The 144,179-nt window shown below is 34.3% G+C and overlaps 11 protein-coding genes, 1 long non-coding RNA gene and 1 pseudogene across 16 annotated transcripts in view; 6 read left to right on the top strand and 7 right to left on the bottom strand.

Annotated features, from left to right (window-relative positions):
- The first annotated feature begins 13,020 nt into the window (after positions 1-13,020).
- Positions 13,021-13,833, top strand: LOC147388520 (uncharacterized). The gene has a single exon (XM_086418274.1). The coding sequence runs from the start codon at positions 13,021-13,023 to the stop codon at positions 13,831-13,833; it is 813 nt and encodes a 270-aa protein (XP_086274400.1).
- Positions 13,834-30,594: 16,761 nt separating this feature from the next.
- LOC147388519 (NDR1/HIN1-like protein 13) lies at positions 30,595-31,746 on the top strand. Its single transcript, XM_086419643.1, has one exon. The coding sequence runs from the start codon at positions 30,738-30,740 to the stop codon at positions 31,500-31,502; it is 765 nt and encodes a 254-aa protein (XP_086275769.1). The 5' UTR covers positions 30,595-30,737; the 3' UTR covers positions 31,503-31,746.
- Positions 31,747-39,682: 7,936 nt separating this feature from the next.
- On the top strand, positions 39,683-43,705 carry LOC147388518 (disease resistance protein RGA2-like). The gene has a single exon (XM_086418273.1). The coding sequence runs from the start codon at positions 39,683-39,685 to the stop codon at positions 43,703-43,705; it is 4,023 nt and encodes a 1,340-aa protein (XP_086274399.1).
- A 2,734-nt stretch (positions 43,706-46,439) lies between these two features.
- LOC147388517 (uncharacterized) lies at positions 46,440-47,882 on the bottom strand. Its single transcript, XR_015170399.1, has 2 exons — positions 47,630-47,882; positions 46,440-47,401 (listed from the first exon to the last, which is right to left on the bottom strand). It is a non-coding gene; the product is annotated as an uncharacterized LOC147388517 (long non-coding RNA).
- A 12,984-nt stretch (positions 47,883-60,866) lies between these two features.
- On the top strand, positions 60,867-63,725 carry LOC147388516 (putative leucine-rich repeat receptor-like protein kinase At1g68400). The gene is made up of 2 exons (XM_086419453.1): positions 60,867-62,158; positions 62,969-63,725. Exons 1-2 carry the CDS (start codon positions 60,919-60,921, stop codon positions 63,622-63,624), a joined length of 1,896 nt encoding a protein of 631 aa, XP_086275579.1. The 5' UTR covers positions 60,867-60,918; the 3' UTR covers positions 63,625-63,725.
- Positions 63,726-66,622: 2,897 nt separating this feature from the next.
- On the bottom strand, positions 66,623-68,542 carry LOC147388515 (LOB domain-containing protein 7-like). The gene is made up of 3 exons (XM_086419214.1): positions 67,710-68,542; positions 67,104-67,282; positions 66,623-67,008 (listed from the first exon to the last, which is right to left on the bottom strand). Exons 1-3 carry the CDS (start codon positions 68,175-68,177, stop codon positions 66,879-66,881), a joined length of 777 nt encoding a protein of 258 aa, XP_086275340.1. The 5' UTR covers positions 68,178-68,542; the 3' UTR covers positions 66,623-66,878.
- A 4,799-nt stretch (positions 68,543-73,341) lies between these two features.
- On the bottom strand, positions 73,342-79,780 carry LOC147388514 (nucleosome assembly protein 1;2-like; annotated as a pseudogene). Its single transcript, XR_015170694.1, has 11 exons — positions 79,551-79,780; positions 79,412-79,455; positions 79,211-79,306; positions 77,197-77,289; positions 76,567-76,654; positions 76,421-76,482; positions 76,147-76,331; positions 75,886-76,062; positions 75,767-75,810; positions 74,800-74,992; positions 73,342-73,714 (listed from the first exon to the last, which is right to left on the bottom strand). The product of XR_015170694.1 is annotated as a nucleosome assembly protein 1;2-like (transcript).
- Positions 79,781-85,763: 5,983 nt separating this feature from the next.
- GLYR2 (glyoxylate reductase 2) lies at positions 85,764-99,510 on the bottom strand. Its single transcript, XM_086417928.1, has 12 exons — positions 99,184-99,510; positions 97,256-97,334; positions 97,052-97,117; positions 90,599-90,674; positions 90,434-90,489; positions 88,886-88,970; positions 88,670-88,730; positions 87,352-87,404; positions 87,180-87,250; positions 86,998-87,070; positions 86,240-86,344; positions 85,764-86,148 (listed from the first exon to the last, which is right to left on the bottom strand). The coding sequence occupies exons 1-12, from the start codon at positions 99,425-99,427 to the stop codon at positions 85,990-85,992; spliced, it is 1,128 nt and encodes a 375-aa protein (XP_086274054.1). The 5' UTR covers positions 99,428-99,510; the 3' UTR covers positions 85,764-85,989.
- Positions 99,511-102,550: 3,040 nt separating this feature from the next.
- Positions 102,551-107,855, bottom strand: ABCI14 (trigalactosyldiacylglycerol 1). 4 transcript variants are annotated; one of them, XM_086418645.1, is made up of 4 exons: positions 107,699-107,841; positions 104,242-104,363; positions 104,041-104,139; positions 102,551-103,969 (listed from the first exon to the last, which is right to left on the bottom strand). In XM_086418645.1, the coding sequence occupies exons 3-4, from the start codon at positions 104,079-104,081 to the stop codon at positions 102,940-102,942; spliced, it is 1,071 nt and encodes a 356-aa protein (XP_086274771.1). In that variant the 5' UTR covers positions 104,082-104,139; positions 104,242-104,363; positions 107,699-107,841; the 3' UTR covers positions 102,551-102,939. The 4 variants fall into 4 exon arrangements, with proteins under 4 accessions (XP_086274771.1, XP_086274772.1, XP_086274770.1 ...); XM_086418646.1 differs by having other exon boundaries at positions 104,242-104,351; positions 107,699-107,827; XM_086418644.1 differs by lacking the exon at positions 104,242-104,363 and having other exon boundaries at positions 107,699-107,855.
- Positions 107,856-116,642: 8,787 nt separating this feature from the next.
- LOC147388511 (uncharacterized) lies at positions 116,643-123,871 on the top strand. Its single transcript, XM_086418551.1, has 10 exons — positions 116,643-117,125; positions 117,436-117,530; positions 117,763-117,830; positions 117,929-117,972; positions 118,180-118,257; positions 118,350-118,503; positions 122,523-122,675; positions 122,800-122,910; positions 123,349-123,414; positions 123,509-123,871. The coding sequence occupies exons 1-10, from the start codon at positions 116,833-116,835 to the stop codon at positions 123,605-123,607; spliced, it is 1,161 nt and encodes a 386-aa protein (XP_086274677.1). The 5' UTR covers positions 116,643-116,832; the 3' UTR covers positions 123,608-123,871.
- Positions 123,872-126,756: 2,885 nt separating this feature from the next.
- HSFA2 (heat shock transcription factor A2) lies at positions 126,757-129,954 on the top strand. The gene is made up of 3 exons (XM_086419497.1): positions 126,757-127,163; positions 128,456-129,357; positions 129,459-129,954. The coding sequence occupies exons 1-2, from the start codon at positions 126,840-126,842 to the stop codon at positions 129,269-129,271; spliced, it is 1,140 nt and encodes a 379-aa protein (XP_086275623.1). The 5' UTR covers positions 126,757-126,839; the 3' UTR covers positions 129,272-129,357; positions 129,459-129,954.
- A 1,037-nt stretch (positions 129,955-130,991) lies between these two features.
- LOC147388509 (BTB/POZ domain and ankyrin repeat-containing protein NPR1-like) lies at positions 130,992-136,420 on the bottom strand. The gene is made up of 4 exons (XM_086418418.1): positions 135,784-136,420; positions 132,596-133,331; positions 131,758-131,958; positions 130,992-131,539 (listed from the first exon to the last, which is right to left on the bottom strand). The coding sequence occupies exons 1-4, from the start codon at positions 136,306-136,308 to the stop codon at positions 131,262-131,264; spliced, it is 1,740 nt and encodes a 579-aa protein (XP_086274544.1). The 5' UTR covers positions 136,309-136,420; the 3' UTR covers positions 130,992-131,261.
- Positions 136,421-142,073: 5,653 nt separating this feature from the next.
- Positions 142,074-144,179, bottom strand: part of LOC147388508 (IQ domain-containing protein IQM1-like) — a 5,516-nt gene continuing 3,410 nt past the window's right edge. The window contains exons 6-9 of the mRNA XM_086419489.1: positions 144,114-144,179; positions 143,722-143,952; positions 143,537-143,638; positions 142,074-142,836 (exon numbers count right to left, since the gene is read on the bottom strand). The exon at positions 144,114-144,179 is cut by the window's right edge and continues 22 nt beyond it. Coding sequence (XP_086275615.1) covers positions 142,372-142,836; positions 143,537-143,638; positions 143,722-143,952; positions 144,114-144,179 — 864 coding nt within the window. The 3' untranslated portion in view covers positions 142,074-142,371. The remainder of the gene's footprint in view (positions 142,837-143,536; positions 143,639-143,721; positions 143,953-144,113) is intronic.

The raw sequence follows: 144,179 nt of genomic DNA, 5'->3' as shown, positions 1-144,179 counted from the left end.
AAATTGAGTTCATCGTAAGCACGGACATCCTCTCTAAGATTAAAGGGACAAGAGAGGAAAGATAGTAAATTTTGAATAAATATTATTGAAAAGTGTAATGATTTTGTAACTCAACCTGACAGGTAACTCCAAAATTCAACTGACATGTACCCTGCACGAATCATAATTTTTTTCCTTTAGGATACACAACTACACATCCCCATAAAATATGTGCAATTGTATATCTTGATAGAAAAATTCTATGATTCTTGCACTTACCATCTCAAGGAATTTTTGAATTACCTTATTAGGTAGAGTTACAAAATCAATATTATATTAAAAAAGAAAGAACAGGGAAAAGACAATAAAATTGAAAAAGAAGAGAAGAGAAAACAATCAAATGAGATTGTGTGACCCCCTACTCAACTGTCTCAATCCCCTCCCCCTCAATCCCCTCCCCCCTCCCAACATTAGTAAAGTGGTGTCTATCATAAAAACCTTGATTTGTAAATAAGAACCCTTTGATTTTTCTTTTGAAAATAGTCATCTTCAAGCTCTTCAACTTCTATGATAAATTATTTTAATTTACTAAAGCTCACCTAATTTCTTGAAGCAAATCCTTGATTTTCTAATCAAATCTAATAATATTTTGCTTCAAAAATCCTATCTTATCCATGAAACTTGAAGAGGATGGTAAATTCTTGTTTTAGGTTGAAGTAGATAGCAAATTAACGTTTGAAAGTAAGGTAAAATATTTCACTAAAAGGTAGAAGACAATTGGTTTTGGAAAGAAAAAAAACAACGATTTTAGTTACTGTTTGGAGACTAGGGCTTTTGGATAATTCATTATTAGCCTATTAGAGTGAACTGAGGTCAAGGGGGGCGAGTAATCAGTTTAAAAGTACAAGGGCGTTAACTCAAATTCATTGTACCAATGCAGCTCTGTATCACTGTATCATTCTGTTGATTTTTACAAAAAAAAACCACACACAAACCCAAAAAGACAAACAACTCCTCTTTCTTTCTTTTTCTTCCCTATTATGGACATGTGTAAAACCTTCACAAAACCCTAGACTAAAACCAATAAATCTACTCCTGAAATTCAATAAGGGTCCCACTAAGAACCCTTGTCAGCCATTCATCATCACTTTCTTCAACATCACAGCCGTTGATTCCACCACCTGAAACCTTCTCCTCCTCCTCCTCACTTCCCGTACTCTTCGTCTCAGCTGGAAACATCGCCACGTGTCCCATTGGGTACGAAATGCTGATACCACTCGTATCTATACTCGCCATCACAGTCGATGAAGAATCAGAAAAAGTGGGCCCACAACTCTCTTTGTGACCGTTGATCTTCAAGAACGAATGATACGGAACAAAAGAGTTGTTGATGTTAGGGCAGCTTAGTTCCTTCTCTAAAACCTTCATCACCTCCTTCACTGTCTCTTCTTCAATCTCAAACTCAGCTAAATAGTCATCCTCGTCGTCAGATTTTGCCGGAGTTCGTGGCCGTTTTACGGCAACGTCGACGGTGTCGTCAGATTCCGACATCTTTCTACTTTCTTTCATTTTTTTTCTCTCGAAATAGGGAAAGAGAACGAGTGAATAAAGAAACAGAGAGTAAAATGGGTATAAATAGTTGAGAGAGAGAAAACGCCGTAGTTTGAACGTAAAGAGTGTCGCATAGGACAGTGGGGGTAGGTGACTGACGTGGCAATCTGTATTATGTACACGTGTCATAAATGACGAGTATCTGCAGCTTAGCGACTGAGAGTACAAACGAAAAGTCGGTAGGTGGTTTCAGGAATTTAAGAGCTTTTCTTTTTATTTCGTTGAATTTATGATAGAGTAATGCCCTTAAGCTTTACACTCCCCTACGCCTTAAAATAGTACGGATTTATTCGAAACCATTAATCCGAACTTAGCTTCATCAAGTATATCTGAATTAAAATATGATTTATAAATGTGTCCCTTCATCTAAGTTATATTCGAGTTGAATACTTTTCCATCCTTATATTTGAATGAAATATTAATTTGCAATATGTATTCTTATATTTTTTTAAATTATTTTTCATCAATCAATAATAAGTGGATGTAGTGGTCTAGGTCTCTTTTTAAAATGGAGAATTTTTAAATTCATATTATCATTTTAATAATTGTATTTAAAATAATCTTAAATGATTTAACATTATCCAACCCGACCGACCCAAATTAATAAATTTGATCTAATAGAATCGTAAAATGATTCAGATTTTATCTTTAGCTAGTATGATCTAAGTCGGATTGAATATGGACACACTCATATTTGACCCGTATTCGACTCATTTTAAACCCTATACTCCCCTCACTAAGTTTTGTATGATGTGTTTCTCTGAGTAAGATAGCATCCAAACTTACACATGATTTGCTCACCATGTGTACACTTGTTTTTTAAATCCAAGAGTCGCTTGATTGGTTATTTATAGGAAAATACTGAAGTAACATTGAAATTGACATCGTTTGGGACATTGCTGATATAGATGTGTCTCTAGAATCATAGATGTTTTTCATCGAGATATGAGTGAGAAACATTTATGTTTCTATGCACACCAATGTCTCAAACGATGTTAATTTTCTTTCTTAACAATCCTTGAATTCTTGACGGTAGCTTGATAGTCCATTTAATAAACCTTTTTTTTTTCTTAAAGGTCTCTCGTTATTGTCGAGCTTAGCACTTTTTATTTATTGTCAAGGTCAACATTTTTATTTCTTATCGAGCTCACATTTTTTTATTTATTGTTGAGGTCACCACATTTTATTGCTGAGTTTGATAAATTTTAACCATGACAATTTTTAAAATTGCTGAACTCGATGTTGTAAAATCCACCCACTTTCATTTTTTTCAAGATTTTCGAACTAAAATACATGAAAAGACTGACTAAAGACATAATGAGTTGTCTATATGATTTTGATCCAAAAAAACCATCTTTGATCGATTTTCATCCAAAAATGAAATAAAAAGTTTTAAAAAACCCTAGTTTTCTACATAAGTCTTCAAAATCCTTGCAAATGTCTTATTCTTCCTTCTCAAATCCTTAACATCATAATGAAGTGCCTAAACTCAATTAAGATGCCTAAAATCCAATTTTTTCAATGAAAATAGTGAGTTTGAACAATTAGGGCTCATTCTACGTTTTAATTATGTGAAATGTGAGGAGTCTACATTTTAATCATGTAGAATGTGAGAAGTGAGGTTCAGGGACTGATTAGAAAGTAAAATTTTACTAAATGGACTATTAAGAAAAAATTTAAAAGTTAGGGACTATTTAGAAAAAAGTTCATCTGCCAAGATCCTTTAAGTAATTTTCCCTAAAAACTAGGTTTGTGTGGATGGTTCAAACTTGACCTAATAGTGGTGGGTTGTAGGTGTCTTATAACAATCCAAATCCTCCATTGAGCATAAATTTATTATGTCGAAGTTGGCCCTAGCAAATTTAGAGTGTGTTAGGATTGATTTTTATTTTAGAAAAATATGAAATTCAAATCCCTTAAAAAATATATTGAAATTATTTAATGCTAATTTTTATCAAAATAAGGATTATGTTACAATTTTAGTTGAAAAAGAGTTAGAAATGAAAGGAAACTTGTTATTTTATAAGAAAATACTTCCTTCAACACCATGTCGATGTGGCAATAGGCAAAGGACAAAGAACCATAGATTTTTTTATCCTTGTATCTCAATGAAAAAAATCTATGGTCCTCTACCCATTTCCATGCTAATGCAGTGTTGAAGGATGTTAGTTTAGAATGACTTTATTTTATATTATACTAGAGTTTAATAATATCCTTTTAACTTTCCTATCATTCATCTTCTACCATTTTCTTAATACTACCTCTTTAATTTTATTATTTGTTCCCTTTTACCTTCTTAACCATTCTCCAACTTTATTATTTTTGTGCTTTTGCCACATTAACCTCAAAAGGATGTTATGTAGTAGGCACATGTGAACCCTAGTTTATACAATAAAATACAAAAGTAGATCTCACTCCATTTTCCTAACATAAAGAGGGGTTGAAAATTAATCATGCTACGAATCTTGAGTACAACTTTAGTTTTATTGTCTTTTTTCTTTTAATCAATTTCAAGAATGCCCTTATAACTTTATTGTATTTCATCTTTTACCATTCTTTTCAAGATTACCCTTCCAATTTTATTACCTTTCCTCTAATGCCCGTTTTTCATTTATAACTTTGCAAATTTATTACTTTTCCTTTCTTACCCTTTTAACCCCAAAGTCGGAACAAGCAAACTCTAGTAACTCAATAATAAAATTGTCTTTTACCAATCCATATTGGCAGGTAGTTCTATAGTCCATGAAACCCAATCTCATTATAATTGCTTTAAAAATAATTTAGCGATCTTGGATATTTTGAATATTTCTCTTATGATTCATACTCATGGTTGCAAATGGGTGGTACTTGTATGTAAGGAAGTTAAAAGTTACTGTTTTACTGTATGTAAGGGTAAATATTTAAATAATATTTGGTTTTGGGTCAACCGAGTAAAATAATCAAAATTAATTTATCATTTCAAGAGACTCCTTCACAATCACAATAAAGGTACCAAAATATTTCCATAATAGGATAATAATTAATGTAAGTAATATAGACAACATGAAATAGGAAAAAAAGAAAAGAAATTATATTGCCACACCAAAGTAAATAGATTTCCAAAATAAATATGCTAATTACTGAGGAAGCACTTAATCAATTAAATTTAACACATACTTTTAACATTATCTCATGTATTTTCTTTTGAACCAACATTGAATCTACCAATAACTTGTGAAGAATAAATTTGGTTCTTGGTTAATGTATTTTGATGCCTTTTGGGCTTTGCCATTTGCTACTCTTCTACTCTTCTTGCCTCATCATACCTTCCCAACACAAAATTTCTTCTTCCATCTCTACATTTAAAAATCATATATTGCTGTAAGATGATGAATCAAGTTAGCATCCGAGATCATTCACAACTAAAAAAATAAAATGAAAGAATTAAAATTTGAATGTGGAAGTAATACTCACCAATCCTAGAAAGTCCCTCACAATAACAAAAGACTTGGCTTTATATTGTGAGGAATAAGGCTCGGTTGTAGGATGTGTTAGATTGCTTGGATGGACGGAAAGAAAGGAATCGTAACTAATAGAAGTACAAATCAGTAAGAAAATATTTAGAAATGAAAATCAAAGAAAAATAGGTAAGTTTGTTGACGATTTACTCAATCTTAAGATCAAAGGGAGATAATCGCAACAGACATGAAAAATTAAAGAGAATCAAATGGAAACAAAAAAATGGCATACCATTATTTGAATTTCTAGTTCCCCATCCAATCAGGTTCTTATTTCCGATTCCACCAATTCCTAAAATACCATCAAGACATACCAATGGAGCTAAACTGCTCAAATGATTCTGATGGAGGAGCTTCCAAGGTTTCTTATCACCTTTCATGGCACCGACAATACCTTATAATGAAGAGTTGAAAAAACTTTTGGTTTGGCTAGAATACCTACTACATCTTATAAAGAAAAAAATGACTAGAAACGGACAAAAGCATTGATGATACACAATGTAACGCATGTTGGAAAAACTGTAAAAACGTTATATATCAAAGTGTCCACTACCAATAATAATTGCAAGCCAACGCAACGTAACGCATAAGGGTGTTAATGGAGCCCATTTAACCAAAACCGAAATCGAAAACCCCAATTCCAATTCCTTTTTTATTGAAACTAATTAGAGTTGGGTTTAATATAAAACCAAATCTACAGGAACCAGAACCATTAGAATCAATTTATTTTATTCATTTCTTTTTATACAATGAATGATTCATGCGTTTCCTATATTTTAAGATTAATACATATTATTTAAAGTTCTTTAATTTTATATACAAATTATGCATTGAAACTTAATTTTATCCTTTCTCAATAATACCCTCTACTTTACTATCTTTCTTCTTTTACCCCTTTAACTAACTTTATTTTCTTTCCTTATCTCATCTTTTCTTAATAATATTTCTCCAACTTTATTATTTTTCCTCATTTACTCTTTTAACCTCAATTTTTTTTAATAGTACCCCTTCAATTTTTTTTTTACCCCTTTACCCCTAAAAAGGATGTTTGTCTTGTAGGCACGAGTAAACTCTAGTTTATATAATAAAATACAACTATAAATCCCACCTTTACTCTAACTATGGGGGATAAATGTCTCATCCAACCTTTATGCGGGGTCCACACTAATTACTTTATTGTCTTTTATCTTACTCTTGTCAACTTTATTATCATTTGTTTCCTCCCTACTCAGTTTTTAATAATATCCCTCAAATTTTACTACTTTTCGTTTTTCCTATAACTTTATCATCTTTTCTTTTTTACCCATTTAATCCTCTTTATTGTATTTCCTCATATTTGCTTTCTTAATAGACTAATGATACACTGACTCGCAAACTTGATGCTCTTGGCATGTCATGTGCATTGAATCATAGATATTTTTCCTTGTGTATCCTGAAAAAAAAAAAGATTTATGGTTTTGTGCATTGTCACGTCAAGAGAGTCAATTTTGTGCTTCAAGTTATCGTGACTCTTCTTAATAATATCTCTCCAACTTTATTATTTTTTTATATTTTTACTCATTTAACTCGAAAGGGAATCATACCATACGCACGGGTGAACTCTAATGTGTGTGTGTGTGTCTGTGTGTGTATATATATGAGAATGCTAACGTCCAAGATCTCGTAGGGATGTTAGTATTGTCCAACACTATTCTTCCCAGTAATACCCCTCATCGTTTTGTCTTTTAGTGAATAAGATAAGGGCATGTTAATATTTTACCCAATAAATACATTTATTATGCTATTAATAAATTTATTTATTATGTTGGCATTGATTGCCAAAGAATTTACTACAAAAAAATATATTTAATTCGAAATACTTAAATGCTCCTAGCATTTATTATGTAAAAAAACATTTATTGTATAAAAGACTAATACACCCTTGTCTTTTTCCCTGAAAGACAAAATGATGAGGGTGTGGACACGGGGTTTTGAATATTCTTCAAACCTCCCTCCACTTTGGGGTGTTTTGGAGTCGCCACCATTCAAATTGATAAAGGGGTGTGATGGTCACCCGGATTTGTATTTTTGAAAAATCATGTCATTTTGCCATTTTTTTGTAGACTCTTGTAAGATAGGTATATGGTCCAACCTTTGATTCGAAGGTAAGGGGGTCCATTTATGGAGTAGGGAGGTGTTAGGCACCATACTCCATCCACGTGATGTGGTAACCTCGGATTCGGTCTTGTGAAAATAAAAAGAAAATAAAAATAAAAAAGGAAGAAAATCGATATATGCCCTCAAACATGAGGGACTTTCAATGTTGGATTCAATCATTAAGGGCACCCTTATATAGAAGGGGCCATTTTGTGATTTAACCCATGGTGGTGTGTGCAAATGTGTGGGAAAAGGGAGAGTAGAGGAGGAGGGAGTGGAGTTGAGGGGGTTGTTCTTGGTCCAAACACACCTTGTCCTTGAGTTGATCTTCAAATGTCTTCTCTTGAGTTGACTTGGACTTGCTTGAAGTTGTAGAAGATTGAGTTGAGTTGAGAGTGAGGTGTTGAGATGAGATGAGATGAGAGAGGGTTGAGTGTAGTGAAGAAGTAAAGTAGAGTGTTGTAGTGTTTTTAGGATTTTTTCTCAAATTTTCATTAGGTGTGGTGAGGGGAGAATGGGGGGTTTTTATAGAGGTTGGAGAGATATTTTGAGGGTATAATGGGGTGAATGAAGAGAATAATGGATAATGGCATGGGTTTGAGAGGAGAGGGGTATGAAATTTAAGATGGAAATAAGGGTAGTTTTGTAATGAGGGAAATGGTTGTTTTTAACCCAAATGGTTTGGATCTTACCCAAATCCATTTGGGTAGAGTGTTTGGTGGGGTGAGATGAGTGATGGTTGATGGGTGTAAGAGAGTTGTTTGGAGAATGAGTGTAGAGATGGTTGAAGAGGTAAGGTGTTAGATTTGAGATGATGTGTAGTGTAAGAGGTTGATTGGTTGGATTTTGGGAGAGGTGAGGGATGAAGACATGTGGCAAATGGGGAGATGATGAGATTGGTTGATTGGTGATGGTGGTTAGATGATTAGAGAGAAGAGTATGGGAGGTATGGGTTGAGGTATGGGTTGAGGTGATTTTATGGGAGTGTTTTAGGGAAAGTGATGGATAGATATGGGTTGTGATGTGGGTGGTTGATAGTGTTAGGGAATGGGGAATAGGTTAGGTTAGGGTAGGGTATGGGTTATGATGTTGGTGGTTGATGTGATGAGCGGATGGGGAATAGGTTAGGTAGGGTAGGGTTATGGGTTGAGTTGATTTTTGGAGGGAAGTGATGGAGTTGGTTAATGGTGATGAGAGGATGGGTAATAGGTTAGGTTAGGGTAGGGTATGGGTTATGATGTTGGTGGTTGATGAGAGAGGCGGGTAATAGGTTAGGTTAGGGTAGGGTATGGGTTATGATGTTGGTGGTTGATGATGAGAGGAGGTAATGGTAGGTTAGGTTAGGGTAGGATTATGGGTTGAGTTGATTTTTGGAGGGAAGTGATGGAGTTGGTTAATGATGATGAGAGGATGGGTAATAGGTTTAGTTAGGGTAGGATTATGGGTTGAGTTGATTTTTGGAGGGAAGTGATGGAGTTGGTTGATTAGATGAGGGAGGGGGAAGGGTGTGATGACATGTGTCATTTTTTGTATTGCGTTGGTGATTGGTTTGATGTGATGATGATGGTTTGGATTGGGTTTGGGTAGTGAGTTGGGCTTTGGTTGGGTTGGGTTTAGGAAAGTAGTTTGGATTTTATGTGATGGGCTTGGGTTTAGATTGAATTGGGTTTATGATGGATTGGGTTTTAGATTGAATTGGGTTTATGTTGGATTGGGTTTAGGAGAATAGTTTGGGTTTTATGTGATGGGCTTAGCTTAGGTTGGGTTTGTGTTGGATTGGATTGTAGAATAGGATGGGCTTAGCTTAGGTTGGGTTTCGGTGTGGGTAATTGGATGGGCTTGGGTTTAATGAGAGTGATTGGGCTTAGGTAGAATAGTAGTAGGTTGAATTTAAGGATGTAGGACGGTGGTGAGGTGTGCGGGTCCATGGGCCACGTGGGTGACCTCGGACATTTATTAGTTGAAAATAGATTGGGTTCTTGTAGGTTTGGGCCTCGGGGCCCGTTCCGCTTTTTTCGAATTTTTTGGGGCATCTTGCGTCAAGGGCCCGCTCAAATTCGGGTGTCTACAGAGGGTATTATTGAAAAAAAATTGTTAGACCTAATGGGGATATTAGCATGCTCCAACACTTTTACTTTCTAATAAAACTCTTATTAATTTTGTATTTTAGTAAAAAAGACAAGGGCATATTGGTCTTTTATATAATAAATACTTGTTTACATAATAAATACTTTTATTTTACATAATAAATGTTCAGGGAATTAAAGTCTTTAGATTTAAATATTTTGTTTGTAACCAATGCTTTGATAATTAATGTCAACATAATAAATATATTTATTATGTAAAAAAATCAATATGACCTTGTCTTTTTCACTAAAAGACATTATTACCCCTACTAATTTTATGTGAAAAAGATAAGGTTATATTGATCTTTTACACAATATTTTTTTTTATTTTACATAATAAATGTTAAGAGCATTTAAATTTTTAAATTTAAATATTTTGTTTGTAATTAATGCTTTGGCAATTAATGTCAACATAATAAATATATTTATTAAAGGCATAATAAATGTATTTATTATATAAAAGATCAATATGCTCTTATTTTTTTCACTAAAAAACAAAATTAATAGAGATATTATTGAGAAATGAAAGTGTTGGAAAATGCTAACGTTCCTCATGGGATGTTCGTATTCCTCATATATATTTATAAGGGTATGTTGGTTTGTTACATAATAAATGTTTGTCTTTTTTATAATAAATTTTAAAAATATTTTAGTTTTTAGATTTAAATGATGTTTTGGCAATCAATGCCAACATAATAAATGTATTTATTATGCCTTTAATAATTGTATTTATTATGTAAAATACCAACATATCATTTTCTTCTTCACTAAAGGACAAAACACTAACGTTTCCCTGAGGTCTTAGAAATTAATATTCCTCATGAGTGCGTGAGAGAGAAAGAGACCTTTGAAAAGAAAAAGTATAAAAACTATGGAGAGGGCAACCCGCTTTAAAATTTTGAAGAAACTCTCAACATTAGATTACACGTGGCATTTTCAAACCTTTCAAATTTTGGGGGAAATATAGGGGCTTGAAATGAATTCAAAATGCCATGTGTATTGTAATGAGCAAGCAGGCTTCCTTCAAATTTTGAAGCGGGTTGCTCGTTTCAAAGTCGAACTCAAGATCTCTAGTCTATGCAACCTCCCTCCCTCCCTCTCTCTCTCTCTCTCTCTCTCCCTCACACAAGCACACACATACTAATATGCTATTATGTGACGAGAGAAGGTGGAGTAGAAGTAGTTTGACATGAAAAATATGAATTGCCATAAGTGCCCTTATTTTCACATTTTAATTTAATATAATCAAGGCCATTTTAGTAAAACACCAAGAAAATTGCAAACCTTGCTTAGTTATCAAAATTACAAAAGTCTCCTTTTTATTATAATATCTTCAAAAACCCTTAATCAATATTTTAATTTACAAGTAAGGTTTTTTTTTATACTCATGGGTTTGCACGCGTGCCACCTTCTATATATAAAGAAAATGCTAAACTGACTTCCTACAACATTACACTGATGTGGTGGTGTGCATAGAACCCTAGATACCTTTCACTCGTATCTCAAGAAAAAAGTATCTTTGTTTATGTGCATTTTAAACCATAAATATAAAAGAAAATGCGAATATATATAGGTTAGGTTCAACAATCAAAATTCCTAGTCAAAGTTTGGTATTATATGGAAGATGATTTTCATGCTAAGACGAACATCCTAAAAAAAAATCAGCCCGTTCTGAAACTTTAAACCCATATAGGATAAAACACTTTGACTAGGACTTTGGCAATCAACACATTTGTCCGATGTAGCTTAAAAGTTTTGGATTGAGCTGTAGAGATCACAGTCACAAAAAATCATTTTAATCTAAAACATTTAACACTATCAAAAGTAGTTTAAAATTGTAAATCGTCGATTTTTTACCAAAAATTGGTAAACTAATTTAGATGGATTTAGAAATTTCAGATTGAACTGATTTTTTATGAGGATGGTCTCGTCACCATAGAGTGAACCCCACAAAAACTAACTCAGTCCAAAACTTTTATATATTTATATTTAATGTTAAATTGACTTCATACAACATTAGGCTGCCGTGGCGGTGGTGGGCATTGAACCCCAGATACTCTCCACTCATATCTCGAGGAAAGCCAATTATATTTTTGTGCACACTTCCACATCAGCAATGTTGTAGGAAGTCAGTATAGAACGGCTCGTAAATAAAATTGGAAATTGCTGAAATGACAAAAAGAATTTAGTGCAATTCTCACAAGTCTAACGTGAGATGTGCACGTAACCATAGATGTATTTCCTTGCTATACGAATAAAAATCATCTATGATTATGTATGCATGTCCACGTCAGAATTGTGAGAATCACAGTAAATCCTGTGTCACCTCAGCACGACTCAATAAACTTACCTTCGTCGTTTACATCTGCCATTGAAATTATAAAACTCGTATCTAAAATTGACCTTGGAATGGTACCACGTATCTGGTCTTGCACATGTGGTGGCATGGGGTCGCATGTTTATTGGTTGAAAATCACGTGTGAAACGACCACACACGTGGGATGTAGAGTTTGAGTAGGGTAGATCTGTTGGTTTGAACATGCTGAAGTTATAGTCAAGGAATCCTCTTAAGAATAAAATGATAGATTCTTATTTATTATTAGTCCATTCTACGTCTTTGTTTAATATTTACGGAGTTCACACTCAATACTACCTGCTATAAGCCTATAATAATCAAAGTTGACTTTTTAAATTATAAGTCAACTTAATTGGTTGTATAATTTCTTCGTAAGTACATATGTATCCTGAATGACCTACCTTGGATAATGACCTTAATCATCTATTTCATTTTGGATATTAAAGTATAAAAAATATACATAATTTCCAATATACTTGTGTTCTAAAGTGATATTCATCTCTCGATAGTATAGACTTGACATCGCTCGAGAATGAACCTAGAGTGCATCATAAGCCGTACTTAGGGTGCAATTTAGGTGGGCTGACATGAACTCAACCTGATTAAAAGGGGAGTCTTGGCTGAGTTAGATAGAAAATGAGTTGAGCTTAAGTTAAAATATCTCTTCCTAACCCTAATTCAGGTTGAGCTTGGAGAACCCTATTCAATCCGAATCCGATAATATAATATATGAATTACTTATAATTTATTTCTTAGTTTTCATATTACATCTTATTATGGATATTATTAATGGAGGCTTTGATTTAGTAAGATTTGTCAAAATATTCTCTTAATAATGGATTAATTGAAGGGTGTATGCGATTTTATTTACGAGTGATTTTGTATTTTTTTTTAAATTAAAATTTATTTGTTAATCAATATAAAATTATTCAACGAGTCGAGCCAAACCAACTCGGTGTAGCAGAGATATTTTCTGAAGACAAAAAATAAAAGAATCAAGGCTATAAATCATGGAACTATACTAACTACGGTACTAGGCTAACTATATCATGGTTAGTTGGGATTTCCAAATAACTCCCGGTAGTACAGGAACAAGATTCATAATTACTGTGACGTTTGATACTGTACTTCTTCTTTGTCTTCATGTGGTCAAGTCAACACGTGTCCCCCCATCAAAATAAAAAATAAAAAATAAATAAAAAAAGACTTAAAAGTCAAAATTTAACCCAACAAGATAAAACCCCAATTCTCTCTCGGCTTCAGAGCTCAAAAAGTCTCTCTCTCTCTCTCTCTCTGTGTTAACAGAGAACCCACCATGATTGAAGAATCTCTCAATTCGATGTGGACCTCCATGAACACTTGGTTCACTCCGACTGTTCTCTTCATCCTCTTAAACCTCATGATCGTCACAATCGCCATTGTTTCCAAAACCCAGAAACATCATCACCACCACCGAGAACAACAAGAACAAACCCAACTCGCTCGAACTCCATCCGTCTTACAACGCCTCAAATCCATCGATCTCTATCGCCACAGATATCAAGAATTGAACCCATTTTCCTCCATCACCACAATCTACCAATCACTAGATATGGGTGACACCCAACAAACACTAGAACCAAACTTTGATCAAGAACAACAAGAACAAACCCAGCTGGCTCGAGCTCCATCCGTCTTACAACGCCTCAAATCCATCGATCTCTATCGCCACAGATATCAAGAATTGAACCCATTTTCCTCCATCACCACAATCTACCAATCACTAGATATGGGTGGCACCCAACAAACACTAGAACCAACCATTGATCAAAACCCAATTTCAATTCCTGATCAAAATCATCTCACGAAGAAGAAATCTGAGGCAAAAACAGTGAATCTGCCACAAAAGATGAAGAAGTGGTCGAGTTCATCAAAATTGGGTTTTGGTGATTTTGAGGAAAAAAATATGGTTGAGCGTCGATGTTCGTCAGTAAGAGATGGGAAGGTGCAGACATTTGGAGAGGATGAAGGAATTGATGCGAAGGCGGACGATTTCATTAACAGATTTAAACAGCAATTGAGGTTGCAGAGATTAGATTCGATTTTAAGATATAAGGAGATGCTTGGAAAAGGTGGAGAAGTAAATTAAAATAAATTTAGAAATCCTATTGCCATACCAAGTTTTTCTTACAACATACCAATCCCTTTGAAATTGGAGAGCTGTTTATATAGTTTGGTGTGTTACCAGTAATGTTGGTGTGCTAATATCATCTCTCAATGTTTTTTTTTTTTAAGAGGTATTGTGAGTTGCTGCCTGGTAGATAGAGATGTAATAATAGGTTTAATAGGCATTTTGTTTTGGGATAATTACTGTAAGTGACTATTTATTGAGAACATGTACGGATTAGTCTCCTAAAATATAATACGGACCATTATATTTAATAAAATATTTATCTATTAAAGATCTTTTAAAGATTTTTTTATGTAAAATATTTGAAATACTTTTTTAACAATTTTACAAAGTGGTTTAATCTAAAAATATATCGAGTCAAATAAAAAATTTGACAAGTTTATTTGATTATTAATATTTTATGAAAATAAAATATAAATATTTTTATTTATTAAAATCTATTTATAAATTCAATATAATTTCATTTGACTCATTTAAGTAGACTTGCTAAATTTTTAATTGAATCAAATCGATGAACATTTAAGTCCAGTTTTAAAATAATGTTTTAATTATTTATACTTTTTAATAAATATAATATACATAGATCAAATTAGTTTAATGTTGATGATGATAATCATACCCATGTCCATCATCATTATCATCATCCATGTGAGTTAAAAATCATTAATTTTGGGAAGAAAAAATAAGGATTTATTTATTTTATTTTTTTCATATGTAATTTATATAAGAGATGGCCATAGTCAAGGGACATGTCATTAATTTTAAAACATACGATTAGAAATAAACACATTTCTTTCAATCTGAATATTCGTTGAAAAGGTAATTATGACATTGCCCTCCTTGCGGTTAAGGTAACAACTTCGGGCATAACCCGCTCCCATAGTGTGATGGGCAGTGTGTACAAGGCCCTAAAACGAATTCACTGTCGTAGGATTGATCGACGATTACTAGCGATTCCGACTTCATGCAGGTGAGTTGTAGCTTGCAATCCGAACTGAGGATGAGTTTTTGGGGTTAGCTCACCCTCGCAGGATCACAACCCTTTATCCTAGGCATTGTAGCACATGTGTCACCCAGGGCATAAGGGGCATGATGATTTATTTCAAAATCCTTTTTAGATTAATATTTAATAAAATGACTACTAAAGAGTCTATATTTTTTCAAAAAAGACTTTTTGGTACATATTTCCAAAAAATAGATGATTGGGGTAACTGGTCATTTTGTACCTCTGGTCTGGTTGTCATCGGGTAGAAAATGGGTCAGGCTTGACCCAGATCTGAACGATACAAAATTCGAATTTAGTGGGCTGAATTATTTGAGTAGCTCCGAATAAAAAAATGGGTCGAATATGGTTTAATTTCCCTAATTGACTTAACTCATATCAAGGTTGGCTCCAGATCCATTCGTGGATCTGTTAGGATTGGAATGATATGTTGCTTATTTTTCTACAATATGAATTCTTATAAAATGGATGAATTATAATGGTACAATAATATAGTATAGCAATTAGCGAAGATATAAACTAAGAAAAAAATGTAAATGAGCCAAAATTGTTCCACTTGATCCAATCCAAATCAAGCACTTTGGATCAAGATGGATCCGATTTTAATGACCAAAAAAATGCTTATGATATGGCTTAAGTTAGGTGGTGTTTGTTTGCGCTATTTTTCAGTGCTTATTGCTGAAAAAAATTAAATTCAGCACTTTTGTCAAAATAGCGCGTTTGTTTACTCGTGCTTATTGCTGAAAATAAGTGAAAAAAATTCAGCACTATTTTGATGCTGAAAAAAAGTGCTGAAGCGGTAAGCACTTCGCTTTTTCAACACGGACAAGTATGCCCTTTGTTTTTTTGAGCATGGACAACTATGCCCTTATTCTTAAAAGGATATTACCTCTTATATCCCATGGATAAGTATATAGACACCCCACAAATTAATAAACCCACACCATAGCTAAATTATTTTGTCTTATATGGGTTAAAATTTTTGGAATGAGTTGATTTTTGGTGAGGATGATCTCTACAATGAGGAGATCATTCTCACAAAAAATCAGCACATTTTGAAACTTTTAACCCTATCAAAACAAGTTCAAGAATAGTAAATTGTCTATTTTTTTTTTTGAAAACTATTTTTAACGAGTTAGAAGTTTCAAAATAAACTGATTTTTGGTGAGGATGATCTCTAGACCATATAAATTATCCTCACTAAAAATTTGGTCATTCCAAAAATTTTAATCCATATAAAACAAAACAAAAAATGGTTATAGTGTGGGTTGCCCTTATTAATTCATAGGGTGCTTTTATAATTACACATCCTTCATTTCCATCGAAAATTATTCATAAAAAATTAAGTTCTTTTTAAAGTTGATTTCAAATTTTGGTGACTTGTATGACATTATTATTTTTAATTTGAAATTTGTGGGCTTTTATAAATAGAAATTATTATTTCTAAATTGAAGATTTGAGTATTATTTATTATTTAAAAATAAATTGTATTTTAATTTTATAAGAAATAATATATTTTATTGTGTTTGATAATAAATAAGCATTTAAAACATGTAAACAATGTATAATATGATTGTAAGGGTAACAAAGACAATTTATCAGTTTCAGCAATGTGTAACAAACATGATTCAGCATCTAAACAAACAACTTTTTTAGCACTTAAATTCAGCGCTTATAAGTTTCAGCGCTTAATGCTATTCAGCACTTATTTTTTTCAGTTTAACAAACAGCACCTTAGTAGGTGTTATGTGCAATTTTTTAAAACCCGAACCGGTCATTGACCCGTATGATTGACCGGGTCAGTCCAAAACAGTCAAACTGGTGGGTCAAATCCATCTGGCCCAAAAATGAAATATTAAGTATTTTTAGTTTAAAGAGAGAGAGAGATTTTCACCATTGGATTTGAATTTGAAATTTAAGAGTTAACTATTTGTCCATTTTCAAAGCATGCATCGAACCCAAAAAAAAAAAATATTTTTTTTATTTTAAAGTTGATCTAACATGAATTTAGAGGGTAGTAATGTTATTTTTTCATGTTACAATCCATTTGGGCTCATTAATTAAAAACTTTAGTAAATTTGATCATTTTTCATTAATTTATAAGAGAAGACTTTAAGTCAAGAGGCATATAATCAATTTCAAAATTCAAGGGGTATCTCAAATATTTACTAAATTGTTAAGGAACATGTTAAAAATCATCTAAAAATTGGGCCGGTCCTTTCTCAAACTCGGATGGGTCATTGATTAAATCGGTTGAACTTATAGAACCAGGTGGGCCAATTGGTTTTTCTAAAATTGACTCAATACCAAGAAGCTAGCGCGTCTAGTCCAACCCAATCGGATCAGCTGATCCAGTCCAATTTTTAAAACACTGGTTATGTAAAGCCACACATATGTGCCACATCAGCCATTGTGTCGAATTTCACTTATAACTAATGTTAAATGACTTCAATAAATTATCAAATCCTACATTAAAGTACAAACAACCATAATAAGGCCAAAGAAATTAATCATAGATCTACAAAAATGGATTTTTTTTTTTCCTTTTTAATTTTTTAAAAAAAAATGTGTTTATAATGTAGAAGTCGTGTTTAAAACATTAAAATATGTCTTTTTTAAAAAGTTGAGCTTTTTTATTGTTTTAATCATTAGAGATATGAGGTGTGTTTTAAACGAGTTTTTTCTAAAAAACAAAGTTTTAATTTTATTATTATTATGCTTTTAGATAAATTACTTAAAAATTCACAAAAAATAATTTATTTTTATTAAGAAAAATAAAATAATATCTTTTTATCTTTAAAAACTCTTTAACAAGTAATAAAATGTACAATGAAACCTGGTATCTTGACTCTTCTCAATCCCCGTCCAGACCGAGTTGACTTGTCCAACTCATCTAGTTTTAAATGAGATATCTTATTAAAATCATTTTATATATCTTTTTATTATTATTATAATTTGTATTAATAGATATTCAATCATAAAATAGTGTTTTATACTTTTATTTAAAGGATTGTTATTGGTACCACAACTTTTACTTATTATACCCCAATTTCTTAGTTTATGTATCACACCCCAATTAAAGATTAAAACACACTCTTCGAACATTACAAAAGATAGGCTCAAATTATAATCTCAACATTACATAACATTATAACACTTGAATCTCGATGAAAAGCATCTATGTTTCCTACACTTTCACGTTAAGAAGTGCGATATGAGATTCTAGCCTGAGGTCACTTGAACATTATTCCCCAAAAATTAGAAATTTAGGAAAAAAAACAAGAGAACTTCTATTAATGCCCCAACCTTTACTTATTCTCAACAATTCACTTCTTTTCTTTACTTTTTTAATAGGATTTTTCCCTAAACATGTGCAACTTATGTCCAAACTCTGGTTTTGGTACACTATTCATTTTAATTCTCAAATATGTTTTTACAGTGAATTCTTCACTTTTATTATGAACTGAATAATTGATAAATTACTAGTGAGATCACAGATAAGGCAAAATCGCAAGTATTTGATCAACGAATTTGTAGATTATAGAAGTGACGAATTCATGTAAAAACATGTTTAGGGAATTAAAATGAACAGTGTATTGAAATCGGAATTTTGTTATATTCAGTGCATGAAATGAATATTCATCCATTTTTTATTGGGGTGAGAGAAGTTAAAGTTGGGGTGGGTATAGCAGCTCTCTAAATTTATATGTTTTGGGTGATTTTATTGTCTAGGTTGGTCTTAGTTTGCGAGGAGAGGTTTGGGGTCGGGGTAGGGTCTTATTCTATGCTGGATTTAGCTCTGCCTATAATCATTTAAAACCCAATGACAATTGAGTTATGTGAGGATCGACTTCTGATTAATATTCAAATTTTGATAATTGGGTTCTTGATGATTTGGTTAAATTTGTGGCTCATTTTCATGTTTTAGGATTAATGTTGCTTGCTTCAACGCAGATGATGGTTTCATATGCTTCATTATTTTTCATTTTTATTATTGTGAATTTATATCTTTTTTCATTGATATGATTACAAGAAGATTTGGTAGTCTGTTATCTTGCTTCGAAGCAGTGTCAGGCATCCCAATTAATATAAGGAAAAGCAAGGTACTTCCAGTCGGCAAGGTCAGGTGTGTTTCCTTACTTACGGTCTCGTTGGGTTGGCATGTGGATAGCTTGCCCTCATCTTATTTGGGGATTCCATTGGGAGTCCCATACAAGATGGTGTCGATTTGAGAGTCGATAGTAGAGAGAGTTGTGAAAAAACTCGCAATTTGGCAAGCAAATTATCTATCAAAAGGGGGGCAAGTTGACTTTGATTAAAAGTGTCCTATCTACTATCCTAGTCTATTTTCTATCTATGCTGACTTTGCCCCATAGTGTGGAGCTAAGGCTGGATAAGTTGTTTCGTAATTTCTTATGGCATGACAAAGGTGGGGGTAGAAAGCATCATTTAGTTAATTGGAAGCAAGTTTGCTCAGACAAGAAAAAGGGTGAGCTCGGGATTAGAAGACTCGGAACAATGAATCTAGCGTTGAAGGGGAAGTGGTTATGGAAGTTTGGGTATAATGGCAATAACATGTGGAGATAGGTGATAAAAGGAAAATATGGGGCTAGGTGAACGGGGTGGGAGAATGGCCTAGCTAGACACCCGTATGGTTGTGGGATGTGGAAAGGTATTATGAAGACTATTTCTCTATTCAAGTCGAGGCTTAAATTCAAAGTGAGTTAAGGGAACAAAGTAAGATTTTGGGAGGATATTTGGTGCAATAATCAACCCCTTATGGAGTTGTTTCCTTTTTTGTATTCCATATCCGCGAAAAAAGGATTTCCTATCATAGCTTTCCGAAGATTGGTAGGCGATGAATGGGCTTGAGACTTTGATTTCAGAAGGGGTCTTGACGGCTTGGAATTGGCAGAGGTTGGTAGAGTAATTGATGTTGCTTCGTGCTTTGAGCTCCACAGGGATCGGGAAGATGAGAGAATGTAGATGGTAAGCAAAGATGGTAGGTTCTCAGTACGTTCTTTTTACCATTCCTTGTGTAATGATAATGGTGATATCTCCTTCCCATATGCATCAATTTGGGCTCGAAGGTGCCAAGTAGAGTTGCCTTCTTCACATGGACAGCTTCTTTAGGAAGAATCCAAACGACGGATTTTTTGATGCGGCGTGGGTGGTATGGGGCAAGTTGTTGCATTCTATGTATGGACGATGAGGAATCTTCAGATCACCTACTCCTTCATTGCAAATTCACGTATGAAATTTGGGCACATTTCCTTAAGTTATTTGGTATATTAACTTGCTAGCCCAAAACAATAAAGGACATTTTCACGAGTTGGACATCGAGAAGATGTTCGTTTGGTGGCATGAAGAGGTTACTTTGGAGTATTACACCATTCGCAATATGTTGGGGGTGTGGCGGGAGAGAAATGGCCGTATTTTTTAGGATAATCAAAATGATGGCACTGAAACAATTATTTCCATTTTGGGCCTTTTGTTTTGTTGGTCCAAAGTTTTTAAAGAATTTAGGGAGATCTTCTTCGAGGATTTTATCTATAACTGGGATGGGATGCTTTGTATTTCTGGTGAGTAGCGTCTGTTTGTAAGGTCTTGCTAGGTTGGTCACTTCGACTAGCCTAGTATTATTTTCTTTTCATATGAATATATTGTTACTTATCAAAAAAAAAAAAAAGATATGATTACAAAGAGAAAAAGATGAAGTTGAAGAAGTAAAGAATGTTTAATACTACGATTTTAATGGGAAAAGCATTCAAATTTTGCCTAAAAGTTCTTTGTCTTGCCATCTTATCACTTAAACAAGACTCTAAACAACTCTCATTTTCTTTTCTTTTTTTATTGTCTACACCTTATCCGAAATTGCAAATTACTAGGGTCATGAATCATAATTCAACATTTGACTTTATTATAAATTATATGTTTAATGAAGACATGTTTCTCACATCTTTTCTTGTTACCTCATTTCACATTATTTTTTGTCTTCTTTACATCATTTAGAACCTTTAACTTGCACCAAAGCACTTTTCTAGTGTTGAGCCTCCTATGTACAAAGTGATTCTCTCCAAATTTAATTTATTAATTATTATGATGTTTATGTTCGGAAGTGTTAGAATTCCAAGGTAACTATATAGCAGGTGTCCTGTTTGGTAAAAATATTCATAATTATTGTAAATTTAAAAATAATAATAAATTATTTACAATTGTTTGAATTCCAAGGTATTTACGGCTTAATTCATCCTCACGAAACTAGCTTGTAAGATGAGGATTGCCCCAGATTTATATATAACCCAAGGTTATCATACCCAAGTGATGTGGGATTATCGCTCACATTTACAACTGCAAGTTTGCAAACATCTTGCACTTGCTATGACTAAAAGACGTAAAATGGGATTTTTGTTCATGTCAAGGATTGTGCTAAGTAATTTGAACCCTTGTGGATTACTGTCGACAACTACCATAAATGGTTGTATTATTCATTTTAAGGGTGTTTGTGTTACTTTAGATGGTTGAGATTGATGGGAAAAAATACTGTAAACAATATATTCATGAATCTAGGATTTGATCTTGAACAAAAATAGAATAATTGAATCGAACAAACAATAATTGTAAATACCTGGATTCGCTTTTCCAATTATCCGCGGAGAATACGTTGATCTTGATCTTCGAAGAATATATGTACTACCCCAACTCTGCCTACATTTTTGGTGATGGGAACCTCTATCTCAATAATAGAATAATCTGTGTAGATAGGGGGGGACGACCACCTATTTATATAGAATGATACTAGATTTTCTACCCATCGTAGAATTCTAGTATTAGGTAAATACTACTTAAGTTTTGATAGGATGTTCACTAATCCATCATATTTGATGCTGATAACAAATGCCAGACTACTAGCATGGTTTCCAATTGTATCCTTAATGTTTTGAACAAATGACAATCCAGTATTTATATAAAATTTGTATATGTGAAAAGGCCACAAAATAATTTTGATAATGAAAATAAATAAATAATAAAATAATAATTCCAACAATCTCCCACTTGGCCTTCACATATACCTTTTGTTTAAAAAATGACTCTCTGGATTGTTACATTTTGAATAATCGAGTGCACTCTTTTGAAAAACAATTGTTCAAAATAATTTAGATAATCTTTAACTGTCACCTTCATTCAAAGATACCACTAATGATGGATCATTGATGTAATAAAGTGCTCATTTTTCAGCTTTAAGACAGTTCTATGGTCTCAAAACTAGTATCATCAATGAATTCATGAGTTTACCTTTACGTGAACTTTCTTTGTGGTATCAGGGCAATGTACAATCTTCAATGTAATTTGTATGTACATTTCCTAAGTGTCCAGCTTCATACTTATCGTATGTCATTCTGATATCTTATTAGTAACCAGTTATGTGATATTCCATCACCTTTCTATCCAGAATGAAGACTTCATCAACGTGATGCCAAGTCACGTCTAGTCCAAGTATTTTTTTAATACTTTACGAGTACATCTACTCATAGGCAAAGATAACATTTGTACACAATAATGCATAAATAATGACTAGTCATAATCAATTTCTTTAAGCAGCAATAAATAGTCTATCAAAAGTATAAATAAAGTAAAACAAACATAAAATAAACTTAACACTTAAATAACATGAACAAATGACATGATAACTCCCATACGAGTTACATGTTCCTTGAAAATCTTTAGCGGGAGTCTTTTTGTGAGAGGGTCAACTATCATATAGCTAGAATCTATCTTGGCAATCTCGATCAATCCTTCACGAACCTTTTCACATACTAAAAGGTACTTTATTTTGATGTGCTTGTTTCCTCTAGTTACTCTTTCATTCTTTGCAAAATCAATAACAACTTTATTATCACATAAGAGATAAGCACCATTGCTTACTAGCAATATATCATCAACATAAATCACAAGAATGATGAATCGACTCCCACTCATCTTGCGATATATACATTTGTCGACGACATTTTCTTTAAATCCATATTCGATCACCACTTGATCAAATTTCAAGTATCATTATCTTGATGCTTCTTTTAACCTATAAATTAATCTTTTAACTTGTAGATAACTGGGGAATAAGTCTTATAGAAATTAATACTTGACTTTTGCATGAAACCCTTTATTACAAGCCTTATTTTAAATTTCTTGGCCTTACATTCTAAATCTCTTTTAGTATTGAAAATCCATTTACATTCTACTATCTTACGACCTTTTAGAAACGTTGTTAGTTCTCATACTTCATTATTTTCCATAGATCTCAATTCTTCTTTCATTACTTCCTTCTAGAATTGAGATTTATTTGAGTCCATTACTTCTTTAAATGTAGAAGAATCATTTATATTGCCTTGGATAATATCTTCTTTTTGAAAGTACACCTCATAATCATCTATAATAGCGGGTCTGCAATCTCAGGTAGATCTCCTAATGAAATGATTGGTTGTGGAATTGAAACCATCACCGCTTGAGGATTGGGTTCTGGTTGGATTACTACATCTTCTACAACGATTGTACGAATAGGTGAAGTCACCAAATGAGGTAAAGGTTGCGAAATAAAACATATTGGTGGATCACTATGTTTCTCTTCAAATATAATTTTCCTTCGCTTTTCTCTTCCACTATTTTGATCATATTCAAGAAACCTAGCAAATCGGTAACCCTAGTAACTTCAAACTTTCATTGCTTGATCATTTTTTTAAGGCAATCCACACAAACATCAAAATCTGAAAAATCTAGAGGACTTAGAATTCTTTTTTAAACTTAAAGATTCTATTCTTCATTAGAAATGTGATCTACTTTCAAAAGTCATAAGATAGAAAAGTTTCTGATGAACTAGGATGCTTAGACCCCGGAATATACGAATCAACAGATAAATATAATAGAGAATAAGCAAACGAATTATCAAAAGATAATTGATATAGGCTATCTAATAAAAAACATGTCCAACAATGTCATTATGATAAATAAAATATAAAAATTGTATATCCTACTATTGTGAAAAATAAAGAAAAACATAACTAACAATGTCCAATCTAGAAATAGAAATAATATTCCGTCTAAAAGACGAGATGTAGAAAATCTCCTCTAAAATCAAAGAATGTCATATATTGAAAATGAGACGATAAGCTCCAACAACCTCAACCTACAATGCCTCTGTCTTCCTAAGAAAAAATCTATCCTCTGGTTTAGGGTTCCTCTTGTAACCAGTTCTTATACGCAAAGCAATTTATCTTCATGTGTCCCTTCTTCTTGTAGAACCAGCAATCTTCATTATTTATTTTTCGAATCTCTTTCTTTTTCTTGATTGTTTTCTGATTCTTGAAACCTTTGAACTCTTTTCATTGCTTGAAATTCTTATTGTCGTCTTTCTTAAAATCTTTCTTACTATTTGGGTGAACTATCAAGTGTGCTAACTCAACCTTCGAATCTCTCAATCTTGCTTCCTCAGTGACACAAAATGTCATCTTCAAAAATTAGGCAAAAATAAAATTACCATGTGCACCAAAATGTCATCTTCAAAAATAATTCCCTACTCTCGGAGACCAATTACAAGTTTGGACATCTTAAGTATGTGTTCCCGTACATTTTTGTTACTATCATATTTCAAATTTATCGATTGACCCAAATATTCATACTGAACAAACCTCTTTGTTCCCACAAATTATCTTTTGATGATCTGTAACAGTTCTTTAGCTGTATCTGTGGTTTGAATACCACCTCGAAGAGTCTCACTAATAGATGCTCGAATGAGCATCATAGACAATATATTAGCCTTTTCCCATTTGATAAAATGGGTCCTCACCAACTCCGTAGAATCTGGAAGTGGAGCTGGTGGCATGTCTTCAAAAAGAATAAAATCAAAATCCATACATCCCAACAAAATGTTAATATTCATCCTCCAAGATGAGTAATTAGAACCATTAAGAGGCTCAATCCCTACCAGACTCTTTTGAATCAATGACCCATCCATAGCTGCAATAAGATATGGTCAAATATTAATATATACTGTGGGTTCAATTCTTTCAATTCGTACCAGGGATTTTGGTCGAATCGTTTCAGAGTGTTTTATTAAGGGTGAAACTTTCCACTCTGTAGGTACAAACAAATCGCATCATCAAGACTCGTCTTTGGGCTGAGATCTTAATATGCTGTATGTTCCCTAAAATTGCGTTGGAGTACGCACATAGACCTAGTCACTAATGTTCCAGTTCAATCCAGAAACTATCCATACCTTTAGGCAAGAGGGTTATCTTTTTCTTCCTTTCACATTTGTGACTATTCTATTAACTTGATCTACACAAACATCCCTAAATTACCTTTAGGCAGAAGTTAATGATTTCATGTAAAAAAAAGTGCCACAAAATAATCTTAATGAGATACCAAGTCTCAAAATTCAAGAATCCGTAACTTTCATAGAACGGTCACCTTTAAGCAAACTACTATCGTATTTCCATTACGTTCCTTAAACAATCACTCAAAGTGTCTTCCTAAACCCCTATAGGCAAGACCTATACCCTAATATATATCTAAATTTTATTTCTAATTGTTCTTGTTTTGGATGTGCGTACAACTATTTGTGATACAAACAACAACTAAAAAAAATTACAACATAAAAGAAAGCAATTATAGATATATTCTCCAAAGGGTACAACTTGATCTGAATTTTACTGATATATGATGATGTCAAATAATTATTTTAATAATTTTATTGAATATATCTCAAAAAAATATTCAAAATGGACTATTGTTTTGTCCAAATCGGAGTTAAAATAAATTAGTTATGATTTTTCAATGTTCTAAATTGAAAATTGGTTTTCTATGGGTTTGTTCACACTTGAACCAATTGAACCGGTATGGCTGGACCGGTTTGACTGGAATCGGGTCATGCGTTGACCCAAACGAGTCGGAAAAGTGGGTCGGTTCGAGTCTGAAACGGGCTTAACCCAACAGACTTTAAAACATTCGTTTAATTTGAATCGAGCTTAGCCCAATCATTATAGCTGAACAGGCTTGGTCCAAATGTAATTTAAAACACATTGGCCCAACAGAATATTAAATAGACTTAGCCCAACATAAAACAAAAGGCCCAAACGAAGAAACTATCGGTAGTCTCAGCCCAATCATAATAGCTTATTAGGCTTGGCCCAAACCAAACGAAAAGCCCAAACATAATAGATAAGCCCAATCGAATAACCTATCGAGTTGGCCCAGCCCAAATGAAAAAACCAAACAACATCGTCTTCTTCATCAAGAAGACTGAACGACTAAAAAAACCCTAGCCGTGTCGCCACCAAATTGCAGCCATACATTCGTCGACCGGCAGGTCAGATCGACGGTGTCAGACGATACATACGGCCACCGGAAACTGTCCGGTAGTGTCCGATTAAAACCTGCAACTCAGATCGACAGATCTGATTGACTGAAATTTGAGAATCGAAAATCCTCTTTTTTTTATTCGATCTTAACAGATCTAGATTTTAGAGTTTCACGCTTTTCTTATTTATTCGATTTTGGTTTGAATAATATTCGATTTCTAATTAATAATTGATTTATTTCAAAACTAAATCTGGGTTCGTATCAGATTAAATCATGATCGATTTAAGTTCATTTTAGAATTTAATCAAAGTTCGATTATTTTAGATTGGTAGAACGAGATTTAGAATCTCTGCCTTCGTTAATCTTCTTTGAAAATAGAAAAATGGCAGATTTAATTATCGGATACATCGGATTTAATAAATCGATTTCACGTAAATAAATAAATAATATTTATTTCAAAATTAAATCTATTAAATTCAAATTTAATCAACAGTTTTGAACAAGAACAAATCCATAAGGGCTCTGATACCAATTGATGGGGAAAAATACTGTAAACAATATATTCATGGATTTAGGATTTGATCTTGAACAAAAATAGAATAATTGAATCGAACAAACAATAATTGTAAAATACCTGGATTCGCTTTTCTGATTATCCGCGAAGAATACGTTGATCTTGATCTACGAAGAATAGGTGTACTACCCCAACTTTGCTTACACTTTTGGTGATGAAAACCTCTATCTCAATAATAGAATAATCTGTGTGTAGATAGGGGGGGACGACCACCTATTTATAAAGAAGGATACTAGATTTTATACCCATCGTAGAATTCTAGTATTAGGTGAATACCACTTAAGTTTTGATAGGATGTTCACTAACCCATCATATTTGATATTGATAACCAATGCCAGACCACTAGCATGGTTTCCAATTGTATCTTTAATGTTTTGAACAAATGACAATTCAGTATTTATATAAAATTTGTATATGTGAAAAAACCACAAAAATAATTTTGATAATGAAAATAAATAAATAAAAAAAATAATTCCAACAAAGACAAGTAGATCCCATTTTTCTCGTCTCCTTCCTTTGGATCGACGATTTAATCCTTTTGGTCATAATATTTCCTTCACAATGGGATTGATTATTTTTTATTCTTTCAGACATTTTATGTGGTTTAAAAGCTCGAGATTGTTTAATTTTAAAAAACAAATTGCAACTAATTCCCCCATTCACAAAAAGTTAGGAGAGCTTAAGAACACCTATGAAAACGACTAGTGAGACAATTAATATTGGTTCCAATCATGATTTTAAAACTCGTTTTGACGTCTTGACGTCTTGTCTAGTCCATGAACAAGACACATCGTCTCAGACTAGATTTTTAAAAAAATAAATAAATCTTTGAATTAGACAAAACGATGTCTTTGAGATGACTTGTCAACTCGTCTCATTAGTGGACACGATACCAAGGCAACTCGGACAAGTCATTTCGGTCTTGGATGAGATTTAAACCATGGTTCCAATTCATTTATAATAAATCACTTCTCTTGTTTGTAGTTTCCTTTTCTATCACATTGTCTATGAAAGAATTTCATTAGCGGCCTAAAGTAGTGGCATTTATTTGGCGAGGGTGAATGGTATTTATGAGGTTCATTAAAGCCTCATGTAGGCAATGGTGTGTACAGAAGCTCTTCTCTTTTGAGTCATTTCTATAAGAATTACTTTTTCAAAGTTCACTGATAGTATTTAAGCATTAATTTCTTAAGCTACTCCAACCTGTCTCTACATCTTCAAATATAAAGACAGGGACCTCCGAACCTCACTCCAACTAGTCTATATTTCTTAAAAGCCCTCTGTTTCACTATTCACATATTTAGATTTGGAGAGGAATGAAAAAATTTAGATATGATCACTATTCTTCACATGTAAATGTCTATTATGTCCCCACTTTTTTTTAATATAAATGTCATTCTTGGCTTAAATATTTTTAATAAAATATATTTCAAATATAATTTTGTGTGCCCTAATTATTTTTAATTATTATTATTTAATATTTTAATTTCTAAACTAATTCAATCAATTGAAATCTAAACAAATAAAAAAATTATTTTTTGTTAAAATTAAATTTTAATTTATTAAAAGAGTTGATTATTTGGGTTGCCATTGAAAGTTCAATTTGATTCCAATTTCGAAAGAGAGCATCTTTTCTAAAATTAGAGAAGATGTCAATATCGAGACAAAAAGTAGAGAGTTGCGATGAAAGGTGAGATTCTAGATTTTGCTGAGGCTCTAAAAATGGACGGTCACTAAACCTCTTATTTTAACCAGTGTAGATTTATCGTGTTGTTGACGTGTCATCCTCCTAATGGTTCAATAGTTCTACAAAGAACTATGGAGGAAGGGTATATCTATCCTTTTAAATTAGTCTCTTGGAGAAGACCATAGTCAAGGAGTATACCATTAATTTAAAAACTTTAGAGGTTTCTCAAATATTCACCGAAATCTTGAGGAATATCTCCAAATTATCCTTCAAATCAAACCTGACCCTTAAGATCCTTATAATTGCACTGTAGACCCCACTCCAATTAAAAGTTGACAGATAACACGTGTGTGTGAAATAGAAACTAGAGAAAGAATGAAAGATAAAAGAGAGATTCTAGATTTGTCCAAGTGAAGAGTTTCCTTCTGGTCAGTCTGTGTGGACTTCCTTTACAACTCCTCTCCTTCTGTCTCAGTTCTTCCACCAAACCCTAACCATAAAATTCTCCAAAAACAACCAAAACCCTAACCCTAGAAAGATGACAGACAGAGTCTATCCCTCTGCAAATCCCACCTCCAAACCTACTCAAACCTTAAACGGCTCTACTAAGCCTCAGCTCTACCGTCCCACCTACCGTCCTCGGCAGCTGCCTAAGCCGCGCCGTAGCCGTAGCCGAAGAAGTTTCTGCTTAAAGAACACCCATGAAAACGACTAGTGAGACAATCAATATTGGTTCCAATCATGGTTTTAAAACTCGTTTTGATGTCTTGACGTCTTGTCTAGTCCATGAACAAGACCACATCTTCTCGGATTAGATTTTTTTAAAAAATATAAATCTTTGAATTAGACAAAACGATGTCTTTGAGATTACTTGTCAACTCGTCTCATTAATGGACACGATACCAAGACAACTCGGACAAGTCATTTTGGTCTTGGATGAGATTTAAACCATGGTTCCAATTCATTTGTAATAAATCACTTCTCTTGTTTGTAATTTCCTTTTCTATCACATTGTCTATGAAAGAATTTCATTAGCGGCCTAAAATAGTGGCATTTATTAGGCAAGGGTGAATGGTATTTCTGAGGTTCATTAAAGCCTCATGTAGGCAATGGTGTGTACAGAAGCACTTCTCTTTTAGTAATTTCTATAAGAATCACTTTTTCAAAGTTCTCTGATAGTATTTAAGTATTAATTTCTTAAGCTACTCCTACCTGTCTCTACATCTTTAAATATAAAGATAGAGACCTCCAAACCTCACTCAAACTAGTCTATATTTCTTAAAAGCCCTCTGTTTCACTATTCACACATTTAGATTTGGAGAGGAAGAAAAAATTTAGATATGATCTTTATTTCACTATTCTTCACATGTAAATGTCTATTATGTCCCCACTTTTTTTTTTAATATAAATGTCATTCTTGGCTTAAATATTTTTAATAAAATATATTTCAAATATAATTTTGTGTGCCCTAATTATTTTTAATTATTATTATTTAATATTTTAATTTCTAAACTAATTCAATCAATTGAAATCTAAACAAATAAAAAAATTATTTTTTGTTAAAATTAAATTTTAATTTATTAAAAGAGTTGATTATTTGGGTTGCCATTGAAAGTTCAATTTGATTCCAATTTCGAAAGAGAGCATCTTTTCTAAAATTAGAGAAGATGTCAATATCGAGACAAAAAGTAGAGAGTTGCGATGAAAGGTGAGATTCTAGATTTTGCTGAGGCTCTAAAAATGGACGGTCACTAAACCTCTTATTTTAACCAGTGTAGATTTATCGTGTTGTTGACGTGTCATCCTCCTAATGGTTCAATAGTTCTACAAAGAACTATGGAGGAAGGGTATATCTATCCTTTTAAATTAGTCTCTTGGAGAAGACCATAGTCAAGGAGTATACCATTAATTTAAAAACTTTAGAGGTTTCTCAAATATTCACCGAAATCTTGAGGAATATCTCCAAATTATCCTTCAAATCAAACCTGACCCTTAAGATCCTTATAATTGCACTGTAGACCCCACTCCAATTAAAAGTTGACAGATAACACGTGTGTGTGAAATAGAAACTAGAGAAAGAATGAAAGATAAAAGAGAGATTCTAGATTTGTCCAAGTGAAGAGTTTCCTTCTGGTCAGTCTGTGTGGACTTCCTTTACAACTCCTCTCCTTCTGTCTCAGTTCTTCCACCAAACCCTAACCATAAAATTCTCCAAAAACAACCAAAACCCTAACCCTAGAAAGATGACAGACAGAGTCTATCCCTCTGCAAATCCCACCTCCAAACCTACTCAAACCTTAAACGGCTCTACTAAGCCTCAGCTCTACCGTCCCACCTACCGTCCTCGGCAGCTGCCTAAGCCGCGCCGTAGCCGTAGCCGAAGAAGTTTCTGCTGCGTTTGCCTCCTCTATACTTCTCTCCTCATCATCGCTTTGATTATCCTCGCCGCCATTGCTGGATCTGTTCTTTGGTTCCTCTACAATCCTCAGCGACCAACGTTTTCACTCACAACTCTCAGAATCTCACAATTCAACTTGACAACATCCAAAGATTCTTCCTCTCACCTCAATTCGAATCTCGATCTCACAATCTCTGCTCGTAATCCTAACAAAAAGCTCATCTTCTTCTATGATCCGATCTCTGTTTCTGTAAAATCCAATGGAATCGATATAGGTGACGGATCGGTTCCATCTTTCGTTCATGGAACCAAGAATACGACAATTTTAAAGGCTTCAGTTATTAGCAAAGATCGAGATCTGGATGATTCTTCTGTGACAAGGTTGAGCTCAGATCTGAAGAAGAAATCTGGATTGGCTTTGGAGATTCAATTGGAAACGAATGTGAAGGTGAAGATTGGAGGTTTTAAGACTATGTCAGTCGGGATTAAGGTAACTTGCGATGGAATTCGAGCTATTGTTTCGAAAGGAAAATCTTCATCGACATCATCTAATTCGAATGCAAAATGTAAGCTTCATCTTCGCATCAAGATCTGGAACCGGACTTTCTGAAAATTATTAATTTTTTTCAGTTTTTTTTTTTTTATGTTATTTTAATTAAATTTGAATGTGTCGGTGATATCTGATTAATTTTCCTGTTTGGACTTTTATAATCTCAAACGAAGTTTGAGATTCTCTATTAAGCTTTAAAAAAAACAGAGTTTTAAGCTTAAGTTTCTCATCAAGATCTGGAAATGGACTTTGTGAAAATTATGTATTTTTTCAGTTTTTTTATAATTAGATTTAAATTTTAGAAGTGTCGGTGAGCTCTGATTAATTTTCCTAGATTTTAGGAAAATTAAAGGATTATTGTCCCATTTCATTTGTACGTTTGATATAAAGCTTCAAACGACATTTGAGACTTCAAATGTGTTTCTTTTTAAGATGACGTCATCAATTCATAGATTAGAGTAGAACGTGCAAGTACAGTGTCGGTGATATTGGAAGTTTTATATTTGAGGAATCTGATGTAAACTGTACATCAGGTCCCACGTACAAATCAATATTTGACACGTAATATATATTAGTACGACACTTTGTCTTATTTAATGGTTTGATAGGCCCAAGGCTTTGTACAAGAAATGCTCCAACTCGGTTCAGGCCGGGTTTGAAGGAGCCCAAACCCAGCCTTGAAGAGGTGATCTAATTTAGATTAGTCCTAAACATCCATTGAGCCTAAGTTGACTAAGTCCAAATTATATTAAATTTAGAAAAAATTACTTAAAAAATCCTGGAGGAGGGACTTTTTCTAATTAATCCTTAAAGTTTGGGCCGTTGCTTGATAGTCCATTTAGTAAATTTTTTTTATTTCTTAATTATCCCTCCAGCTCATCTCATCTTATAATGTTTTTGAAATACTCAAGTTACCCTATTTTTTATCTTCTTCACATACTTAAGTTTTTCAACAGTGAGTCCAATTTTTTATCGTGAATGACGAATGAAAATGATATATTTTTAATTGTGAACATTTAGATGTATTTATTTATTTTGATGATTTATAATAAAAACGAAGAACGAAACTGAGATTCGAAAAATTTATTCAATGTTGAGTTCATCACTTCTTATTGTTGAGCTCACTACTTTTTTTTAATTGTCAAGTTCAACATTTTAATTGTTGAGTTCACCAATTTTATTTATTGTGGAGCCCACTAATTTTTATTTATTGTTGACCTCACACCTTACCAATTTTATTTATAATCAAGCTCACCGCTTTTTATTGTCGAGCTCATCAATTATTGTTCTTGAGTTCAACAATTTAAAAAAAAATGTCGAACTCGACAATAAAAGCATTGGGAAACAAAAAGTGGTGAGCTTAATGTTGGTAAAGTCCACCCGTTTTCGTTTTTTGAGTTGTTCTAACTAAAATACAAAGAAGGATCGACTAAAAGTTTGACATAACACCTTGTGTAGATGATTTCAAAGCCAACAAATCATCCTTTATAGATTTTCATCAAAAAATTAAACAGAAAATTGAAAAAAATCTTAACTTTTTACATACATCTTCAAAATGTTTGAAAATGACTTCTTTCTTCTCAAATCCTTTCCATTGGAATGGAGTCTCTGAAATTCAATTATGATGCATTTTTTTTTAATGAAAATGGAGAGTTCGAATGGTTAAGACAATTTTGACATTTCAACCGTAAGAGATGTGTGGAGTGTGATTTAGGGACTGGTTAGAAATAAAAATTTTACTAAATGGACCATTAAGAGAAGTCATAAAACTTAGGAACTGATTAAAAAGAAATCCCAACTTCCAGGGTCTTTTAAGTAAATTTTCCTTAAATTTATACATCCTTTAAATAAGAATCCAATCTTTATCCTTTTTATTTGGAGAAGATCTATTCATGTTTAAGTTCGAAAAAATAAAAAATAAAAAAGAATCAACTAAATTGATGTTTAAATCGTCAATCTCAATTTTTTTTTTTGTTTTTTTTTTCATTTTTCTGAGTCCAATTGTCGAAAGGTCTTTTCACAAAATGCATATATAATAATGGCGAAATTGACACTTGGATCAATCATTGATCTCGACAATTTCATATATATATATTATCTTTCAAAGTTAAGCATTGGATAGAACTTTCGAAAATATTCAAAATATATATATAATAATAATCACAAAACAGATACTCTAAAATTATGAATATTTCATTGTTCATTCCTTATTCATAATCACAAATTGTCGCAAATATGTGGATGATGTTGGAATATATTGCAATCTCTATTGATGAAGAAAGAAAAAGTACAGATTGTTTAAATAGATCACAATCTCTATTGATGAGAAAAGAAAAAGTTCACTAATTAGACCATCAATATTCCACCTAGAAGGAGGGCAAAGTTAGTAAGGAGCTGGTGGGGGCAATTGCCTCCACAGAACTTTGAGACACCCCTATATTTTCAACTAATTACATGTCCTATTTGTCCCCACTCCCTCACCTCTCTCCCCATTTGACCCCACACCTTCACCTCCCTCCCCCCCCCCCCCCCCTTAATTTTTTGTTGATGACATTGCTTCTTAACTGGGCCTTCTTATATACTAATTGAAAATGATCTAAATATCATTTTCTTTAACTTCTACCTAAAAACTTTTGAATTTCTCCCTAAAACTATTCATCTTCAAGTTCTTCAACCATACAACTAATCATAGTTTGCTCCGACTATAAGAAAGTCTTCGCTCTACCCTTGCCTAGTAAGGAGATTTAGAAAGAAGTCCCTCTATAGGGTGCATCTAATAATTTTTCCTAAAAAATAAATATGATTGGTAATTATTGTTGTCCTGGTACCACATGATATCTTTCATCACTTGCAAAGAATAAAAAGTGCTTAAATACAAAATGATTGAACAAAGGTTTATAAGATTATAGTATACCAAGTGGAAAATAGTTAAAAAATTATATGGAAAAGGGTAATTTAGACATATCCATACACATTTTGGTGAATATTTGAGATAACTCTTTATGTTTTCAAATTGATGACATGCCCCTTGACCTCTGTCTTCTTTAGTAAATTCTTGAAAAATAACCTAAATATCATCATCTTCAATCTTTAATTTTAATTTATTTTTAAAACCTTTGATTTTTCTTTCTAATATTGTAATTTTTAAGTTTTTCAAAAAATATCATTTAAAAAAAAAATCTATTCTACCTTATCTTAGCCCATTGTAGACAATCCTTAATTTTTCAATCTTAAATTCAATCATCCTCTACCTGTCAAAAATTTTTTTCTTCTTCTTTAAACTTGAAAATTAAAATAGATAAAATCTTAAGGTTGTCTATTGTAGAGGTTGATTTTGTAACAGATCATCTTCAATCATGATTCCGACATTCAATTCACAAAATAATAAAAAGAGACAAATAGAGGAGACAAATATTTTTTACGTGGTTCGGCAAACGTGCCTACGTCCACGGGCTCGGGGAGCCGTTTCACTATAGATCTCAAGGTTACATAGTCTCATCTCGCTCTTCCTCTACCTTCTTCTCTCATCTCCCCTTCATATAATGACCTCCTGACTTTTAAATAAAAATTCCTAATTAGAGTCTTAACCCTAATTAAGTTACACTTGACCATATTGCCCCTATCCAAATTAACAATTGCATAAAAAAGGGGAAGAATCCTTTTAAATTGGGATTCTTTCTTAATAAAATAAAATACACTTCAAATAATTTCAAATAGTACCATGTGTCTACCTTGGGATGTGTATTGATAGTGTAGATAAACAATCCGGATAAGAGACGATTTTATTTCTCCACACAACCCCCTCTTGAAGGTGGAGATCGATATATTGAGATTCGCCTTCGAGAAATATTTCTGTTTTGAATGAACACCATCTTTGATTTTTTAACTGGTATGATTCATGATTCCTCGAGCTTATTGTTTGCAAACTTGATATTCAACTTGGTTGACCTCTTATAATAAGTAGATGTTCAAATAATAACATTGACCGCAAGTTGGGTTTGATTTTTGTAGTGAGTTAAAACTTCGACAACTAATAGAAGAACCGATCGAAATTTCAGATCGGGCATGGATCTCAGAATGATCTAAGACTTTGATAAAAGAACCGATCCAAATCCTAGATTGGGCTTGAATCCCAAAATGATCCAAGACTTTGATAAATAACCACAGAATCGACCGAAATAACAACTCGGGCTTGGATCCCAAAATGATCAAAGACTTAGATAATAGAAGAACCGACCGAAGTCCTAAATTGGGCTTGGATCCTAAAATGATGAAAGACTTGGATAAAGAAGAATCGATCGAAGTCCCAGATCGGACTTGGATCCTAAAATGATCCAAGACTTTAATAATCAATAAAATAATCAACCATATTAGATTTCGCATCATTCACCTCATAGAGTGACGTTCGGGTTTGGAAAGAACTAACCTTATTCGAATTTCGTGTCACTCACCTCATAGAGTAAGACTCGGGTCCACTGGGGAACTGACCTTATTGGAGTTTTATGTCATTCACCTCATAGAGTGACCCGTGGAGGGAACCAACTTTATTAGAGTTTCGTGTCACTCACCTCATAGAGTGACACACGGGTCTGCAAAGAGAACCGACCTTATTAGAGTTTCATACCACTCACCTCATAGAGTGACACACGGGTCCATTGGAAAACCAACTGTATTGGCTTATAAAAATTTACTGAATCGACTTGAAAAACTTGAACAAACGAAGATCACAAAGTTCATAGAATATAATCATTTATCTCAATGGGTTAGAATTATAGGCTGAACCTCTCATCTCAACGGAGTCCCTAAACTCAATCAAGTTAGGTACGAGATTAGCCCTCATACTACTTTTAAATCGAGCATCCTCAAATAACAAATCGGGTCACATGAGATCCTTATTACGAGTTTGAATTAAGCCTCCAAACATATAACAATGGATTATAAATTGATTTATAAATTGAACTACTTAACTCAGTGGAGTATGTAGACTTGACTAAGTTGGGCATAAAATTAGCCCCCAAATTTATTTGTCAATCCGACATTTCTAATAAGAATTTGGTTCGGCACAAATAAGCCCTCAAGCATAGTAATTAACCATATCTCATAAAGAATTGGACTTAAACTAAGCACCCAAGCATTTAAGTGTCTTGATACAATATATCAGTTGACTCAGCTAAGTTGACAGCTAAGTAACTCGATTCATCAAGTCTAGTTTGGATTAAGCAATAAACTGTAAGTCTGAAAAAAGTTATTTGCAAGACCATACCTTAAATGTTGTATATATCTGATGCCTCATTTGCTGCTTCTGTGATGTGTTGGGTTCCTTTCACATATATAATGTATGCCCTTTGATAAAATATATAAAACACACTGGAGCCTATCTACTGTGTTGAAAAGCACAATGAACACCGTGTCACTTATAGACACATAGAGTTGTTTGTTGGTATTGATCCTTCAGAAATATAAATTAATCTGCTTGTAACATATATTCCATGGAAATAACAACCTTTAAGAAATATGTGTTTGAGGTTGGCAAGTCTTGAGAAATATAAATTTTGTCTACACTTGGCCTACTCATAAACCTGGTCATATGAATATTGACTTGGCGTTATCGTACTACAAAGAACATCAACCCAACACAGAAATATTCTTTACGAGGCCTTGTACTATTACTACCACCCAAATAAGCCTTGTACTACTACTACCACCCAAATAATTTAATTAATTTTACCCAGAACCTTCCTCTATAAAAATGTATATGCTGCCCCAGATCTGACAATGTAATCTGCAAGTAGTGGAGCACCATCATATGTTTCACGTACATGTGTGAATCCAAGCATTCTTTCCATCTTTCTCTACACATTGACCACACATGTGAGCCCCAATTCTTTTTCACACTAACCTTCCTCCACCCATTACAATAGCAACAACCTGCTCGGTTTCACATTAAACCTTCCTTTGCACGTTTGTTTCCTCAATTTACACTTCACTTCAACCTTACCTTCCTTTGCACAACTCTTTTTTTTTTTTTGCTAACCGAGTATTCGGGCCAGCTTGTGCGCACCACAACTAATCTCAGGGAGGACTACCACAGCAACCCACCGCCATGGTCCCCCAGTTAAATCATGGGAAAAACCCAAGAGGAGAATCGAACCCGAACCCGTGACATGTGCCTAACCCACACTTCACGTGCTTGCCTTTACCACTTAGTTGTGACACAAAGTATATCTGTATCATTGTTGAATAAGATCGAGATGACTCAGACGAGTCATTTCAGTCTCATGCGGGATTTAAAACCATGCTCTGAAGTGAAGATGATGCTTCAAAATTTTGGTAGAACCCTCTTTTTGGCTGTGAAATGAATACAAAAGGTCGCTTATTGTGTTTTTTTTTTTCTTGAAATAAGGTATCCATGTGGCTAGAGGGTTGTGCACGGTCCATCAGGCTTTTCCCGACCCATACAACAACCTTATCCATCAGGACTCCCTGGAGATCATGCACCATCCCACCCTATCACGTGACACCATTTAAGTAGCCACATTTTTGTGGAGGGGCATGCAGAGATTAGAAAACACGGCCTTGGGAGCAAACACAGACACTTTTACCATCTCAGCTAACCCTTAATGGGTGTCACTTGTGATGTTCCAAAGAGGGTTCTACCAAAATTCTGAAGCGGCTCGCCCGCTTCAAAGTTTTTTCCAAAGCTTATCCTCGACTTTCTTTTTCAAGCCAAACAATAGTGAGGTCATTGAGTACTCGTTGGTAGAATTGTAAATGGATCATATCAAATCCAAAATTCAATGTATTCTGATTTGATAACTATGTGCCAGACCATGGATTCGAGTACCAATAAAAACCTGATTTGACAAAAACTCAATTTGATAACTTATCATATCAGTTTTGGATCAATCATCTTCTGATTTAATAGCGACCTAAAATGAAAACACGTTTTAATTATGTAGCCAACATATATCTACACTTTATGTATATAGATGATGTATTTTATATTTTATATATACATTTTTATTAAATTATACGAGTTTCTTTTTTTTTTCGAGAGAGGAGGAAGCCAACTCATTCTCCTTTGAGGTGCGAACAACAAGTCTTCTAGCTCCTATTACTTTGATGAGTCTGATATTTAACCACTAATAATTATAAATGAGAGTAAAGTTATAATTTTACAATTTATTTTACTTTTAATTAACTTCTTACCCAAAAGTATGAGTGTTCAATATCACGGCCCAAGCCCTTAAAACTAGCCCAATTGGCTGATAATCTGATAACCCTGGCCTGCCATAGCTTTATGGGTTGAAAATCACGGCCCATGCCCTTACTTTTTCGGACAGGCCGGGCTAATAGGCTCAATTTACACCCTATCAATGAAACTCTATTTCCCCGACCTTTTTCCGAGTCCCCTCCCTCGATGAACCACGCAAACGACTTCACGCACACACATGTCAAACGAATGTACCCTCTCATTCCTTAGTGAGACATGTCGTTATCTCATGGATTGGAGAATTTATACCTCCACAATAATCAATGAATTCACTAGTATATCTTCGGATTCATAGATATTACAAGTGACGAACTCACGAGTGACTTCAAAGGTTAAAAAAAGAGTCATCACTTTCTAACTCTCCTCTAACAAGTTCCCCTAACTCCTCTACTGATGTGGCAAGTGGCAAGTGGCAAGTGCAAGAAGCATAAATATTTCCTCAGGATACACAACTGCAATCTACATAAAACATGTACAATTGTGTATCCCAAGAAAAAATAATCTAAGGTTCTTGCACATGCAGCGTGGATGAGTTCGTCAGTCAAAGTGAGTTAGAAAATCAGCACTCTTTCTTTATTTTAAATTGGAAGGTAATAAATAAAAGTAAGGGGTGCCAATAGAAATTCTTTAAAACTAATATCGTCAATCTATAAGGATTTTACTAAATTACCCTTTTAAAAACGTTATTTGCTTTACTACCTATGTGCGGTTGTAAAATAAGCACGTACGAGAGAGAGAGAAATGTCGGTGGAATACACACCATAGGATCCATTTCTGACTCTAATATTAATAATAATTGGGAAATGCACACCACATGTGGTTTTAAAATAATTGGCTGCTTTAGTCTCCCACCAAACCAATAATAGATTCTAATTTTTCATTCCTGTTCTGTTGACTTTCACCCTTCATTCTCATTGCTTGCTTCATCTTCGTCAATTTGCTTCAACCTTCTATCTCATTTCCAAGTATGGCGTACGCTCTCGTTTCCACTGTTTTGAAGGAATTGGGATCCGTCATCCTTGAAGAGGCGAAGAAAGAGGTGAAACTGGTGTTGGGTACCCCTCAAGAAGTTGAAAAGCTTACTTGTACACTCAAACATATTCAAGCCGTACTCACAGATGCAGAGGAGGAACAAGTAAAAAAGGAAACGGTGAAGCTTTGGTTAGAAAATCTCAAAGACGTGCTCTACGACATGGAAGATGTGTTGGACGAATGGAACACTGAAATTCTCAGATCGAAAAATGAGGAGGAAGTTGGCAGATTAGAGAAGGTATGCTCCTATTTGTTCTCTCTTTGCAATTGCAATTGGATTTGTTTCAGTCATGTTTCTTTACGTCGTGGCATCGGCAATAAGATAAAAGAAATAAAGGAAACTCTAGATGCAATTGCAAAGGAGAAGGACCAGCTCCAGCTTGTTAATAGTGGGATGAGGACTATCACTACTACTAGTGCGGAACCACCAACATTTCGAATGACTAGCTCTATGATTGATGAATTAGAAGTATGCGGTCGTGTCGGCGACAAAGATATTATAATAAGCAAGTTGTTGAGCGAGAGTAGTCAACAAGAAACGCCTAATGTCCCTGTTGTCATCTCTATATGTGGAATTGGGGGAATTGGGAAGACTACTCTTGCCCAAATGGTCTTCAATGATCATGAGGTGAAAAACCATTTCGAGAAGACAATGTGGGTGTGTGTATCTGATCCTTTCGATTTAACAAGGCTTGCCAAAGCGATTATTAAAGCTGCTGATGGTCAGGACGTCTCTAACAACATTGAATGGCAAGATTTACATAAAGAATTATGTAGATCTGTCACGGGAAAGCAGTTTCTACTCGTGTTGGATGACGTGTGGACTGAGAATCACACCGACTGGAGTCCGTTGAAGCTTGCTCTCAAGGGTGGTGCACAAGGGAGCAGACTTGTCGTTACTACTCGCAGTAAGAAAGTTGCATTTATGATGGGTTCGGCCTACACTCATGATTTGGGCCAATTGTTTGAGGAGGAATGTTTGTTATTGTTTAAACGTATTGCTCTTCAGGGAAGGAACAAAGAAGAGTGTGAGAAATTGGAAGATATCGGCGTGGACATCGTAAAAAAGTGCAAGGGTGTGCCTCTTTTCGTCAAGGCTTTGGGAGGTCACATGTTCTTCAAAAGAACCAGACGAGAGTGGGAACAAGTCTTGGAAAGTGATGTATGGGGATTAGAAGAGGTTGAAAAAGGTGTTGTGCCTGTTCTCTTGTTGAGTTATTATGCATTGCGCTCAAATGTGAAACGTTGCTTCATGTATTGCGCTGTCTTTCCAAAAGATCATAGGATAAGAACGGATGCGTTAATCAAGTTGTGGATGGCGCAGGGTCTTCTTAACTCCACGAGAAGTACAGAATTAGAAGTAGTGGGCGCTGACTATTTCAATGAACTACTGATGCGCTCATTTTTCCAAAACATGGAACGAGATGCCGATGGAAACATAATTTACTGCAAGATGCATGATCTTATTCATGATTTTGCCCAATTTCTTACGAAGACTGAATGCTTTATCATGGATGATAATAACACAGAATTCAACAACAATAGCAAGAAGGTCCGCCATTTAAACGTTACACAGGTCACAAATTTAAGTTCCATCCATCCTTCCATTTACGAGGCAAAGAATCTACGCACTCTCATCATCGATCAACATTCATGGGCATCACAATCTGTTCCAGCTCTTTCTGATTTGTTTTGTCAATTCACATGTCTTAGAGAACTATGTTTGTGCAATTGGGATCTAGAAGAACTGCCAAAGGAGGTTGAGAAGTTGATACATCTTAGATACTTTGACTTGTCTAGAACAAGGTTGAAGGAATTGCCTGAAACAATGTGCGGATTGTATAATTTGCAGACATTGAAACTTGATGGTTGTACGAAGCTATGTAAACTACCTCAAGGGATTGGGAAAATGATTAACCTGAGGCATCTTGAAATTCAAAAAACTGATGAACTAAGCTACTTGCCTAAAGGAATTGGTAGATTAAGCTCCCTTCAAACATTGTGTAAGTTCATTGTTAGCGATGTGAGGGGAGGTGGATGCAAAATTGGAGAATTAAAAGATCTCGACCACCTCGAAGGGGATCTAAAAATATTTGGGTTGGAAAGAGTGGCATATGTAAATGAGGCTAATGAAGCACAATTGAAGAATAAGCGACATCTCCATGGTTTGGAATTGATATTTGAGTGCGGTGAGTTGGGAAACATGGGAAAAGACGAGATAAAGAGGATTGAGGGTGTGTTGGAAGGCCTACAACCACATCCAAAATTGGAGAAATTGCGAATAAAAGGTTACCTTGGTTCTAAGTTCCCTAATTGGATGGATGATTCAATGTTGCCTGAACTCTCCGCTCTTGAAATAGTTGATTGCAAGAACTGTGTGCAATTTCCTGCTTTTGGGAAGTTTCAGAAACTCAGCATAAGAAACATGGATGAGGTTAAATTGATGGGTCAGGTGTTTGGTAGAATTGCTGGTAGTGATGGAGTTGTGACAATTCCTCCACGATGGAAAGAACTTTCTATCGCAGAAATGGCTAACTTGGAGGAATGGGATTTGAGGGTAGAAGATGGAGTGATTATGTCATGTCTCAGACAATTATCCCTTAAGAACTTTCCAAAGTTACAGGTTTTGCCAGCTCTTGGAAATTTACCAGTCCTTGAAAGCCTCGTTATAGAAGAAATGAATTTGGTGAAACGTGTAGGTGTTGAGTTTGTAGGAATTAATGTGGATGTTGATGATGATGGTATAAAAAGTGGTGGTGGAGAATCAAGAGTTGTGGTAGCATTCCCACAGTTGAAGTATTTTACATTCAGTGATATGGATAACTTAGAGGAGTGGGATTTGAGGGTAGAAGATGGAGTGATTATGCCATGTCTCAGAGAATTAACCCTTTGGAACTTTCCAAAGTTAGAGGTTTTGCCAGCTCTTGGAAATTTACCAGTCCTTGAAAGCCTCCATATAGTAAAAATGAAATCGGTGAAACGTGTAGGTGTTGAGTTTTTAGGAATTAATGTGGATGTTGATGATGATGGTACAAAAAGAGGTGGTGGAGAATCAAGAGTTGTGGTAGCATTCCCACAGTTGAAGGAATTTTATATCGACGGAATGGATAACTTGAAGGAGTGGGATTTGAGGGTAGAAGATGGAGTGATTATGCCATGTCTCAGAAAATTAACCCTTGGTAGTTTTCCAAAGTTACAGGTTTTGCCAGCTCTTGGAAATCTACCAGTCCTTGAAAGCCTGGAAATAAAATTCATGTATTCGGTGAAACGTGTAGGTGTTGAGTTTTTAGGAATTAATGTGGATGTTGATGATGATGGTACAAAAAGAGGTGATGGAGAATCAAGAGTTGTGGTAGCATTCCCACAGTTGAAGGAACTTACTTTCAACTATATGTTTGAATGGGAGGAGTGGGAGATGTTGACAAGGGAAGAAGAAGAAGAACATGCTGCTGGAAGTGGAGGAGGAAGAGATATAATCATCATCATGCCACTTCTCCACACATTAGACCTTGTTTACTGCCCCAAGTTAAAGGAGCTGCCTCACTACATATTCCCTGCTTCACTAAGGGAACTGGACATTCGGGAATGCCCAAAATTGAGTTGGAAACCATGCCTTCCTCCACTCCTTGAAAAGTTGTCTTTAGATGGGGATGTAGGTGTTCTTTCAAGGTCATTGCCCACCAACCAAGTTAACAACAGCAACAACAATCTCAAGTCTCTGTTTATCGTTGGATCACCACATTCGTCACTCCCTGAAGGTTTGGCTCATCTTACATCACTCCAAAGCTTATCAATCGTGGACTCTGATTCCTTGATGTGCATGTCTGAGGAGCTGAAACAGCTCACCTCGCTTCAACACTTGGAAATTATTTGGTGCTCTGTTCTGGAAGCACGTTGCCAAAAGGAGGTAGGAGAGGACTGGAGCATCATATCACACATCCCCAACATCGAGATCTGAAACGATGAAGAGGACAGTAATGAGGCACTTTAATATTAGAGACACGCATGCATCATGACTCCACCGAGATCTGAGAGAGAGGTAAAGTTTGTTTTTAATTAAGTAAGATTTTACATTTTAATTTTGAATTTTGAATTAAGAAAAGAAACAACTCCACTCCTAATTGGTTGATTTAAGGTTTGCTCTCATCATCACATCATATCACATGCCAACGGTTCAGATGATGGGAGAATAGTATTCTCAAATAGCTAGATTCCCAATACAAATTCAAAAAGGTGGATTTACTATTGCCACACCAATTCAAAATCTTTAAAAAAACATTATGAGGTGTGAGAAGTAACTCCAAAAAAAGCTGGAGCACCCCAACTTCTTTATTATCAAGGGGGAGTGGCTTCGTTTTACCCCTAAAGAATTATTGGTGTGTACTAGAATAAAATGGTGTGAATTTGTTTTTTCAATAAATGGTGTGCACATTTCCTTTTTTTGGTGTGGCACATGTAATTTAATTAATTGGTGTGGCAATAGTAGCTCTAAAAAAAAATGAAAAACACTTTCTTTTCGAGGGTCGTCTTGCTCAAGTGGATTACAACATTGCAATGCAACCCCTGTCTAGATTTCAGGGAAAAACTGAGATCCTAAATAAATAAATAAATAAAACCATTTTTTATTTTAGCTTTATCCAATGTCTTGAAAATGGACGTGGACCGCACTTCCGTTCCACTAATCTCCCAAATTTAAAATACCAATTCAACAGTGAAAAATAACTTAGAATTTTTGTCCTCTACAACCATATAGCTTCGGATCATGTTTTTTAGATGCTCAAAAACACTTAATAAGACTAGTCTTACTTAAATATAAAAATAAAAACAATTGATATTTAGAAATTGGAATTGGATGGGTATTCTAAATCATTATTCAAATTTGATATATATATATATATATATATATATATATATAAAAGTATATTATATCTATTTGGGTTTGAATTGAATGTTATTGGAAAGGATATTTCAATATCCAAATTCAAATCCATATCCAAAAACTTAGAATAATATTTTATTATTCGAATATGAATTTGGATGATGGACTATCCATTGGTAGACTTCCTAAACATAGTGTTTAAAAATCATCCCTCTTTTTGACATTTTCACTGTTTTAGTGTAGGTTCTGTATTATATCATTCAACGTTCTTGATCTCCTTCTTTTGATAAGGGATATTGTCTAAGAGTTAAAATGGAGACTTCTCCATATTTAGTAGTTTAAACCTTTAAAATGTTTTTGTATAGTTTTATAATATGTTATTAACATTCATACAAAATATTTGTTTTATCCAGGATAAAGAACCAACTAAAAGGATCTGAATTTTATCGAAGATGTTCCTAAAGAAGAAGTAGCAATTGTTGCAAGTTTCATGGCTATTGTGTTCAAGACTTATCTATGATATTTGATATATATTTTGTATTATTATTTTGAAAAACCTTGCGTGATTTGATTTGTTATGTTTGTGTCTTGTATTTTATTAGTGGTAATGGACTATAAATCAATTAAGAGAGATTCAACAGATTTAACTTGTTATTTCTCCCAATATTTTCATAAATTTTTCCCTATGGGCAGCTTTGTAATCTTGTATTAAGGATTGTAATATATTTTTTTCATGGAAAATAGTGAAAAAAATCTTATCATTGTTCGTGAATGTAAGCAAATTTTGCCGAACCACGCAAACTCTCTCTCTCTCTCTAAGTTACTAAAATTATTGTTACTTCTCGCAACAATTTTTCTACTACAACATTCAATTTTGGGAGCAGATCATTAAACTTTGTTCAATATTTGCGACATTCCTTTTTTCTCTAGAAAAATATAGAATTTATTAGAATAAAGAAGTTATATAAAAAAAATATCATTCCTCAACACTTCTCACATACATTTACATGAATGCACTTTCAACTATTATTTTGAAAGATTGGTGACAACAACAATCAAGAACAAACCAAAAATAGAAAAGAAAAAAGATCTAATGGGTTCATATTTTAAACTAACACCAATCCCATTACCCAAAATTCTGCAAAACCATTAAAATGGAGTTTGTGGTCAGATTCAAATCTGGCAATGAGTCAAGTTCAAACCAAGGGTGAACTTTTGTAATATCTTTGAATTATGTGAATGTGTTTAAAATGAGATCTTGCTCAATAGTTTATAGATAAAGTCTGAATCTCAAATTAAGAATTTGAATCAAAATTTAATAAAGTAATGTACATATTGAGAGGCAAGAAAACACATTTTAGTTTCTTCCATATAATTCTTTTCCGATGTCTTGACCTGACGATAAAACCACAAAGGTAGTCAAGTATAAAATCACACATACAAAAGACGGCAAGATTTATGTGGTTCGACAATGTGTCCATCCATTTTGATGAAATCAACGACTGATAACCCTGATGAAGAAATTACATCTTGAGATGCCTTCAATACACTGACATTAAAAAATCAGCAAAGAATGAGAGGAAAAGAGAACCCATTTTAAATAATGTGGCTAAAAGGAAGGTAGCAACATTAATTGCAGTATCTGAATCTGAATTCCCACCCGATCATTGGGTGTGTGTCACTGAATCCAAATTCTCACCCCAGTTTTTAATATAAAAAATCCAAAACGCAACCCTGTCTTGTAATAGTCTAATAATAAGAGAGAGAATGAATGTTTTATAATCATACAGTCTATGTTACGATTATTTAAGACTTATTCAGAGATCTATAAATTCATACCAAAAATATGATATTTTGAACAACCCATAAGAAAATCAACATTACAACTCAAAGAAGAATTGTTAGGTAAGAAGAATTGCTGCCCCAATGACAACCAATATTCTTGACCTAGATTTATTTCTTCTATTATCACAGTTTGGCTTTTTGGTTGAATGGTTTAGAGTGTCTAAGCAATTGCAACTTCGGGTATATCTCATTCTATAGGGGAAAGAACTGTTACATTGACATCTTAATCTAAATGAATATAAAGACATCCCAAACATGCCTTACGGCACACTTTCCTGTCTCATGAAACTTAAAAGTGTTTGGGCTACAGCTTTCTGGACTGATACACTCAAAAAGAATATCATTTATGACTTTGGAGCCATTTGAATCAAGCATGCCGTTGATGTTTCTAGCCATTGGATTTCATCACCAGTTAGTTTGATTATCAACAAAAATCCTCACATAGGGTGCGAGAGAATGAGAATAGTTGCTGAAAAAGAGGGTGAGATAAAGGAGCAATAAAACGTAAGCACATATTCTATGAGATTAACAAAAATATTGAATACTATTAATAATAATAATAAAACATTAAAAAACGCTAAGACCATATAATTCCACAACCATAAAGGTGTTAAACCATAGTAATAAACTATCACAAACCAACCATGATAATACCCACATTATGCATCATAGATCAACATATATACATGAATTAAGATCTAGAAATCCTTGTACATTTTTAAAGCATGGATTTCCTTCTGAAAATATCAAACTATGTTCTTCTAGAGAGTAAACAAATGATCAGAAAAACAATTAAAAAAATACGACATTTTACTTGAATCTTCATTATGTTAAAAAAAAATACCATGTAGTAGTTGTTTCATCTCCATCCTAATAACCAAATTGCATTGCTACCAAGGAAATATTCTTTTCTCGCAAATCTGCTAGCTCCTACAATACATTAATATCTATTATGAAGAAATAAAAATTGATTTCCAAACCAAAGTGGTATAGGTGTTTCTTTTCTCTTTATAAGCTTTATTTCAGTCAAACTAAGAAGAATTCAATGGAACTTGGGCTATGTACTCATAGTTTTTAAAGAAAAAGACTTTCTTGTTTTGCAAATAGTATCTCTATTATAATATTTCAATGGAAAGGTATGAATGTAAGAGCCTTTACCAGGTTGAATGTGTTGTCATTTAGCGGAATGGCAAAATATCTTCGACATTTTGAACGTCATTTGTGGTGGTATTGTGGGATGGAGTATTTCATCTACAAAATGTAAAAAAGAGGAAGATCGGAATAGAGGAGTCTGACATCAAAAGATAAACAACTCAAAGATACTATTAAAAATATAAAAGATGATATAATAAAAAAAATCATTTGCAGGGGAAAAAAAAACATTTACCATGTATATCAAAACCACTTGCAGGTGAAAAAAAACATTTGAAACTGTATATAGTAAATTGCAAAACCATTTGTAGGTTAAAAATAAAAAACAGATTTGAATTGCCTTTTATCACGTGTGCACGTGCCCTTACACCTTGGAAAGTTTTCAATGAAGAATGAAAGAGTATTCTCACACCCCTAATAAATGTCCAACACTTGCTGGTCTACCTATCATCTTCAACCTCTTTGAAAACCCATTCCCTTTTTCTTTCCTTCAACCCTATCAATGGTTATTTTATATTGTTCAAAACAACACAAAATGAAATGTTACTGCAGATTTAAATAATGTCTAACCATTAACATGAATCGGTAGACCATTGCATAGATATTCCAACCATACAATAATCATTAGCTTGGTGTGAACTCAAAGAATGCCATAATACATGGGTTGGAAGTAGATAATATTATCTTAAGCACTCATGATTTTGAGATTAGTACATAATATATAGAATTATTCAAAATATCAAACTTTTAGTTAGAATATGTGGCATTTGTTCTATGCCTTCTCCATGTAAACTGAAACATAACTACCCAATGAACCAAAACAGAGATGATAGCCCTCTGTTCAGAAGTTAGGATATACAACAGTATCACAAACCACAATTCTTTTCAAACTAAATACAGTTACTTTGAAAACACTAGGTTGGTGGCTCAAGTTATCCCTTTGAAACAGTTAGGAGTTGTCTAGTCTAATAGGAACCCATAAAGCACTGTGTGAATTTCTCCCTATTTTCTGCGCGAGTCTGTAGTATATATTAAAGTAAATATAAAACCTTAAGTAATTTTTGCATCGTTATGGAGTTTAGGAGAGAATCATGGATCCCATGCATTATATGTGATAATTATGATTATTTTCTCAAGTGTTGTCCAAGTCTGCCCATGGTCCGTACTAGACTAGCAAATAGCCGTAATTTTGAAAATTCTTATTGGACGTCGACACCTAGTTCGTTCGACCAACCATACATCATAGATAATTGGTTTCCTTCAGATACCATACCTTGTCAGAATAAGTTCGCTTAGGGTAGTCATTTCGACAACCATGAGGATTTCTATATTCACGATACCTCAATGATGGATCCAACCATAATGCCCCAACAATCCAATGATTCTCAACAGTTTTTCGATTATAAAATTACAAAGTCTTAATCAACATCCACTCATTCATATTTGTCTTCTCCTCAATCTTTGTCATTAGAGCTCTTAATGATTGAGTCTCTAAAATAATAACAATAACAACAACAACAGCAGCACAATCAACTACAACAGTTTATCCAACACAAGCAACAATAAGACATTCAAATCGTAATCAACCTGAAAAAAAATTGATCAATTAATCTCGAAAAATCCACCATTATTTCAAAATAACCTTAGTGACCAGTTTCACTATTTTGAGGATTTCGATGATTGTCTATCAATAATCGATAACCATATCTCAATGGAAGTTTAAACACAAATCAATGAGGTTACAGTTCCAACCGAAGTAATGATTGAAGTCCAATTAGGTCAGCTAGTAGTGCCTTCAGAAGAAAAAGAGAATGATCAGTTTTCAAATAAGATAATCCCTGAGAGTCTAGTTGTGTTTCAAATTCCCAATGAGCAAGTTGATTGTACAAATTTGATTAAAGAAATTGATCCACCATCAGATGAGACTATTGTTCAGGAGGAATCAAAGTTCAAATCTAATTTGTTAGTCACACTAATTTCGACCATTCCCAATCTAATTTCGTATCCCATCCAACCTATCATTTCACAAGAGTGTAAAGACCATACATGTCTTACAACTTCCATTTTCTTTGGGAATACGATGATTAAAAACTGTTTCGAAGAGGTGATAATGCTAAGAACTGAGGATGATTGAATTTAACAAATCGACTTCAATCATGATTCCGACATTCAATTTACAAAATAATAAAAAGAATATAAATAAAATATATGAGACAAATATTTTTTACGTGGTTCGGCAAACGTGCCTACGTCCATAGGCTTAGGGAGCCGTTTCACCATAGATCTAAGGTTACATAGTCTCATCTCCCTCTTCCTCTACCTTCTTCTCCCACCTCCCCTCCTTACAATGACCTCCTGGCCTTTAAATAAAAAAAATCCTAATTAGAGTCTTAACCCTAATTAAGTTACACTTGACCATATTGCCCCTATCCAAATTAACAATTGCATAAAAAAAGAGAATAATCCTTTTAAATTGAGATTCTTCCTTAATAAGATAAAATACTCTTCAAATAATTTCAAATAATACCACGTGTCTACCTCAGGATGCGTGTTGATAGTGCAGATGAACAATCCGGAAGAGAGACGATTTTATTCCTCTACACAACCCCCTCTCAAAGGTGGAGATCGATGTATTGAGATCCGCCTTCGAGAAATATTTTTGTTTTGAATGAACACCATCTTTAAGTTTTGAATTGGTATGATTCTTGATCCCTCAAGCTTATTGCTTGCAAACTTGATATTCAACTCGGTTGAACTCCTATAATAAGTAGATGTTCAAATAATAACATTGACCACAAGTTGGGTTTGATTTTTGTTAATGAGTCAAAACTTTGACAACTAATAAAATAATCGATCGAAATTTCAAATCGGGCATGGATCCCAGAATGATCCAAGACTTTGATAAAAGAACCGATCGAAATCCCAAATCGGATTTGAATCTCAAAACGATCCAAGGCTTTGATAAATAACCACAGAATCGACCGAAATCCAAAATCGGGATTAGATCCCAAAATGATCAAAGACTTAGATAATAGAAGAACCGATTGAAGCCCCAGATTGGACTTGGATCCCAAAATAATCCAAGACTTGGATAATAGAAGAATCGACCAAAGTCCCAGATCGGACTAGGATCCAAAAATGATCTAAGACTTTAATAATCAATAAAATAACCAACCGTATTTGATTTCGCATCATTCACCTCATAGAGTGATGCTCGGGTCCGGAAGGAACCGACCTTATTCGGATTTCGTGCCACTCACCTCATAGAGTGACACTCGGGTTCATTGGGGAACCGACCTTACTGGAATTTCGTGCCATTCACCTTATAGAGTAACATACGAGTCTGCGGAGGGAACCAACCTTATTAGAGTTTCGTACCACTCACCTCATATAGTGACACACAGGTCCGCAGAGGGAACCGATTTTATTAGAGTTTCGTACTACTTACCTCATAGAGTGATACACAGGTTCATTGGGGAATCAACTGTATTAGCTTACAAAAATTTGTTGAATTGACTTGAAAAACTTGAACAAACGAAGATCACAAAGTTCATAGAATATTATCATTTATCTCAATAGATTAGAATTATGGGCTGAACCTCTCACCTCAACGGAGTCCTAAACTCAATCAAGTTAGATATGAGATTAGCCCCCATACTACTTTTAAATCGAGCATCCTCAAGTAACAAATCGGGTCACATGGGACCCTTATTACGAGTTCGAATTAAGCCCCCAAATATACAACAATGGATTATAAATTGAGCTACTTAACTCAGTAAAGTCTGTAGACTTGACTAAGTTGGGCATAAAATTAGCCCCTAAATTTATTTGTCAATCCAACATTTCTAATAAGAATTTGGTTCGGCAGAAATAAGCCTTCAAGCATAGTAATTAACCATATCTCCTAAAGAATTGGACTTAAACTAAGCCCCCAAACATTTAAGTGTTTTGATACAATATATCGGTTGACTCATTTAAGTTGACAATTAAGTAACTTGATTCATCGAGTCTAGTTTGGATTAAGCAATAAACTGTAAGTCTGAAAAAAGTTATTTGCAAGACCATATCTTAGGGGTTGTATATATCTAATGCCTCATTTGCTGCTTCTGTGATGTGGATTCCTTCCACATATATAATGTATGCCCTTTGATAAAATATACAAAACACATTGGAACCTATTTACTGTGTTGAAAAACAAAATGAACACCGTGTCACTAATGGACACATAGAGCTGTTTGTTGGTACTGATCCTTCAGAAATATAAATTAATCTGCTTGTAACATATATTCCATGGAGATAACAACCCTTGAGAAATATGTGTTTGGGGTCGGCAAGTCTTGAGAAATATAAATTTTGTCTACATTTGGCCTACTCATAAACCTGGTCGTATGAATATTGACCTGGTGTTATCATACTACAAAGAACATCAACCCAACACGGAAATATTCTATAAGAGGCCTTGTACTACTATTACCACCCAAATAATTTAATTAATTTTGCCCAGAACCTTCCTCTATAAAAATGTATATGCTGCCCCAGATCTGACAATGTAATCTGCAAGTAGTGGAGCACCATCATATGTTTCACGTACATGTGTGAATCCAAGTATTCTTTCTATCTTTCTCTACACATTAACCACACATGTGAGCCCCAATTCTTTTTCACACTAACCTTCCTCCACCCATTACAGCAGCCTCGTGCGTACATCACAGCAACTTGCTCGGTTTCACATTAAACCTTCTTCTGCACGTTTGTTTCCTCAATTTACACTTCACTTCAACCTTACCTTCCTTTGCACAACTCTTTTTTTTTTTTTTTTTGCTAATCGAGTGTCCGGGCCAGCTTGCACGCACCACAACTAATCTCGGGGATGACTACCACAGCAACCCACCGCCATGGTCTCCCAGTTAAATCATGAGAAAAACCCAAGAGGGGAATCAAACCCGAACTTGTGACATGCGCCTAACCCACACTTCACGTGCTCGCCCTTACCACTTAAGCAACCCATGGGTGGGTTTGCACAACTCTTCTGCACCGTACATAAAACCTCAAAATCGATCACAATCAACAAACTATGATCAGTCTTAGGCAAGGTTAGATTGGAAACTCCCAATCTACAGTCCCCCCGATTTCAATCGAGATCTTGACTATTTGATGTGGTTTCTCATGGTTCCTTCTTTGTTATGATATTTCTCCTTCTTGAACTCTCGAACACCTTCTTTGATGTAGAGAATCGCCTTCACCTTATCAATTATTTTCAATTCGTGAAATCGATTTGCCGATCTTCCTCTAGAAGTCAAAACTCTGATCTCCCCTCAATCGTTCATCCCTTGGCAAACTTAAAAATTGCCCCTCCCATGAAAACCCTAACATAGAACCTAAATCTGGGATAACCCCTATTCCATGATTGAAATCTCGATCGTACCACGTGGTGTTTCGTGGTTCATGTTCGATTTCCCACGGATGACGTGCCAATTGTAGAGGCCGATTTTGTGACAAATCGACCTCAATCATGATTCCAACATTCAATTCACAAAATAATAAAAAGAACATAAATAAAATAGAGGAGACAAATATTTTTTACGTGGTTCTGCAAACGTACCTACGTCCACGGGCTCGAGGAGCCATTTCACTATAGATCTTAAGGTTACATAGTCTCCTCACCCTCTTCCTCTACCTTCTTCTCCCACCTCCCCTCCTTACAATGGACTTCCTGGCCTTTAAATAAAAAATCCTAATTAGAGTCTTAACCCTAATTAAGTTACACTTGACCATATTGCCTCTATCTAAATTAACAATTACATAAAAAAGGGGAAGAATCCTTTTAAATTGGGATTCTTCCTTAATAAGATAGAATACTCTTCAAATAATGTTATGTGTCTACCTCGGGATATGTGTTGATAGTGCAGATGAATAATCCGGATGAGAGACAATTTTATTCCTCCACATCTATGATCTTAAAAGTTGAAGATGACTGGTTTTGGAATAAAAAATCTAAGTTATGTTTTTTCTCTAAGAAATTATCAAGATCAAAGAGCATATGGTGAAATTGGGAATAAGCATTCGGGAGTATCTTGGTAAAAATATATTCTTTTGAGGTCATTTTTTATATAAAATTTAATTTCTCAAGTGTAATTAATGGGGGCGGTTCATGGTACATATGTAAAAACAATGGTTTTTCAAAATATGGGTTAGAGGTTTTGGATTGAGCTGATTTTTTGCGATGATGGACACTATGATGAGAAGATCATCCTCACAAATCGACGGTTCACATTCTAAATCACTTTTAATGGGGTTAGAAGTTTTAGATTGGACTGATTTTTTTTTTTTCTAGATGATCTTCCCATCATAGATGACTGGTTTTGAAATGAAAAATCTAAGTTATCTTTTTTACTCAAAGAGATTATCAAGATCAAAGAGCATATCGTGAAATTGGGAATAAGCATTTGGGGGTATTTTGGTCAAAATATATTCTATTGAGGGGCATCTTTTTATGTAAAATTTAATTTCTCATGTGTAATTAATACACTTTAACGTGTGACCTTAGGATACATGTTAACAAAATCCAATAATTGAAATATTCACAAAAAAGCCGAGGGCATGTCCAAATCATCCAATTGTGTCTCTGTGTCTGTTGCCATCTTATACTGTTTTTAAAGCATTTAGATTCGAATATGTTGGATTGTAAATCAAGATTGAGGAGCTGGAATCCAATAAAGACACCCAAAAATGACATCATAAGACAAGTGAGAGGTCGTAATCAACAAGCAAATATGGTACAGTAACACGAGTCTATCCATCATGAGTGAGCCACGTGGCAATTTTGATGAAGAGTCGTGATAGTTGGACTCGGTTTTTTTCACTTGGTCTGTATTCGACTGACGTGGTAAAGACACATAAGCATAAATCTTTTTCTTCGAGATATACAAGAAAAAAAATCTATGATTATGTGCCCTTGCCATGTTAGTCGGTTGAGTACAGATCGAGTGAAAAAAATCGAGTCCGAAAATCATTAGCCTTTTAATGAATACCGTTACTAACAGAATTTCTATTGTTGTATGGATTTTTTACAACGACGCTTATAAACGAAATTAAATATAGAATTTTTTTTTTTATTGACGGAGGGATTTCTTTTTAAATAGTCCTTAAGTTTTGGGTAATAGCTTGATAGTCCATTTAGTAAACTTTTTATTTCTTAATGGTCCCTCATTATTATTGAGCACAACATTTTTTATTGTTGAATCAGACAATTTTTAAAAATGTTGAACTCAATAATAAAAAGAGTCGTGATAAATTGATTCGAAAAAAGATTCACTCAACAGACGTGAAATGTGCACGGAGTCATAGCTTTCTTTCTTCGGGATACATGAGGAAAAATATATCTGGTTTAGTGCACTTGAATGATTTTCAAATAACCTTTTTGGAATCAGATTATCATGATTCTAATAAAAATTGGTGAACTTGACGTTGGTAAAATCTATCCATTTTGGTTTTTCGATTTTTTTTATACTAAAATATATGAAAAGATCGACTAAAAACTTGACATAACGACTGTCAACATGATTTCAAACCAAAAGAACGATCATTGATAGATTTTCATCTATAAACAAAGTAAATTTTTTTGAAAAAAATGTTGTCTTCTTTCTTTTCAAATCCTTTAAATCAAAATGGAGTCTCTAAAAATCAATTGTTGAAAATCCAATTTTTTGGATGAAAATGGTAAGTTCAAATAATTAGGGCACATTCGACGTTACCATCATGAGAAATGTGGGGAGTGAGGTTCATGGACTGATAAGAAAGAAAAGTTTTACTAAATGAACTCTTAAGAGAAATCCTAAAACTTAGGAACTAAATAGAAGGAAATCCCTCCACCAGAGTCCTTTAGGTAATTTTTCCTTAAATATAAAATAAAAAACATCAAATTTATCTATTTAACTTTTTTTTTTTTTTAAGTATTTTACTTGAAGAATAAATCAATAATGAAGAATATCTCATTTTCTAATTAACAATCACAAAGAGAGAGCAAGATCAAATTCTAAGTGAGAGAAACTCTCACTTCAAAATTTTCATCCAAAAATCAGGTATCATTTGGGTACCCGATGGATATCCGACTAGTAAATTTATTTTATTTATAATAAAATTAGTAAAATAAATAAATAGTAACAAAGAGATATGTATTAAAGAAAATGTTCTTGAACTAAAATTAACATATAAAAAGAATGTGAAATACTTAATTTTTACCTTTCGATGTGAACTTCCTTTCATTTTCTTCATATATTACAATTTCAGCAACATATAAATGATCCATATCATAATTTTTTATGATTTTATTCTAAAAAAATTGATTTGCTTGAAGAATTCATTGTTGATCTTGAATTTGATTTGATAATTTAAAATCTTCACTATTTGTAGTGGGAGCCTCTAATAAGTCTATTGTTAGAGGTTTGGACCAAGGTTACCCACTTTGTTAATATAGGACCAAATCGCCAACCGGTTTGTGGTACGGTTCACTAGGAGTCAATTTGTGGTATTGTTCGCTAGGGGTCATAGTTTCAAAATTTGACTGAGACGTGTTGCCCGAATTGTCTCGATATCAAGCATGGACGAGAGGGACGGGCAAGTCAACATATCGGACGAGATTTAAAATCCCACATTCATTTTTCTCATAGTTGAACGAGACGTCTCAAATGTATCAAAAAACTTACTTGAGACTACTAGGTATCTGACATGGATAAGACGAGACGTAAAACCAATTTTTAAAACCATGCTAGTGATTCATGCAATGTAGCAAATTAAGCAAACTCCATTCTACTTTAATTTTTTTAGTTGTGTTAGGAACATTAAAATTGACATTGTTTGACACATTGGAGTGCACGTAACCATAGATAATTCTCGGTGGAAAGCACCTTTGGTTCTCTGTACACATCCATATAATGTGTGAAACAATGTCATTTTCAATGTTACTTCAGCCTTTTCCTAATTTTTTATATCTACTTTCACGATTTGATAATATTTGAAATATCCCCTTAAAATTTTTAAAATTTTTAAATTGATATCTTACCCCTTTGACCTTGTTATTTATTAATAGACTAATGAAAAATGATCAAAATACTCATCTTCAATATATAAATAAATAAAAACTTGATTTTTTTTCTTTTCAAAATCTTTCATCTTTGATCTTTATTTCACCTTACTCATCATTTCAACCTTCAAATGTCCTGATCATTTCAAATGAACTGCGAACCTGAATGTGAACTAAGCAAAACCCTCGAATCAAGTTATAACAGAGGTTTGGATTGTACCTATTATCTACAGTGTTGGAAAAAAGATGAATTTTAAAGAATGTCATATATAAGGTTGATCATTACTATCTTATGTTGGACTAATTTTAAACGTCCACATATTTTTCAATTTGTTAGAAATTATAAGCATACTTCCAAAAAATTTGAGAAACCAAAAAATCCTTTCAAAATACAACTAACTTAAAAATAAAAATAAACTCATTGTATGAAAATCAAAACACCATTAGATTTTGTTAGTTAAATGGACAAGTTGGTTCCACTGAGTTTTGGGACCAAGTCACCTTAAAATAGAATTGACTCGGCCAAGTTTCAAGTTGACTTGATGAGTTTTAAAACTATGATTCAGACACTCACTTGTACCCCTTTGCATCTCCCATCATATAATCGTAGATCATTTGCCCCATTGATATTAAAGAAAAAGATTTAGGGTTCTACGTATCCTAATGCAAATGATCTACAACTCTGTAAAGGGGACGTATGTTAGAGGGAGGGAGGGAGGGAGGGGCGGGCGTTAGAAAATCATTATTCTTTCTTAAATTACTCATACCACAAAAAATTTAGATAAATATTAAAAAAAAAATTATTTCGAAAAGTAGTACTAGCATTGACAGCACTATCACAAAGTGTTGATTGTTGACACTTTGAGAAGGATTTGTCAATAATATATGATAGTTCTATCAAGAGATGTAACACATTCATCATATTTTTTAAATTTAAGTAGTTATTTGAAAATTTTCCATAAAAAAAAATATTTTTTTTTCTGATTCAGTAATTTTGATAAAATAAGTAACTGTTTTAGTAATTTCCCCTAAATTTTGTTGTGTCAGATGTGTATCTTAAATAAGGTCCACAACGATCACATTGTCTACTCTTAAACACATCTCATGACAATGTCATGTTGCATTCAAGACGCGCGTACAATACGCTCCCCAACACGTTTTTTAACCTATCTAACGTACCCATATCCGTATTATTTGTCGTCCCAACGGCTAGTCTAGTAACTCTTCTCTTTCACTTACGCGGGTATTTCTATAATGTAGTATGGCCCACAGAGGAAGCCCAAAAGTTTGTCTTTACTGGTCCCGTGCGACCTTTATTAGGGTGTTTTAGACCTACCCCTCCTAGTTTTGAAGAATATTGAGATACACCCCTATGTTTACAAACTGCTGGCATGCCCCCCTTCGAATTCACTCCAAAGTGATACACTAAAGCAAATGACCTGAATGCCCTCATCTCCAACTTATAACCAAGAGTCATGATTTTCTAACACCCCCTGACATGGCATGGGTTAGTGCCATAGATTTTCCTCGGGATATACAATTATACATCACCATAAATATGTGTAGTTGTGTATCCCGAGGTAAAGAGTTTATGATTCTAGCACATGCCATATCAAGGGGTGTCAGAAGATCATTATTCTATAACCAAAAACTATTATTTATATCCTTCAAAGGAAGCCAATGATTTTTCATTTTCAAAGAAGTCATCTCCAACCTTAAGATTCTATTTACTTCAACCTTTAACCTTTACCAAAAGGGAAGAACCTTTTAGTAAAGTTAAAAAAAAAAAAAAAAACAATGAAACTCTAGAGTTGAAAATGATGGATTGAAATTAAGCTAAATGTTTTAAAAATTGGATTGATGATTAAATCATAGTCTTTCAAATTAATCGAATACAACTCAATTTTCTTAGACCAGTTGGAAAAAAAAAATGTCTAAGAAAATCAAGTGGTTCATCATTATCAATAATTCCTAATACAGAGGATATTAATTAACACACTAAATATATAATTTTACATCACAATTTACCATTTGTGATGAGTTACATTGCCAATGATACAATGAATCTCATGCATTTTACTATGATACGTCATATTACCTTATACTAATCAAATTGATTTTGTTAAAAAATTTGGCTAAACCATCAGTTTGGTCCAATTTTTAAGACAAGATTTTAAAAGAAAAAGTAAGTTTTTCGATTAGAAGTTGAAGATGAGTGCATTTAGGTCATTCAACAAAAACCTATAAGTGAAGACCATGGTCATGGGGCATGTGATCAATTTGATAAAATGAGTACCTCACGTATTCAACAAGAGTCTAAGACTAGTAATTTTTTGAATATTTTAATAACACCCCCTACAAAATGGTCAAAATTAATGTTTCTCCCCCACGAAATGCAAGATGAAATTTGCCCCCTTGAACTTTTGTTGAACCATTATATCTCCTAACAACATTTATTTTAATGATGTTGTATTTTATAAATATCAAAAACACACTTGTAAGGATTATTTTACGAAAATGTCATTCATTACACTTCTCCTAAAAAAATTTATCTCAACCATTAGATTAAATTATTTATAGGTAGTTGGATTGAAATCAAAGAAACTCTAAGTTCCTCTATTTTAAAAAGATGAAAATGAACTAGGTATGTTACTACCCATTAGAGCTTTACGCAATTGCAGAAGTGAAGAGATGGGTTTTGCAATGCTTGTTTGATAACAAATGAAAGTTGTACTTTGACGGGAGATCATAGATATAAATCTTCAAATTTTCCAACCCTATAAGGTAAAAGAAACATAGTAACTAAATAAATGATGCAAATTTACAATAATGAAACAAAAAAAAGTAAAGAATAATAGAAGATCATCGAACTTGAGAAAAGATTGTTTATTTGATTTTGGATTGTTGTAGAATTGTGATAGTAGAATTGTAGTTTTTGTCTCGAACAAATCTTGGGAGACGAAAGTATTTTTTGAGGAAGAAACTATGTTATTTTTAGGTAGAGAGGTGGGTTTCTTTTAGAGTTGGTCATGAGATAAAATACTAAAGAAATAGATGGATAAAGAAACCCAAAGAATCCATTTGAAATATTTGTAATAGAAACTCTTATTGGGTCTACCTAATTTGTTTACGAGCTTCATTCTCGCAAAGAGCCCTCTATTCTTGTTGGTTCTTTTGAACGTTACCATCTCTTTAAAGATTTTTAAAAATACTCAACAAATGAAACAAGGGATAGAGATTGCTAGTAGTTAAGATGGGATTTTCGATTCATAGTTGAAGGTGGAGGGAAAACGAAGAAACAAAGATGGCTCATGGTGGTTAATGTTTTACCTTTTCTTCATATTTTCTCTAAAAACTCTTGTTGATTTAAATTTCTTTGATGGATTTGGTTGTGGTTTTAATGTTTTATTATTATTATTATTTTGTGAGGGCAAAGAGAGAGAGAGAGATACTAATCATGAAGAAATCACAGGGTTTAGGGTTTCGAAAATCACTTTGAAGAAAATGACAGTGATATGTAAATGTGTTAAGTGATTACTATTATTTTTTTATTTTCTAATATTTGAGGGTATTTTGGACATTTAACACTCCCGGGTTAAAGAGAAAAATACAACTTGACTGGGTCAACGACAGTCTAGGGTGTCGACCCCATATTGCATTTGGCGGGGGTGATCCTAATTTTGACAATTTCACATGGGAGGGACTGCCCATGCGTCATACACTGGGCTGACGTGGAGAATCACACAGAATCGTAGTTTTACGTATCTCGAGGAAATGTGTATATCGATAATCAAGACAGTGTCCAACGTCACTTCGACATTTTCCTTTTTTTTTTTTTTTTCTTAAGGAAATGCTAAACTGACAAAGCAGATATTGCATGTCACAGTGTGCTGACGTGGAGGTTCGTACAAAACCGTAGATGCTTTTCCTAGAAATACGACTGAGAGCATCTAAGGTTGTGTGCGCATCTCCACGTCAGCTAAGGCAGTGTCCTGTTGAGTCTTTCAAGGAGGACTCTTTCCTAGCCAATGATTCCCAATGCTTCAACGAATTTTATCAAGTGTCATCATGACTGCATGCATGACACGTGTCAAAAGTAACGGTCATCTAACATTAAACAAAGATTACTCATTACTGTCTATATAACTGCTCTCTCACAATCTGTCTCCTCTGTCTCTCTCTCTCTCCAATAGAAAACAAAGATACAGAGACGATGAAGCTCTGTTCTCTTCTTCTTCTTCTTCTTCTCCTTCTCCTCACTCTCTTCTCTGTCTCAATTTCGTCCTCTAACCCTGATTTGGAAACCTTATTATCTTTTAAGTCCACTTCAGACCTCTCAAACTCGCTCTCCTCCTGGTCCAACTCGTCCAACCCCTGTTCAGGGTCATGGCTCGGCGTCTACTGCAACAACAACAGCCATCGAGTCACCCGACTCATCCTCCAAAACCTCAACCTCACCGGACCCATTCAATCCTTAACTCGCCTCACTCAACTAAGACTCTTAAGTCTCAAACACAACAATCTCTCTTCTTCCTCCTTGGATTTCTCTTCGTGGAAGAATATGAAGCTTCTTTATCTCTCTCACAACCAATTTTCTGGAAATTTTCCATCTGGAATCTCTCAGCTTCACCGCCTCAATCGCTTAGATCTCTCCCACAATCGTCTCTCGGGTCGAATTCCAATAACCCAACTGACCCAATTACAACATTTGCTCACACTTCGTCTAGAATCGAATTCTTTCTCTGGGTCATTAGAACCATCTCAAGATTTCACCTTTAGAACTCTCTTAGATTTCAATGTTTCGAAAAACAATCTTTCTGGAAAAATCCCCAAATTGTTCTCTTCGTTTCCTTCGTCCTGTTTTACTAGTAACGATAATCTCTGTGGAAACCCATTACCCAATAATTGCTTCAATTGGACTTTTAGGAACGATCCGATTCCAATTAAGGTTCCTCATGAACAAGGAGGAAAGAAGATTACTCCTCGAACGATACTTATAATTTCGATTATAGATGTTGCTGTAGTTATTGCAATTGCGATTGGGATTTTCTTTTACTGTCGAAGACGAAGATTGGGTGATCGAAATCTTCGAAGAGAGACAAAGAAAGGTGGAGACTTTAAGAACAGAGATGAGCTTGGTGAGGAGGTGGAGTTCTTTGAAGGGTGTAAGGGTTTTAGGGTTGATGATCTGTTGAAGGCTTCAGCAGAGATGTTGGGGAAAGGAAATGTAGGGTCCACTTATAAGGTTTTGATGGACAGTGGAGATGTGGTTGTGGTGAAGAGGGTGAGGAGAGAGAAGATGAAGAAGAAGGAGTTTGTTTGGCTGTTGAGAGAGATTGGAGGGTTGAGACACCGTAATATCGTGAGTCTCAGAGCATATTATAATTCCAGAGATGAGTTGCTGTTGGTCTATGATTTCCTCCCAAATGGAAGCTTGCATTCTCTCTTACATGGTAACACCAATGCCTTTGATTTACACTTAATTTTAATAATTATTAAATAGATACTATGCTTCATGATACACATACTATTAGTTTGTATGATCAATATGGGCCATTTGATTGATTGACCAACTCTTTGATGATCATACATTGTCAATAATCACACTTGTAGGATGATCACAATTGTTCGTTTTATTGCTCCGATTCAAATGGAACAATCAACAAAACTTTTATCTGTGAGCAGTGGTAGTGTCGGTTTGATGGCCCCCACCCAATAGTTGCCCATTGATGATTGATCATTGATATGCAACATTGTAGAATTAAGTTGATTGAAGTCATCATGGGTTGGGACTAATTTTCCTCTGTTTCATCTTCATTTTGAAAATGATTTGTGGGTATGGCAAAATGTCGAAAATGTTGTGTTATATGTACATGTAATGTAAATCATTTTAGGATTACAGGATAATGAAGTCGAATATTGATTCTAGTGTTTCAGGGTTTTAGAGGTCTGAGAGATGTAGATGTTGGAAGAAATCCCAATATGTGATCTCTTTCTCAAAGTCAATGAATTGTTCTCATTTCATCCATCAATCAGGAATCTTGGGTTTTAGGGGGTACTACAGAGGTTAGGTATAGGGAGAATTCGCGGTCTGTAATTTCTTTCCCAAAGTTAGTGAATCACTCTTCTCTTATCCGTGCATGTAGGCACTGCCATACCATGTAAATCTTCTTGTATTTTGTGTTTTATGTTTTTCTTGTTTTTTTCCAATTTTTTTGGCTTCTTGTTATATTGAGTGTATAATATTTAGAGAAATTTTATAGGAAATCGGGGCCCAGGAAGAACTCCATTGGATTGGACCACAAGGCTAAAACTTGCGGCAGACTTGGCTGAGGGCCTTGCTTTCCTCCATAGTGTGAGCAAATCCAAGCTGTCTCATGGACACCTTACTTCATGCAACGTCATAATCGATCAAGAAGGCAATGCTTGCATCTCCGATGTCGCACTTCACCAATGCTTCCTCACATCACCACCATCAAACAGTACATACAATGCCCCGGAATTACTATCTAATGCCCACAACTCGAGAAAATTCTCTCAAAAATGCGATGTTTATAGCTTTGGAGTGATTTTATTGGAGATCCTGACGGGGAAAACGGCGACGGGAGAAGGAGAAACGAGTTTAGTTAAGTGGGTGCAATGTGTGGTGAAAGAGGAATGGACGGCGGAAGTGTTTGATTTTGAATTATTGAGATACAAAGAGATGGAAGAAGAGATGGTGGCCCTTCTTCAAGTTGCCTTACTTTGCTTGACTCCAATGCCTCGAGACCGTCCCAAGATAAGTGATGTTCATAAGATGATCGAAGATATCAGATCAAGAGGATTCACGGGAGGGACCCATTCGCCTTCTGTCAATGATCATTCATCAGATTTCTCTCCAACTCAATCAGATCATACTCCCAACTTCACTAGTAGCTAATAAGTGTAGTTAGTTAAGGGGAGCATTATTGTTTGATCAATGGGACCCAATTGGAAACCCCAAAGATGAGAAATTTGATTAATAAATATATTGTTTCTTTACATTTGGTTTCCAGAGATGCATTGAAAGGTACAAGAGAAAAGAGAAAATTTTGTGGCCTTAGAAGAAAGAAAAAGGTTATCACATGTTTTTTGCTTTCTTGCATGGGAAGCTCTCTAAAGATGGGTTTTTTTCTTCTTTTTTTTTCACAAGTGGTGTTTGGCATGAAGGGGCCCATAGTATGGTGTTTTTGGCATATGTGATTCCTATTTCTCAAATCTAATCATAAATAAATGATTTCTGATTCTTGTTCATGGTCACAGTTGTTATATGTGTGGATGAATCTGATCAATTGGTTACCACCACCACCAAAGGAAATTGTTGTTGGGTCATAAACCAAGAGAGTTATTATTGCCACACCAACTTTTATTATCGCTACATCAATTGTGTGCAATTCTTTAGTAGGGCTGCAACCTGGGCAGGTTGGAGGGTAAACCAATGCTCAACACAAGTAGCAAAACCCTCAAGGCCTCAACCCGACTATCAAGTCTAAGCTCACTAACCCAAAGTCATCCCGAGCTTGATATTATAAAATTAGGTTGAGTTCTGGTTAGCCCAAGTTTAAATAATTTTGGGTGGTTTGGTTAGGTTGGGCTCATTGAATAACCATAATTTCATTTTAGTTAATAAATAAATTTAATATTTAAAAGAAGATATACAACATAAATAAAAATACTAGTAAATAAAATCACATACAGCCTTCAAATCCATCATTTAGAGAATATTTAGAAAAATCATACTAAACCAAAGTTCACATTAATATTAACTAATTGTCCACAAGTCATAATAACAAGATGAAATTAAAAGGCTAAATAAAAAATCTATAATTAATATAAAAATGTGTATATATTAGTACATGGCATCAGGTTCAGGTTGAGTCGAGTTGCTCGTACCTTCAACCCAAGCTCACCAGAATTGAAATCGGGTGAGATATTTTAACCTAGGCTCAACTCATTTTCTACATAACTCGATCCAAGCTCAACCATTTGTCGAGTTGAGTTTGGGCCAACCCGCCCAAGTTGTAGTCCTAGCCTGGGCTAAGTTATGTAGAAAATGAGTTGAGCATGGATTGGAATATCTCAACCGACCTCAATTTGAGTCAAACTCAAGTTGAGGGATCGAGCAACCTGAACCCCCGATGCCTATATACTAATATATATATATAACTTTTTTATTCCATTACACTATGGCTTGTGGACTATTGAATCTTATTAATATGGGTTTTGATAAAGTATGATTTGTCTAAATATTCTCTCAATGATGGATTTGGAGGTTTTATGTGATTCTATTTACTAGTGGTTTTGTTTTTTCAGGCTATATTTTTTTTAAGATATAAAATTTATTTATTGATTAAAATGAAATTAGTGATATTCAACTAGCCAACCCATCCAACCCGTTCAAAATTACCTAATTCAGGCTAACTTGAACTCAACCCGATTTTAGAAGACCAAGCTTGAGTTGAGCTCTGTTTATAGATTTCAGACACGATGGTTAGGTTGAGGGTTCTACCACTTGGCTTGAGTCTGGGTTTACTCTCCAACCCGCCCAGGTTGCAACCCTTTTCTTTGGTGATTTACATAAGACTTGGTGTGGCATTAGTGAAATTTGGCTTTGCAATAGCAGCTCTCTAAATAAAGCAATAAATTTTATATGAAGTTCTAGGGTTATCTTATTTAATAATCCAACAAATATTTATATTGCTAGGGCATCAAAAGAAAATGATACTCTGAATAGAGAGTAGTCTCCACAGTAAAGAACTACTCTTGATTGCATGACAGAAAACACATGTTCAAAACAGGTGAAATCTCTGATAGAAGAAGATCAAACATCCATGTAGTAAGTGAGATCCTTTGCAGAGAGAAATTGACTCCAACCTTACGATTAGGAAATGAAAGCAACTAGTCAACCCATGTCACATTAGAAAAGGTTTGTCTTGAAGAAGTTAGGAGTTTGACATAAAGCATGGATTTTGGATGAGATAGTTGAGATGACTCCCACAAAATAGAGATGGGGTACACCACACACCTCCCCGCTCAAACCAAGTTATATAGGGAGTAATAATCGAATGTCCAAGTACATAATTCTACCCAATGTAGTTAGAAGCTGACTTCGGCAAAATATTTTGATGCGAACCCAACCAATTACCAATACACCAAAAGCACCTACTTGTTAATCGTGCGTAAAGCTCAAACCTTATATTTTTGAGATTGTAGCACACCACCACGTTCTAGACTCACTATGTGAAAATTGAAAAGTCGATGGGCCAAAGCCCACAAATTTTAGAAAATGAATTTTGATGGCCTATGGCCGTTGAAATTTTTGATGATCCCTAGAACCATCAAATTTCTCTCATCCTCTATTAATTTAACAGTTCTGGTCCGTCGAAAAAAAAATTGACAATGAAAATTTTGACGCCTTGGTCCATCAAATTTTATGAAATTCGACAGTCTTGAGCCGTTAAATATAGGCTTTTGCACGTTGTGACTCAATATCCACATTGTCTCATTCTAAGGTGATTTTCACTCTAGCTAGTAACCATTTCTCGAGGCCCTTAAGTAATCTTAGTCTAAGGAGTATCTAAGTGCCCGAGAAGGGCACCAAAGTCAAAGTCCCCATGTAGTCTTAAGGAAAAGACTACTTGGGAGACATGAAAGAAGAGTACTAGAGTGAAAACCACCACAAAGTGGATCACTGCGTTAAGGGAACAACTTTTCATACCATTAACCCTATGCTATTTTATCTTATATTGGGTAGGTTTTTGTCAATAGTTCATTGAATTTGCTTGGCATCTAAAACGAGAGATATTTACAAAAACGTAATCAACTTTTGACAAATTTACGATTATATCTCACTATCCATTTTAGTTACCAGAGCATGAACAGGTAACAAATTTGGCGGTTTCAAAGTGGCCATTTTGCAGGTTTAAAAATTCATCAAACATTGATTACGAAATGGTAATTTACCCCTAAAACAATCCTGTTGATAATGTCTGTCAAGGAAACAACTGAAATAACCAAAAGATTAGGGCACAAGATCAAAACTATAAGAGCGGAGAAATAAACTTTTGTAGCCCATGTTTTTGAGACTGTCTTACTATCCTACTATTTGAGATTTTTGGGGTACAATTATAACTGTAAGGATTTCATTATTCCAAATCAATTGTCCAAGAGCTGCTTCTCTTCCTTGCAGATCTCACCGGGGGGTGTAAATCCTTCACCCACATCATTCAATCCTTCTTCAAGAACATTATCGAACACCTGTTTTTCTCTAAAAATTGATTCCGCGCTGTGATTCATGAATGTGATATAGGAATTAGCCTCTAACAAATTCACAATAAGAAGATTAAAAAAAAAATAAGTTGGAATTATTGTCCTCTATACCTTGATTCTTCACTATCTTTGAAATTCATAATAGCCATTTTGTGATGAAAGGTATTCGCGATCTGATCATTGGATTTGATATCGAAGGGCTTGGTATCTTCAAATTCTTGAAGAGGCGGGTAATAATTGCATCCTTGATTGAAGTTCTCCATGTCCCCTATATTATACATCTCATTCGACTACGAAGAACACAATAAATTAAAAATATATATATAACTCATTTTGTTTTTCAATTAATAGAATCACCAAATATGGAATCAGGTATAAAAGGGAAATAATTATAAAAATGAATGTATAACCATTCTTTTTAATTACATTTTTTTATACAAAAATGAGTAAAATATCGTATTGGCTTTTTTTTTTAAAGGAAAAATCATTCAACGTGTAAGTCTATTTGACTATTATTATATATATTTTTGAGGTAATTCATTCAGCCAGCAAACCCGTAAAAACATCAAATTCCCCATGAACCCTTTTTACTGAAAAAAAAAAATTTATTTTACCCTAAACAAAATACTTGAATTAGTTTGTTAATATATGTTCAACAAAAGAAAGCAAAAAATAATAATAATAATAATAAAAATAAAATCAGAATCAAATTCTTACTAGATTGAGAGGTGCTGATTGCTGGTAATTGTAACTTCCGAATTGAGGCATCAATGGCAAAGTAGATGACGAAGAAGATAAGATGCACTGCAATTGTTGTTGCTTCAATTGCTCTCTTTGACGACAATAAGCGAGTTGTTGGTTAACAACGTCGAATTCTTTACGATAAGTCTCAATCTTCGAGATGAGTTCACGAATAATACCAACACAACCTTGGACTGGATCTTCCTTCCTCGCCCTTGCTTGGATTATTATTGTTTGAATTGCTATACTTCGCTGTTCGGGCTCGAGCAAATTTAACATCTTTGTGATGTTGCTCACACCAAATAGTCTATGAACATTTTGAAAATCTTCGGATCGATCAGCGGGGAAATACGGCGCTAAGAAACAATTTTGGTGACATTTTCTTCTTTGATACTTACATGAAGCACAAGCTGGACTAGTTCCATTACCACTCTTTTCATTCATCTTTCTTAATCTTTTTTTTTTTTTTTTTGAACCAAACCAACAAGAAGATTTGTAGAAATAGAAGAACAAAGCAAAAGATTAAAATGGAGAAAGAGAAAGAGATGGGTAGATAAATTTAGAGAAGATTTCACTAAAATAGAGTGAGATTATTTTAGTGAAAGAATCTAGGTAGATTAGATTTTGATTTGAAAGAGTGGGTTGAGATTAAATTAGAAGATATGGGTCTCTAAATCTAGTGGGGTTAGAATTAAGAATTAATTTTCCAGCAAAACCCTAAATCCTTCATACCCATTTCTTAGATTTTTTAGATCTCAAGGATCTCAAAAGGCTCAAACCCCCATGCGTTCCAGATCATAATAGATGAAACTTTCTATATTTGAAATTTGAAAATTTTTAATGGAGGAGAAGTGTAATAAGGACAGTTTTTATGACGTGCGGTAGTTGCATGGTTTTAAAACCCGGTCGGCTCGTCTCGCCTTGCTTATTACCGAGTTGACTCATCAGAGTCATCTCATTTTTACTTATTAATATTAGAGAATAAAATGGATCGAACTTAACTCAAATCCGAGTGATTCAAAGCTTGATTTAGGAGGTTTGGATCCTTAGAGTAGATCCGAATGAGAATAAAAGAATCAAATGTGATTTTATGTTCCTTGACCTGACTTGGGATCCATCTGTAGCCGAATCCGTCCATTTTATGTCCCAATTAACATACATTTATATTTAAATAAGAGAGATTCTATTTCCACACCAACTTTTACTTTGAATATCTAATGTGTGTTAATTCTTTATTGAAGAACATATGAATGGGGGTGCTTTAAGTAAAAGTTGTGTGGCGATAGAAAGAAGCTCTCTTAAATGGTTATAATCTTTTATTATTATAAAGAAATTAAAAAAACCAGTTGACTCGTCCGAGTTAGACGTGTTTTAAAACCATGGGTAGTTGTGATGGTAAGTTAGTAGTAGTCTTTACGTGGGCACGTCTTTGAGCCTCTCAAATATAACCAACATAAAGAGCATAAATGGTGGTGGTGGGGTGGTGGCCCACTATGATGTAAAAGTTTGTGTCCTGACCGTCCACGTATCAGATTGATCTACATCAAACCATTAATGATCTATAGCGACGTTGTATGGTGTCATTGCTTATGGTTTTTATTTTTTATTTTTCTCTATTTTAGAAACAAAAGTTCTGAAATAGAAAAAACATTAATATTACGGTGGGGATAACATCGAACTTTGGAAATTGCCAAAAATATAAAAACCTTCCATAAATCACAGGCGAGCCTATAAATGAGAAGATTGAAAAAACAGTGATTTAGACATACCCCCCTCAAGGTTTTGGGAATATTTGAGGTACACCCCTGTGTTTTAAAACTCTCGATGAACCCCCTTACCTGTTACCTCTATCTTCTAATAAAGACTAACAAAAATGACCTAAAAGAGCTTGAAGACAACTCATTTTGGAAAGGACTGTGCTAAGCTGACTAAAAAAACACTCAAATACATTCAGAGCCGTAGTAGTGTACACGAAACCATAGATTTTTTTCCTCAAGATATGAAAGGAAAAAAATCAATGATTCCGTGCACACTACCACGCCAATAAGCATATTTGAGTGTCTTTTCTTCAAGTCAATTTAGTATATTATTCTTTTGAAAATTAAAATTAAGTCAATAGTGTAGTTAAGAGCAAAAGGTACACTTAAAGACACAAAGATCTCCTAGTGCATGAGGGACAAGGCAAGGCTCACGGCCGAGTAAACCAAGACACAATAAAATTATAAAGTTAAATAATTAAAGGTAAGTTCTAGATATTTTACATTATAACATGAACGGATGTGAGTTTTTACAAATAAGGTAAAGTACTTAACACTTCAAGGACAATGATCAATAGTAAAAGAAAAAATAAGTTAATGGGTGGGTTCTGTTCTGATTTGGTCGAGCACTAACCAAATCCTGAAAAGGTGGATTCAACCTTACACTAGCCCGATATCCTTATTGAGCCTAAGGTGTTGTTTGTTAAACTGAAAAAAAAAAAAAAAAAAAAAAAAAAAAGTGTTGAGTAGCATTAAGCGTTAAATTTAAGTGCTGAAAAAGTTGTTTGTTTAGAAACTGAATCATGTTTGTTACACATTGCTGAAGTTGATAAATTGTCATTATTACCCTTACAATCATATTATATATTGTTTGCATGTTTCAAATGCATATTTTTTATCAAATACAATAAAATATATTATTTCTTATAAAATTAAAATACAATTCATTTTTAAATAATAAATAATACTAAAATCTTCAAGTTATAATTAATAATTTCTATTTATAAAAGCCCACAAATTTCAAATTAAAAATAATAATGTCATACAAGTCACCAAAATTTAAAATCAGCATTAAAAAAACTTAATTTGGATAAATAATTTTCGATAAAAATGAAGGATGTGTAATTATAAAAGCACCCTATGAATTAATAAGGACAACTCACACCATAGCCTTTTTTTATTATTATTTTATATGGGTTAAAGTTTTTGGAATGTGCAAAATTTTAGTGAGGATGGTCTATATGGTCTAGAGATCACCTTCACAAAAAATCAGTCTATTTTGAAACTCCTAACTCGTCAAAAATAGTTTTTTTTTTTTTAAGGAACGATTTACGATTCTTGATCTTGTTTTGATAGGATTAGGAGTTTCAGGATGTGCTAATTTTTGGTGAGATGATCTCCTCATTGTAGAGATCATCCTCATCAAAAATTAACTTATTCCAAAACTTTTAACCCATATAAGATAAAATAATGTAGTCATGGTGTAGGTTTATTAATTTGTAGGGTGCTTATATACTAATGAGGAGATCATCCTCACAAAAAATCAACTCATTCCAAGACTTTTAACCCATATAAGACAAAATAATTTAGTCATGGTGTGGATTTATTAATTTGTGGGGTGCTTATGTATTTATCCATGGGATATAAGAGGTAATATCTTTTTAAGATAAGGGTATACTGTTCATGCTCAAAAAAATGAAGGGCATACTTGTTCGTGTCGAAAAAACGAAGTGCTTACCCCTTCAACACTTCTTTTCAGCATCAAAATAGTGCTGAATTTTTTTCACTTGGCCCTACTTATTTGCACCGTAAATAAACACAAACAGAAACATTTACGTTTGTTTGTGGGATATGGGTGCTTGGATGCTAAAATTTTGGTGGACCCCACCGTAAAGCAATACAAAACTTAATTAAAATTACAACGAAATCTCCATAAAGTATTACGGAGAAAATACCTCCACAAAAATTTACGTTATGTTAACTTTCCACTCTCTCTAACTTCTTAAACCTCTCTCTCTGGCTTTCCCCAACTTCTTAAACATTACTCAACGTTAATATAATTATTATTTAAACAAAAAATCGTGAAATAGAATCCTACCTAAAACTAGTAAAATTGTAACAAAAAAAAAATGATTTTTTAAATATTGACGTTTTTTTTTTTAAATATAAGAAAAACGAGGGATAGAATCATACCTCATTAATTTATATTTATTTTTTTAAATTAAAGAAAATCATTGTGGGATAATAGTCTTACTTGCATTAATTTATATTAATTTTTATAAATTAAAAAATATATATTTTTCATTAGATGTAGGGTATTAAAATGAGTTTGGGGCAAGTTACGTTTAGACACTATCAATACTAATATTGATATGTTTGGAGCAATGGATTTCTTTCCAAAATGAAAAATTAGCAAGTGGAAGTTGGTATCATATAGTAGATGTTTAAGGTAAATTGTACGTGATTAAAGAAATTTTGGATTTTTATTATAATCCTAATTTAAAGAGAATTGCATTGTATGACCTATATGAAAATACTTTGTTTATAATTTTTTGATTTATTTTAAAGTAATATGTAACTATTTATCCTTTTTTTATTTAACTTCAAACAAGGTTTTAAAAAGAAATTTTTTTTTTTTTTTTTTTACATTTATGTTATAATCGAGAAAACGTAAAATTTTTCATAGGACACAACCAAGCATTCTAATCACAAAACTATGTAAATTTTAGTAAACACAAAATTTTGCAAACGCAAAATTTTGTGTTTGTGACAGTTTACGTTGCAAACAAACAGGGCTTTATTTTCAACAATAAATGCTGAAAATATAGAGTAAGCAAATACGCTATTTTGACCAAAAATGTTGAATTTAATTTTTTTCAACAATAAGCGCTGAAAAATAAATCAAACAAACATTGCCTTAATTAACTAAGTCCTAACGGACTTAAACCGAGTAAAAAACACCAACAATACAATTCAATATTTTTAATGATAAAATATTAAAATTTTCCAAGAAATTTTATTTTGCATATTAAAAAAAATATATAATTAAGTCTGAAATTAGTATCTTAATTAAATAAATAAATTTAATTCATTTTTAGTGAAACGCAGGCTAAACAGCCTTGCCTCACATGTATTAAGTAGGCACCTTCAGTCTGACCCACCTTGAGGCACTCACCTTGACTACACTGGTCAATTGTAACATGAGGGGACGAGTACGAAAAAAAACCAACCATTTTTCAAAAATTCGGGTTGGGCTAGACTTATTTTCAGATGCATCCCCATGCATAGAGGGAAAGTGAGCATTTCTAATCAAAAAGTTTTCATGATTTTTTTTACAAATATTTTTCAAATTATGTTCTCTTTTTAAGTTTCATGAGAGAATTGCAGAATATTGTATGCCATCGTTACTTTATAGTATGTCAAAAATAAATTAGTATCTCATTAGGTTCCTGATTTTTTTGAAATTTTCATTTAGCCCAAGTTAAGTAGTTAGGACTAAGGACCCAATGTAGAAAGTTCTAAAACGAAATACCCATTGAGACCTTTTGTTTCATGACTTTATTGGTTCAATAACTGGTATGTTTTGTCGTAAAAGATGCGTCTTATCACGTAATGGATGTGCAAACATAGGCAATGTAAGAGAGAGAGAGAGAGCGAGAGAGAGAGAGAGAGAGAGAGAGAGAGAGAGAGAGAGAGAGAGAGAGAGAGAGCAATGGCCCATTCCTACAACATACAGTGTCTTCGTGGCACGTTTTAGTAAGAATATAGAACACATTGAGCTCCATAGGAATGGAGCACTGCTCTAGAACCTGAGTCTTTGAAAAAACTCTGTAACAAAATAATTAAAACTATTAAGCAAAACATCAATATGCCTATAAATAATAATAGTTCATGGCAATTTCACCCCACCCTGGTAACTAACCACATGAAACTCACAAGGCACAAAACAAATTATAAGCCACCTCTCAGAACCTGACCTCACCATTGAAACCATAAAAATTGATAATTTAATAAAAATAATAATAATAATAATAGAAAAGAAAAATCAAAAGTTTTTTTTTTTTTTTTTTGGGAAAAATCAAAACTTCATTGCCCTTCACGCTCTCTCAACTCAACCACCTAAACACCCACTCAGCAGTACCAATCTTAAACAGTTCATTGCTGCTTACACTCAGGAGGCCGCTCTCCCTGCTGACCTTCCCCAATTTCGGCTCTTCCACTCTTCTGCAATTTACAAAATAAACACAAATGACATGGTTAATATATTATATACATACATATAGTGCTAAAGGCCCTGGCGGAGGGATTTCTTTCTAATTAAACCCTAAGTTTTAGGGCTTCCCTTAATAGTCCATTTAGTAAAACTTTTCTCTTCCAATCAGTCCATGAACCTCACTCGCTACATTTCTCACGATTGAAATGCCAAATGTTCCCTGACTGTTCAAACTTATCGCTTTCATAAAATAAAAAAATGGATTTTTGGCATCCTAATTGTGTTTTGTAGACTCCATTCGATGTAAAGGATTTGAGAAAGAAGCCATTTTCAAGCATTTTGAAAATGTATGTAAACAACTAGGGTTTTTTCAATGTTTTGCTTCATTTTTGGATGAAAATTGATCAAGGATGGTTCTTTTGGTTTGAAATCATCTAGACAAGTCGTCATGTCAAGCTTTTAGTCGATCTTTCCATGTATTTTAGCTGGAAAAACTTGAAAAATGAAAACTGGTGGGTTTTACCAGCGAGTTCACCAATTTTTATTGTCGAGTCAGACATTGTTTTAAAATTATAGAACTCGACAATAAAAAATGTTGACCTCAACAATAATAATAATAAAAAGTGGTGAGCTCAACAATAATAAGGAGCCATTAAGAAATAAAAAGTTCACTAACTGGACTATCAAGCTACTGCCAAAAAAGTAGGGACTATTTAAAAAGAAATCCCTTTGTCAGGGTCCTTCAACTAATTTTCTCTTATATTATAAGGAAAATTCTAAAGTGACTGTAGGACACTGCATTTGACACTGAGCTGACGTGGACGTGTGCATGGAACTATATATGTTTTCCTCGGGATACAAGTGAAAAGCATCAACAGTTATGTGCACATCTCCACATCAGCTCAGTGTTGAATGCGATGTCATGCGCAGTCACTCTTGGACAACACTTATTTTAAACTTAGATAATTAGATGAAACTGTCACCTTTAGTCCAGCCAATGACACAACATTTGAACCACAGGGAACAGGTTTTAAAGAAGAGATTAGCATCTTCAGAAGACAGGGATTTATTCAAACAAAGGGTTCAACAAATGTACCTTATTCCTACTCTTGCCTTCATCTTCGTCGTCTTCATCCTCATCTTCGTCGTCGTTGTCTTCTTCTTCGTCGTCTTCAGCTTCTTCACTATCTTCATCATCTCCTTCAATTTCTTCAAACTCATCCACCTCGACAGCCTCTCCTGTGAACCAGGACACAGCATGCGGAATAATTTTGTCTCTAATAGTCGACCTGCACAACGCACACAAGATCTATAACTCATCCAAGGAAAATGACCACATGAAGTTGAAAATAATTTAAAATGGCTTCATAAACCTCCTTTATTTCTCATGGAAAAAGCAGGATGAAGAAATTTGCAGATTCACACGACATGCCTCAGTTAACAGCTAACAGGATTATTGTTTCCCTTAAAATTTTAGAGAGCTGATATTGTCACCCCAACTTTTACATATTACACCCCAATTAAATAAATAAATAAAAGTTCAATGGTTGAGAATAAGTGAAAGTTGGGGTGCCAATAGAATCTCTTTCTTTTTCTTTTTCTTTTTTTAAGATTTCTATTTTTGTTGTTGTTGAAAGGTATAATATATTGATAAAGAGGGCAAACATGATACAAGGAGGCCTAGAAAGCCTCACGAGAAGCAACAAAGAAAAGAAACTACAACCTCAGTGATTACATAGAGAGTGCCATCTAAATACAAAATCATCAAAAGAAGTTCCCGCAAACTCTAGGATTTTATATGAGCCTAATCCTAATTGTAAACAAGCTGTTGAAGTTGTTTGAATGTATCATACTGCTTTGTAATGTTGAGGTAATTGAATGGTATGTTTCAATCTTCAATCAAGGTGTCATAAATATTTCAAGAAATTGGGGTGTAATAAGTAAAAATTAGGGGTGCCAATAGCAGCTGTCAAATTTAATCTTGGTCAACCGACCAGGGATTTCCACCATCTTGTTTCTAATAAAGGCCACTTCCATATCTAAACAAAAAAAATTCAACTCACCCAATATCATAGTCTTCTTCCATTTGATTCTGAAGCTGTTCAGCCTGTCAAAGAAATAAAAAAGCAGTTATCACGCATTCGGTACCTTCACTCTACCCAAGCAGTCATGCTGAACTTACAGTGTCTTCATCAATGTCATCACCATCCTCGGGGACTTGTGGTGGATTAAAGAAGTTAAAGAAACTTTCACAATCTTCAGTTTTAGTGACAGGCTTGGCATTCTTTGATCCATTTCTCGGCTTCTTTTTTAAAAGTTTCTGTGTCACACTTTTCCCGGATACCATTCTATCTCCGTCCTACAAATTCCAAATTGAAGCTAGTTATGAAGGAAAGGGACTAAGTAGCAGTTCTTAAGCAAAGTAGGAACCTAACAAACTCACCCTATCGCTTTTTCTAGAATAGGTTCATCATCATCGATCATGTGATATGTTTTTGTGAGAACGGAATTCTTGAAATAAGGGTTAGTATCAAAGAAGAATTCAAGCTTGAATCCCTTAGGATTATCAATCCTAGACCACTTAATATCTTTGAGATATTTGAGAGGCCCTTCATCACGCTCCGAAATCTGAACTCCAAAAAAGGAAACATTATTCCTTCCACAATTAATATCGAGGCAATTCATCAAGACAAACTTGACAATTCAGATCCCCTTACCTCCTCCGCTACAACTTCATTAGTCTTCATTGCTGTGAGCCAGAAATCAGGAACTCCTTTCTCTGTATAGCACAAATGATAAAATAAAATAAAAAACAGGAATTACTAAATAAATTGAAGCACCAAGGGTTACTGTTCATTGGTACCTTCTGTGGCTTTGTCCTCGTCTTGATCCAATACAGCTTCATTTTTAACTCCATCAACTTCAACCACACCATTCACAATTTCATAGCGCTGTACAGTATCTAACCCAATTACCAACCAGAACAAAAAGAAAGACATAAATGGATCTGCATTGAGTAACGGCAGTCCACTATACTACTGATCCTAGATAAAGATTATTGGTCAATGCATTTGACATTTGACAAAATATACCATGATTACATGGACATAGGTGTGTGTCTCAAAACATAGATCCAAAGTGTCTACCACAGCACCTTGGAGAAGCTCCCCCAAGACGTTCATATACATGCCTTACAGTGTAATATGCATGTTCAACTCAAATTTATTAAAATAAGGATAAATAAATATTTAAAAAAAAGTAAATGAGTGCATATTTCTGAACTCTATACGGTTATCCAATAACTTTAAAAAATATAAGCAGATTTATTAGCGTACGAAGGATGGACACACCCAGCCCTCTTTAAAAATAATTTCTAAAGAAATCAATACAGAGATCAGAAATATTCTACAAAATGTTAAATTGTAAGAATTCCAATAAAAGGAATATCAGGTAACATCTTTACACTATTGTTTAGAGGGAGGGAGGAAGAGACCTTGGTGTACAGGGGTTCATAAAGCTTCTGGTACTTGGCTTCAAGAGCTGCTCTCTCCTCAAAAAATTTTGCCTCCAGCTCATCATGTTGGCTCTGCAAAATGAAGAAGCTTCATAAGGCCCCACACCCAAACTTCATCATAAGATTGAGAAAATAACTATTCACTTTGTATTCATTTATTCCACACAAGCACTTCATGCAAAGAAACAAAGCAGGAAAGTAAAAACAGGAACAAGAACAAAAACAAAAACAAAAGGACACATGAATTACTATTTAGAACATAGCATTTTGAAGAGTGAAAATTCTTATAAATAAGGAAACCAACAGTATAGTTCGCAGCATGTAAATAAGACATGATTTGAACTAAAGCAACAAAAAAAAAAGATATATAAGCTAGAAATACGGGTATCTATGAAGAAAAAGGAACCTATTTGAGCAACTCATGTTAAAGATAATGACCTTAACCCAATTTCTAACAGCACGAGAAAAACAAAGCATTGTCTACATGGATTCCACTACAATACCATGTCAAATACATAAAAGAGTTGCAACATATAAAAAATTAAAGAAATTCAACAGATCAGTAATAATTTTGATCATCATGAAGCTCCCTAGAGCTATTGAGATAACATATAGGTCCAAGTCAAACATATTTTCAGGGGGGAGGCTTGTGATCTCTCTTTTGTGTTCCAGATAACTAGATTTACTCATACAACATAACTGCAAAAGATCCCCCACAATTGCATGACAGAAAGAAGAAAATCCATCTCAAATGATATAGTCATGAAACCCCATGTATAACAAGTGGACCTTCTTTATTCGAAACCCATTAGAGCAACTCCAACACACTCTGGCTCAGGCTTTGTATCCTCTCCCAACAGCTATTTTACAGAGCCAGACCCCTTCGAAAGCACTCCAACGCACTCAGGCTGAGGCTCTCTATTTTGAATATTTTGGAGAGAGAGAGAGAGTAGGGGAGGCAAAACAGTAAAAATGATGGCAATTGTGAAACATTTTATTGTAACTGAATTTGTGGACAGTCATTTTGGCTAGTACGGTTGAAGTGAAGATTCTTGAATAGGCAAAATGACTCTCCACAATAAATGCCTACTAGATATGCCTACTTGTGTTGGAGTTGCTCTTAGTGTATTATTTAGTAATGGGGGTGTGGAGCTTGCTGGATTGGGGGGTGAGTTGTTCTTTATGCGATGGGCCTACCTTGCTTGGTATCTTGGTGAATATCAACTCCAAAGTATCACAATAGTGCAAAATCATGGTTTTATATCTCATCCGAGACCAAGATGACTCGCACAAGCCATCTCAGTATCATCCATGAACAAGATAGATAGACATGGCATCTCACATCTGCAGAATCTCGAGAGAAACGAGTTGACTCGGAAGATATATTGAAAATCTCATCCAAGTCATTAAAACTCGTCCAGTCAACTGGAATTTTGCATATTTTAATAATAATAATAATTAATTTTTTTCGAATTTAAACATGTATTCTCTAAACAAAATATGATTTTATAATAAAACATCTTCTAATCTACCTTATATAAAAATTTATACTTATTTTCATATATATATATATATATATATATATAAAATTATAAAATGAGTTAAATGGTTTATCTTGTCCAAGACAACTCGGTCTCATCCATGGACGAGACGAGAGGTCAAACCGAGTTTTGAAACCATGTGTGCAATGTGACAAGCAGTAATACATGGACGAGAAACAAAGATTGGATTTTGCACAACTGTTGATCATAAATCATACTGAAACTAACAGAAGGAACAATTTTTCAGTATATATAACAACACCCACATTCAACCCCTCTACAAACACATAACTTCAACCACAACTAATCAAAATCAAAGATCAAAACTTGGGCTTAGAATGGATACAAAATACAACTCAAACACACAACACTACATTTTATCAACATGAATCCAAAGAAAAAGGGCAGCCAATTTCTAGACTTAACAAACAAACAGAAGTCTGAAACCAAACCTGGATGGTTCTCAGAACCTCGACGCGCTTCCTGACCTTCGGAGAGAGTGTCTCAAGGACATCTGGGACCTGTCCTGCTAGACTCTGAAGCTTATTCTGCCAAACCCAGATACCCTAGAAGGGTCAGTAAACCAAAACACTAGAATTTAATCAAGAAAAGATAAAAAAACAAATGATACCCAGTAATGCAAATCAAAGCACCTTGATAGCATTAGCAAGACTTGTTCGATCCTCAACAGTAAGAGCTATACATCAAGAGGAATATAAAAATTAGGGTTTCAAACACTTCTTCAGTACGGATTATTACATATAGAGAAATTAGGGTTTATGGTGATTTTACCAGAAGCGTCGCTTGGTACATTAGTCCCAATATCGGCCATGTTCAACTGTCCCTTGTTGTCGCTCATGGTGAGAAGAAGAATACTTACAGAGAGAGAATCAAAACCCTAGAAACAGATAGGAAGATTAGGGTTTAAACAGAGAGAGAGAGAGAGAGAGGAGCTTGGGAACCTCAGAGGAGATGAGGTTGCCTTTTAAATCTCTCTCTCTCTCTCTCTGTTGTTGCTAAGCTGTAAAACAAATAAGAGAAGTCCTGAAACACAGTTACAATTTACAGATTCCCCCCCTTAATGTTTAAGCAACTCTTTTCAAACTTTATTTTTTCAACTTCGTTTCAAATTCCACCTCCACCACCAGCCCAGTAATCGTTAATGACAATACTACCCCTCTTTGAAAATGATTAAAACCAAAAGAATAATTATCAGATGTAATAATTTAGAAATAAAATAAAATTAAAATAAATAAATAAATAAAAGGAATATTTAAAATATTTTATTCAAAAAATTTATTAATAGTCAAATGTATTTTATTTTATATTAAAAAAAAAAAAAAAATAGAATTGCAGCTTTGCATATCTACAATTAACTTTCCAATACATCCAACCATGTGCCACCTCAGGTAGACCCTGTTTTAGTTTGTCTAACAATTCTAAGGGACATTCGGACAAAAAAATAGTTTTGGTGTCACCATTAAAAGCTAATAATACAGATCATAAGGTTCATTACATTTCCATTTCTAAGCAGATATAAAACAATTTTTTATGGAAAAAAATTACAATTTTATTTTTCTTTCCTTACTTACAAAGTTTTGATATTTTTCAAAAGAGTAATGCTGAAGTGACCTCAAGATTGGACCTCGCATCGCACACCTTGATGTGAAAGTGTATGGGAAGATTTCGACTGACACTGGAACAAAATATTCAATGTTTCGAGATTTGCCGAATTATGTTAGTTGAGACTAATTAAATCCATTATTTTTCTCACAAAATCCATTCTTTCTCTAGAGATTTGAAAGTCGAAGGAAATACAATCTCAAGGCTCAAGATGAGAGTTAGAATTTTACCTTAAAGGGTGCATTATGACGGTTTTTGATGAGAAAAACCAAGAATTTTCAAGGACATTTAGGTCATTTAAATTAGTCTCTTAGAGAAGACCAATTTGAAGGGATATGTTTTGTTACAAATTAGTGAAACTCATTGTCATATTCTGGACAGTTAGAAGTTGTTGAATTAGTCTTTGCTGAATAAGTCTAGTTTGTTTTTAAGTTTTCATTTATTTAGGAAGTTGTTTTTATCTTCCTTTTATTTAGGAGTTAGTGGCTTTTAATTAGGCAAATAAACTCAAAGGACACTTGGTGTTAGTTGAGATATTTTAGGAAATTCTTTAGTATTTATAAAGTCTGTAATTGTTGTTTTTACATATCTTCATTGAGTAATAAAATTCAGTTCAGCAAATCGTCTCTGTTTTGCTCTTTTTGGCTGCTTCCTTTATTTACATTTTGGTATTTGGTATCAGAGCAAAGTTGGCTAGCAGGTGTTTGATTTTATTGCTCTGTGAAGATGAATAGTGGAAGTGCTACCTCCTATGCTTCTGTAGAAAAGCTTGTTGGTAACAACTATAGTTGCTGGAAGCTTTGTATGGAAGCTTTTCTACAAGGGCATGATTTGTGGGATCTTATATCTGGTGATGAAACTGTAATTCCAAAAGATAATCCCGAAAATGTTGAATTGCGATGAAAATGGAAGATAAAGTGTGGCAAAGCTTTGTTTGCTTACAAACATCAATCGGTAAAGAGTACATGGAGCATGTTCGCGATGTAAAGTCGTCAAAACCAAGTGTGGGAGACACTTGAAAGGTTGTTCACACAAAAGAACACGATGAGGCTGCAATATTTGGATAACAAACTTGCTGGGATGACTCAAGACAATATTTCAATTTCAGAATATTTTCTGAAAATTAAAACTTTGCGTGTTGAAATTTCAAAATTGGATACGGAGGAGCCTGTAGGTGAGGCTCGTTTGCGTCGTTATCTCATTCGCGGACTGCGGAAGGAGTTTATGCCCTTTATTTCTTCGATACAAGGGTGGGCAAATCAATCTTGTATCATTGAATTGGAGAATTTGCTCTCAAATCAAAAAGCTTTGATGAAACAAATGGCCAGCAGCAGCAAGCAATCTCTATCACAAGTGGAGGATGTTCTTTACACAAAAGACAAAGCAAAAAATAATTTTTTTTCCAAGCATTCTTCAGGTGACAGCAAGCAATCCAACACTGAAGGGCAGTCCAGAGGAAATTCAAAAGGCTGTTATAGGTATGGAAAGCTTGGACACTTAAAGCATGATTGTTGTGTGCAGGTGATGTGTAATCGGTGCGGGAAATCAAGCCATATTAAACAAAATTGTCATGTAAATCTCACAAAAGCAGGAGCAAATGTTGCACATGAAACTACTGAATCTGAACAACACAAATGGGAGCAATGCTTATCCATTAAAGTTATTGATCAACCGGTTAATGTGTTTTTGTTGTGCACCAGACCAATATAGAAACATATGCTGATGTTTCCATAGACTACAACAAGGAATGGATTGTAACAACTGATAATTCACTACATCTTGTAGTGAAAGAAGAGCATTACAATATCAAGGAAAACAACTCAAATGGGAAAGGTGTTTCTCTCAAAGATATTTATCATATTCCAGGTTAAAAAAGAATCTTGCTTCCGTTGCGCAAATGGCTGATTCTGGGAGGTATGTTCTTTTTGATCCAGATGATGTGCAAATTATTTCCAATATAAAACACATTGAAGCTGATGTTTTATTTACTGGAAAAAGAAAAGATTTACTATATGTATGGTCTGCAAATAAAGCATATGTGGAAAAGACAGGTCAGAATGCAAGTGCAACACTTTGGCATGCTCAGTTAGGCCATGTTGGCTATCAATTGTTGCAGAAAATCTCTACAAACAAACTTCTTGATGGAATTCCTCTCTTTAAGGAATTTCATCATGATGTGGTTTGTGCTGGTTGCCAATACGGAAAATCACATCGTCTCCCTTTCCCGCATTCAAAGAATAGAGCTTCTATTGCGCTAGAGCTAGTGCAGTCAGATATCTTAGGGCCAACAAGAATACCTAGTTATGCTGGTTTCTGTTATGTGATAGTTATTGTGGACGACTTTTCTCGGTTCACTTGGGTGTATTTCTTGTAATACAAGAGTGAAGCTTTCTCCAAATTTATTCAATTCAAAGAGCAAGTGGAGAAAGAATTTGGGCTGCTAATAAAGTGTCTACGCACTGATAATGGAGGGGAATACATGTCCGATCAATTTCTTGAATATTGCAGGGATCATGGGATTCGGCATCAAATGACTTGTCCAAAAACTCCACAACAAAATGGAGCTGTTGAGCGTAAGTTAGCACATCTTACAGCTATGTGCTTGTCATGGTTGCATGCAAAGAATCTTTCGAGGGAGCTGTGGGCAGCACCTATTAAATCAGCCTATCATGTCATCAATCGCTTACCTCCATGGCTAGGGACAAAATCATCTCCTTTTGAAGCATTATACCATCGCAAACCAAATGTGAGTTATTTTCGAGTTTTTGGGTTAGTTTGTTATGTTCATATATCAAAAAATAATCAGACTAAACTTGACCCAAGGCAAGGTGTTGTATTTTTATTGGTTATGACACTCACAGAAAATGATGGAGATGTATGGATCCAGAAACAAAGAAGGTTGTTGTTTCTCGTGATGTGGTGTTTGACGAAGTTTCATCACACCAAGTTTCAAATATGGACAGCAACAAAACTGATCTTACGCATTTTTTTGGTGATGTTGCATCTAGTGAAAGGGAGAGCAATGTCACTCCATCCAGGGAAAACATTCAACAAGATGAGACTACTGAGGCTGTGATTCAAAGGCCTTCTAGACAAAGAAAGCAACCTGATTATTTAGCTAATTATGAAGTTCAGTTAAATCATTGTTCTGTTGTGTCATGCTTTGTGATGGGCGATTCGTGTGAAAATGAGCCAAAGTCTTACAATGAAGCTAAAGGGATTTTTAAATGGGAAGATGCAATGCGGGAGGAAATATCAGTTCTAAACAAGAACTACACGTGGGAGTTTGTTCCGAAGCTAAAGAACACTGAATTAGTTACTTGTAAATGGGTTTACAAGTTGAAGAAAAGAGTCGATAACACTATTGACAGGTATAAAGCTCGTCTTCTTGCTCGTGGTTTTTCTCAGCAATATGGTTTAGACTATGAGGAGACTTTCAGCCCTGTTGCCAAAATGGTTACGATTCGAACAATTATTTCATTGATTGCTTACAAAGGCTGGAAATTGTGGCAACTAGACATGAAGAACGCATTCCTCTATGGAGAGTTAGATCATGATATCTCTGTGGAGCAGCCCCTTGGATTTACTTCTAAGGAGTTTCCTGACTATGTGTGCCGACTCAAGAAGGCTTTGTATGGCCTCAAGCAAGCTCCACGTGCTTGGTATGGTAAAATCGCTCAATACCTTGTTTTTTGTGGTTTCAAGTCTTCAAATGCAGATCCAAGTCTATTTTTTAAGAAAACATCATCAGTGTGCACAATACTACTTCTCTATGTGGATGATATGATTATTACCGATGATGACAATGCTGAAATAACTCGTCTTCAAAATGCTTTGTCTCTTCGTTTTGAAATGAAGAGTTTGGGAGAAGCTAGCTGTTTTCTTAGCCTAGAGGTTATAAAGTCAAATGGATATTTTGTCACTCAAAAAGGATATGCAACAAGTTTATTGAATCGTTTTTGTATGAGGGAGTCAAAGGCAATGACTACTCCTATGGAACCTTACTTGAAGGTAACTAAAGATGGAGGAAAACTATTGGAAGATGCAACACTATTTCGACAGCTTGTTGGTAGTTTATTCTATTTAACTATCACAAGGCCTGACATTTCATTTTCCGTAGGAGTCAGCTCTCAGTTCATGGACAAACCACGTGAGAGTCGTTTAATTGCAGCAAAGAGGATTCTTCGTTATGTAAAAAACACTTTGAATTTTGGGTTATTGTATAAGCAGCATACACCAATTTATTTGACGGGTTTCGTAGATGCAGACTGGGCTGGTGACGTGAATGATAAGCGCTCTACAACAGGGTATTGTTTTAATACAAGTTCAGCAACAATCTCATGGTGCAGTAAAAAACAAACTACTGTTGCTCTTTCAAGTTGTGAAGCTGAATATGTAGCAGCTACTATGGCACTCAAGAGTGTATTTGGCTTAAGAGGCTTATTCAAGAAATGTTTTCAACCTTGGACTATCCAGTTCCCATTCACTATGACAATGAAAGTGCAATTAAACTTGCTGGAAATCCAGTGTTTCATGCCCACACAAAATACATTGAAACACATTACCATTTCATTCGAGAAAAGGTTTTGACCCAGGACATTCAGCTGCAAAAAATACGTACTGAAGATTAAGTTGCCAATATATTTACCAAAGCACTTGGCAAAACAAAATTTGAAGTGTTTCGAAGTGCTCTGGGTGTTGTTGATAGTAAGTTTGCACTAAGGGGAAGTGTTACAAATTAGTGAAACTTACTGTCATATTCTGGACAGTTAGAAGTTGTTGAATTAGTCTTTGCTGAATAAGTCTAATTTGTTTTTAAGTTTTCATTTATTTAGGAAGTTGATTTTATCTTCCTTTTATTTAGGAGTTAGTAGCTTTTAATTAGGCAAATAAACTCGAAGGACACTTGGTTTTAGTTGAGATATTTTAGGAAATTCTTTAGTATTTATAAAGTCTGTAATTGTTGTTTTTACATATCTTCATTGAGTAATAAAATTCAGTTCAGCAAATCATCTCTGTTTTGCTCTTTTTGGCTGCTTCCTTTATTTACATTTTGATATTTCCCCTTGTAATGGTCATTGTTTCAAATCCTCCCCTCCTTTTGATTTTATTATGTTTCAATTTGTATCGAAATGTTTCGATTCTAAGACAAACAAAACAAACCAAAATATTTTGAGACAAACTAAAACAGACTGAAATTCATTCTTTGATTCCAGAAATGTTTCGTATAAAAATATTCAAATAACAATATGTATCGACCGATACATTTTGAAATCGTACGATATCGTAAGCCATGGTAGTAGGAACCTACATGGCCATGCTTCGGGTGGTACCATGTACACATTTGTGAGATCACCCCAAATGGAAAAAAAGATTTGAATATGAAAAAAAATAGACCAACTCCAGCTTTAGATGGGGAATTAATGTGAAAAGATTGTAATTATACAAATACATTGAAAAAGATCAAAACCCATTAGAATTGAATCGAAAAATCCCAACTTAGGAACAACCATAGCATGCCATAACCCATAACCCATACCCAACGATGCAAGCAGACGTAAAAGCTATAATGAGATGAACTACAAAGGAGAATAGATTACTGTTTCTCTCAAGGATTTAGTTTCGACTTCAATGCTTCCATGACTGCCGAGAAATCCTGATCACTCAGACCATGAGATTTTGCTACCTTGTAGAGCTCATTCGCGGCTGCAGCAATTGGAGTGGGTTGGGAAACAGATTCCGCTAATCCCAAAGCGAGTCTCAGGTCCTGCCATGAATCATCAAAAGTCTCGCTTTCAAAGGACACTAAATTCATAAAAAATTTTAAAAACTAAATGCAATATGGAAAGACAGCAAACCTTTTGTTGATGCTTTAAAGGAAATGCAGTAGGATACATGGCTTTAACCATTGAAGGACCTTTCATGGAGAACATTGGTGCGCTTATTGCACCTTGAGAGACTACCTGCAATGAGGTCAAAGTCAAATGAATTCAAGGAAAACCCATCAAGCATCGTTGCAAACCTCGGTTTGACGTCATGTCACGTACATGGACAAGATGGAGTTGTCCCGGAAGAGTCAACTCATCTCAAACAAGATAAAACATTTCACTCAGTTTATAAAATTTATTCATGTATTTTTATATTTAAATAAAAGAGATTCTATTACCATGCCCACTTTGGCTAACATCACCCCAATTCTTATGTAAATCACCAAAAAATTAACACACATTTGGGGCGTTGTTAGTAAAAGTTGGTGTGGCAATATAAGCTCTATTAAATAATTATAAATATTTTTATGAAATAAGGAAGATTAGAAGATGCTTGGTCATAAATTCATATTTTACTTAGATAATAAATTTTAAAATTCTTAAAACAACTAATTAGTTTAATTAAAATATCCAAAATCCCAATTGATTCGGTCGAGTTTTACTGGACTCAGGTGAGATTTTCAAAATACCATATCGTTTATCTCGTGAGATATCTGAAACATGAGACACCGTGTAAATCCGGCTCATTGCTGAGCGATGATGAGATTTAAAACAATGCCATCAAGTAACCAAAAAGAAGTAAGAAAGAAAAGAAAAGCAAGAAGCGATGGCTTCAAGTTGGAAAATACCTCAACGAGAATGCTCGGATCCAATCCTACTTTCTCACAAAGAAGCAATCCTTCAGAAAAGGAAGCCATCATACTGCATTTGTTAAGGAAAAAATTTAGCAACCAAAATATTGAGTAAATCCAAATCGAGAAGCCTTTTTTCAATCCACAATTTGATTGGTTAGAAGAGAATTTGCCATAACCTTCCCATGATCATATTGACAACAAGTTTCATGGCAGCGCCATTTCCAACATCCCCAAGGTAAAATCTTGACTGCAAGAATAAATACGTCAAACACACAAGGGAAAGAGGTGATGAGAATATCAAGGGTTTAGGTGTGGGGTGAGGTTTATAGGAAGATGAGACAAATGTACCTTCCCCATGATGTCTAAAAGGGGACCAACTGTTTCATATAAAGTTTTATCTCCTGCAAGATTGCAACTATAGGTTCAGTTAGCCTCCATTAACTTCACTATGTAACAAATTCTCGGCGGAAAAGAGAACTATGGGTTGGAAAATGTGTGGAAAAAAAATGAAATTTGGGATAAAATTATTACTTGGGTAAAATTTTTAACCCCCGTCTTCAACCTTAAGATTTTATCTACTCAATATTCAAACCTCAAGAAAAAGAGAGGATTTTAGTTCAAGTGTAAAACAATGAAATTTGAGAGGTTTAAGAACTTGAAGATGATTGGTTTGGGAAGAATAATAAAACTGGATTTTTGTGGAAGATGAAAATGATGGATTTTATATATATAGAAAACTCTAGGGTTTCCAACAAAGGGTTGAATGTTAAAGTTGTAAATGGTGAATTGAAGACAAGGTTGAACAAATCACAAAAGGAACCATAGAGATGGAAGAGTTGGAAGATGGCTGGTTTTAAGAAGAAAACTCAAGGATTTGGATGGCAGTTGAAGACGAGGACATTTAAGTCTTTTCACATTAATCCATTAAGAAGTCCAAGGTCAAGGGATGTATATCATCAGTTGTACAACATAGGGGGGTATGTCTAATATTCACCGAAAAGTGGGTGGACCTATCTAAATCACCCAAAATTTTATTAGACGACAATATGATCAGTTATTTTTATGGTGCTGAAAATTTGGCAGTCAAGAAACATGTTCATAGTATCAGATAGTAAAGAGGAGAATGTTGAGTTGGATGGACGCTAGAATTAAGAGAAAAAAAAATATACAGAATTCAGAGCACTCGAGAGAGTTTAGGAATAACCCTAATTGGAAATAAAATAAAATCAGTCGGGAGGGTTTGGGCATGTCCAATGAAGACCAATGACGGCACTTACCAGAATGAACGCTTTGGTTCAAATGCAGAAATGGTGTGGATGGACCAACGCAAAAACGAAAATATCTGAAGACATGCCTTTCCATAATATTGCTCAAAATAGAGTTATGATGGTAGGATTCATATTTTCGATCAAAATATTTGAGACAAGGTATAAATGATGATTACAAAAGTTTGATTAGAGATCACCTTGAGTGAGTGATTGACCTACATAAATAAGAGAGATTATATTGCCACACCAACTTTTGCTAATGCCACCGCAAGATGTGTGCGAATTCTTTGGCAACTTACATATGAATTGGGGTGGCGTTAGCAAAAGTTGGTGTGGCAATAGAATCTCTCATAAATAAACACAAGAGGTTAATAGCATATCCAATGAATAGTGGTTACCTGCCGTTAGAAATATCAGCTGCCCATCTTCTGCAGGCTTTTTAGAGCCTGAAACTGGAGCCTATTAACAAAACACTAAATCTAAACAAAATCCTCTGACATGTTACTATCACGTCTCTGAAGTGAAGAATGTGGAAATAATGGCACAATTCTTTGACTCCATGATACTTATTGGAGATGAAATAGAAAATAATGACAAACAATAAACCTTCTTACCTCTAAAAATAATGCTCCGGTAGCTTTAATATGTTCGCCGATCGCTTTAGAAGTGGCACCATCAACTGTGGAAACATCTACATACCTGCCAATGCTCATCCAAAGAGAGAATTTTTAGATTGTGGATATGTATTAAGTCACACTTAAGGAAAAGAGACCGCACAATTTGGAAGCAAATCATTGCATTATTAGCTAAGATTTATGCTGTTAAATTATACAAATGTGAGCCACAGCCCACAGTTGCAGATGCCAATGCTCTGAACATACAAGCATTTATTGGTTCAATCTGGTGAGCAAAGAAAGCAGTAAAATACTAATTTACTATGATTAGATTGTTCTCTTTTCTCACAATTGAGTGTTGCATTTCTAATCTTTAAAATTTATATCATAATTTTGGCCAACCTAATCAGTTTTCAACATTGTCGAGTTTTTTGTTTTTTCATTGATGGGTAAGCTGGAATTGAACTCACGACCTCAAAGTTGGTTTGCGATGTGTCAAACCAACTGAGCTATGGGTCTAAGCCCAAAATGATCCTTTTCAACATTATCTAATTGTCAGGAAGAACGATGTAATCCACTCAACTGTAAAAACCGAAGAAAAGAGTTGTGTCCCAAAATTCTCTTAGAGTGGCAAGTAACATTGGTTTTCCGAAAGGTTTAGAGATGCTTCTTTAGAAATAAACTAAGCCATACAGCGTACTTTGTTTAGCCGTCGGATATGCTCCAACAATGGGCATTCTAAATATATCCCATCACTAGACGTAGTTAAGAAAGCCTTTTCATGGCAACCTCCCCAAGGAAAGGTACATTGTGCTTTCTATCATATGGGTTCTAAAAACTGCTTAAGCTAGCAAGAAAGAATTACAAAGGCTGAAGGATAGATTTTGGATGTTGAAGAGGACATTTCCAAGGTATATAGAAGGATAGAGCATGAATCCTTCAAACCACAAAACCTGACCTGTTTGAGATATAGGACAGATATCGGAGATGCTGATCAATCATAGCCAGCCCATAAACCTTACCATCCCTAAATGGTTTCCACATAGGAACAACAATCAAAAGACAAGAACCAATTAATTTGTACTGTAAGAACGAGCATTCCTACTAACTGATCAGGATTCGTGATAGTGGCTGCCAACCCGATGCAACCTTCCTCCTTTATCCAGGCTTGGGACTGGTGATATAGTGTAAAGGGAAGACTAAACAGGTGGATGGGTGTTCCTACAAGCTAATTAGAAAAATTGCATAAATTAATCCTATTAAATCATCTAATGTTGGGTAAGGAACGGAAAATTTATTAATTGACAAAAGCTAAGATGTTCCTCAATACGTAAACTACCACAAAACATAAAACAATGAAATGTATGACTACCTATAAATGCTTTACAAAAATCAAACGGCAAGATAAATCACATAAATTTAATCATTTCGCGTAATACGGACCGACATTTAAAATAAGCACTTTTATGTTGTTGAGGGTGCAGACCCATGAGTAGCAGTTATTTAATTTGAAACTCCTTTTCATGAGGGGAGAATGAAAAATATTACCCTTTTCCTGGACTCATTCCATTTGCAGCTCCATGCTTTCCACAAGCAACATCCACCTGAAAAGAATATCTACAATTAGTCATGCATGAAAATAGTGCAGGCATTTTAAGTACAGTCATGCATGAAAATAATGTAGGCATGTTAAGTAAAACAAAGTATACGCACTGCACTTTGAGGGTCAGCAAGCATGGCAAATGTGATATCACACGATGAAGCGACTTCCTCTGGAGATGGTTTATATCTGCAGGAACAAAATACCCATGTAAATGTTGAGTGATCACCCTTGGGTGTATACACACCTGTACATCCATGGCCCTTTTATATTCATAGTTATCCCCTTTCCAAGCAGAATGTTATTTTCTCCTTCATCTCTCTTCTTCTCGTGATGCTTTATAGATGAAACTTTCTTGGTATCAAAGCAGGTAGTACACTTAGGTCATGGGCGAGGGAGGGTGTGGAGTGATCACCCGTGGGTGTATACCATAGTCACCTAAGTCTCTGACTTATTGAAAAGTCGTGATTAAATCGTAACTTTCTTCACCGATTTAGTCACGATTTAATTGTGACTTTTTAATAAGACATGACTTTAAGGAATTTCGCGATTAAATCATGAACTTTGCAATTAAATCAAGAAGAATATGAGGTTGACACACTAGTAAGAGAATATGACCTTGATGAAGATGATGGTGACCATTTTCTCAATAAAACATAAGATAATAATAATGTAAATGAGGACGACATTGATTTTGATGTTTTTGACAAGTTAATGAATCCTAACTCAGATCTATGACTGTTACTTAACAGTATAAATCGTGACTATACTTTGGACCTGTGGTTACTTGAGCATGCATGGATGAAATCAATATGGGGTTTGGTAATTGATCATTATAGTTCAATATGATATTTAATGATGTAACCCGAGAATACCACTCAATAGGAACAACTACACAGTTCTAACACTAACTTGATTTTTTCCCCATTTGTTTTCGATTTTTTCCCCGTGTTACCAATTTTTTCCTGTAGCTGGTTTATTCCCGAACTCCAACTTGGTGACTATGGTGTATACACACCCGTACATCCATGGCCCTCTTATATTCGTATTTGTCCCTCTTTCCAACAGATCGGTCTTTGGAATAGTTGGTTGGTTGACAGTAAATTGATGATACCAGGTTGGATTTTCCCATTAAAAATTTGGGATAGTTACGAATACAAGTACAATGCCAGTTACTTTCACAGTGAATAGAACTCAGTAAGCCATAGAAGGACCACTTTCTTTAATGAAACAAATTATAACAAAAACGGAACCGTTCGTCCACCCAATGAAGTTAATTGCATTAAGCTAATGAAAGCTCCTGTAAAGAGATGTTAGGTATAAAACAGAAACGTTGAATCAAGCCATGGACTTGATTGCATTCAAATCATGTATGTTCTAGAGCATTTCAAAACCCACGTTGACACCAACAGGTTGTTATTTCATCCTCAATGACTGGCTGTGTATTTTGATTCAATGTTTTTCCTACCATAATGTCTAACATTTGAAATTTAATCAAATATAAGAATTTAAAAGGATGCACATTGTTGACTTGCAATTATTGGAAAATCTCTAGATATTCTTTTATCCAATAATTCTTAGCGTAAAGATAATATAAACTGAAATGTTTGAAGAAAATTATAAAAATCCATACCCTATATATAAAAAGGAAACGAAAACGACAAAATGCTATTCCTTCCTATAGACCTGCTTCAGCTGGTTTTTTTTTTTTTTTTTTTTTTTTAATTCAATAGTTCATATGTATAGAAAATATGAATTTTATTGATAATTCTTGGATGAATATTACAAAAGCCCCAATAGGGTATTTATAGGCTATCAACCAAGATATATGAAAACTACCTAATATAAATATTTTAGAATATCCTAATTGATATATTCTAAATATCAATATATATTCTAGAATATCCTTCATCACAACCTTCCATTTGTGCGAGATACACTAACAATGATACAACGTATCTCATGCATTTTAATACAGTACATCTTATTCTCTAACATCCTCCCGCAATTGCATGGTCCTTTGAAAAAGGAATATGCAATTGGTTTTGTTGAATAATTGCTTGATCTCAATAATGGATATGTTCATTGATCGTCAAAGTGCCAATCATGCTTGCTGGTGGTCACCGTCTGTCTATGAAGTCCATCACTGTCACATCCTGCTTTTTTTGAGTCTGTCGGAGCCAGTGGCTTATTAGACCAGATCTGTCATGATCTCATGCATTTTAATACAGTGCATCTTATTCTCTAACAATATGGATGGAATCTAACAGTTGATAAATTATAATAATTTTTAATTTCTTTTATAAAGTGATGAATCGTACGATAGACAACTCAAAATTCCTATACAGAAAAAGACAGCACGTGTTATTAGAGGGAAACTTTGCTCGTGCCACACAACTCTATTTTCTCTTCTTCCAAAGTAGGGATGTACATTTTCGGTTCGAGTCTAGGTTGACCCCTCCAAGACCAGACCGAACCCGTAATACAGACCAAATTAAACCCGAACTTTAGGGAATTTAAAAAAAAATGGACTCTGTCAACGTGAATCTTGAGAGAAAAATATTGAAAAATAATAATATCCATCCATAAGAGGGGCTCTTGTCCTGTTGGGTCAAGTGAAAAAGAAAAAAGAAATAAGTTGCAGGAGTTGGAATCATGAGAACTTCCCTCCACATCAAATAAAGTGAAAATAAAATAGGAAAAGGAAGTACAGGGACTGAGAATGTGCATTTGTGTTACTGTGTGCACCTGAGAGAGGATGACTTTGAGAGAGCAACATGTTTCTTTTGATCATATACAATATGGATCGAAGAAAACCTTAGAATATACTATAGAAGACTAGAGTTATTTTATTGGAACTGTAGCAAAAACAGAGATGGAGATTCTAAACAAGTTGAGGAATCTAGATGCTTATCCGTAGATCAACGCAGATTTCTACAGCAGAACCCTATTTGGACGTTTCATCAATTAAGATTCTCTTTCTCTTCTTGTCCAAGCTCAATAAGTTCTCCTTTTTTTGTAGTTCTTGTTTTATAATATTGATTTTTGATTTTCAACAATCTCACTAATTTGTTGCAGGACTGTATGTCCATGTTGTTACTGAGTCGAAGCTCACCATAGATATTTCAAGGGAAGAAACTCTGCAAGTTAACTTCAGTAAGAATACCTTCAAATTGTATTCAAGTTTGTTGATTAGTTTCACTCCTTACTTCATTTGTTCAGTTAAAAAATTCCTCCAAAAAACCTATTTGTTTGAATTTCATTCCAAGATTTTAGATCTTATACTCGACGTTGTTTGTATAATTTGATTTTATGATATCAGACTTTGAAAAATTGAAATAAAATTCCATTGACCAATTCCTGTCCTTACTGATGCTATCGTAAAGAGAACTAACTAGAAGACTGCCTCGCTAATGGAGATTTATTGGTTTCCATGTAGATTCAAGAACCAAATGAGATGGTTTTATTGAGATCCTACAAGGCATTTTTTTCTTCTTTCAGTAAATTTGTTTTCTTATATAATTTCCTAGCCTTTGCGTGTTCCCTTGTCAGTGTCGCTGCCATGGATATCAATGGGGAGCAACATTATGATAAAGTATGTTTGGTAAAATTGGGCTTTTAATTGTATCTTCTTTTCTTTTTCAGTTTCACTATTTTAATCCAGCTCAATATATGTTTTGAATTTTACTGCAACAACATGATATAATAAAGAAAAGAATCGATAACCTTGGTATTGTAATCGAATCAAAATCTAATGGTATTGGTGCACCCAAGGTTTGTATTTCGTCATACTTGTGATGCACAAGTTTCTGGAGATAATTGAAAATTTTATTTTATATTTTTGTAAGCATTGTCTGTTCATTTAGACAACTATGTCCTGTCTTTATAATGCAATTTGAGAATCGGTGGAGTTCTATTCGAAATGGAGAACCTAAACAAGTAGAGATCATTGCTTATCCCACTCATAGCGGGGAATTTTTAAGTAATTAGAACAATTTTTGTAATTGCAGTTACCTGGGACATAGATTACTACATACATAGTGTAGAGTATTTGATGGTAACTTAGTAGTCATATCATTTACTATTTCTATGCCATAATGCTTAACATTAACCAAAAAGAAGTATGTTTCCATTTTAGACCTGAATCTTTTAATTCCTATTTATTTTTTTTAAATTTTAAATTTTTTTCCTAGATTGAAAGATCTTTACGGAGGCATAGTGGAAGGCATGATCACAATGAGACTTATTATGGCTCTTGTTTTGGAGTAAAAGTGGCAATATTGTCTCTGTTGGACAGTACCTTTAGTCAAATATGCCTTTCTCTTACCTTCAGAAAATGCTTATATATATTGTTCTATACTACATCTTGTTGTGTGCAATTCTGATGACTCATTGAATGACATAGAAAAAGCGAATAATTATATAGATATTCGATTATGTTCTTTAAATTTGCATAAATATGAATCTTTTGTGTTTTAGTGCCTTTTTGGTCTATTTGGTACTGCATAATGATTGTTCTTCACTCACCAATCAAAAAAAAAAAAAAACCTCTGATCACATTGTTTTATTCATGTCATGGTGGGTTGATAAAAGTATGTATACTGTATTTTTATCTGAATTTTATGCCTCAATATGATGATCTAGAGTGGTTAGAACATAGTTCAATTCAAACAATTTGCATTTGATTATTATTATTATTTATTAATTTTCTGTTCTGGTGAGTTACTAACCTCATTAAAGACATGCTTACTAATCAAAAACCAAAAGAAGAAGTTGCATACAATTTTACCAAAACCATCAATTGCTCAGATGCATGACCTATCTTAATCCTGTAGATCATAAATTGATGCATGCACATTGATTGTTGTTCATGTAGAATACTTTCTGTGACTGTTTGCAAATTCTTGGAAATTGTTTTGGTCTTAGAAGCAGCACGGACAAGGAGCAGGTCGGGTATCCAGGTCCTATGTTCATTGCATATGGAACTAGAGAAGGTCAAAAATCGTCTTCAGCATTGCTCAAATTGTAGTAAACTTTAGTTGGTGTAGTTTCTTCTTTTCCTTCCTAGCGTAAGGATTTTGTAATCAATCAGAATTGAATTTTTATTTTCTACTTTTTTTCCGAGTAATGATTCTGGGCAGTACTGTAATTGAAAAAGTTTAGAGTTTCAACTTGCAACCACTGTTTCGTTACTTCTTATTGGTCTTTGGTGCTTGTAAGTACTTATATCCTATACCCACAAGTTCTAAGACTATTGGATTGTTCTTAAATTAAATCCACACTCCCTTCAATTCCATTGGGAGCCACTTCTTTGTTACATATCTAACTTAAAATTTTGTTTTAAGTGACCTGAGAGAATAATTTAACTGGTGAAGTCCAATATGGAAATTGTACAAGCTTTAAAATCATGTATGTAGACCTCTGTTTACTCCTTGCTGCAATCTTCGTGTATTTTCGGAATAGCTACTTAGATATTGATTTTGAATTTCAGGGATTTCTACGTACAACCAGACTACTGGAGAAATTCCTTACAATATTGGTTTTTTGCAAGAGTCTATATGCCTTTTATTAACTTTTTTTTCTTTTTTTGGTATTATATGATTATTATTTTTAATTTTTTTACTTTGTTGCTTATATTTCATTAACGGTAAAATTTATTTGTATCAAGTCACTTCAAGGAAATAGGCTTACTAGCTAGATTCGAGATGTGATTGGTCTCGTGCGAGCCCTTGCTGTTTTGTAAGTTCTAATATTGGCGACGATCAATATCCTTGTTACTTTCATTTTGCTTCCATAGTCTTTTTTGGACCAAAATCCAGTGACAATAAGTTAATGGAATCCTTTCTTCGTATTGCTCACAAATACTTAAGTAAAAATGAATTTGATTGGACCAGGGTCGGAGCCATGATTTTTTGTCAGTGGGGCCTAAGCACTAACAATGGTGGACCGATAATCTTGGTTTCCTTTTATGCCAATGTTGGACTACTTACTGCAAACAATGATTTTCATTCTCAAATACAAATTGTATGATGTTCAAGCACCACCAAGACCATAATTTAAGTCCAAGGCAATCCTATATGAGGCAAGGAGGAGCAAGTGAAGCTTATGGCTTAGGTGCCTAGAAAGACCACGATGGCTAGACTATACATGAATCATACACTTAATTATCAATGGATCATTGCATAAAAAATTATTAAAAATCCAGAAAACAAAAACTATCATGATTGCAAGTCAAATTATTAAATTAATGGACATGCATAAAATAAATACCTCTTTTATAAAATGCCAAATAAATCGTAATAACAGCTCAAAGCAATCCTTTTTGACGGTTAAAATGTCTGATATTCAATGACTCTATTGATAATTTGAAAATCTTGGTCAAATTTATATAAATTTAACAGAGTCAACCAATTTAACATTTCTTTCTATGAAATAAGAAGCTTTCTATGAAATACAAAGATTTTATTGATACACATTTAGTGATACTAAAAAGTATAGACAACAATCAAATAAACATTCTTCCATCCATAACAAGTAAATTAACAATTTGTGCATCAAAAACTCACTTTGCCCCCAACTTGATGAGAGGTTCACACTTGCTCTTGGTCCTATTCCAGACAGTGACATCACATCTACACATACGAGGAATCAAGTCAATATCATATATCGATAGCCAATCAATTTTCATGGCAGATTTTCAGAAGAAATGTTAAATTCAATGCTAGAAGTTTCTCTAAAGCACTTCATCAATTAGAGTGATCTAATCATACCCAGCTTTTATGAGATTTAGTGCCATTGGAGAACCCATAATTCCAAGACCAAGAAAACCAACATGTGCAGGAGCTTCACCTGTGGCGAAATCAAAATAAGAAGCATTAAAAGAAAATCAAGACAAAATATGTTTAATTAGTTCCAAAATTATTTTCCCCAAGTATGAAAGCATTTGATATCATATACATGGCAACATAAGTTAACAAATAACGAAGAAGCCGATCATGTCTGTAAATTACAAAATTATGAAATCAATTTTTGTTTATGAGCAAACACAATGTGAGATGGGCATTGAACCCTGGGTCTGTTGTATTATCACTTGCAACCAAATAATTGGTTCAAAGGCTACGGTTGTTCGCTTAAATCTACTCAACCAAACTAAATTCCTATCTTTCCCAGCCCAAACCCGATTTGATGTAGCCGATATTTTATTTCCCAATAAAAAATATAAAACATATAGCACATTTTGGACACTGCTCAAAACTACACAAATCCAAAGTTAGTTCATTTACTGCGCCACTTGGAGATGTATTACAAATCCCCTGTGAGAGAGAGAGAGAGAGAGAGAGGGATGTTATTGGCACCCCAAATTTTACTTATTACACCTCAATTGCTTAAATTATTTATCACACCCAAATTAAAGATTAAAACACACTCTTCAAACATTACAAAGGTTTGGCTCAAATTATAATCTCAACATTATAACACTCGTTCAAACAATTCAATAGTTGTTTACAATTATGAATCTATGATTAGGCTCATATAAAATCCTAAAGCCAAAAAACAAAAACCTAGTAAAAAAAAGTGTGAATCTCCATTTCGTGCGTTGAGTATGACAAAATTTCGATTTTGGTACGCTGTTCATTTTAATTCCCAAAACATGCTTTTTTAGTGAATTTGTCACTTTTACAATCTACGAATTCGTCACTTCTATGATTTAAGAATTCATTGATAAAATGCCAACGATTTACCTGTTGGTATTTTATCAATGAATTCATAGATTATTAAAGTGACAAATTCACTGGAAAAGCATGTTTTGGGAATTAAAATGAACAATGTGTTGAAACCAGAATTTGGACATAAGTTGTGCATGTTTTGGGGAAAATCCCAAAATAAGGGGTGAATCTCCATTTTGTACGCTAAATATGACAAAATTCCAGTTTCGGTTTCATTTTAATTCCCAAAACATGCTTTTATAGTGAATTTGTCACTTTTATAATCTTTGAATTCGTTGATAAAATACCAACGATTTCGCCTTATCAGCGATCTCGTTGGTAATTTATCAACAAATTCGTTGATTATAAAAGTGAAGAATACACTAGAAAAGCATGTTTTGGGAATTAAAATGAACAATGAACCAAAACCGGAATTTGGACATAAGTTGCGCACATTTTGGGAAAAATCACACACACAAAAAAATGAGGGAGATCTTCTATTGGCACTCCAACTTTTACTTATTCCAAGCCATTCACTTATTTTCTTTATTTTCAATTGGGGTGTAATAAGTAACTGTTGGGGTGCCAATAGCAGCTCTAAAAAAATGGGCTTAATATCACATCCTTACGCCAAAAAAATTGGGTTTCAACTTCCAATGGAAACACCAAAAATTTGAAGATTATAGCTTGCAGCATTGGTAAAGTAAGTGAGCGACTCCTACGTTTTCGAATGTGTTCGTTTCTAATTTGATTTTTCCAAGTCTTTCCACACATCCATCTCATCATCCTCATCTAATTTTCATCACAATTGAGTAGAATAATAATAAACACCATGAACCCACAAATCAAACTAAGAATCCAAAACTGAAAGAAACAGCACATAACACAGATTGACAGTATTGGCATACATAAACACAGTGAAACACAGAAAATTAAAAAGAAAAACAGATACCCATCAAGAGAATTGTTGAAATTCGTGAAGAAAAACATACCTTTTGATGTTGCATTAGTGGTCTGAGAAGAGAAAGCTTTGGGGAAAATGGAGAAGATTGGTTTGGTGGAAAATGAAGAAATGGGTTGTCGTCTAAAGTGATTGGGTATCCAAGGAATAAAGGTTGAACATATTGCCATGGTTGTTGAAGGGTTTGTTGGTGGGTTTAGAATCACAGAAGAGAAGTTGCAGTAGTTGGTCTTGATGAAAGAATTAGCTAACGACGTTGTTGTTGTTGCCGCCATGTTTTCTTTATCTTGTTAGCCGCAGAGATACTGGACTGGAAATGGAATGACACATTTTCCAATGTGCATAGATGTTTGGATGGATGGATAGAAAAAGAATAAGATTAATGATTTGCGGACTCCCCCAACTGACATACTCCGTTTATACTCTCCTGACGTGGCATGTGTTACCATCATAGATTTTTTTCATTGGAATATACGACTTAACATTTTATAAAGATGTGTAATTGTGTATCCCGAGAAAATTATGATTTTAACACATACTTCATCAGGAAAGCATGGGGGAGTGTGTCAGACTCCCCCTTCACAAATTCTTTCCACGTAACTGAGCATAGAACTATAGATTATTTTCTTGGGATACACAACACCACGTCCCCATAAAAATGACTAGTTGTGAATCTTGAGGGAAAATCTATGATTCTATGCAGTCACGTGGAGAGAAATTTTTTTTTGGGTGGATTTTCAAGTCAATTTCTAAGTTGAATATTATTTGATATCCTTTGACTTGAGTCAATTTCTAGGTTGGACATGAATCCCTTTCTATATCCATTTGGATCGTAATGATATACGTTGAAAATTATATTTTGAGGTTTTTCAAAATATCTTTGTCTACCACTTTACTACAACATGAAATCTTTTAAAATAAAAAGGTTATAATGGTAGAACTTATTGTGTAAATGTCCTGTATTCTATTATGTTTGTTTATGCTGAGTCACAAGGGTGAAGGGAGCAATGCCCTCCATCGAAGGTCTTGTAGTAATTTTTTTTGAGGTTTTCTATTTTTTGATGAAGTTAAGATGTGTCTTAGCAACTCAGATTTTATAAATAGTGATCCTTGAGATTATAAAATTTAAGAGAAAATAATGATTGTTCTTAATTTGATTCGTAAATCGATAAATGTAGGGTACATACTCTGAAATCATGTAAATCCTTGTGTTTTATGTAATTTTTGTCCTTTTTGCTGTTTTTGATTTTTTTGCATAATTGAATAATATAGTAATTAATAACGAAGTAAATCAGGATAATAAAAAAAAAAGTTTAAATGGGACAGAGTTTTCTGACCTGACCCAAATCAAACAATTCGGATCGGGTGAACAAAATGGTTCATATACAGTTTTTTCTAGTTGGGTTCGGATCCAAATGAAAAAAATTGAATCTGAATATGGCTATATTAAGATCTGATGTGGGTCTGACCCATTTTATGCCCCAAAGGGAGGAGGCCTCATGTTCTTGGTGTTTGGCTACTAGATTTACCTTGTCTGGTCAGAAGTAAACCAAGTGGAGGGCCCTATCATGCTGTTTAAGGAGCCCAATTTAGGACTTAACTGCCATTGGATTGGGTGTGGATCAGATCAGTCAAACTGGAACCAATCTGATAGGAATCTGATTTGGACCCAGATTCAATCTGAGAAGAATTGGATTAGGTCCCGTATCGAGTTTTATTAGATCTCGATATTATGATCCGAATCTAATGCAATTTGATATACAAAATAAAGATAAAGTTCATATATTCAAATAAATATAATTTACATATTTTCTCACCTTTTATCGGATTAGGGTAATATAATTGATCGAGATCGGATCCAACAGATTATCAAATCAAATCCCTATCAGATTGGATCCTTATTAAAAATCCAAACCGATCAGATATTTGGTATTGGGTTGGTCCAATTATGTGTGGGTACACGTGATTGGTTGATCCCAGATTTCTGTGAGCAAAAAAAATTCTTGGCACCATTGTTCATGTGGAGTGGGCTATGTAAATGGATTGGATCAGACCCGAAATATCATAAGATCGAACCAAACAAATTTGGATCTGAAACGAGGTTTTGGATTCTGATAAGAATCCAATTTGATAACATATCAGAATGGTTAATCAAATAACAATTGGATCCAAATGTTGAGATCCAATAAGGGTTCAATCCGGTCCTTATCAGATCAGTTCCAGATCCGATCCAATTCTTCCTGGATTGGTCCTAGATCGACCCAATCTCTTAACAGTCGAATTTTACTGATTATTAAAGAGAGTTACTATTGCCACGCCAACTGTTGTTAATGCCACACCAATTCCTATATAAATCACCAAAGAATTGTGGAAATTAATTTAAGTTGGAGGCATCAAGATCATTTCACCCATTATACATACATAGTAGTGCAACACCGCAGACTAGCACCACTGTTAATAATTCAAACACCATTGCAGTTAGAAAGGCCATAACCATCCAAAGAACATAACATCGTAAACATATATACAGATAAATAACTCAAACACTGGGTTATGTATATATCACGTTTGCACGCACAAATATAAACAAATTGTCTATAAAATTTTGAAAGAAACCCCCGACTTGCAAAGAAAGGAACGTCTGCAACACTTGCACATCCGCCATTATTCAATTAAAATTAGGTGGTTATATTCCATCACAAAGAGAAAAAGTGACATTGGCATCTTCTACAAAACAAGTATCACTATAACATAATTGACACAACCCAATACAATATTACATGTCTAAGTGAGGCTATCAATTCATCTTTACTCTGCAGCTAACAAGCCCAAGTTGATTCTTCACCATACACTCAATCACTCCATAAATAAATAAATAAAATATAAATTAAGCATCAATGTCGTACTTAATATGAGGCCCGCAAGAGCAAACTATAAAAGATCTCTCTTATTACTAACCCAAAGTCTGCACGCTAATTGGAAAGAGATGCATCCATGTTGATTTTGATCAACCCAACAGGAGGAGGGGACCATCTTCATGTTATCTCAAATTATGCCCAAAAGCATGAAGAGGACCATCTACTTGTTGGCCCTTTACTTATATCCTTGTAATTCAAGCTTCATTATTATACTTTTTACAGCACAAGCACAAACGAAATAATATTATATATGTCAACGATTCCATTTTCAACAACTTTGATTGGCAAGATGTAATGATCTACATATATCTATTTATACATATGCAAATGTGGGACCAATGAAACCATAGATAACTTGGTGATATTATTCTTGGTGTGCATAGAAATAAGAGGGGCACAATGGTTTCCTTTCTGCCAATTTTTTTAAGTGATAATCCAAACAAGTATCAGATATTCCAATTCATGCACTACACTTCAAAGAGTACAAAAAGAAAATATTGAAAATTAAGAAGTAAGATTCACCAAAGAGTTTCATCCAAATTTCCTTCTTTGTATACAAGGAATGCTCATTGATTTCCAAGTTTAGATCTTCTTGTAATAGTCCGAGGGCCAGGTTGCAAGATCCAGAAGACATTATGCACTGACACTAGCCCCAATAAAATCAGTCTCTACTACAATCCATTAACTCTTTTGGCAGCCAAATAGAATTTGACTTAAATTAATTGAAATGATACATATCCATCAATCCTACATAGAAAAAAATTCTTACTTTCTCCCAAAAACCCTCCAAGAAAACTAAACACCATCCATTATAAGAACAACATGGGAACTATTATCAAACATCACAAACTTGCTAATAATGAGAACAACTAACTCATACAATACTTGAGTGAATCTCCGGCACCCTGAAAGAACAAATAGGAGAGGAAGAAATCGGCAACAAATATACCAACAAGAGATATCACCACTGCCGAAGTTGTGGACTCACCCACACCTTTTGCACCCCCAAGAGTCGTAACTCCCCACGCACAACTCACTATAGCAATAATCCCACCAAACACGTATGACTTAATCATCGCACTTATTATATCCCAAGGCCTAAGGGCTCTTTGAGCCGAATCCAATATAATATTGATGCTCACACCATAGACCGCATCAGCGAGGAGACCACTGGAAGCCATCCCAATTGAGAAACATATAAGAGTCAAAATCGGGAGAGCAAAACAACAAGCGAAAACTCTTGGTGTGACAAGGTAATCTACGGGGTTAGTCCCGAGTACTCTCAACGTGTCGGTTTGCTCCGAAACCTGCATTGTACCTAACTCGGCTGCAAATGCGCTACCTATACGCCCCGCAATGACGATAGATGTGATCACAGGACTTAATTCTCTAGCAAAAGCTAGAGCTAAAACACCACCAACAGACCTATTTAACCCCAATCTTGTAAATTCTCTAACAAATTGGATTGTAAAAGCCATACCCACAAAAGAAGATGTCAAGATACAGACACCCACTGATCTGGGTCCAACCCTTTCAAGCTGTTGAAGGGTGTTCTTTCGATGGATTTTGCCCTTTAGAATTCTGGTAATTACTTGTCCAGCCAGGATTAAAGCTGAGAGTCCTCTCCAAAGAGACTTGGGTGGAGTCCATTTGCTCAGGAGGGAAACGGTTTCGGGTTTGGGAGAGTGGTTTTTGTTTGGGATTTCGTCAAGAAGGCTGGGGAGGGGACGACCATCATTGGAATTGGGTGTTGCGAAGAGTTTTTGGGTGTGGCGGATGGGTTTGTGAAAATTACAGTTTCGGGCAAAGGTTTCACCTTGGGAGACGAGTCCATTGGTGAGTCGAAACAGATTTGGGACTTCAATTCTCCTCTTATGGACTGTTCGATTTGGGTTTTTTCTGCAAAAATTCATGGCTTTATTAGATTTGGGGAACAATTGAGCAAAAACAACAGTAAGAGAGAGAGAGACCTGAAGAGAGAAGCCGGGAGAAGAAGAGAAATGGATTCCATGGTTGCCAATACTCAGCTTCCGCTCATCTCCCTTAACAAAACTTGACAGCTTTAGCATCTGCAGAAGAAACATTGGCAAAATCCCAGTGAAACTTTGGGTTGGGTAAATGTTTAGGCCCATTTTGTATCCAAATACTAAATGGGTGGAGAGGCTTGTTACCTTGATTTTCCAAATATACTCTTGAAATTCATTTATTATTTTGTCTTTGTTCAAGGTAAAGTATTTGATCATTGCACCATGAATACTTTTAACAAAATGACATTAAGGCCCTGCTTTGTATGCTGCAAATCATTAGCAAATCAAATAATTTTCTAAAATAAATTTTACCGGTGCTTGTTTACATAATGAAAATGATTAGCATGGATCACCTGAATTCTTAAGAAATTTCCAAAAATGTTTGTGGCACAAAAAGTACCGCAAATCAATTGTAAAATCACAATGACAATTGCAAAGACCAACCAATCACAAAAAAAGATTCACAGGAGATTTCCCTATGGTTACCTAACAATAATAAATCATTCATCACAAACCATTTGCATTGCAAAACATTTGCAAATGCAAACGATTTGCAGTGTACCAAGCAGGGCCTAAAATTTTTTATGTTTATAGAAAAGAAAATGCCTGAACCAACGGGTTGAGACTCTATCAATGCGATCATTGGGATGTCAGGGATTTCTGATAAAAATGTATCCCCAGAAAATAGTGTATTAATCCCTAGAAGCTGATCTCTAAGAAATCTGTGTTTTTCCTCAAATCCTAACCATCATTTTTAAGGAAAACCTCAACCGTGGATCAAGACTAGAAAAGTCCTTATAAGATATCACTTCAAAAATACAAAAATATACTAAAACCAGAATAATAAATGCATTTTAATTCTTTCTGTTTGAGAAAACAACATTGTGGAGAATGTTATTTGTTTGTGTGTACTTGTGTAAAGTCATGATCAAGTAACTCATAAAAATGACTGATGGATAAACACATGATCCAAGCATTAGATGTGGATGTATTTATTTTTTTAACTATCTATTATGGGTCAAGTATGGTTGGTCCATTCAAAATAGGCTTGAATGTGGGTTTGACTTGGATATTTATCATTTTCCTATGCACATTAGATAGGTTGGATTTGAACAATGATTTTTAAACCTATTTAACAATGGGTCATTTATAGCCCTACATCGCCTACTGACTCAAAACCACACCGACAATATTGTTCAACATAGCATGCCACATGTAAAGCTGGTAGCTAGGAAAAAACCTCCAAGAGTATGGATCCACATGATGCTATGTAAATTGTACCTTATAATTTACATGTCATGATCTGTGGACTTGTAGAATAGCAATTCATAAACAACCATGTTATCGCTTTATTTAAACATGAAATTCAACTATCATGACAATACATCACGTCCCCAAAACAAACATTGAGAAGGGGTTTTGTAATACAATGATGAAGATTGTGTGTTTATTTATAAGTTTTGTGGAGCATATTTTTTTTTAAAGGCGGTAAGGATGAAACGTGGCACTTAGAGATCCAATTAAAACCTATAAATCTGAACCAACTCATCCAAGTCTAAGTGGTTAGAAAAGCTCGATTGATTCGGTCAAAGTACCCACCATGGGCTAAAGGTTCGAATGGTCGGGGGAAGATGAAAGGGCAAAACAGCAATGGCAAAATGACTCAAATAAGCCCAAATTCTTAAAAATCAAGGATTTGGCATGATACAAAAATGGTTGAATTTCTAATTGGAAAATATCCTAAAAAAGAATGATTGAACAAAGAAAGAATCTTAATTAGATACATTCTTAATAAAGATCTACTTGTTAAAATGGATAAAAACAAAAATTGGTGATCAGATCAAGAAAAATCCTAGGGGTTTCCCCTATAAATATAGGGACAGAGAGACCAATAAGTATGTTTTTTATACCCTCTACATTGTTACTTTGTCATTTTTTCTATTCATCTGACTTGGACGTCAGAGAGGTTGTGTTGCAGGCACACCCAAGTGCACAGGAGGCAAAGATCTCAACCAAGAAGAACAAATCTCAAGATAATATTTACAAGTTTCTTTTCATTATGCTCCATGTCCCAGTCCATAATTTTATGTCCCATTAGTTGACAATCTAATCACAATAAATGACAAAGAATGAAAAACTTTTCTAGACTACAATCACATTGGAGGTTCCATCTTCTACGATTGGCTGAGTTGATTTCCATGATAAATGGGTTCCCATGGGATATAAAGTTGTATCAACCATCAGTGTGTGACTTATTGTGATTTGTCACACTTATACATGTTTGGTGATCCAATCATACAGGAATTTTTTCCATTATAATGATTAAATTGACCAAAAAGTAGTAACTAATCATTTGAATTTTGGGCATGAAATAATGGATTAAATGGATAGTCATTCTTTCCTAATCTCTCCATAATCAATTCAAATGTAATCAAAGTTTTGGGCTTATACCCATAGTTCAGTTGGTTTGAAACATTGCAAAACAACTTTGAGGTCGTGAGTTCAAGTCCAATTTACCCATTAAAACAAAAATAAAAAAAAACTCAGATGTAATCAAAGTAACCAGATAGCCACTCAGTGACTGATTAATTCTCCAGATGTAAGGATTTACTAATATGTTTATTTATGAGAAACGGTTTAGCCAATAGTAGGTTTCAACAATGTGCTTTTCATGCATAATTAATCATTTTTTCCCAATTTGAAGTCAATGTTTCATTAGATTAAAATAGTCAAAATAGGTCAAGTTTCTTGAGGATGGCCGATAATCTATATTCTACCCAACTTGAAGTAGCCCCTAAAGTGTAGGATTTTTCATAATGAAACGTCGTTGAGGCCCGTACACGTAGGACTACAAACAGGGAGTAGGAACACGAGTCAATCTAGTCTAAGTTGTTTTAATCACAGATGACCGTAATAATCGAAAATTTGGCTCATATGGTCATAGCAACGGGGCGGGTTTAGCTTAACCGGGCCCCCATTAATTTTGTTCACACTGAGCCCGCCCCAACCCCATCTCAGGTATGAAATTTTTAACCCATCCCCACCCCTAATGGTATTTCTAAAATCTGATCAGGTCCTACCCCGCCCCGCCCTCTAACACAATTTTTTTTCTTTTTTCTTAATCAAATTGATAAATCTAATTTTTTTTAATCAAAGTAAATCTCATTAATATTTTAGAAGATGCACACCCACATCCCTAAATGATAGAAAATTTTAAGAATTGATTCCAAAGTTTGTAAATATAGGGGATTTTCTTACTTACATTCAATTGTTTTAGTAGATTGTTACAAAATTTTCGTATTTTATTTGATTTTACACTGGACCAACTTATCAAAGCACATTATCTCTATATTGTAGATTTAATCTGAACTGAATTTGTGTAACAAATGCAAGTCCCAACAGGAGGAATAAAATGTGTCGAAAATGTCTGATTTGAATTATCAGAGCTAAGGTATAACATCTGCAAAAAACCTTAAAATCCATCCAAGAAAAAAACTAGAATTAACACAAAGAGCAGTGATAAGATAGTGAGAAATTCCGTGGGTTAGATCTAGGGTTTCGTTGGTGAAAGACGCGCGCGAGAGAGAGAGAGATGCCGTACCTATTTTCGCAGTCCGAGTTTTCACTGTCCGAGAGATAGTGGTGTAAGATCGCTCGCAAACACTAGAGAGAGAGAGAGAGAGGTGTAGTTGCAGGAGAGGTGGAGAACAGATGGTTTGGACTTTGGAAGAGACGCATTGAAAGAGGTGATGTTGCCGGGAGGGCTTTTTGGTTTGGATAGTGTTAAAGACACCCTAATTATTACCAAGGGCACACCCCCACACCATAGCCAATTTGTCTGTCTTATACGGGTTAAAAGTTTCGGAAAAAACAGCCTATTCGGAAACTTCTTACCCTATAAAAAATGAATTAAAAAAAAAAAAAAGTAATTTATGATTCTTCAACTTGTTTTAATGGGATTAGATATTTCGAAATGGGCTGATTTTTTTGTAAGGATGATCTCCTCACCCTAGAGATTATCCTCACAAAAAATCAGTTCAATCTTAAAATTTTTTAACTCATATAAGATAAAATAATTTGACGATCGTGTCGGGATGCCCTTAATAATAATTTGAATACTTTTAACACTATCCTTTAGGTTTAGAGAAGTTATATTGACACTCCACTCACTTCTAGGGGGGCCAAAGTTAGAGAAAAACACTTAAATTTTTTTTTTATTTTAACACAATATGCCCAAAACAATTTATTTTTTTAACTTTTAAAGATGCCCTTAAAACTATAAAGACCCTTAGAAATTCTTCGAGTGTCAATAAAAACTTTATTAGGTTTAATTGATAGAGGGTGATGTCTTTGTATTTATTGAAAAGTATTTTAAGTAGGAGGGGGATGATTTGTTAAAAAACAAAAGGGTCGAGATCCGTAGACTATTGGAATTTGACTCATGCGTTCAGACCAATTCTTGACCCTTGATTCCAATGAATCCAATGGTTATTATCAGTGTTGATGTAGTGACAATAAAGATATAATACCCACTCGACCCATGTTCTACCTTATCTCTCTCCCCACCCCCCACCAAAAATAAAAACAACATTTGATTTGCTCGTCTTACTTGATTATTTCGACAATTTTTTTTTTTAACCCAGGGAGTATCCCCATCTTAGGTGAGACTAGTCTACTTGGGGCGACACACACCAACCCACTGGGCACATGTTATGACAAGTAATCTTCCACATTTCTGTAGAGGGGCATATTGAGAATCGAAGGCACAACCTAGGGAGCACACCTAGTTGCGTCTTACCATCTTAGCTAACTCCCCGTGAGTGATTATTTCGACAAATAGTGTTGGAGTTCAAATCATAATCCAATAGAACTGAGACTATTAAGATTTTCAGATACCAAGAACATAATCCTTCAAATGTCAAAAAGGATTTCAAAACATATACCCCCGACACACTAGAGAAGGCATCCTTATATAATGTTTGAATTTCCCTTTAGACTTCAAACCTCGCAAATCCAAGTGATGATGAATGAAAAATGTAAAAGATATGAAGGGCAAAACTAAGCCATCGTCATCGAGTGTGTTAATTTTACTATTAATGTTTTCAAGAAGTCACCCCCATCAACAAGAGATGTAGTTGATTGAGTTATTTGTTCCAAGTCTCTTGAGTCTAAATGTCAGGACAAGAACATTTCTTCATGTTTTTCATGCCAGCTACCCTTTTGATTATAGAATTTTCTGCAAGGAAAGCCCTAAAACAATGTTATATCCCGTTTTCGTGCCATGTATTTAATTATAGGATTAAAACCATCCCCGCTTGGAAATCGACTCGATTTATTATTTTTTTCTTTGTTCAAGGTAAAGTTTTTGATCGGTGCACCATGAATAGATTTAAAAAAATGACATTAGGGCCCTATTGGGTGTGCCGCAGATCATTTGCAAATGCAAATAATTTTCTAAAATCAATTTTACCAGTGCTTGGTTACACGAAAATGATTTGCATTGCAACAAAATTTCCACGGGTCACCTAAATTCTTAAGAAATTCCAACAAATGATTTACGCCACAAAAAATATCGTAAATCAATTGCAAAATCACAATGAATTCCTTTATTGCAAATATCAACCAATCATAAAAAAATATAAATATTCTCAAGAGATTTCCCAATGATTACCAGGCAATATTAAATCATTCATCATAAATCATTTGCATTAAAAATGTAAACGATTTGTAGTGTACCAAGCAGAGCCTAAGATTTTTTCAATAAAATAGTGTATTTATCCCCAGAAAAATAGTGTATTAATCCCCAAAAGGTTGGTATTGATCTCTAAGAAATCTATGTTTTTCCTCAAATCCTAACCATCATTTTGATGGAGAGCCTCAACCGTGGATCGAGACTAGAAAAGTCCTTATAGCATATCCCTTCACAAGTACAAAAATACTATTTTTTTTTTTTTTACGGAAAATAAAATAATAAATGTATTTTAATTGTTTGTGATTGAGAAAATTGAAAATTGGCTTGAATGTAGGTGGGTTAGACTTGGATATATATCAATTTTCTATGACAATAGATAAGTTGGATTTGAACTATGATTTTTCAACCTATTTAATAATTGGTCATTTATAGCCCTACATGAATTACTCACTCAAAACCTCACCGACAATAGTTGGTAGCTTGAAAAAAAAAAATCTTCAAATAGAATGGATCCACACGATATATGCCATGTAAATTGTACCTTGTAATTTACAAGTCATGATCTATAGACTTGTGAAAGAGCAATTTGTAAACAGCCACGATATCGTTTTATTTAAGCTTGAAATTCAACTATCATGATAAATTATGTATCATGATGATACATCACATGTCCTTGAAACAAATATCTAGAACGGGTTTTTGTTATACAACGATGAAGATTGTGTATTGTTTTATGAGTTTTGTGGAGATATTTTTTTGGTAAGGCACTAGGGAATGATACGTGGCACTTAGGGATCTGAGTAAATACTAAAAATATGAACCAACTCATCCAAGTCTGAGTGGTTAGAAAAACTTGGTCAATTTTATCGAAATCTCAATCATGGGCTAAAGGTTTGTATGATCGGAGGAAGATGAAAGGGCAAGCCATCGTGGAAAAATGACTCAATTAACTCTAATCCTTAAAAATTAAGGATTTTGCATGATGAAAAATAATTTAATTTTTAATTGAAATATATATTTAAAAAGAACGATTGAATAAGGAAAGAATCTTGATTATGTACATTCTTAATTAAGATATGCTTATTAAAATGACTAAAATAAAAAATGATAATTAGATTAAGGAACATTATAGGAGTTTACCTTATAAATATAGGGACAAAGACACCAATATATGTGTTTTTTATACTTCTTACACTATTATTTTATCCATTTTTTTTATTTAATTTAGATGTCGAAGATGTTATGTAATAGGTACACAAAATGCACATAAGATAAAAGAACAGATCTCAAGGTAATACAAAATTTTAAATCTACAAGTTTCTTTTCATTACTCTTCATGTCCCTATCCATAATTTTATAATCTACTAGTTGACAATTTAATCACAATAAATGATAAAGAATGAAGATTTTTTCTAGATTACAATCACATTGGAGGTTTCATTTCCAACAATTGACTGAGATGATTTCCATGATAAATGGGTTCCCATGGGATATAAAGTTGAATAAATCGCGTAAATGTAAATACGTCAGACTTATTGTGATTTAATTGATTGTGTTCACACTCATGCATGTTTGGGGATCTGATCATATAAAGGGAATTATTTTCATTATAATGATTATATTGACCAAAAAGTAGTTACTAATCATTTGAGTTTTGCGATGAAATAATGGATTAAATGGACACTCTCCAAAATCAACTCAAATGTAATCAAAGTTTTGGTCATGTACCCATAGTTTAGTTGGTTTTAGGAGCGGAGCCAAGATTTTCTTGTTGTGGGGGCAAACTATGGCTAGTTGTCTAGTTGAAGAACTTGAAGATGAATGATTTTAAGGAGAAATTCCGAGGTTTTTTTTATTAAAAGTTGAAGCAAATGATATTTAAGTCATTTCCAATTAGTATATGAGAAGGTCCACTCAAGAGGCAATGTCATCAACAAAAAATTGAAAAGGGGGGGAGCAAAAATTCGAGGGAGGTGAGGGTGTGGGGGCAAATGGGAAGAGAAAGGTGACAGAGTGGGGCTGAATGGGGCATGTAATTAGTTGAAAATATAAGGGTGTCTCCACCAACTCCTTACTAACTCTGTCGTGGTTGGTTTGATACATTGCAAAATAATTTTGAGGTCGTGAGTTCAAGTCCAATTTACCCATAAAAAAAAAATAATAATAATAATAAATAAAAAAACTCAGATGTAATCAACGTAACTAGATAGTTACTAATTAGTGTCCGATTCTTCAGATGTAAAGATTTACTAACATGTATTTATTTATGGGAAACAATCTAGTCAATAATAGGTTTCAACAAAGTGCTTTTCATGTACAATTAATATATATATATATATATATATATATATATATATATATATATATATATATATATATATATCCCGTTCAAGGGCAAACTTTTTGGCAAACTTGTTGGCAAAACATTTTTCAAAACATGAGTTAGAAGTTTTGGAATGGGCTGATTTTTGGTGAGGATGATCTCTACGGTGAGGAGATCATCCTCACCAAAAATCAGCCCATTCCAAAACTTCTAACCTATGTTTACAAGTTGAATAATCGTGGACCATCCATTTTTTGTAAACTATTTTTGATGGGATTAGAAGTTTTGGAATGGGCTGATTTTTGGTGATGATGATCTCCTCACTGTAGAAATCATCCTCACCAAAAATCAGTCCATTCCAAAACTTTTAACTCATGTTTTGAAAAATGTTTTGCCAAAAAGTTAGCTATTGAACGTGACCCTTATATAGGAAATGTTCAACAACAAACAATTTTCAAAACATGGGTTAGAGGTTTTGGAATGGGCTGATTTTTGGTGAGGATGATATCTATGGTAAGGAGATCATCATCATAAAAAATCAGCCCATTCCAAAACTTCTAACCCCATCAAAAATGATTTACAAAAAATGGACGGTCCACGATTTTTCAACTTGTAAACTGGGACTAGAAGTTTTGGAATGGGCTGATTTTTGGTGAGGATGATCTCCTCACCATAGAGATCATCCTCACCAAAAATCAGCCCATTCCAAAACCTCTAACCCATGTTTTGAAAAATGTTTTGCCAAAATGTTTGTCAAAATATTTGTTGCTGAACAGGACCCATATATGTATATATATATATATATAATATAATATAATATAATGAAGTCAATGTTTCATTAGATTAAAATAGTCAACGATGAAGATTGTGTATTGTTTTATGAGTTTTGTGGAGATTTTTTTTTTTTATTTTTTTTTTAAGGCACTAGGGAATGATACGTGGCACTTAGGGATCTACGTAAACACGAAAAATCTGATCCAACTCATCCAAGTCTGAGTGGTTAGAAAAATTTGATCAATTTTATCGAAGTCTTAATCATGGGCTAAAGGTTTGTATGATCGGAGGAAGATGAAAGGGCAAGCCATCGTGAAAAAATGACTCAAGTAGTTCTAATCCCTAAAAATTAAGGATTTTGCATGATGAAAAATAATTTAATTTTTAATTGGAAAAGATCTTAAAAAAGAATGATTGAATAAGGAAAGAATCTTGTATGTACATTCTTAATTAAGATATACTTATTAAAATGACTAAAATAAAAAATAATAATTAGATTATGGAACATCGTAGGGGTTTACCTTATAAATATAAGGATGAAGACACCAATATATATGTTTTTTATATTCCTTACACTATTATTTTATCAATTTATTTATTTATTTAATTTGGATGTCGAAGAGGTTATGTTATAGGTACACCAAATGCACTTAAGATAAACATCTCAACCAAAAAGAATAGATTTCAAGATAATACAAAATTTTGAATCTACAAGTTTCTTTTCATTACTCTTCATGTCCCTATCCACATTTTTATAATCTATTAGTTGACAATCTAATCACAATAAATAATAAAGAATGAAGATTTTTTCTTGATTACAATTACATTGGAGGTTTCATTTTCAACAATTGACTGAGATGCTTTCCATGACAAATGGGTTCCCATGGGATATAAAGTTGTATAAACCGCGTAAATGTAAATACGGTCAGTGTGTGACTTATTGTGATTTAATTGATTGTGTTCACACTTATGCATGTTTGGGGATCTGGTCATATAAAAGGAATTATTTTCATTATAATGATTATATTGACCAAAAAGTAGGTACTAATCATTTGAGTTTTGCAATGAAATAATGGATTAAATGGACAATCTCCAAAATCAACTCAAATGTAATCAAAGTTTTGGTCATATACCCATAGTTTAGTTGGTTTCAAGAGCGGAGCCAAGATTTTCTTGTTGTGGGGCAAACTATGGTTGGTTGTCTAGTTGAAGAACTTGAAGATGAATGATTTTAGGGTGAAATTCTGAGATTTTTTTATTAAAAATTGAAACAAATGATATTTAAGTCATTTACAATTAGTACATGAGAAGGTCCAATCAAGAGGCAATGTCATCAACAAAAAATTGAAAAGGGGGAGGTGAGGGTGTGGGGGCAAATGGGGAGAGAAAGGTGACAGAGTGGGGACAAACGGGGCATGTAATTAGTTGAAAATATAGGAGTGTCTCCACCAACTCCTTACTAACTCTGCCCTAGTTGGTTTGATACATTACAAAACAATTTTGAGGTCGTGAGTTCAAGTCCAATTTACCCATAAAAAAAAAACTCAGATGTAATCAAAGTAACCAGATAACTACTAATTAGTGTCTGATTCTTATGTAAAGATTTACTAACATGTATTTATTTATGGGAAACAATCTAGTCAATAGTAGGTTTCGACAAGGTGCTTTTCATGTACAATTAATCATATATATAAGGTCTGGTTCAAGGGACATATGAGAAAACATATGTAAAAACAATGTAACATTAATAAAATTTTAAAATATGGGTTAGAAATTTCGGATTGAGCTGATTTTTTGTGAGGATGATCTCTATGATGGGAAGATCATCCGAAAAAAAAAAAAAAATCAGTCAAATCTGAAACTTCTAACTCCATTAAAAGTGATTTAGAATGTGAACCGTCGATTTTTTACCAATTTTTATCAATAATTTGTAAATCACTTTTGATGGATTTAGAAGTTTCTAATTGAGCTGATTTTTTATGAAGATGATCTTCTCATCATAGTGACCATCCTTGCAAAAAATCAGCTTAATTCAAAATCTCTAACCCATATTTTGAAAAACCATTGATTTTTAATATGTTTTTACATGTGGCCCTTGAATCGCCCATATATATATATATATATTCAATTTGAAGTCAATGTTTCATTAGATTAAAATAGTCAAAATAGCTTAAGTTTCCGGACAATGGCCGATAATCTTTATTCTACCCCAACTCAAAGTAGCCCTAATGTATAAGATTTTTCAGAATGAAACATCATTGAGGGCTGTGGTGTTGCCTTGCTACTGTGGTAATCTACTTAAGAAAAACAACCCTTAACAAGACTTAAGATATTTACTAAGTAAAGAAAATGTTTCTCATTCTTTATCTTTTATTTCAGACAATTAGTCCGATTGAATTTATTATTATTATGATGATGATGATGATGGCACGTTATATCTTTTTGTATGAAAATAATTTAAAGCAATTTAGGAAGAGAAAAAAAAAAGATATTCTAATTTCACAAAAAAAATGCAAATCAGTCCAACAAAATTGAACCAGGGTCCGACCAGCAATTTGACAAATTTTTTATTCATTAATAGGTTAGATTTCTAAAACATTCGTTGATTAATCTTATATTCAGTCTCAGATCACATGAAAAGTTAACTTTTTATCAAATTCGAAATAAGTCTAATCGAAGGGACCCAAATGATCCTGGTTGGGACACAATCCATCGACATAACAGGAGATCCACTCCCACCAAACTTTTCTAATATGACACGTGGAGCTAAGTGATTGGAGGAGTAGAGGATCTAATCTCTTCGTTGATGTATAATATATATAGACTGGACTCGCCTTATTTGGTTGTTGTTTGCGCTCGTCACGTTCCCTTAATTGGGTCAACTTTTTTTGCCACGTGGGATCTCTTAAAACAGTAGATGCCATACGTGCGACTTTTCATTCATCTCCTTCCACACCCTTAAGAAAAAAGGTTTATTTTGGAAATGCCCCTCTATGTTTTGTTGAATATTAGAGATGTCCCATATGTCTTCAAAATGATGACATGCCCTCACTTGACTAAGGTTTTCTCAATAACACTAAATAAAATGACCTAAATACCCTCATCTTCCTCCATGTCGGGAACATGTTGATTTTCTCCCCCAAAATCAATCATCTTCAATCTCAAGGTAGTTTTTTTTTTTTTTTTTTCACCATCATCTTCAACCTTAAGATTTTATATCCAGCAACCATCAAAACTCAAGAATAAGATATTTTTGGAGAAGTAAATAATAGATTTTTTTAAATAGAAAAATTTAAACTTCCTAAAAGACATTAGAGACGAGGAGGGATATGTTTAAGAAAAATGAAAAATCTTTTTCATAATTTTTATTATATTATTTTTTAACTATCAATCAACCTTAAGATAATATCTCCTTCAACTTGAAGTCCTTGAAAAAAAAATAAGATTTTGGAGATGTAGAAAAGATGAATTTTTGGATAGAAAATCAAGGATTTTCTTTGTGACATTAAAGACGAGGTTGAATAAGTTAAAAATAGTTCAAATAAGAGGTTAAAAACATGAAAAATAACACATTTTCTAGGTGAAAATCAAGGTTTGTTATAGAGGGTACCTATGTCCTTTAAATTAAGTCTCTCATAGAAACCTAGGTCCAGGGGCATATCATCATATTGAAAATGCATGAGTGTCTCTAATATCGACCAAAACATGGAGGGGTTGTTTAAAGAAATTACCCATAAAAAATAAAAAAAATTCAGACATTCATATTCTCTCCCAGAACATTTTTATCCTTCCTTCCTCCCCTATCTCTCTCTGTCAGCGATTCTTCTCTTTCTTCCCAGTTTTAGGGTTTTTCGATTTTTTAATAGAAACCCATCTCACACTCATCCTCTCTCAATTTCTGAAACAAAACTTATATTTTTTGATTTTTTTTTTTGTGGGGACTTCAATGACGGCTTATGTGAAGAACAACATGTTACCCCCATCTTTGGTTTCTAATCTACAACAAGTTTTAATTAACAGAAAGGGTTCCGAAGAAGAGCAATCGAAGAACACCGAAGAATCTTCCAAAGCTGCTTCTTCTCCTTCAGATGTTGTAGATACAAATTCAAAGAAGGATTGCTCGAAACCAGTTGTTCTTGTGACCAATGGGGATGGAATCGAGTCCCCTGGGCTTACTTTCCTTGTTGAGGCTCTGGTTCGAGAAGGCCAATTCGACGTTCATGTCTGCGCTCCCCAATCGTAGGTTCCTTGGGTTCTCTTTATTTTGGTCTATTTTTTATTGGGTTATCTTCCTTTAAAAAAATATTCGTTTTTTTTTTTTTTTTTGGGAGTTCTAATTCAATTTGATTATTGTTTTTTGTTCTGTTTTCCATAAGGGTTTCAACTTTTTCAAAAATTTTGTTCTTTTTTTTTTCAATCTATGATCTTTGGGTTCTCTTTATCTTGGCGTCTTTTTTATTGGGTTCTCATCTCCCTCCCTCCCTATTTATTTATTTTAAATTAGTGGAATTCTGATTCAATTTGATTATTTGTTATTGGGTTGGTGCAGAAATAGATCCGTTTCGGGTCACTCGGTGACTCTTGGCGAAACACTCGTCGCAAGCTCTGCTGAAGTTAGCGGTGCCACAGCTTTCGAAGTTTCTGGTAAGACCACATTTCTCCATTTATGATATATTTTTTAAATGCAATCATGATGAAAAGGTTGAATTTTTTTCCTTTTCCTGTACCCTTTTCCCCCCTTCAAGATGGTTGTTCTGTTTCTGTTATTTTTAGGGATATTTATGCTTAAAAAACAAGTAATTCTATACGGGTTTTTGCAATATTTATATGGTTTTTAATAGCAATTGGTTTCGATTTTTTTTTAATCATCGATCAGGGACGCCCGCGGATTGTATCTCGTTAGCTTTATCCGGGGCATTGTTTACTTGGTCAAAGCCTGTTCTGGTATTGGTTTTATATGTTTTTTTCATAGAGGTTTTAGTTATCTATTTGTCCTCCATTTCTTGTGTGATGGATTCGTGAGTTTTTCTTTTGATACTTAGGTAATCAGCGGAATTAACAGGGGATCGAGTTGTGGTCATCACATGTAAGTACAATGCATTTCTCTTTGTAGCATCTGTTTTTTCATGGATTTTGTTACTTATAAACACATATCTTGCAAACGGCTATAGTCCTGTTAAGATCTCCCTCCTGAATATGATTGCTTGGTGAGTAAGCTTGGTTTTCTTCTATTTCATATTTGTTGCCATTATTTGAAAACTAACTCTACTTTCTTCCTAAAAAAATCTGCCAGCTTCTACTCAGGAGCTGTTGCGGGAGCTAGAGAGGCGTTGATATGTGGTGTGCCATCTATTTCAATTTCTTTGAACTGGTGAGTGGAGGCTTCCTTGTGTTTAAGGTATTTGTCTGTTCTAGTATCCCTTTTTATATCTTTGATGAAATCTGTTTAACTCTTTTTTCTAGGAAGAAGGATGAAAGCCGTGAAAGTGATTTCAAGGATGCAATTGGTGTCTGTTTACCATTGATACATGCAGCCATAAGAGACATCGATAAGGGGCTATTCCCCAAAAGTTGTTCCCTAGATATTGAAATTCCCACCGCCCCTTTGACAAACAAGGTTTGTCTTTTTGCAAATATTTTGATTTGGGTGTTTTCGAAAGCATTGACTTATGTGAAAGAGAGATAGATTTTACCATGTCATCTTAAATGCATTATGGACAAGTTGTTACTTCCTTTATGTATGCTAAAACTTTTTTGTTGGGGGATGTTCTTTCTCTGATGCTGTGATATCACTATTTTCATTGTTAATAATCAAGCAAATTTAACTCATGATTTGGTTTCATTTATAGAGAACCCAACAGAGATGCAGATTTCTATCTTTGCACAATTTTGTAAGCTATAATGAGTTGTTACCTCATGATTTCCCTCAGGAACTAGAAGGCATCCTTAGGGAGGATGCTAATGGCAAGACCTATGTAAGGTTGTAATTTCTTTTTCTTTAATATATTCTGTCAGCTAGGGGTCCGCTTAAAACCCTTGATTACCTTCCAAAAACAAACAAATTAGTTGACCTAGGATGCTAAATAATAAGGTGAAGAAATAAAAAAGGAGAAAAGTTATTCTTTTGATAAAGGGGGAAATGTGGAACGTAGAGGTAGATAATATGAATGAAATAGCTTAAATGTATTAAATGAGTAGTGAATAAGTTCTCAGGGAATATAGGAAAAAATCACACACATGAGGAAATTGTAATTGGTTTTATGCCCAAGAGTTCAACCATCGAGAACGAGATAATTTTTCTACTTAGAAGGATGGTGGAGAAGTTCGAAGAATAGAAATAATCTTCCTATGATTTTTATTGACTCAAAGAAAACATATGACAAAGTATCTACAAATTTAATTTAACTAGTGTTGGGAAATAAAGATGTTCCAAGTGCGTATATTAACATAATTAAGGATATGTATGAGAGATCTGTGATTAGTGTGTGAAAAATGGTGGAGAGAGAAATGAAATTTTGTGTCAATTGTTTTGCATCAAGGATTGACTTTAATCCCATGTTAGTTTAAGCTGTTTGTAGATGAAAGTAACTACTCATATGCAAGAGCTAGTCCCCTGGTGTATGTTGTTTGTAGATGATGTAGTGTTAATTGATGAGACAAGAGAGGGAATCAATTCAAAACAGAACTATGGAGTTGTCTCTGCTCGACTGCTCATATTGGTTTGTTGAGTTTTAAATATGTTATTGTTTTCCAAGGAGTTCAAATTGAATTGTTTTAAGTGGTTTTGAATTACTTACTGTTGGAGTTCTTAGACTGAATATGAAAACACACTTGGATTAAGTAATTAACAAAAGACATGACTTTAGACAGAATTAAGTGGAGGAACAAGATTGGTTTAAGAGACGCCAAATTCTTGGGATAAGCTTTGATGATGGCCATGATGAGTTGTTAGTGGTAGATTGTCTTGTTAACAGGGGTGACGGAGTATATATATTGTAGGGAATCCTCTTCAATGGCTGTTTTTTTTTTTAATGTTTACATGTATAATATAGTATATACATTGTTACACTTAAAAAAAATAAAAATTAACACATGCTTTGTGAAGGTGCACATCTAGATTTGATGGATCTCAAAGTGCTGTTTGTAAAAGTAACTGGTTTCAGATGATGTGTTGATAACATCCTTGACTGGGACACATGTGAGAGTTACCTTTTGAAGGATTATCTTGACTAGAAATATCGGAATTCCCTCAAGGTTTGATATTTGTTTTGAATTATGAAGATGTATATTATCTAAGACCTTCTGGCCATGGGGACTAGTGAGCTTTGAACTTCCATTTATGCTTTGAAGGAAGGTGTTCAAAAATGCATTCTTCCCCAAGACTTGGTTGGGATTCTTCCATCAATGGTGGAAAGATTATTTTATGGGGTTGTGGAAAAAGTTGTATCTTCTGGAGGGGAGTTTGTAAATTGTAATTGTAGTACTACCTCTCATCTTAATACACAAGTGGTTATAAAGGTCTTTCTTTGACGACGAGGCTAAAGTGGTAGTTTTCAGTTTTGAGAAGAAATGGCTTCTCTGTTTGTTCATTTAGTGGTTTTTGGGACATAGGTCCTGACGTGGTGTTGGCAATGATGGAGGAATGCTTCTGCTACATATCTTATGATGCAATTTGAAAAAAAGAGTACGTAGGCGCATGGTGGCACCTTGATTTTGATGAACTAGAGGATTCTATTGAACATGTGCTGCCTTTGTGAAGAAAACCATTGTTGCTTCGGTTTTTCTCTTTTCATGCCAAGTCTTCGCAGTGAACTGATTTTACAATTTCCATGAAGGAGTTCTGAGATTTTCCCTGCATGTTAGATACAAAGGTAGTTGTCATATGCTGACACTATAATTTTGCTAAATTTCTGATGGTCTAGATTAGGATGCTAGTCCTTGCAGTACGCATTTAAAGCTCCATTTGGTCATCTTGCAAAAATTTTGCAATATGGGCAACTGTCTTGGATTCACTGATTTGGCAAATAGATTGAATTTTGGGCTAAGATATTGGCTTCTAAAAATACCTGAAATGGCGTTTCATATCTCTTTGTTTCAATATTGATGATTGGGTTGTAGGAAAGAAAGGAGAATAGATGAGCAACATGAAAACATTGACTTCTTGCTTCACCAAAGATAACAACATCAAAGGTGATTTGTCCATTATATCTGCCTTTATTAGTTTTAGTAGCTGGAAATACATTTGAATGTCTAATTTGGATGGGACTTTTGATTTAGACTAATCTGGGCAAAGCTTTTTTAGTAGATGGGGTTTTGAACACTCATGGTCGGGATCTTGATGGATGCTTATGTCCAGATTAATTTGGGTCTCCACTCTCTAGCTTCAATCAAGATTCTTTTGAAGGTTCTTTTTTTTTTGGTGTGTGTGTTGGGGGGGGGGGGGGGGGGGGGGGGATTCGGTTTTTCCTTTCTGTTGGGGTTGGAACCACTCTTTTAGTTGTTTGTTTTCAATTCATCTTGACCTTAGCAAAGGGGAAAAAATCACTTACATATACACATTCAAGGTCTTATTTTGTGGTCGTGTGATCCCAACAACTTTCTTCCGTATTTGAGGCAGATGAAGTTTCCATAATTGTGGGCTTAGGATGAATTTATAATCTGTTTCATGAAAAGCAGTGCAAGACCGTGAGTTCTGAACTTACTGGGAGCAAAAATTCCTTAATAAGATTTCAGAAACTTCCGATCATTGTTTCATGATGTGCTTTTCACCTGATTGGTACCCATGTGATCACAATTAAAGACAAGACACCTAACAGAACCAGGGCAGGATATCAGTGAGCTGACTTGACCATATATAATGTCGATTGATTTGCATTGAGAACTTGTAATGTTTTTCTTTTATTGATTTTGTGTATTTTTTTATCCACTATAAAACATTGGAATGACAAACAAAAGACTTCATTACAACTGTGGGTACTAAGGTGTGGCAACAAAGTTCTTTATATTACTGTCATCAATGCATGTGAGGAGACAAAAGCTTGAATTTCTTCTCTTCAGAAAGTTGCTAAAAAGGGTAACTTTTCTGAAAGAAATACCCTTTAGTGAGTTTAGCTAGCAACTAAGGTTTACCATTTTGTTTGTTTAAAAGCAATATAGTAGTTTTGTTTAATTAGTAACCACCTTTTGTTAAACACCACATTGTATTCTTTAAACAATGTCTTTTAATCATGGCTCCCATGTTATTTTTTAATTTTTTTGTGTGTGTTTATTACCCAAAAAACATTATTAAACCATGTTTTGTTTTTCCATATTGCTTGGATAGATAAGAGGAAAAACTAACTGGCAATTATTTGTGTTACCATCCATTTGGGTATCTCTATTAAATGTTATTCTATTAAGCAATTTCCCATAATTTTCATTTATATAGTCCTACTTTTTGTTGGTGTTCTTGAATGTCTAAATGATTTTAGTTAGTTTATCCCAGGAAGCCATGCCCATGTCGTTAAGTTAGCACACCAAATTGATAAAAAACTGCACTATGTCTTCTGATATTTAATTGATCTTGGAGGGCATCATACTTGTTTTTGGGATCAATCTTTTTCCAATTTCCCAAGTTTCTTGTGTCGTGTTTCACAGGGCTTCAAAGTAACAAAGCGGAGTCTATGGAGGTCTATGCCAAGCTGGCTTGCTGTATCGGCAAATAGGCACCCCTCTGCTGGGAATTTCATGTCTAATCAACAAAGCCTTGGCATTCAGCTTGCACAGCTCGGCCGCGACGCCTCTGCAGCTGTAAGTACCCTCGTCATGTATCATGCATGGCCCAGAGTTTCTTATTGGTTGTTGAATTTGAGAAGTTGTTTTTTTCAGTGTTCATCCTTGAAATGATCAAATAATCCCTTTTTGCTTTTCACAGGGCGCAGCACGCCGTCTGACTACACAGAGGAAGAATCTAGAGATAGTGGAATCAGTTGGGGTTGCAGGAAAAGCTGATTCCCAACGAGTGAAAAAGTACTTCCGTCAAGAGGTACAGAATGCTACAGAGCCAGTAAATAGTGACTATTTGCTTATATGGAAAAAGAGAGCTGCTATTGGCACTCCAACTTTTACTTATTACAAGCCAATTAAAAAAAGTCAATGGCTGAGAAGAAGTAAAACTTGGGCTGCCAATAGAAACTCTCTCTCTCTCTAAAGATTTCTATTTGTTAGATTTAGGATTTTATATGGGCCTAGTCCTAATTGTTAACAACGGTTGAAGTTGTTTCAGTGTGTTATGATGCTTTGTAATGTTGAAATAATAACTTGAACCAAACTTTTGTAATGTTTGAATGGTGTGTTTTAATCTTTAATTAGGGAGATAAATAATTTAAGAAATTGGGGTGTAATAAGTAAAAGTTGTGGTGCCAATAGCAGCTCTCTAGAAAGAAAAGAAAAGCCTAAGCAGTGGTTATTTGTTTACTTGCAGTTCTTGGACAAGGAGTGGGAAGACGTGGACGAGGATTTAGACTTCAGAGCTCTTGAAAATGGATTTGTAAGTGAAAATTAGCTTCTTCTTTTTTTTTCTCTTGTCATCCTCAACCTTTGTTTTAAGTGGCTGATTGTTGTTGTTTCATGTTGTACGACAGGTTGCAATAACTCCTGTGTCTTTATCTTCACATCTTGAGTTGGAAACTCAAACATCTGCATCGGATTGGATTGCCGCTGCACTCTCTAGAAACGAATGAAACTTTCTATTCAGATAGACATGGTCGTGATATGTGTACAACTAGAGGTGGTTTTTCTTGTTTTAAGTTACCAATTCGACTGATTCTCATTTATTTATTTTTCTTTCGTTTATCTATATTTCTTTCTTATTTTGTGGAACCTGAACTCCCCTGTTGTTATATGTCAGAATTCTGTAAAATGCCCATTCACTCACTTGTTGGTTTCCTATCACTGACAACCTTGTGCTTCCATTTGAAACAAATGGGATTTGCATTTCTTTGTAATTTGGGTTGTGGATTTGTTTGTTTGTTTGTTTGTTGTACATGTTGTAGTTGATGAGATGAATGGGTCTGAGTTAATTTATTCCTGGATTTTCTGGAAATCTTCTGTTTATGGATTTTTGTATTAAAAAAAATGAAAACTAGAAATGATTCTCTTCCACCTCGATAACGGTCCATATCTAGATTTTGGGACTGCATCCTTTGTGGTGTTTATCAATGGTTGAGAAAGCGCCTCGTTGACTACACAACAAAACAGTGGTGACTCATTTTCGAAGCTTCGTTGACAAGAAGGCAAACTAGTGGCCATTCATTTTCTAAGTCTTTAAAAGAAAGTTTATATTGTCACATCAACTCGTAGTAAGAGCACCCTAAGATATGTGCTATTTCTTTGGTGATTTCATATGAATTAGGTGCGCTCTTAGCAGTAGTTGGCGCGGCAATAGAATCTCTAAAAAAATCCATTCTAGAAAGCTTGATGTGTAGTAGAATAAGAATAAGCTACGCACAAGTCACAATACATGCAAAAAAGTTCCACAATAGGAAAATATTCAATAAAATTGAGATCTAATTATAGGTCTCCAGAAACAGAACCTTGCCCTCTTTTCAAGCCCAAAGAAAGGTAGATTTGTAAAAGAGAACTTTTTTTTGTTTTTTTTTTCCAGAGAAGCAAAGAATAAGATTCCAATTGTGAAAAAGAAAGGGAGAGAGGTTACCTATGTTTTCAAGCTCCTTTGCATTGGTCTCTTTTAAGAGACTAATGAAAATGACTCAAACACCTTTCAACCAGTAGCAAAAAATTCCTTCTCAAAACTAGTCATGCTCAATATTTATGGTAAAAGTTTTAACTTTCAAGCCTTTAACTTGAAGATTCTCTCTCCTTCAACTTTCAAATCTCAAGAAAAAGATGAATTTTTTGGGAAGTAAAAGATTATCATAGAAAATCAAGCATTTTCTAGGAGAGATTAAAGTCATTGAAAATGAGGTTGAAGAGCTTGAAGATTGATTGGGTTTGACGAGAAAAAATCAAGGGTTTTTGCTTATATGTTTAAAGAAGAGGGTACTTAGGTCATCTCCTATTAGTCTTCCACAATAGACCAAGTTTAAGGGCCTCTCATCAACTTAACCAAGAAAAAAAGAGAGGATATTTGATGCAGTTATGCTTATATGTAGTGCTATATTTAATTGAGAGCTGCTATTGCCACACCAATTCCTATGTAAATCATCAAAGAATTGCACACAGTTGGTGTAGGGTTAGCAGAAGTTGGTGTGACAATGGTAACTCTATTTAATTTTATTATTTGATGATTTATTACAATAAAAATTGGTGTGGCATTAGAAATTTTGTTTTTAAATCCAAAATCGAAATTCATAAGAATATATGTTATATTCCTGTAAACTCTATAAACTTGTGCAGCTTAGCAAATCAAATCAATCAACTAGCTAGAAATTCATGATTGACTTGTGGGCCCACTTTATAGGTAGAGACCATCTGGATCCATATTTGGAAAATAATTTGATTGTGGATTTCTAACCGTACATTTAAAACTAAAAATAGATGTCATTTGTAATTGGCATTGGTCCCCCAATAGGGATGGACTAAGCAGACACAATAGATTAGTGGGCCCAAAATTCTCCACGTGGTGTTTTGTGATTGGATCCACAAAAATTTGCTCTGTAATACGAATAGAATGGGGACCTTTCTCGAAGTTTCCAGAAAGTTTCCGGAGGGAAAAAAATATGAGTGGAAAATTTCCGACAGATTGCAGTACTGAACAAGTGTAAAATTATGATGAAGATATCTTTATCAAGATAGAGACATCTCATAAAAAAGCTGTCCACGTGTTGGACAGTGATAAAGTAAGGTCATCTTTATGAATGTTTTGATAAAGATATCTTTATCATATAACCCCTTGGGGTTTCTGAATATTTGAGATGCATGTGTTTTGAAACTTATGACATGTCCCTTGACCGCAGTCTTTCATGAGAGAACATTACAAAATGGCCAAAATAATCTTGTTGATAATCTCTTGCCAAAACTCTTGATTTACTCTCTGGAATATTAATCACCTTCAATCTTGGACTTTGGTGATAAAATTGCTGCTTGTTCTCCTCACAATTTAATTAATTACTCAATAATTTTTAATCTTTTTAATATTTTAAATCAATAAAAATAAAATAAATCAAGAGTTGAGGATGATGAACTTTTAGGAGAAAAAATGATAAAAGTTTCCAAATCTTTACTATGATGATGAGGGAAGTAGAGTAGAAGTGGTTCAACACAAAAATTTGGATCTCACAAATACTCCCACTTAGGGTCATTTTGATCAAAAATTAAGAACATTGGATTTGTATGATCCTATGATCACGTTGATTGATTTTAAAACTATAATATATATATATATATATATAATAATATATATATATATATATATATTATATATATATATATATATACTATGTAATATTCAAAAACCTTTTTAATTAATTTATTAAAGAATAACGTTGAAGTGACCTCAAGATTGTATCTCACATTACACATTCTAACATGAAAGTGATAGGAGCCATATATACTTTTCATCAAGATATGAGTGAAAAAGCATCTATGGTTCTTATACACTTTCACGTCAGGATGTTTTAAATGAGGTCACTTCAGCACAATTTTAATGTTAACGAGATTAAGATGGTGAATATTTAGGGTTTGACAAGGAAAATGGCATTTTGGTCATCCTCCATGAGTGTAAATTAAAAGACAAAGGTCAAGGAGGGAGGAATCTAGAATATTCATGAAACTTAGAGGGTGTTTCTAAATTACTCTAGTTGTTCCTTCTGCGCCGTGGAAGCTTCCAAACAATATGGGGAAAAACTACAAACCAAAATCCAGAACTTTCGATTATCTCCTGATATATACTCCCAAACACACTCTCTTCTTCTCCAATTCAGAGAGAGACAGAGAGACAAAAGAGAAGCAGCCATGGATGGAATCACAGTTAAAGAAGAAGAAGAAGTAATGGTGATGGGTGTTGGTTTTCATGGTGGTTCTTCTTCTTCCTCCTCCTCTTCTTCTTCTGTGGTGTCACCTAAACCAATGGAGGGATTGAACGATATGGGTCCGCCACCATTCCTGACAAAGACCTTCGAAATGGTAGAAGACCCAACAACCGATACGGTTGTATCGTGGAGCAAAGCTCGTAACAGTTTCATTGTCTGGGATTCTCACAAACTTGCCAGCAATCTTTTACCCAAATACTTCAAGCACAATAATTTCTGCAGCTTTGTCCGACAGCTAAACACATATGTAAGTGTGTTGAAGATTTTTTATTTATTTTTGATAGTTTGTTACTTAAATTTAAATTGATATGGGTATTTGTTAACTGTGTCAGTATTGAATTTGAGGTGCCCATGAGGAATTTGAAGCTGTTTTTTGTGGGATTTGCGTTTATTTCTGATTTCTGACCAGTTAATTATTATTATTTTGGTAGTTTTTGGCTTAAATTTAAGGCTATTTGTTCTAAATTGATTGGGGTTTTATTGTCGGTCTTGCATTTGTTTTGTTTAATTTCTTCGATTTCTCAAAAAATTGGAGGTGCCCATGTGGAATTTATTGCTGTTGTTTTGTAGGATTTGCGTTTAACTGTTATTTTTGACCATTTATTCAATTGTTTATGAATTTTTTTTTGGATAGTTTCTCGCTTAAATTTGATGTTATTTGTGCTAAATTGGTATGTATGTTTAGTTATTGTGTCAGTCTTTTATTTTTATAATTCTATTCCTTTAATTTCGTGTGGAACTTGAAGCTATTGTTTGTGGGATTTTTTATTTCTATGCCTTTAATTTATTGTGGAACTTGAAGCTATTGTTTGTGGGATTTTTTTATTAATTGTGATTTCTGACTATTTTAGAAACGATTTTTTTTTATAGTTACTTGATTAAATTTGAGGTTTGTTTGGTTATTTTGCCCATCCCACAATTTTTTTTTTTTTTGTTTGTTTAATTCCTTTGATTTCTGAGTGAATTTGAGGTGCCCATTGTTGTGGTTTGTGGAGCCTATAGTACTGGTCAACAAGAAAATTTTCAAGGGTATTTTCGTAATTTTAATAATATTATGTAAAACGTAGTTAGGTTTCCTGTGGTATTTATATTTCTCGCTTTTGGTGAAAGGGTGTAATTTGTAACTACAAGTTTTCTGTTCTTCACCTCAATCTTGACGAAACCACGTAAAATCTTTGTGTGATTGCATCTTGTGTTTGTTTTTCAATTCGTTTTCTTGTTTAGATTGCGCCTGTTTTCTTAACACCCATGAGAATTTTGAACCTGTTGTTTGTGGAATTTGCATTTAATTGTGATTTCTGACCAGTTATTCAAATTTTTATGATTTTTATTTTCTTTCTTTTGATTGTTCCTCGATTAAATTTGAAGTTATTTGTGCTGAATCGATTTGGGTAACAGTTATTGTTTCGGTCTTGCATTTGTATTCTTCCTTCAATTTATCGAGGAATTGGAGGTGACCCTGAGGAATTTGAAGCTGTTGTTTGTATGATTTGTATTTAACTGAGATTTCTTACCAGTTTTGATGTTTCTATGATACAGGGTTTTAGAAAGGTTGATCCGGATCAATGGGAGTTTGCGAACGAAGGGTTTTTGGGAGGGCAGAAGCATTTGTTGAAGAACATCAAGAGGAGAAAACATGGTTCTCAGAACACCCAACAACAAGTAGTAGGAGCTTGCGTTGAAGTTGGACAATATGGGTTGGAAGGTCAGATGGAGATACTGAGGAGGGATCGAAATGTATTAATGGCAGAAATCGTGAAGCTGAGACAGCAACATCAGAACTCTAGGGAGCAAATCGATGCCATTGAAGAACGGTTGCGATGTACCGAAATGAAACATCAACAAATGATGGCTTTCCTTGCTAAAGCTCTCAAGAATCCTACATTTCTTCAACAACTAATTCACAAGCAGAAAAAAGAATTGGGTCAACACCATGAGATTGGAAAGAAACGAAGATTGCCCGCAAGTCGAAGCACCGAAAATCTACAAGACGATGAGATATTGAAGATCGTGGGCACTACCCAGTTTACGAATTACACCAATCGGGGAATGGAAGAAGTGTTGACATTTGAATCAGAGATAGAGACATTATTCTCCACTACCATCGATGACGAATCGAGCAGTCATGTTCAAGATCAGAGGACAAATGATCTGGACTTGGGTTCTGTTCCCAATTCAATGTGGGAGGAAATACTGAATGAGGACTTTATCGCAGTTAAAGAAGATGAAGAAGTAATAGGGGATGAATATGAAATTGATGCCGAAGTGGAGGATTTGGTTGTGAAGATGCCTGATTGGGGTGAAGACGTCCATGACTTAGTGGAACAAATGGGGTACCTTGTATCAAAGCCTTGATATGGGGTGGTGGTCTCATGGTTTTTTTGTTGTTGAGGGTTGATGGCAACCTCTCAGCATTTGAATCTGTTTCTTATCATTATGGGGTATGGTTATTAAATCTTGAGTCTTGTTGGTATGTTTTTATGTAGTCGTGTGTATGTGTTGTTTGAAACTAATGAAGTGTTTTGGGCTTTGTTTACACCAGGGAAGGGTTGAAGATGCAGAGGGGACAACAGAGATGATTCTGTTTCTTCTGTATCCTTTATGCATCTATTTTAGAATTTGAAATGTTTTTTTTTTTTTTTTTTGCACTTTTAAATCATTTCTATTAGTTTATGATGTTGGGTTCTCTCATTTATTTTGCAGGCCAAAGAAGAGTGAGGAACAATCTTTGAAGAGCAGTGTTGCACTCTCTTTTGCAAAAAATGGTCACCCCTATTGTTCCCCTCTCCATGTTTTGTCTCATTAATTGTTTGTGTAATATAGGCCATTGAAGGATCTCTGATGATGCATCGAAGCACAAAACCAGGATCTTTCAGAAAATGGATTTCTACTTGAATAGTTTATGTTAGCTTGTCAATTTGGAATCCAATTTGGGATTTTCCCTGGAATGCAGTAATGTAAATTCATGTAGAAGAAAAGGTTTTTATCTATTCAGACATTGTACTTGCAAAAACAGTTATGATATTGGGTTCTACTCTTATAGGTACCAAATTCTTAAAATACAAATTAATCTGGTTCTGTTGGATACAATGTGGTATTCCATCGTTTGTTAGCGCCTACAGTTAGTAGCTTTGATTCATCAAGTTTGTTTGTGCAATTTGGTTTAGTAAGCTGTTTCTTTTAATTTGAGAATGAAAAAAGTAGTGCATCAGAACCTATCTTGGTTTTAAAGCTCGTTTTGATGTCTTGTCTTGTCCGTGAATGAGACTGAGTTGTCTTGGACGAGATATCTGAATTATTTGAGTTGTCTTGGATGAGATTTTAAAAATGCCTTGGAATTAGAACAAGCCATGTCTTTTGAGATGATTTGTCAACTCATCTCGTTGGTGGACGATACCAAGACAACTCGGACAGTTGTCTCGTTCTCGGACGAGATCTAAAACCATGGAAGCTATATAGAATCAGGGATAATTATGAAGTGTGTGAACATTGGGATTAAATTGTCTGATCTGAAGTAGGGTTCGTCGAATGTGTCACTAACAATGGGTGTTTGCTCCCTTTGGTCATGTGTTTGAAATTGGGTGGTCTCATGCCTTTAAATGGGGTCAGGGTGTGCGACCGTAGGGGATATAGAACACCATCTCAAAAATATATATATATATATATATATATAATATATATATATATATATATATATATGGCTTGAGGAAGAGAAATAACTTTTTCTAAATATCTATTCGACAAATATAAAATTTAATATCTAGAAGAGAATGGTGAAGAATACAAACCACGAAACAAGAACCAAGTACAACAATTCAAGCATCATACATGGCAATGCCGATCAATTCGGATATGAAGAAATCAACTTGGCCAAGGCATCCCTCCAAAAAGAAAGAGGTCTTGAGTTCAAACCCTCTTGCTGGCCACCCATAGGGATTTATCCCTGCTTACCTTGGGCCTACGGATCCAAAGCCCCGTGATCAAGAAAAAAAAGAGCCTATAATATATATATTATAGGTAAATCAACTTGGATGGAACACGACCGCAGATTACATAAGCAGGGAAAACAGACAGATTGTTAGAAGAGAGCTTGATAGAAAACTTGACTAGGAAACATGCACAATTGAAATATGGACTCTGCAATTGTTCAAATAGCCTTGATACAACTTTTGCAATTAGGAGAAACAAAGTCATCTAAACATACATACCATTAGAACAGGGCCTAATAATATTTAAAAAGCTAAATTTCAGATCAAGTTACTAAAAAGAAAAAGGAAAAAGGAGATTTATGTGGAAACAATATACAACAATAATATATAAGGTCTCTCACTCTTTTTTTGATCAATTATTTATTTCTTGTAGTGTGCCTACCATTAGGCCTCGCCACTCCCAAGGATGATGATGATGATGATACCATACCACGAGATCTATCATATTCCTCTTTGTCCTCGTAGAATGCTTTCAAAAAGTTGTCGTGGAGTTCCGTGAACCTCTTTTTCTTCATTAGATACATTTCTGAGGTGTCTTCCCCGAGGAGGTTAGCAAGCTCTGACAAGCTATCAACATCCATAATCTTATTGAGTTCCGCCGAGCAGCGAGGGAAGAAGCGTCTCCCTAGATCGACTGGCAAATTATAAAGGAAATACGTGTCAGAATTAACAACGGCAAATAAGTTGAACGTGATTCCTCCAGTGGGACAGACGTTCACAAGTCGGACAATTTCAAGTGTGGTGATCAGTCATGGCTTAAGATTACATATAATCCTAAGCTACAACTTCGAATGGCTAAGAAATACTATTAATGATCAAGAGATAGTGGATGCAAATGCGGAGCATAATCACCAGTGTTGGAGAGTGCGGTCATTCTATTTAGATGCTTCTCTTCAATCTTGAAGGGTGCCTCGTACACATTCACTTGTCTCTTGTGTCCAACAGACGAAGTCCTGGAATTGACTGCTAATGTGAACTCTAAAGTGCCATCCACTTGTGCAATGTCCATTGCGACTTGCGCCTCCGTGGGGAATAAAAGTTTTGCTAGGGCAACTGACAAAAAACAATAATAAGCATAAGCAAGCCAACCAACAGATAAACCGAATGGAAACAAAATGAAAACCCATAACTAAGAATCAGGTAAAAGGGATCTTCCGGGATTAAGACTTTCAAGTTGGGCCTAGGATAATCAATCATATTGGGAGCCTACACCAAAAAAATATTTAAACTTTTTTGACATTGAACTGATGAATTATTCTTCTAAATTTCTCAATTGATATCTTTTTATTGTTGGTGAGTATCGTAGTTATGGTGTGTATGTAGTATGGATGATTATTATTGTAATATAGGTTTTCAATATTAATATAATATTAGTAGAGTACATTGCTCAGACTAAGTCATTCACCACTGAAGAGTGGAGAATTTTGTGAACCTGTATATCCTAAAGAAATTATATTGGATAATTAAGCTTGAATGATTGGAAGTTGGGAACTACTTATTAGAGAAAAAATTCAAAGAAATACATTAGTGATTCAAAACTTGGAAGAACGAGTGAAGTTTTTTAAGAACAGCAAATTCGAACATCCAAATCAGATGCAGCACGTAAAGCAGAAAAAAGAAACCAATTCCAAATAATTTACTTCAATGATAGCCAAATGAAATATTTTTGGACCCCATGGGGATAACTCACCTCTCTGTTCAAGGTACAACAGATCCTTGCCTGTCATTGCAAAAGAGGCAGAAGCTTCTCCTATTAAAGGGCGTCTATTTTCTTCTTGCTCCAAAACTTCTATGCATAACCGATCCTTGGGAGCAGCCTTTCCATCTGCAATAAACCTACGATAATCCACAGCCCTTGTAAGCCTCTTTGAGATTTGAAGTGCTTTCCTTCCATCTAATGTAAGATCATCTGCTTGGGCCCCCTTTGTAAGAAGAGCACCTAATATATTTGGTTCTTTCCGCATGGCAGCGACATGTAGCACAGTGTATCCCCTTTGATTCCTAAGGTTAACATCGGCAAGCTCAAGATCAAGAAGCTCTCTTGTAGTTTTTGCATCACAATATGCTACGGCATAGTGTAGCGCATATGCCTCATCAAGAGTGGTATGTCCCTCTTTCAGCAACAACTTCACCAATTCAACATCATATGAATCCAGAGCCCTATGTATTCTTTTCACGTGTTTACATGGAAATGAGTTGCTTTCAGGCTCAGCTAATCCTAATTCTGAACGTGAAAGCAAGATTTGATTTACAACATCAGAGGTCAATGACTTCTCAAGCATTACTATATCAATATCAGAGTCGACAACAATCTCAATGCACTTTGAGAGCAATCCCTCGCAAGCTTTGTCACACATTTTAGCAACATATAAAATCACCAATATGTCGTCTTTTTCCACCTTGCCAAGAATGTCAAGAAGGTGCCGCTGTGCAATGAAACAAAACATGTATGACTTCATTTCCATCCCCTAACGAAAGCTGAAGCTGAATACAGAAAGATACTCATGCTCAAGTGTGAAAACTTTAACAGAAACAAAATCTTGTGTAGCAAAAACTGGATATGGTCAGCCAGGAAAACAAGCATTGATGGTTTGATTTTTTGAAAAATCCATGTTATATACCTGAAATTAAAACCAAAATTTCAGATCTAGTATCTTATAAGCACAATATGTTGATTTTTATAAGATACCATATGTTGATCTAGAGATGATCAAGAACAAAAGAAACATGGTTACCACTCTCTGAAGATCAAATCTGGTTCAGCCTCAAAAAAAAAATATATATGCACCAGATTCCAGAGCCTTCCTTCTTCTGAAAGATCTGAGAGGACTACTGGTCCTCTCATTGGACCTAAGTTCACTTATGGGGAGGGGGGTTGCGGAATTTAGGCTAGAACGTCCGGGGGTTGTGGGCCAAACAACGGTGGTTAAATCATTGATTTGTTATAAAAATTCACATATTATGGTTAAATACACGGTTCGTTGTAAAGTAAATTGATTTATTACGCCTTACAACAGTAGGTGGGGAAAGTGAGTGTTGCACGTGAAAGCAATGCGGTATCAGCTATGTGGTTTTTATCCCATGTAGCGTCCGGTATGTATGTCCTAGTACATGTGACCAGCGCCACTTACAGGGGGGAGCCAAGTAGGGACGAGTGGGGGCTATAGCCCCCACTAAACTTTATGATATAAAAAAAATTCCATGGTTTAGCGCCCACGTTTTAATTGTGTTTTTAAACTGACGACATACATCCCTTATCACACGGACCCATTGAACTTCATAAAATAAAAAATAAAACAAAAATACGTGGTGATATAGCCCCCCGTTTTGATCGATATAGATACCCGTGGTTTTCAAATTTACATGCATCCCTTGGACCAATCTTTTAAAGACTTAACATTAATACAAACAACAACAAAAAGAGAGAGGGAGGCTATCCTGACTAACCTAGTAAGATTTCAAATCTTACTAAGGGAATTTGGGCCCACATGGAATCTCACATCCAACACTACACCCTCTAGATTACATGGAAAAACTCAGATTAAAAAATAAAAAGTCTTTTGGACTTGATCCCAGGTGTTGAAAAACGATGGCTACTGAACTCCCAAATTTAAAATTATAATTCAATGGTGGAAAATTTAGTTTTTTTTTTCTTCAAAGTTCTTAGAATTTCGTCTTCTTCAATGAAAAATGACTTAAGGGCCCTCACCTTCAATATTTATTCAACTTTTCGGGGAAAAATAGGTCATTTAGCCTCCCCCCACCCCACAAGTTAAGATCGATTAAAGTAGATGACTGTGGTGTTGGATTGCCAATGTGGGTCCAAAGACCCGTAGTAAGATATGATATCTTACTAAGTTAGTTAGGCTAATCTGACTCATTTCCATTAGTATTAGTTAAGTTAGTCCCAGAAGACAGGGGAGCTAAATCACCGTGTCTTATTTATTTATAAAGTTCAGGCCGTGTAACTGTGTAAGGGATGCATGTGGTCGGTTTGAAAATCACAAGGGTATATATCAAATATCGATCAAATATGGGGGCTAAATCAAAATTGATTTTTTATTTTAGAAAGTTCAGTGGGGGCCACAGCCCCAACTGGTCCCTACTTGGACCCACCCCTACATGCATCCATTGGCCTCGATCTTCCCATATTAATGGAAAATGATTTAAGGGTCCTTACCTTCAACCGCTATTCATTTTCTAGAAACATAATAACAAAGTTCAGATTTAGTAATTTTGGGAAGAGATTCAATTTGGTTAATTTAGATAAATTTTAAAAAGTTTCGTAAAAGGTCAGAATTTTTTTGGGGGAATTTAAAAATGATGTTTTTGAGTTTCTTGCCAAAATCCATCATCTTCAACTCCCTAAAAATCCTTTCTTATTATTGAGATTTTAGTGACCTAAGCAAAAAAAATTCAAGTCTAAAATCTATGATTTTAGTGGGAATCTTCTATCACTCTTATGGAGATTATTGGCCAACCATCACTTGTTGTGACAAGCTCAATATTTGCATAGAAGGAAATCAAGATTATCAATCGACCATCATTAGCACTTAGCCCCCATTGACCAAAACTCCGAGCTCCGCCCCTGACCACTTACATTAGTATCATAAGTATTGGAAGAACAACACTTCTACGGTTTTTATTCAACGGTTTTCTCATATTTAAAAATTTACATTACTTTGCATAATTGGATCATAATTGATCATCCTATCCCTAAGTGTAAACAATTACCCTACGACCCGTACTGAATTATAATAACCAATTCAATTCACATGCACACAAGCACAATACATGCAATTTAGAACAATTAAATAATTATATATTAAAGAAAAAAAAGATCAAAGCTTGAAATCAGTGACAAAGGGTCCAAATTACCTGATAAAGCGCAACCAATTCCGAAATCTGAAAAGTGAAAGAAGCATAGAGCACCTCCACCATGAAATTGACAGCAGGCCGACACGCTACATGCGAACAATCATCATCGACACAAACACAGACACCTTTCGGCAATGGCCTCACTTGCCCACTATACAAATAAGCCAAAACAGCAACCAAAGAATCGAACCCAACATTGAAATCTTTCAACAGTTCCTTCAATTCGAATTTCCCTCCTCTCTCATCAACAGAAGTAGAAAACCAGTTCTTGAAGAAGGGACTTCGAGCTGAGAGAATGCAGCGGTGGACAGGTACTTCATGGTCTTCGTCTACAACGATCTTGGCGTCGGTAAAGAATCCGAAATCGGGGCATTCGAAGATGGATTCTAGGTTTTGTGAGAGGCGTTTGAGGGCTGTAATTTCAGGGAAATCAGGGGAATTTAGGGTTTCGGTGTTGGAGACACAACAGATACTGCTGTTTCCGCTGGTTTCGTTCGAATCTACGAACATGAGTTGTGAATCCATGGAAGTAAAATTGAACAAAAGAGACTTATTTGACACGAAACGCCATGGATTTGCAGAAAAGAAGAAGAAGAGAAAGAGAGAAGACTTCACGCTCTCGTCAACTGAACTTAAAGCTGACGACTATAACAGAAAACAAAAATCTGATATTATACTTCTCGTTGTATTATATTACAATGGCCCCGATTCGCCTGTCGACTTTTTATCAAATCTTAACTGTCATCGAATGACCAGACTGTAAATTTAGAGAACTGCTATTGGCACCCCAATTTGTACTTATTACACTCCATTTTCTTAAATTATTTCACTCCCTAATAAAAGATTAAAAGACACTCTTCAAATATATATATATAGGATAGCGTTCAAGGGCAAACTTTTTAGCAAACTTTTTGGCAAAACATTTTTCAAAACATAGGTTAGAGGTTTTGGAATGGGCTGATTTTTGGTGAGGATGATCTCTACGGTGAGTAGATCATCCTCACCAAAAATCAGCCCATTCCAAAACTTCTAACCCATGTTTACCAGCTGAAAAATCGTGGACCGTCCATTTTTTGTAAATTGTTTTTGATGGGGTTAGAAGTTTTGGAATGGGCTGATTTTTGGTGATGATGATCTCCTCACTGTAGAGATCATCCTCACCAAAAATCAGCCCATTCCAAAACCTCTAACTCATGTTTTGAAAAATGTTTTGCCAAAAAGTTTGCTAAAAAGTTGGCCATTGAACGCCCCCCATATATATATATATATATATGGGAAATGTTCAGCACCCTAAGTTTTATCACACACTTTAACAAACGTTTTTTGTCCTACATGGGTTAGAAGTTTTGGAATGGGCTGATTTTTGGTGAGGATGATCTCTATGATTAGAAGATCATCCTCCCCAGAAATCAGCCCATTCCGAAATGTTTAGTCCCATGTTTACAAGTTGAAAAATCGTGGACCGTCCATTTTTTATAAATCATTTTTGATGGGGTTAGAAGTTTTGGAATGAGCTGATTTTTGGTGAGGATGATCTCCTCACCATAGAGATCATCCTCTCCAAAAATCAGCCCATTCCGAAACTTCTAATCCATGTAGGACAAAACGCGTTTGTTAAGTGTGTGGTAAAACTTAGGGTGCCGAACGGGACCCTATATATATATATATATATATATATATATATATATTTATAAGTAAAAAAAAGAAAAAAAATTAAATCAAATATTAGTGGTTTGGCTCAAATTATAATCTCAATATTACAAAACATTAATATTCATGCAAACAATTTCAATAGTTGTTTCATATATAATTAAGTTCGATCATTCACTTATGTTCTTTTTTTTTAATTAGGGTGTAATAAGTAAAAATTAAGGTGCTATTACCAATAGCAGTTGTGTTAATTATATGTTATTGTACTCCTGGAACTACCATAATATTTGTCTTACTTTTCTATTACATAGTAAAGTATAAACTATTAACTTTATAAAGCAAAAGCTTATATTTTGACCGACCATTTTCACCGTGATTCACATGAGAATATACACGTGGCAGTTGAGTGAACCGGGTGTAACTTAAAGTAGTCAATAAAGAGTCGTGCTGTACTGTCGACGCGTTGGAGAAACGCGTATGTAATGATGGAAAGGGAAGTAGTTGGACGGACTATCGTCCATTGCATGCTTACGTGTAAATATATTTTGCTATATTTAACTATATTTTACATTTTGGCAACTTTCACCATCCTTCGTAATTATAAATAATTAATTCAACTCGAATTAGTCATACATGAGATCATTAATTATTTAATAATTTTAAATTTTAAATTATTTAAATCCTACTTTCATCCTAATATCTAAGATTCAATGGATCATGTCTGATCCATAATTTAATTCGATCCAATTTCCAATCCAAGAGTTAGGATTTGGTTCAACTGTGATCTTCTAAGTTCTAATATGAATCCAATAAGTAGTTAATGCCCGTAGGTCGTGGGTTCGATACCCAATATGAGCATTAATTCCTCAGACGCCACCCTCACATACCTGGTGCATGTAATGTGTAAGCGTTGCACGTGCCTCAGGACTAATCCTTGGATGAGATCATGGTCTATGGATTTAGCAAAGTCCAGATACAGACTCCATCCATTATCAAAAAGAATTTGATGGCACTATTCATTCTCGCGGCTACTTTAGTTATTTTGATATAGATCTTGTAGATGCAGAAATTCGCTATACCTCATGATCCTCGTTGATACTTCTCAAACTTGGGGGAAGGCCTGCAACAAAATCACTACGACACCCAAGTTAGAATTTTAGTGCTAATCTAATCAAGTATTCTCTGGGAGAATTTTTTCTAATCTTTTGGGTGTGTTGTCACCTTGCATTTATAGAGTTCTCCGCACACAAATCTCCCTGGGTTCTCCCTATGATTCTTGCTAGAGTGGTTGCACTTGCTCCATGATCTATCTCGATTTTCATGAAAGCAGTTACACCTAATCTCTCAGTTGAAGGAGCAGTTACACCTAACGTACCGGGTTTTACAGAGTTTTCCCTAATCTACACACTAACGTAATTTGAAAGGTCAGTCGGCTCACCACACAATTCAGTGAGTCGTTATGATTCCTCGAGATTGTCACGTGTCACTTGTCCGAGAAACACCCTTCACAAATCTCATATGTATAATCACAAAATTTTCTTAATTTTTATCAAAAGTAACGATAAATTTGGTAACATTTCTGAAGTCTGGATGGAGGTGATCCACCTTAACAATTCAGATTTCAATAGCTGTATTTCTGTTTATTTTGTTTCAAATTTTGGACTTCAAAATCGAAATTTCAAAAGTTTTGAACCAACAATAAGGGACATTAGATGAAACTTATGAAGCCTAATTTTGAATTTTCAAACTTCAGACTAAAGAAGTGTTACCAAACATAACCTAAAATTTACCAATTAAGAGATTTGTTGACTAAACCGGTAAAACCATTGATTTATATCAATTAATTATAGAATATGATAACATTTTTATTATTTATCTTCCAAATTTTATTTTCTTCAAATTCAAATTTCAATAACATGAGAGTTCTAGGTAGGTAGAAGATGATGGATTGTAGTAAGAAAGTTAAAAACATCAAAATTTTGGGAAAATAACATAATTTGGATTCCTTTCTGTGTTACTTTCTCAAATTTATCCAAATTAACTGAATTGGACCTCTGAAAAGTAATTACTAGATCCAAACTTTGCTACTATACTCATATAACAATAAGGATGTGAATAACAATTCAATTCCAAAAACAAAACACAAATAAAATTTCCCTTAATTCAAAAGCATTATTCATCTAAATCATTAGCAAATACAAATGGTTTGCGGTGAAAGATTTAATATTGCTTGATAACCGTGGAAAATCTCTTGCAAATCATTTTTTGTGGTTGGTTGATATTTACAATAAAATTTTCATTCTGATTTCTTGTTAAAATAAGATGTGGAAACAATTTTAACTTTCATTTCGTCAAATAAATTATTCAAATTACTAATATACCCCCAATACTTACTACACTAACACATATGAACTTACAAAAACAACCCTATCAAAGGGTATAGTAACCTACATATTGAAATTATAAAAATACCTATCATGAAAGAAACTATTCAAATTATAAAAAGGGAAATGTTCAGCACCAAACATTTTGCCCAAACATTTTTCAAAACATGGGTTAAAAGTTTTGGAATGGGCTGATTTTTGGTGAGGATGATATCTACTTTTAGTGAGGATGATCTCTACGGTGAGGAGATCATCATCATCATAAAAAATCAGCCCATTCCAAAACTTCTAACTCCATCAAAAAGTGGTTTACAAAAAATGGACGGTCCACAATTTTTCAACTTGTAAACATGGGGCTAGAAGTTTTGGAATGGACTCATTTTTTGGTGAGGATGATTTCTAAACATTCCAAAACTTCTAACCCATGTAGGACAAAAATGGTTGGCCAAAATGTTTGGTGTTGAACGGGACCCTTATAAAAATACCTTTAGTACTTGTTACAATAACATGAATATGAATTTACAACAAAAAAAAAAACTCCACGCGAGGGATATTTTTGTAATATATATATGTATGTTATTGCATTAATATTATTTTTATAATTTAAAAGTTTCTTTGATGAAGGGGTAGTTTTGTAATTTTAATATACAATTAAAAATATCTTATAGGAGGGGTATTTTCATAAATTTATGTGTATATTATTATACTAAGTACTTTATAATTTGATTAGTTTTCTTGATAAGGGGTATTTTAAATCATTTTGACATGTATAAGTTGGGGTCAAATAATTTAGAAAATGATTTTACGGTACTTTGTGTCCGCAAATCATTTTTTGAAATTTTAGAAGAATTTTGGTGATCCTTGCAAAAAAAATTTAATACAAATCATTTTGCATCGTGTAACGAAGCACCAATAAAATTTATTTTAAAATTTTATTTGTATTTGCAAATGATTGCAGCATACCAAGGAGGGAGTTAATGAAAAGCACAACAAAATGTTGAACTAAAATGCAAATGATTTACGATGAATGATTTAGTATATTGTTTGGTAACCAATGAGAAATCTCTTACGAATCCCCATTTGTGATTGATTGATCTTCGCAATAAAAGAATTCATGATTTGCCATATTTTTGTATCACAAATCATTTGCTGAAATTTCTTAAGAATTTAAGTGACCCAAGCAAATTTTTGCAATGCAAATCATTTGCGTTGTGTAACCAAGAAAGCAAACACAAGGTCATAAAATGATGCAATAAGGCACTCGTAGAATCCGGAATCCACCAATCATATGAGCTCACGTGTATTAAATGGCATCCCCAATTTACAAAATTACCCTCATTAGGTTTGACATGACTTGTGGTAGAGAGTCTATGAGCACTTTCACAAGAAATTCTGAGCAAAAAATTACTCATGCACAAGGCATCTCTGTACTGAAAAGTGCCACGTTATCTTTTGAGTCACGTATTCGTTTGATCAAACCACCCGATTCAACGAAAGGTCAAAGCATGTGTTTCAACCCAATCAACGTGTCTCTTGTATTGTTTGAATTGATATTAGAGCCACCATCACATTTAGGGTTGAAATCTTGAAATGGGTTTTTTGTCAAATCCAAAAATTGGGTACCAAAGCGAAAGTCGCCACAAAATGTCGACATGTCATGAAGAAAAGGTCTAGGAACCCAAAATGAATTGCATCGAAGTAAAAAATCATTATAAAATGGGCCACCACAAACGTCAATGAAGGGGAATTGAGACTCTAAAAGAAGGGTACCAAGGTGAAAGCAACCACAAAGTGGCCCCCAAGAGATAAAGACTTCAACTTTGATCGAGAGTTTTCATGAACAAGCACTAAGTAGCATTCGGGATGACTCGTAAAGCCATTCCCTTTTCAATCCACCTTTTACATTGGCTATGTAAGTGTCAACATGAACCAAAAAAAGTAGATCGTCGAAAAGTAGCTTGGAAGACCCATCAAGAATATTAGAGTTTTAAGTATCTTGTATTCTATTAAGGTGTAGATCAATACACCAAATCATTATCTTGATGCAGTTATAATTAGATCATGTTGTTAGGATACATTAGAGATACACTCAATCACTTCGACCTTGTGGTTACATAATTACATGTACACATATTCTATTTAGTAAAAAATTAACCGTAGATTAGATTAATCAGGATTAATCGAAATTTCAAAAGACCCTTGAACAACTTACCTAACATCATCAAAAGATTTGAAACACAAAATTGCATTGAAAATTTTCCTTAAATATTGCAAAATTACATTATATTCGCTTGATTACAAAGGGAATGGACTAAGACCCCCTAAAAAAATAAAAATTGGGGGAAAAATGATTAAGATCAAGTGACCTACAAATCAAGGTCAAAGAACCAAATAAAGGGGGGAAAACGATGGTGGGTTAGTCCCTTCATCCTCCTTTTTATTTGTCAAAGAACAAACATGAAAAAAAAACACCCTTTAAAAGCACAAGATGAGCTCTAAGTGCAACAAGTTATGAAAATTGTCGGTCAATCCAACTAACTAGAACCCAATTTGTCTAGTTAGCAGTGGAAATAGAGATTCTAGGGCTAGGAAGTCCCATATATGCAAGCCTAGGCGAAAGTCGGACCTTCGGGCTAGGTCTTGGTGAAGGGATAGGAACATTATTCCGATATGGTCCAGGAGTAACCCTAGGCGATAGGTTGACTTGCTCAAGCGCACGGAATTGTAGCTCGGTAGGGTAGTCTCTAACGCACCCAATACGTGGTCCAGTACCTGTACTCCACTTGCATGACAAACGTTTGTTGAAGTCGAATGCTGGTACTTCCACATTGACTGTATCGGGTACCATATTGTCTTCATGATGATCAGCATCAGTAGTGATCATCTCAGAAGGCTCACCAACCTCAGTTGCATCCATATCTACAGATGGAGGAGTTGTGGGTTGATCATGTTCCACCTCAGTCTTGGGCTCCTCATGGGAAGATTTTAATGGGGTGCTATCATCGTCTGCCGCACACCTCTGGAAAAAGAAAATTGTGAATCATTAGCTATGAGTCCAAAGTTTTAACTAAATTTAGGAGGAAATCTTACACTCAAATTCACATACTCTGATTATGTAGATACACGCTACCTTTAAAATCTTGTCTCGAAACAATGCCTTGTTTTCAATTAAGACATTAACATTCTAAGACAATCCAAAACATGCTATGTTACAAGGTCAACATTATGCTGCGGTCTCGGACGAAACATTCCGAGACATTAGGAGACATAAAACCTATGTTACCAGGTTCGCTAATATAGTTGTGAACTGTGAACTAGTACAAACTGAACTAGTTCGAGATTCAGTTCATTGTGAGTTCATCAAAAACAATGAACCCCCTTATTTTTGTGAATTTTAGAGATGTCCCCATGGTTTGGTCAATATTAGAGATAACCCTTACTTTAGAAATCCCAAGATTCGGTCAAATATTAAAGACACCACTTTGTTTTTAAACTGATAATATGCCCCTTGACCTGAGTCTTCTTGTATCATATTAACATAAATGACTTAAATATCTGGTATAAACAACCTCTACGAACCGGGTTCGTTCAAGAGTGACAAACCACGAACCCGAATTTGAACCAAGTGAACCAACGGACCGGGTAATATAGCTTTAAACCATGGATATGCATACCATCCAGGAAAAGTTTTAAATTAGTAGAGAATTTTGAGCAATTACCTTCACATCGCTGAGGTCTACATTGTGCTCCTCAAGGAAGCTAATGAATTCTTCGAAATTTTCTTCAGTTGGAAGATAGTGACCACTGTATGGCCATATAGACTGAAAAAGATGGGAAAATAAACGTTAAAAAAAAATCATATGTGGTTATATCTATTTATACTACATAATTTATGTGTTTATACCTCGAGAATTCCATCATGAGCAACCAATCTTCCAGCCGCTGTTGTAGCTCCTCCTGCTAAAAAACTGGAGTGTTGGAAGACACCTTTCTTCTTCTGCCCCACATATAAAGCTCTTGACGTGCTGAGAACAAATATCCATTTAGAACCCTCAACAGTATTCACCGGTAGCCCACTTTGTTTGTTGACAAGCTTCCCACTATCCACAATTACTTCATAGGCTTCCCTCTCATTCTGAGAAGAACAAAAAATAAAGGAAACATTAATCACACAAATTAAACACTCATCGTAAATACCCTCGTACATGCATGCATGCCATCATCATCATCACCAAAGCCTTATTGCAAGTGTGTTCAGTATGCCTGCATGCATGCATAAGTTACAAGAAGACTTACTGGTCCAAGATATTTGATGCATTGTCGTTGTAGATCATTCCTTGTGCACTTTCCATGATTTACTTC

This window comes from Akebia trifoliata, chromosome 12, assembly GCF_017979445.1.
Source record: "Akebia trifoliata isolate Shusen 1 chromosome 12, ASM1797944v1, whole genome shotgun sequence".
Taxonomy (NCBI): domain Eukaryota; kingdom Viridiplantae; phylum Streptophyta; class Magnoliopsida; order Ranunculales; family Lardizabalaceae; genus Akebia; species Akebia trifoliata.
Note: the sequence above shows the minus strand (reverse complement) of the source record. Positions and strands in the feature narration are given on the sequence as shown.

Bases quoted from the DNA above. Each gene is read 5' to 3' on its own strand.
- LOC147388520 (XM_086418274.1), top strand. From the start codon at position 13,021: ATGATTGAAGAATCTCTCAATTCGATGTGGACCTCCATGAACACTTGG.
- LOC147388519 (XM_086419643.1), top strand. From the start codon at position 30,738: ATGACAGACAGAGTCTATCCCTCTGCAAATCCCACCTCCAAACCTACT.
- LOC147388518 (XM_086418273.1), top strand. From the start codon at position 39,683: ATGGCGTACGCTCTCGTTTCCACTGTTTTGAAGGAATTGGGATCCGTC.
- LOC147388516 (XM_086419453.1), top strand. From the start codon at position 60,919: ATGAAGCTCTGTTCTCTTCTTCTTCTTCTTCTTCTCCTTCTCCTCACT. The intron at 62,159-62,968 runs GTAACACCAATG...GAAATTTTATAG, and splicing joins CTTGCATTCTCTCTTACATG to GAAATCGGGGCCCAGGAAGA.
- LOC147388515 (XM_086419214.1), bottom strand. From the start codon at position 68,177: ATGAATGAAAAGAGTGGTAATGGAACTAGTCCAGCTTGTGCTTCATGT. The intron at 67,283-67,709 runs GTAAGAATTTGA...TGTTCTTCGTAG, and splicing joins AATCAGCACCTCTCAATCTA to TCGAATGAGATGTATAATAT. The intron at 67,009-67,103 runs GTATAGAGGACA...CATGAATCACAG, and splicing joins AAAGATAGTGAAGAATCAAG to CGCGGAATCAATTTTTAGAG.
- GLYR2 (XM_086417928.1), bottom strand. From the start codon at position 99,427: ATGGCGGCAACAACAACAACGTCGTTAGCTAATTCTTTCATCAAGACC. The intron at 88,971-90,433 runs GTAATATTTTTC...GAGCATTGGCAG, and splicing joins GGAATGAGTCCAGGAAAAGG to GTATGTAGATGTTTCCACAG. The intron at 88,731-88,885 runs GTAAGAAGGTTT...TTTTGTTAATAG, and splicing joins CCGGAGCATTATTTTTAGAG to GCTCCAGTTTCAGGCTCTAA.
- ABCI14 (XM_086418644.1), bottom strand. From the start codon at position 104,081: ATGGAATCCATTTCTCTTCTTCTCCCGGCTTCTCTCTTCAG. The intron at 103,970-104,040 runs GTCTCTCTCTCT...GAATTTTTGCAG, and splicing joins CTCCCGGCTTCTCTCTTCAG to AAAAAACCCAAATCGAACAG.
- LOC147388511 (XM_086418551.1), top strand. From the start codon at position 116,833: ATGACGGCTTATGTGAAGAACAACATGTTACCCCCATCTTTGGTTTCT. The intron at 117,126-117,435 runs GTAGGTTCCTTG...GGGTTGGTGCAG, and splicing joins CATGTCTGCGCTCCCCAATC to AAATAGATCCGTTTCGGGTC. The intron at 123,415-123,508 runs GTAAGTGAAAAT...GTTGTACGACAG, and splicing joins GAGCTCTTGAAAATGGATTT to GTTGCAATAACTCCTGTGTC.
- HSFA2 (XM_086419497.1), top strand. From the start codon at position 126,840: ATGGATGGAATCACAGTTAAAGAAGAAGAAGAAGTAATGGTGATGGGT. The intron at 127,164-128,455 runs GTAAGTGTGTTG...TCTATGATACAG, and splicing joins TCCGACAGCTAAACACATAT to GGTTTTAGAAAGGTTGATCC.
- LOC147388509 (XM_086418418.1), bottom strand. From the start codon at position 136,308: ATGGATTCACAACTCATGTTCGTAGATTCGAACGAAACCAGCGGAAAC. The intron at 131,959-132,595 runs GTGAGTTATCCC...GTTTTTTGTCAG, and splicing joins GTTGTACCTTGAACAGAGAG to TTGCCCTAGCAAAACTTTTA. The intron at 131,540-131,757 runs GTGATTATGCTC...ATAATTTGCCAG, and splicing joins GACCGCACTCTCCAACACTG to TCGATCTAGGGAGACGCTTC.